This window comes from Phyllostomus hastatus, unplaced genomic scaffold (genome assembly GCF_019186645.2).
Source record: "Phyllostomus hastatus isolate PE091 unplaced genomic scaffold, TTU_PhHast_1.1 phas_scaffold_93, whole genome shotgun sequence".
Classification (NCBI taxonomy): Eukaryota; Metazoa; Chordata; class Mammalia; order Chiroptera; family Phyllostomidae; genus Phyllostomus; species Phyllostomus hastatus.
Window position 1 is genome coordinate 45,391,868 of NW_025334042.1, and position 127,173 is coordinate 45,519,040.

General features: G+C 42.1%; 4 protein-coding genes across 6 annotated transcripts; 1 reads left to right on the forward strand and 3 right to left on the reverse strand.

The window, feature by feature from the left end:
* Positions 1-16,380: 16,380 nt before the first annotated feature.
* Positions 16,381-76,745, reverse strand: DDX47 (DEAD-box helicase 47). Of its 2 annotated transcripts, none has more exons than XM_045829193.1 (12): positions 76,570-76,745; positions 28,159-28,252; positions 24,238-24,426; positions 23,910-23,981; positions 22,861-22,979; positions 22,194-22,265; positions 21,950-22,066; positions 21,296-21,442; positions 20,640-20,777; positions 19,091-19,161; positions 18,289-18,418; positions 16,381-16,947 (listed from the first exon to the last, which is right to left on the reverse strand). In XM_045829193.1, the coding sequence occupies exons 1-12, from the start codon at positions 76,666-76,668 to the stop codon at positions 16,816-16,818; spliced, it is 1,380 nt and encodes a 459-aa protein (XP_045685149.1). In that variant the 5' UTR covers positions 76,669-76,745; the 3' UTR covers positions 16,381-16,815. The 2 variants fall into 2 exon arrangements, with proteins under 2 accessions (XP_045685149.1, XP_045685150.1); XM_045829194.1 differs by lacking the exon at positions 76,570-76,745 and adding an exon at positions 28,813-28,943.
* Positions 36,656-41,745, reverse strand: APOLD1 (apolipoprotein L domain containing 1). Of its 2 annotated transcripts, none has more exons than XM_045829195.1 (2): positions 41,637-41,745; positions 36,656-40,333 (listed from the first exon to the last, which is right to left on the reverse strand). In XM_045829195.1, the coding sequence occupies exons 1-2, from the start codon at positions 41,637-41,639 to the stop codon at positions 39,590-39,592; spliced, it is 747 nt and encodes a 248-aa protein (XP_045685151.1). In that variant the 5' UTR covers positions 41,640-41,745; the 3' UTR covers positions 36,656-39,589. The 2 variants fall into 2 exon arrangements, with proteins under 2 accessions (XP_045685151.1, XP_045685152.1); XM_045829196.1 differs by having other exon boundaries at positions 36,656-40,517; positions 41,637-41,649.
* Positions 76,746-80,359: 3,614 nt separating the features above from the next.
* CDKN1B (cyclin dependent kinase inhibitor 1B) lies at positions 80,360-85,197 on the reverse strand. Its single transcript, XM_045829869.1, has 3 exons — positions 84,245-85,197; positions 83,595-83,724; positions 80,360-81,645 (listed from the first exon to the last, which is right to left on the reverse strand). Exons 1-2 carry the CDS (start codon positions 84,717-84,719, stop codon positions 83,603-83,605), a joined length of 597 nt encoding a protein of 198 aa, XP_045685825.1. The 5' UTR covers positions 84,720-85,197; the 3' UTR covers positions 80,360-81,645; positions 83,595-83,602.
* A 2,991-nt stretch (positions 85,198-88,188) lies between these two features.
* On the forward strand, positions 88,189-119,870 carry GPR19 (G protein-coupled receptor 19). Its single transcript, XM_045829767.1, has 3 exons — positions 88,189-88,221; positions 105,709-105,865; positions 118,559-119,870. Exon 3 carries the CDS (start codon positions 118,581-118,583, stop codon positions 119,826-119,828), a length of 1,248 nt encoding a protein of 415 aa, XP_045685723.1. The 5' UTR covers positions 88,189-88,221; positions 105,709-105,865; positions 118,559-118,580; the 3' UTR covers positions 119,829-119,870.
* Positions 119,871-127,173: the final 7,303 nt, after the last annotated feature.

A 127,173-nucleotide genomic window follows, 5' to 3' on the forward strand; every position in this document is an offset into this window, starting at 1 on the left:
TAATGCCCTGACGTAGCTCCCTCACCTACTGAATCTCCGCCAGCCAGTGACTCACAACAGACTAGGGTAGATGTAATCCTGAGTAACTTCCGGTCCTAGGTCATAAAAGCTTGGCAGCTTCCACCCAGATCTCTTGGAATGCTCACCTTGGAGAAAATCAGACACTATGTAAGAAGTGCCTCATACTCTAAAGAAGCTGAAAGAGCCACATGGAAAACCATGTGGAGATAGAGAAATGCCAGGCCTCAGCAGTTCCAGCTACCAAGGCCATGCGCGAGCTCTGTGATAAAGAAACCTTCTTGGATGTTCAGTAACACCAGCCTCAGCCACCACCTGACTGCAGCTGTGTGAGAGGCCCCAAGAGGGGAACCGTATAGCTACATCCAGTCACTTGATTTTTGAGTGACTTAAGGAAAATTTCTCAAACACTCTGAGCATCACCTTCATTCACCTATAAAATAGGGATAACAGTGCTTAATTTAGAAGATAGTTGTAAGGATTAAATTAACTGCTATTTGTAACATTTATCACATAGCCTATTGTATGGTAATGTTTTATATATAACATATATATCACATGTGACTAAATATATTTATAGTTAACTACAGAAAAAGAATATTGCTCAACAATTATTCGGAGTTGCCAAAGCTCACATCAAATGAACACAGCAGAAAATTCCTTGTAGACATATGAATTTATCTCTCAGTTGCACTAAATTATTGACTAAATTATTAATTATATTTCACTTACTTGAAAGCCTATGGCTATAGGAGAGAATGAAGAGGGAGATCATTCCTCATACTTTGGTATACACTAAACAGGAGACTGGACTGGCTACTCTGAGGGCAGGAAATGAACCTTGTTCATCCTCATATTCCCATGCTGATAATAGCCCTGGGACACAGTAGCTGCTTACTAAGAATGAGCTGAATGAATGAATGAAAAGGAGGACTCAAAATAAATGAACACATTCAAAGTGCTAGAACTAGGCTGAGCATTTTACCTAGACCATCTCGTTTTCTTCCCATACTCACCCTATGATACAGGTGACACCATTACTTCTGGTTGAAACCACTCTTTAGCATTCAACACCTTGTTTTGTATTACTTGTACCATGAATTTGGAGATGACCTTTTTCAGAAAAAAAAAGCATGGCTTGACTTAACTGGCTAGAGAGAAGACTCTCACTGCACAGTTTGTTTTCCAGTTATTACATAAATATGTGAGTAACCTTTGAAAGGGAAGACAAGCCTGTGAAGGCAACACAGCTGAGATAACTGTCCAGTAACTGGAGTGGAAGGAGGCCAGGCACGTAGATGCCTTCAAGATCATAACTGCATATTTTCAATGCGTGGATGACAGGAATTCCAGTCCAGAGATCAAACGATGTCTGGAGCCAAAGAACCCCTCTAGTAAAAAAGAAGGCTCTGTATTTTAGCTTCCTGTCAAAGAAGGAATGTACCTATATCAGCCTGGTTCCAATCAGAAGGTCCACACAGGCTCTGGCCACGTAGCTCAGTGGGTTGGAGCATCATCCCAGTATGCCAAAGCTGTCAGTCCAATCTGCAGTCAGGGCACATCCAAGAATCAATCAATGAATGCATAAATCAATGTTTCTCTCTCTCTCTCAAAAAAAAAATCAATAAATAATTTTTTAAAAAAAGAAGGCCTACACAGTAATTTAAGCAGAGGAAGTTTCATGTAAAAAATTATGAAGCTATGACAGAACATAACTATAAGATGTAAAGAGAACTCTAAAGGATACTGTCCAGCTGAGGGAGAATACCCAAGGAAAGATGAACTTGGAGGGGAGGCCCTACCCCCAAGGGGTTGCAGCCTGCTGGATGGTGGGGAAGCTGATTGGGTTGCCGAGGCCAGAGAAGTTCACAACACTAGGCAAGTGGGGATCAGCTCTTCAGGGTGCAGGCAAGCTAAGGCTGGTAGGCCGGTATGCATGCAAATGAGGGCTGCAGAGGCTGCTGGAGGCATGGAACATGCACAGCCATGCAGGGAGGGCCATAGGAAGGTGGCCACCAGGTCTCAGGTCTCCAAGAGTACATTCTAGGCCCACAGCAGGGGCAGAGCACCATTGTGCTCACAGAACCACACCGCTGACCATCGGGGCAGCAAGAGCAAGAAAGAAAAAACACAGTATACCAGAACTAGGAAGAGAAGCTATTGGGGAAGGTCAACAAGAAGATGTTTGACCCATGAGCTGAACCTGGGCAATTGGAGGCACCCCAGCTCCTCCCCTGTGCTTGGAATGAGCATTCCACTTGCCTTCCCTGCTCCCAGAAGCTGCCCCAAGGACACAGCATTGAAATAGAAACGGAGTGTCAAGATCATCTGGACTGTGTACTTTCTGACCCCAAATAATGTCCCGAGTATATGACTGAACCTAGTTAGGGCCTCCATATAAACTTAGAATTTGGCAGGCAAGTGAGGGAAACTACACCTTGCCCCAGCCCAAGACTGGTGGAAAATCAGTTCCCTTGCTTATCAAACCTGCCACCTGCCAATCTATAGCAGTCTGCCTCTTTCTTCTGTCTCTTCCTGCCCTCCATGAATAGGGGCCAGTTTCAGGTTATACTTGCGAAGCTCTCAAGAAGGTTGTGAACTAACAGTTGACCAGTCAGCAGGGAGACAGAAGAAATGGGTCTGGGGAAAGAGGTGCCCCCGGGGGCAAATCCCGAGGTGGGCTTTGCGTCTGTGTGGGGAGAGGCAGCCAGCACGTTAGACTGTATGGATTGTTGCCTGAGTATGGGGGCTCCCTGATAACACCAGCAGATTTAACATGCTAGTCTGAGGAACTGCGCATGGCACACTGCAGCAAAGAGGGGACGTGAATGGCTGCGCAGTGGGCCGGCCTCTGCTGTGGACAGATCAGCAGGTCAGAAAGGCCCAGCTGGAGGCTAAAACTTGAGTTAGAGGGTTGGAAGAAGAGCCGAGGTTAGAGAGGGTGTGCGGAGTTAGCAGGCAAGGTGGGAGGACGGGATAATAAAGCTGAATCCACACAAGCTGCTCTGGGCTACGGTACACTGCCTGTGACAGAGCCTGTTGGGGATGCTAAGAGGTGGAATCCATGGGAAAGTGAGGAGAGTGCAGGGGAGGGTGTTGTGGGGATTGACAGCGGAAACAGACTGTGCCCTGTGCAGTCAGATCCCAAAACAAAGGAAAGTTGTAAACAGCAATTACTCCAAAACACCCAGGAGGAAATTCTTTCTCCCCTCTCTTAAAGTTTTAAATCTTATCACCTTTGAAATGTAAACACCCAGGAGCTAATCAAAACATTGGCCAGGGAGACTAAAGGAAAAAAAAAGAGATAGAGAGACCTTTTCAATATGCATAATGCTGTAGACTGTTCACTTGCCAAACTTGACTTGGAAAAGAGCTAAGGTTTTTTACAAAACTACTAGAAAAGAATGAGGATACAAATAAAAGAAAAAGAGGAGTGAGTGTAAGTTTGGGGTAAAGGGAGATTTATAGTTTGAGTATGAGAAACACAGTTTATTCTTGAATTATTTATTAATTACTGTATTATTTTCCATACCAACGACAGTAAGCCTACTTTTGCCCCACTCTGCACATGGAAAGTAGGATGTGTGTTTTCAGTAAAAGAACATATAAAAAAAACAATTGCAATGTTTTTGTAAAACATTTTGTTCTAAAGTAATATGATCATTTCAAAATAAGAAAGGAAATGATAGCGAAAAAGCTGAAACATAGTTGTAGAAGGTTTGAGAAAGTTGCAGAAGGTTCATGGAAAAGGGAACTTGAATAAGGAGTTTTGTGTGGTCAAGCTGCCTAAGATCGGAACGGACAACTAAGTCAAGTGCTACAGTCTGTGTGTGTACACGAAACTCTTCCTCACCACATCTTTAACTACGACCGTTGTTAAGCCTGTTAGCATTTACAGATAGCCATTGTTTTACTCTGATTTCTGTTTGTTCGTTTGTCTGTTTTTTACTAAAGTGTTCCTACCACAGTGCTGCACCTTCCAGGAGATCCACAGAAAGCCTGACAAGTACAGGTTTCTAGTAAGATCCATTTGTCTTCACGTGGGAAGAACAGTCACGAACCTTTCAAGGGCTTCTCACAGGCAGCCCCGCGGCACGTCAGGGGTTGGCTCTCCGCCCCCACCTCAGTGAAACGGCCGTGGACCTGAGACCACAACACTGCACGTGGAGACGTGCCCCTGTAGCAGGACACCCTACGGGCTTTGCCGGGGCATCTGTGAGGGAGAACATGGGAGATGCACCCACAGAAAGTTCCAGGCCCAGGCACAGCAATAAAGATTTGGGGAGTCATCTGGTCAGATAAGACACGTGTTGTCCCAGCAGCTGTGATTGGTAAGACACAAGCCTATCCAACCCTTAAGAATATAAAGGAAGTACAAGTATGTGTAGGGATTTGTGGGGTTTGGAGGATTTTCATTTCCCACATGGTGCAGCGGCTCTGTCCTTCCTACCTCCTAGTAAAGAAAGGCACATTGGGACTGGGGGGCAGAGCAGCAAGCCACCTCTGAGAAGAGGAAAGTAATAGGTTAAAGCTCTGGGCACCTCCCAAGCAGGGCTGCCATTTGAGTGAGCTGTGTCTGTGACTCCGGAAGGTATGGGGCAGGCACTGTGGCAGAGACAATGGGAGGAGAGGGTGCCCCTAGGATTTTGGTCCCAGCTCTGGAAGGGGACAGAGACCCCGTACAGAGAGCAACAGCTCCTAGAAGCATACACAGGGCACTCCAGGCAAAGCATCACACGAATAAATGAACCGTAGCAGCCAGTGGGCGGAATGAACTCAGAGCCGTTTGGCTGGTGACTACTCATGAGCCCTGGCTGTGACCCTTTGCACTAATAGCCAGGCTGTTTTGAAGGGATGAACCCCATGGCTTGCAAAATGGGAAGGTGAGGGGTGGCTGATCATGAGTAGGCCCTTTTGGAACCAGGATATGTGGAAAGACATTTGAGTTCACCTGCAAGAGCCTAAGGCAGTCTTCAACCGTCTTCCATGTCCTGGCTCAAAATGCACTGACAGCCCCCTCCGTCAGGAAGCTTATGTTCTAGCAACAGACCTTTTAGTAGATACAGCAGACTGAGTGCATGGAAAGAGTGACCACTGCAGTACCAGGCTGGGATGGCATGTTAGCAAAGATGCTGGCTCACACAGGTGAAGAGAACAGAAGAGGAGAGCAGGTAGAGAAAACTGTATGTACAAAGGCCCTGTGGCAGGCAGGAGCTCCAGACTGAAAACAGGCCAGTAAGGGAGGGGGGACGAGTGGCAGAGTTGCTGGCGAGGCTAACAGGGCCACGCAGAGGCTTGTAGGCCATGCTATGTGGCTTTTCTTCCCTTTCTCCTAAGAGCGATGGGAAGACACTGAAGGGTGGGTAGTGAGTGGTTTGATTGTTGGTTTGTCTTTTTTGAGGGTTGACAAGGGTTACTACACCTGATGGGGAACTCCGGGAAAAGACCAGAAATAGTGACAAACATCGACTTGAACTGACATTGTCTGTCTCCTCGGACACTAAGGAAAGGGAAGAGTGCAGAGAGCTCACACACCCAGTGTGACTTACCACACACAGCAGGGTCATGTTGCTGAAGTCACACAGAAAACCTGTGGTTTCCACCACTACCATCAGGACATCCCTCTGCCTGCCCGGTTCCGTTCCTTCGCAGTCTCTCCCGCATGGGGCCTCTGCACAGGGAGCGGTGCACTGCCTAGGTCTGGCACAGTTGTGTTCTGCCCCACTAGCTAGAGGTTTGAAGCAAATCACCTGAATTCTCCACTCGCTGTTTCCTAATTTGAAAAGCAAAAGGTGAAAAGCAGGGACTCTCATCAGAAACCTACACTTTCCACACTTCTGTGGTGGAGAGGTGAGCCATGGCTGTTGGGATGTGGTCAGACAGCGTGGGACCTTTTCTGGGTTTTTCTGGCCTCCGTACTCCTGCTGTACCCCTGTAGCTAGTGACTTGGTTTAACGCTGTGCTTTCGTACAGTTGGTGTGCATTTTGGCATCTGACAAAGTTTACATTAAAAAACCTCAGTACGGCATCACTGCATTTATTTTGGCTTCTAACTTGCAGAAGAGATCCTCATTTTATGTCTTACTCCTTTTCCCCAAATCAGAGGATGATAAGGAAAGCAAGCCAAACCACTCCAGTTGAACTGACAGAGAGATGGAGGAGGATACATGAGGATTGTTAGCAATGGCTTAGGGAACTCTTCCAAAGGAAAGTGGGAGGGTCACCACGCACCATTAAACACCAAACCCGCTGGCGATCCCAGGTTCAGGTTCGACACCAGCCAAACCTGTCTGATGTACAAGGTGTGGCAAAATAAGACGCTGTCAACAGGATGACCAGAATTGAAAATAACAGTGTGAATTCACCATTTTTTCTTTTAAAAAATACAAGAAACGGCAAAATAACAGGGATAGAAAATGGGCATAAGGAAACTTTTTGGAGTGACGGAAGGGTTGTAAAACTGGATTATGGTGATGGTTGCGTAAATCTGTTAAAACTCATCAAACTCTATTTTTAGGGTGAATTTTTTTGCTACATAAATAATACCTTAATAAGCTGTTCAATACTTTTTTTAATTAAAAAAAATCTGAATTATTCCCAGGCCAGAGGGGCAAAGCTGAGGTAGGGCGGGAGGTGGAGACAAGGAAGGGGGTGGAGAAGCGCCAAGGTCAGCCTAGAATCCTGAATCTGCTCGTTAACAAAAACCACATGTCTCGAACCAGTAGGAAATGGCTCATATAAATAAACAATAAACCATTTTGGAGACACTCACATGGATCGCTTTTCACCTCTCGGTGACAGAGCACTTCGCACTGCACCCGTCACATTTGAGTAAGTTGCGTATTTATCTTTCACTCCCTCTCCATTGTAATCCCCCTAAGGGTGCACGCTGTGATTAATCATCTGTTTACGGATACACTCCACAGTGCCTCCCTAACTAAGGACAGCCATTCAATGGTTCTATTTTTATTTGTTTTTTAATTGAATTTATTAGGGTAACATTGGTTAATAAAATTACACAGCTGTCAGGAGTACAGTTCTCTAATGCATATCTGCATGTTGCATGAATGTTCACCACCCCAAGTCAAGTCTTCTTCCATCACCATATTTTTATTTGTTTTTGATAGGTAAATGTACTCACATTGTTCGGAACTCTAAGTTACTTAAGGGTACACATGATAGAGAATTTCCCTTCCTCAGCACCCCCCAAATCATTGGTTTCCCTCCCTGGAAGTCCCAGTATTCTCTCTTACCTATTTCTTGTGTATTCATTGAGATCTATTTGTTAAAAATATATACTAATACACATATTATATATTATATAATTAGAATACATATAATTTGTATATATTAAAGCAATGATAGCATCCATACCTTGCTTGGACTTCAGGGAGTGACTCAAGTAAACAAGGCAATGGGCAGTGATGGGATTAGTCCAGCAGTCTCTTAGGAAAAATTGTTAATTAGTCCTAATTTAGTCTCTTTGCAAGGATAGGTTTCTGGGAGCTTCAAGATAGTGAGGCAGACAGAATTATGGCTTGGGTCAGCAGTGATAATGTTACCAAAAGTGTGAAACTGTATGACTTCCCCTAAATCTTGGTGTTACCGGCACAGAGAAGGCTAAGCCTGCTTTGTAACTAACCCTAACATAGTGGGCACTCTGAATTCATTAATTAATTATCGCACAAATAACTGTTCTCAATCCATCTCAATGGGAGCTCACCTAATGATATAATTATTCCCTTTTATAATATATGTGCACGTGCGTATGTGTGTGTGTGTATATAAATCAAAAGTGTATAACCCAAACCTAACCATGAGAACACACCAGATTCTAACTAAGGAATAGTCTACAAAATACTGGCCTTTGGTTTTGAATGGAGCCTGAGGGTTAGACTGTAGTGCTGTGTTCATGTTAATTTCCTGATTTTGATGGCTGCATTTAGGATATGTAGGAAAATGTACTCCCTTTTAAAAATATATAAACTAAAATTTTAAGGGAGAATGAAGCATTATGTTGACTACTTTCTCTCAAGTCTTTTAAAAGAAAAAAATTTCTTGCTATACTTGCCATTTTCCATGAGTTTAAAATTGTTTTAAAATAAAAATTATTTCAAAAAATATGAATTAGGCCATAGTGTGGTTCTGTTGGTTGAGCATCATCCCACGAAGCAAAAGGTCACCAGTTCAATTCTGGGTCAGGACACATGCCTGTGATGTTCCTCTTTCACATCAATGCTTCTCTCCCTCTCTTCTCCCTTCCTTCCCCTTTTTCTAAAAATAAATAAAATATTTTTTTAGAAAAAGGGACTATCAGAGTGCACAAAAAACCAAAACCTAATAATATGTTGTCTATAAGAAATCCGCCTTAAATATGAAGGTATGATAAAAAAAAGTGATGAAGAAGGGAAAAAAAAAAGAAAAACAAGATTTCAAATTAACAACCTAACTTTACAACTTAAATAAGGAACTAGAAAAAGAACAACCAAAGCAAGCCTACAGTGAGTTTCCACCCTAAACCCATTAAGGTAGCTATTATAAAACAAAACAAAACAAAACAAAACAAAAGAGGCCCTGACCAGTGTGGCGCTGTTGGTTGAGCACTGTCCCACAAATCGAAAGGTCACCAGTTTGATTCCTGGTCAGAGCACAGGCCTAGGCTGCGGGTTTGGTCCCAAGTTGGGAAGTACATGAAAGGCAACTGATCGATGTTTCTCTCTCACAATGTTTGTCTCCCTCTTTTTCTCCCTCCCTTCCCCTCTCTCTAAAAATAAATAAATAAAATCTTTAAACAACAACAACAACAAAAAACAGAAAACAGGGCTGGAAAGGATGTAGAGTAATTGGAACCCTTGTGCCCTGTTGGTTGAGAGGACTAAGGTCCTCTCAAAGCGGAAAACCCTGATTTTGTTCGAGGAGTCACAGGAATATTATGGCAGAGTCCAAGTGCATTTTCCAGAGATTGGTGAAAATATGAAACTCTGGTAAAGAAGTCTTTTATATTTCCCTTCACCCCACTCCTTTGAATTCCACCAAAATCGATGAAATGAAAACAGCAGCCATAGATTAACTATGATGTGACCAAATCTCTACTTCATTTGGTCAGCAGGAGTTCATCCTGAAGGGTTCCTGAATACCCTTGGATGAACTTAGGAAATCATAGAAGATGCACAAGTAAGGAATAGCCAGGTTGTAGTTTTAAAATATCACAAACAAGCTTTCCAATGTTTCCTCAAGAAATGACTCATTACCTCCAGGAAGAAAAATGCTATATAACATGCGCCTAGCGAATGCCTACCGTGCAGCAAGCTCTCCACAGCCTCACTGTAAAGAATCACAAACAAACCATCACAGATGGGCAAAGAGAAATGTGCAGAACAAGGAACCTTCTCATGGTCCCTACTCTCTTGACCCACCCAGAAACACAACAAGGATGTTGGTTGGAAATTGGCATTGGATTTAATAGCTTGGGTTAGAGAGTTTCCAGGAGGTCAGAGACTGAGCAGGAGTAGACTCCTCCCCAGTAAGTAATGTTGGGAGAAAAGAGCCAGCGCACAAATCAGAGTGGAGTTAGCCTAGCATTTCTGACCAACACAAATGATGGCTGCAGCCGCTCTTTTGGAACCGGAGGGACAATCCCCCAGCAGGTGGAGCTGAAAGACACTGTGTGTATCTAGGATGAAATGAACAAACCAGTGGCCCGCCAGCTGCCCACCACCAAATTTACCTGGCGGAGGGCTGTGGACAAAGCTTACTCGATGGAGAAAGAGAGATACAATGAGAGGGAAGGGATGCCTCAGAGAATTTACATTCATAAACACAAACAACATGTGCTGGGGGTAGGTGGGGTTGGGGGAGCAACAGTATTCCTAAGTTACAGACGGGGGTGGGGGCCGGGGAGGGCATAAACAGAGGGTGGCGACTTAATCAAAATCTCAGAAGACAAGGGCAGACTTTCGAAAAGAACACAGCTGCTGTGAGTGGGAAGGGAGGAAACTGCAGACCGGAACTGGAAGGAAGAGATGATAGTGGAATGCATCTTGCTGTTCTCACAACACCTGAACTTCAGTTTACTGTGGTATCCCAGTCCCCATCTTCTGGGTCAACCTAGATCTTCTTGAGGGCTGACACCCTTCAAATACCTCCAGGTAGTTCTCATTCCCACCCTGACACCCACCCCCTTCATCACTGTAGAGCAAATATCACAGAGAGTGCTTTAAATGAGTCACCGTGTTGCAGTCACTTCTCACCATTAATCACTCTGCTGGATACGAAAACTCCTTCCCACTCCAGAGTATCTTTTCTTCCTTCTGCCATCTACTGGTAGAGATGGAAATACAGTCTCGCACCTGTCTATTCCTGATTTGCAAACAGGCTGGAGTCTGAAAGTGCACTTGTGTACTACTTACTTATTAGGTGGAAGACATTTTTTGAAAGGAAAAAATATATATATATCATAAAGGACAGTTCAGTCACTCATTCAATAAGCATTTATGGAATGGATAACATGAGATTACACACACCTAAACACAGTGGATATGCAGACTAGAGGCTTCAAATTTGTGCTTACCCCCATCACCGGTACAGCCTGGGCAAGCTACCTTAGCCACTCTCCATCTGTGATCCTAGTAACAACAGTGAGCATGATGATGGCTAACATGCATTCATCACGATGATGAGCCACTATAAACCGCACAACCCCGTGAGGCAGGCGTGTTACAATCTGTGGCTCTTCGGATATGGAGACCGAGACGTGAAAAGGTTGAATGACTGGCCCTGGGTCTCCCTGCTAGTAAGGAGGAAATCTGACGGTCTGACTCCATAGTTCGTAAGGGGAATGATGATACCCACCTTCTAGGATTGTTCAAGAAATGAGACTCAACGCAGGTAGAGCTGCTGACACACAGTATGTTTCTAAAATGACAGACACTGAACACTCACTGTGTGCTGCGCCTGCAAGGTCACAAAGGCACGTCCATGAATAAGCCATGGCCCCTGCCCTCCGGGGTGCTGATCACAATCACCCTCAGCGCTGAGGCTGAGTTCCGCTAAGACAGTTCAGTAAAGGCAGCAGCATCTGACCTTCCACTGCAGTCTTCCTACTACCTGGCACAGTGGCTACGACACAGCAGACACTGGATGGGCGGGAAGGAACAGAATTTAAAAACAAAACAAAACTAGGTTCAAGACACTGAGTCAGACAGGATACATGCTCTTAATGTCCATATTAGCAAACGAGAAAAATCGAGGTTCAGTAACTCACAAGATTACACAGCAAGAGTGGACAGTCTCGACTAACACTCGCCCCATACTTCGTGGCATTCCCTCAACCCTCTGGTTTCTTCCAGCCCCTAGATGGCATCCAGAAGTTAATAAAGGGGCAGTACGTTTCTGATGGTATCAGGTGGATGGATGGCTATGAGCAGAAAAACACCACCCTGAGCAGACATCGGGGCCCACATCATAGAGATTACACGGTCTCTAATGAGCCCACTTTCTTCTGTCTCTCTTCCACTTGGCACAAATCAGCTCTCTACTCTAGGTGAGACTGTTCAATGCTATTTCCCAGAGTTCAAGTTTCTGGTTATTTTTAGCTGGAGTTTTACTGCATACCTGGGACAGGTGAGGCATGGAAAGGAATGTGGGTGTGGGTAACCCTTGAATATCCAGTGCCAGGGTCTGAGTCTCTTGTCATTCCAGCCAAAGAGGGGTGACTCACACCCTGACTTACTATTGCCCTCAGGCTAGATTTCACCTTAAGAACTATGTGGATTAAAACTTCTTATACATTCCATAACTCTGTATCCAAGCCTTTGGAACATACTTTCTTGATGTTATTTTGTTACCTGCTTTTACTTGGATGCCTTCATTTTCTGTAACCAATACCACAGCCTGTGGTTCTTTCTGGTCCCATTTCCCAGGCCTTTGAGGGACCTGGGGAAAAGAGAGTATCTGGGTTTAGATTATCTGATTTAGACTGTTTGTTGTTTTTTTTTTACACATCTGCAGGTGAAAAGCTACCTGGAAAACACTCTGGCCGTAAGCTGGATGTCTATAGAGTCAGCCAGGTTCTTAGATATCTCTTGCATTGTTTAGGGAATGAGAAAGAATCATGATTTGGTGAGTCTAGGCCCCTTCTGGCAACTACTAGAATCCCCTCTGAGTGCCCTTCATTCCAGAGGGCCTGGCATTCGGACCGGCTGTAAGCCTGGAATAGCCTGTCCGACCGAAACCCTCCAGCTGGGACCCTAGCACCCCATCATAAGACTGAGGTGTTTTCCTCATCTCACTCCAGCCCTGCACTAAGAGGCAAGACCAGGCTGGCTGGTATCACAAAGCCATGACACAATGAATACTACATGAAGTGGCTTTATGATTCAGATGAGGAACAGACAAATTTTTCTCTGGACCAGCATTACGTGACTATTCAGATACACCCTTTATTAAGTCTTAAAGGTCAGGTGTGCTTTTTTTGCAATTGTGAGGGGGAAAAGGTCAGTTGTTTGAAGCTGTTTCTTAAGTCAGGAAAAGAGAACTAAGGAGCTATACCAAGAAAAGAACAGAACAAAGGCCAGAGAACTTCTTCCCCATTCCTAAACTAGAGCCATTGGTAGGGACCTTGACTGCAAGGACAATTTACTTTTCATTTAAAACAAAGTCATTTTAGCCCTGGCTGGTGTGGTTCAGTGGATTGAGCACCGGCCTGAGAATCAAAGGGTTGCCAGTTCAATTCCCAGTCAGAGCACACGCCTGGGCTGCAAGCCAGGTCCCCAGTAGGGGGCACGTAAGAAGCAACCACACATTTTTGTTTCTCTCCCTCTTTCTCCCTCCCTTCCCCCCTGTCAAAAAATAAATAAATAAAATATAAAACAATAAAACAAAGTTGTTTTAAACTCCTATACTTCTACCCATCCCACCACTTCTGGTGACCTATTTCCTGTCTCCACTTTCTTTCTAATGAACTGTACCACTTCTATTCCACAATTCAATCTTAAACCCTAAAGAACATAGAAGTTCAGACAGTTTGTAATGGGTTGAATAGTGTACCCCCAAAATTCATGTTCACCCGGACCCCCAGACTCTGGGAGCTTATTTGGAAACAGGGCCTTTGCAGATGTACAGCTGATCCTTCAACACAGAAGTCAGTAGCATGACACCCCCACCCCCATCGCCCCATGCAGCTAAAAATCTGCGAATAACTTTTGATTCCCCCCAAAATTAACTGGAGTCATCCCTCAGTATTTATGCAGGACTCCAAAACCCAATGAGGCTACCAAAACCTGCAGACGTTCAAATCCCTTACATAAAATGGTGTAGAACAGGGCGTATAGTTGGCCTTCCACACTGAGATTCCCAACCATGAAATACAAGTATATGAAGGTCTAAATGTTAATTTACTGAAAAAAATCTGAGGTGGAACCATGCTGTTCAAGGGTCAACTGTCATTGGTTAAGATGAGGTCATACTGGGTTAGTGTGTGTCCCCAACCCAATGACTGGTCTCCTTATGAGGCCAGGTGAAAACACACATACGCACACAAGGAGGGTTCTATGAAGATGGAGGCAGAGACTAGACTTGTGTTGCCACAAGCCAAGGAGCACCAACCAGTGCCAGCAACCACCAGAAAGTAGGAAGAGGAAAGGGTTCTCCCCTTGAGGTTTCAGAAACATGGCCCTGCCGTACCTTGATCTCAGACTTTTAGCCTCCACGGTGAGGCAATATATTTTTGCTGTTATAAGGCGTCCAGTTTGTGGTGCTTTGTTACTGCAGCCCCATGAAACTAATACACACCTCAGTAAGGGTTTCAGCAGCAAGACTTACCAACCTTCTTACAAGAGACCACGGCCTTGAATAATGACACAAACCCACAGCCGTGTCCTCATTTACTAATGCATCACACTTATTTGTGACTCCTGCTCTTCACAACATTTTTACTTGTTCTATTTGGGACTCTAACTTATGGTCTGGACCACTAGTATGCCTGAAGGCACACACACCATCCACATTTTTTCTTCCCTTATTTTTCCATCTTCCCATTCTAGCAAAGCACAATTAAGTATATATTGGGTTGGCCAAAAAGTCCATATGGTTTTTTTCTGTAAAACAAAAGACACATTATTCATTTTCACTAACAACTTTATTGATTTGGATATTTTGAGTATGTCAGCTGACTCCAATGTGGTATAACATTGATTATTCTCAATTAATGTCTTGATTTGATTGCCATGAACTTCAACAGGTGCACCCAACCGTAAAGAATTGTCCAGCAAGAAATCTCCAACACAAAACTCTGTAAACCTTTTGACACATTCAATAGGTCACAGCACCTTCTCCATTCACTGCACAACTCTTTTTTGCATTTCAGTTGTTTTTACCTTTCTTGAAATAATAAAGCATACCATGCCAAAAATGTTGCATATTTTCTTCCATCTCCAATATTAAAATGGCTGTACAAAAATTCACCAACTTTGATAAGTTTTATTTGTTTGTTTGTTTGTTTGTTTATTTTTGGCCAAGAGAAAAGGTTTAATGAGTAAAAAGCAAAAAAATAAAAAGAAAAGCAAACTAGTGGAAAGAATAGAACATAACTACCACTGAGTCCCTAGATAATTTGGCCCAGTGTCAAAACTGGACGAAAACTATTTATATTATTTAAACCTCTGGATTACTTTAATTAAGAAAACAGAAAAAGAAAGATGAAAGAGAGAAAGTGTGAAAGGAAGCTGAAGGAAGGAAGGATACTGGTAAGTTTTTTTTAATGCACTCTGGTATGACAGCTGTCACAATGCAATCTAACAAAATTGTTTCGAATGAAGTTAAAGACAGCTAAGCGCTATTAGAACCATCTCACGGAAACAAATGAACTTTTTGGCCAACCCAACACTTTAGAAACAACAGCTAAGCTTTAGTGGTAGTTTTTAACTTTTTCAGTATGCCCAGAACTATGCATATATCTCAGTGGTCCACAGACCCTAGGTAGAGACCCCTGCCTATTGGGAAAGTTCAGATTCCTTCAGAAGAATTCCAACCTCTCCTCCTTACCCACCACCTATACCCTGATTCAATGTCGGCTTGCTTCTGCAGCCACCCACTGAGCTGAAACAGCAACCATCGATCTTTTACCCACTGGCTAAGAGAGTTACCATTATCCTAAGCCATCCTGCAGATTTCCATCAGGAAAATACATTTAATGGAGAATTAGCCTCCAGTGGTAGACACAACTCATAACACATAGTCACAAATACAGTCCCACTCACCTGTCTGCCTCTTCCTTCCCTTCCACCCTTTTTCTCCTTTCCTTTTTCATTGCCTCCTGACTCCTCTAACTTAGCCTTCACATAAACGCACCATGAGCAGCAATGAAATTTGAGGCAAACTTAACAAAATAAGCCATGAGTTATATTTCAATTAACTCTACATGTTTTATCCATAGGCACCCATCTTAGGATATATTTGTGGTAGAAAGCACCCTACTACCAATATTTACAAAAGACCTTCCTGTAATCAACAGCTCACATCTGACAACCACAGAGAATTTCACTGACATTTACTTTTCACTTCTCACCAGACACTTTGACTCTAAGAAACACAATTTTGATCCATTCACTTTCATTTAGATGAATATGGAAAGTTTCTCTTTTGCCAAAGCTCATTCTTGATCTGAAGCTATTTGAATTGCCTCATTCTGATTCTGCCACTCAATACTCTAAAAAAATTGCTATGTTCAACAGAACTGATTAGATACTTTCTATGTATAAAAGCCCTCAGAGCACATGACAGTTCTCAACTCGAAGCGCAAAGTCATTTCTGATTTCCATTGCCTCTCTCCTGACCCACTCACTCCCGACAGTGCCAACGTATACTTCCTCCCAGCGGCTGATGCCCCAGCTTTACATCTCCTGAATGAAACTAACCAATAGATGAGGCCAAAAGAAAGGAAAGTGTCCAATGGACATCAATAAAAAGTGATGAAATTGTGTCTTGGAATTCCCCTATATTCACGATGTTCCCTGATTTTAATTGAGTCACCTGGAGATAAGACTCTATATAAGAAACCAGTCTTCCCAATCACCTGCTTAATCCAAGAGGCCAAGGCAGTGAATCTATTTAGGGTGTACAGTCTTACTTATGGACTTTGCTCCACCCGCAAGAAAAACATAACCAACCCTTTAGCTGGAATTTCTTTCAAAGCTACCCATCATCTTGTTCTGTTGACTGACTTTTAAAGTCATAAATAATGTTTAAATTAAGGACAACCAATGAATTTGGCATGTAACCACTAGTTAGTTTCTTACCCATGAGCAAGATCTTACTTAAATACATTAAGTCCTTTAACCTATAAACATCTTCAGTAAGTCTGAATATTTTAAAAATATTTAAATTTATTATTTCACATTAGGCCTAACAAAGCACAAGCTGAAATTGCTTAAGTATCACCATTTTATAAACGTAGGAGCTTCTTTACAATTACAGGTCAAGTGCTTCATCAACCTGGTCCTTGACTTGAAGCTGAAAAAAGCAAAAGGTCTGTGTGAAGGGACCGAAGGACACATCCTCCTCACAGCACGTGCCAGAACCAAAGCTGAAAACAGTAAGGGCCCGCCATGAGCACTGGGAGCAATGTTCTGCGGCACTGGCACTCCAGCACACAGAGAGGGGGATAACTATGGAATTAGCTGAGCGGATTCTGGATGTAATTCTCAGATTTCAGTCTGAAGAACTCTGTTGGAGCCTTCTTTCTTTTCTTCAATCCCCTTTTTACAAAACGGAGCAGAAATCAAGTCTCTATCAAAGAGATTAGCGGCCTTTCCGTTTCTTCATTCTTCCTCCAGCCACCTTGTTCCTGACCCCAATAGCGCCCTCCGTATCATCGTTGTCCCCAGCATCCTCCCGCGCACGTTTCTTCTTCTCTCCGTGCTCCCTCAACTCCTGCAAGAAAGCAGAAGGACAGGACGGAAAATGAATCACCCTCACTGATGGTTAACACTTCCCAGTCTCCCTTCCTTAAAAATCAAACACAGAGTAACTTCCTAAAACCTCACATTAGCAAGGGGATTTCCCAATACACAAAAATGTTAGCCTTACTAGTATCAAATACAAAAAAGTTAAAACAATAAGGTATTACTTTCACATGGCAGACTAGCAAAAATTTAAGACACTGGTAATACCTAGTATTGGTCAAAATATGAGGACATTCACATATACTCTCGCTGGTAGAGGAAACTACTCTAGCTTTTCCACAGGGCAATGCAGCATTCCAGGTCAATTCACACGTTAACTGTGTGTACTCCTTAGCCCAACAGTTATTTCTAAGAATTATTCGAAGGAAACAGACAAGTGTGCAAAGCTATACATGCTATGATGCTCAACCCAGTGCTAGTTAAAATACAAAAAAAATTAGAGAAAGCATAAATACACATCAGTGTAAATCATGTTACATATTAGTAACAGAACTCCTTGTAGCCATGAAGAAATGATTGAATGGATCTATATTTGTTGAAATCAAAAAATCATATGCAATTAGATGAAGTCTAATTATGGCTAAAGAAAGAAAAATAGCCACAGGTTACCAATGGTTCTCTGCAGGGGATAGCTTATGTTTCATTTACTATCTGAATCCTTTTTGGACTTTCTGAACTCTCCACTCAATGCATATGTAAACAAAAATAGAAAACAAAAATTCCCTGCTGGAAGAAAAACAAAAACAAGTCCACACTGGAGCTACTCAGAAGGCACCCCAGGGCTGAGGTTTCCCTAGTCCTCAGACAGAACCTCTGGGAGGAGGTAACACTAGCAAGGCTTCTCCTTAGAGTCTTCTCATCTCCACTACTCCTGTTATTGTTAGTAACTGTGCAGTTTTCATTAGCTTATCTGGTGCTCATAAAACCATGTAAGGTGTTCACAGTAAGTATTATGCCCTACATCGGGACAGGAACTGTTTGGTAAGGAACTGCTTTTGAGAAATCAGACACATTGTCCAAGCTCACAGCTAGGCCTTCTGATCTCAAGTCCGAAGGTTTTCCTGCCACACGTGAAACATGAACAGTAGCTGAGAACATGGTCACTGTGTAAGACTTAGTTCGAACCATGATTCAACCACTTAGTTGTATGATCTAATGATGGACTATCACTAACTTGAGCATGCTCATCTTAAATTTGGAATAAAATATTATCCAGCTCCTGTAATCTCTTATGAGGACTAATACAATACAGTGTCTAGCACATAGTAACATCAGTTGCAAAGAAGTTGGTAAAAAGTAAGTTGCATACCATTCGGGCAAATCTTTGGGCTTCAGTCACACGTTCTGTCAGCATCATAACCTCATCATCCTGTGTTGGAAAGACAGGCAGTTTCTTCCCAATTAGGTGTTCTATGCGCTGGAAGAGCTCCACATCATATCTGAGGAAGGGAAATTGGCATGCTTTGGGGGACTGACGATGCAAATGTCAGCCTATTCCAAAACTGTACGACGCATGACACAATGTAACAGTGTTAAAGCAATACTGAATCTACTGTTCCTTTTCCGAATACTGGCTACATGCAATCTTCTGTGCACAGCACACTAGAAAAACCACCCAACAGCTTTTACTCCCAAAAAAGCACTGGGTACATAGAATGTGTTCCCCTGAAAACAGTATCAGAAATAGTTATTCTACTCCTTTGAGTTGAGGGAAAGGTCACTGCTCTTTGGCTCTAGCAGTTAAAGAAATAAAAAGGCTTTGTCTGTTCCTTCTGTCTGTCGAACACTATACTAGACCTTGTGCATCTACATCTCCGATCTTCACTAACATGTGCAGCAGTGAGTTCTTTGTTGTGGGGCTATCCTTTGTACTGTAGGGTGCTTGGCAGCATTCCTGGCCTCCAACCACAGGAGGCACGGTGACAAACAGTTATGATTTCAGACTTTTCCAAAGGGAGGTATTATTATTTCCATTTTACAATGAAGAAAATGGGATTAAGGGAGGTTAAGTAACTATTATAGTAACTGGTGGAGTGAGGTTCCCAGTCGGTCTACTCCGAAGTTCTGCTCCTTGCTCTACACCACTCTGCCCCTGAAGCCCACTCACTTACTGGGTGACAAAGGTAATAGCCTTCCCAGAGCGCCCAGCTCGAGCTGTTCGACCTACTCGATGGATATAATCCTGAAACAAAAAGGGTAAATTTGAGTTACATGAACTATAAATAACACAAATTAGTTGCCCTCCACACATGCCCGACTAGGGATCAAACCCACAGCCTTTCAGTGTACAGGACAATGCTCTAACCAAATGAGCCACACCAGCCCTTTTCCTTTCTTTTATAGAATGATAAATCTACAAAGCGTGTCTACATGGTCCCAAAGCATATTAACACGGTATAGAAAAAACAGCATTAAATCTAGAGAAAGAGATAGGTCACCGCTCTGGTTTTACCACCTACCAGCTATACAACTATCTGCAAGTCACATCATCTCTCTGAACCTTGGCTTCTTATCTATAAAACAGGGACAGGAAGACATGCCCAAACTCACAGTTACTGTGAAAGTCAAATGAGGACGACAGCACCTTGTACACAGCAGTTAAACATACAGCCAAGAGATACCAGTTGTTCTCAGCCAGGGGCAATTTTGCCCTCCCTAGGGGATATTTGGAAAAGTCTGAAAACATATCTGTTTGTCACAATGTCACCTGTGGTTGGAGGCCAGGAATGCTGCTAAGCATCCTACAATACAAAGGATAGCCCCCACAACAAAGAACTCGCTAGCTCCAAATATGAATCATGCCAAGGCTAAGAAACCCTAAGAAACACGAAGAACCACAAGCTGTCATTTCTAAAGAAATAAGACTGATGAAGATCAGCATATGTTGCATCTGTTCTCTGACTGTGAGCATCTAATACCTCTCTTTAGCTACCTACATTCACATGTAGCAATATTCTATCTGCAGGCATGTGCAAAATGATAAGTGAACAAATCAGGTTTCCCAGTTTTTGATACTTAACTAATCATAGACCAAAAAAAAAAAAGATATTGTAACTAAGGAAAAACAGAAAACATTTCCTTGAAAAATATACTCTGGATACAATGGAATAATACTCAGCCATTAAAAAAAAAGAATTAAATCTTGTCATTAGTGAGAACATGAATGGATCCTAAGGGCATTATGCTAAGTGAAACAAGTCAGAGAAAAACAAATACCTTATGACCTTAACCTATACGCCAAATCTAAAACAAAAACAAAAACAAAAACTGAGCTCAGACTGCCAGAGGTCGGGGTCAGGGATAGGGGAGTGAGATGGGTGAAGGCGGTGTAAAAGGTACAGATTTCCAGTTATAAAATAAAAAAGCCATCAGAATATAATATACAGCATGATGACTATGGTTATTAATACTGCACCGCACATCTGAAAGTTGCTAAGAGAGTAGATCTTATAAGTTCTTATCACATACCCAAAAAATCTGTTATTATATGTGGTTACAGATGTGAATTTGACTTACTGTAGTGATCATTTTGCAATACATACAAATATCAAATCTTATGTCGTACAGCTGAAACTAATATAATGTTCTACGTGAATTATACCTCAATTAAAAAAGAAAATACACTTTGGCACCAGAAGTCAGATCAGCAGCAGGACTCACCTTGGAATGGGTAGGAATGTCAAAGTTGACCACGACATCCACATGCGGTATGTCCAAACCTCGGCTTGCAACATCAGTGGCCAGAAGAATGGAACGAGCCTTTGCCTTAAACTTATTGAGGGATCCAAGACGCTTGCTCTGAAATGATGAAAAAAGAAGAAATGAAAATAATTTAAGGACTCTTGGAATCTAAGACATACCAACTAGACATGCTAATACAAAAGACAGAAATTTTTTAAACTATATTTCCCCTTAAGTCCAGATTGGATTCATAAGTCAAAAGGAAACACAGAAGCAACAAAAAAATATTTAAGACTAAGACTAGAAAATACAAACATGCAATAAGAATTTTTTAACATGATGGGTAATTGGGAAATAATTTATTAAAAACCCTTAGAGACCAGAGAATCACTATTACAACTAAATAAATCAACTCAATAGCTTCTATTCCAGACAACTACCTGGGAATATTCTAATCTGAGCTTCTGCTATCCTGAGAGTAGGAAGTAAACATCCAGACAACACTTTGAAGCCATGGAATCAAACAATAATTGGAAAATGCACTAATGTCATGTGTTGTTACTGTACAAATCTATCGCTATATGGTTTATCTTTCTTATGCCACCAGTTCACCAATGACACCAAGGAATCTTTACCTGACTCATCTGTCCATGGAGGGGGATGGCAGTAAATCCAAGATTTCGGAGTAGCAAGGCTGTTCTCTGAGTATTGTTACAGGTGCTGCAGAATATCATAAAGGAGTTTCCAGCCAATTCATTTAGAATATAAACCAGGTAGGTATCCTAAGTTACAAACCCAAAACAATAATATATGTAATTGAACCTGGAAGAAAAGGTTGGAGTCCTGGGCATACATCGAGGTAAATCACATAAAAGACCAAGTTAATAGCTGCTTCTCAATTGTACAGACTCCTAGCTGCCTCATACAGCCGAAGCCAAGCACAGAGACTTGTACTCAGCAACCAGGAAGTCCTCACACATAAGGCCCAGCACAGGGGTCCCTCAACTACAAAAAAGCCACATAATAAGCACATAAAACAAAAACTACCTCAAGGATGGGGTTGGGAAGGAATTATATCATGACTTCATTACTGTGGTTGATTTAGTATGTTGTGAATTCCTGGAATGTTTGGCTCTCCCAGAGATAAACATAATCACAGCACCCTCTCTAAAACAGAAGGAACTCCAATCTGCAGCTCAGCTCTCAGCTAATCAAGAGTTGATACATTTTCAGATGCTTTAGTGAGGAAAGAGAGGGAGAGGCAGAAATGATCAAAGTAAACACTTTACCTTGAATTTAGAGGGAATAAAAATGTAATATTGCTGTAATTTCTCAACTGTCTGGTATTTAGAGGAAACAGCACATTTCACAGGATTCTTTAGTGCTGCTCGCTGAAGTTTTTGCACCTGAAGAAAAAAAGAAAACCTGGAATAGTACAGATTCCCACAGACTCTTTCTATTTTTACTGTTGTTATTGTTATTTTTATTTATCAATTCTTTCAGAAAGAAATAAGAAGTCCTAGAAAATTCCACCTTCTTGGTCATGGTAGCAGAGAACAGAAATGTTTTCCGATCTCGGGGAATCACTTTGAGAATCTTGTCGACCTAAGGCACAAAAAGGAAAGGATATCAATATAACATTTCAAGTGGACACCTGCAATTACTCCTTGTGAAGGAGAGAGAGAATAGAACAACGAACTGAATACAGCACTGTGGAGGCTGGGGACTCAAAAATTCAATTCAGTCCAGCAACAATTTGAAATATTTACTATTTGATACTGTGCCAGAAGCTATCAAAAAATGTGACTCAGAGAAAATGAACAATTTAAATTAGTAGATTAGAACTAATCTAAAAGAAAAGTCAAGAGTAGGTATTAATCAACTAAATAAACTATGATGAGAACATCAAAAGACAAAAACAAAAACAGATATTTTGAGGTACATGGAAGAGGTCCAGCCAATGAAATAGAAAATAAAATCTGGGTTTGATCTTTTCCTCATCTCTGAAACCAGAGTCAGAAGACATTCTAAAGATGCTGAGACAGTAACGACAGGGAGAACACCAAGAATGAAAAAGGCCGCAGAGATGTTTAAACTAGCTGATGATGATGCAGCACTCCACCTGAAGCAGTGTGAAATAAACCGAATTTTGAAACAGGGAACTTGAAATGCTCTAAGAGGAAACAAATTAAGAGCTCACCTCTGTCTCAAAATCCATATTCAATATTCTGTCTGCTTCATCCATGACCAAGTATTTGAGAGCTCTTAAGTTGAAACCTTTTGTATTTTCCAAGTGGTCAATCAGTCGACCAGGAGTTGCTGTCAAGAAAGGTTGAGGAGAAAGAGCAATGTTCAAGAACAAGGACAAAAAGAAAGAAAGTTACCAAGTCCCTTTTCCTCCTCTTCCCGATTTCAGAAATTAAGAAACTAAAGAGGATTACAAAATCTGTTCTTCAGCCCTAACCAGCGTGGCTCAGTTGGTTAGGTGTCATCCTGTAGAGCAGAAGGTCACCAGTTTGATTCATGGTCAGGGCACATGCCCAGGTCGTGGGTTCAGTCCCCAGTTGGGGCACTTGCAAACGGTAACCAACCGATGAATGTTTCTCTTCCTTTCCTTCTCCCTTCCTTCCCCTCTCTCTAAAAATAAAATCTTTTTTTTAATCTGTTCTTCAAAGACTTTCTGATGGAGTAAGCAGTTAGACAGGCATGAAGAGAGCAGCAATGTACAGAATGTCACCTGGGCAGAAAGTCCCAGGTACCTAGCAAGGGGCAAAACTAGGGAAACAACTACTACAGGCCAGGACCTTGCCCCCATGGTGACCTTTCCTCCCCTAGCATGTCATTAGTCATGCAGTTTAGGCCCCTAGAGGTCTAAAGGGGCCGGAGAGGAGGAACAAGGGGCTGGAGAACAGCCTCATCTGCCTCCCATACACAGATAGGCAACGACGACCAGACAGGCCCCGATAGAGGTCGGCTTACAGAAAGAAGTGGTCAGCCCCTCCTGGTAAAAAGGAGCCCTTTCCCACAGCCTGGGGCAGCTCAACTCTTCATTTCGAGTGTGCTTCTGCTTGACTTGCTGAATAAACTTACCCCTGCGCTAGAGTTCTTGGCTCTGAATTCTTTCTTAGCCAAACTCAAGAACCTAGGTCCACATTCGCCACTAACATTTCCACACAAGTTACACCCAACATTGGTAGATTTTCTCTGATTCATCATTGCCAGTGTCTTTTACCTTTGGCAATTACTCACCTATTATTATATGTGGTTTTTTTGCCAGGGCCAGAGATTGGGACATTGAATCAATTCCACCTACAATCACAGCTACAAAAAAAAAAAAAAACATAGAAAAGAGATACTTCATTTTTTCCATAGTTCACTGATCACCTCTTAAAGCCAATGCTATATTTCAACTTAAATTTATTCTTCCCTTAAATTTATAACTTTCTCCAAAGCTAAAATACCAAATCAGCTTTATGGTTAATAAATGTATGTTAATTATACTTCCTTCCATTCTCCTTTTACACTCACTCCCAACTAGTGAAGAAACCCTAAGACTCTTCTCCTCTTAGACACTTACCACTCTGCACTCCAATAGATGACCCCAGGGCTTCAAACTGCTCAGAAATCTGGAAGGCCAGCTCTCGGGTGGGAGTGAGAACTAAAGCAAACAAACGCTGGGGCGTCTCCAGCAGCGCATTCAGAATAGGCAAAGCAAAGGCCCCCGTTTTTCCAGAGCCAGTTTCTGCCAGCCCAATGATATCACGACCTAGGAAAGAAAAAAAGAAAGAAAATAACTAATGGCAAAGAAAATGGCTGCATTTTTCCACATTTTATGCAATGACACAACATTGAGCACAAAGCAGATGCTGAATAAGTACCTGAGGAACTGGGGGCAGAGGAAGGCTGAACAGTCAGAAAACATGATCTCTGTTCTAGGTAAGTTCAAAATCCAGGGATGAGACACACAAGTACATAATAATGTGATGAGGGCTTTAACACAAGCCCCTGCAAAACACAGTGAGAACACCACGGAAGGCGTAACTTACTGACCCAAGGAGTCAGGAAAGGCTGAAAGAGGTGATGGATAAATTAAATCTAAGCATAAGCATGGAAGGAAAGGAAGGACATTCCCGTATGATGTATGACGAGAGGATGAAAGCTTTAGAACAGCAGTCCCCAACCATTTTGGCACGAGGGACTGGCTTCACAGAAGACAGTTTTTCCTCCAAACCGGGTGGGGGGGGGGGGTTAGAGGGGAAGAGATAGGAGGCGAAGTTCTGGCAGTGAGCAAGGCTTCACTGGCTCACCTGCTGCTCACCTCCTGCTGTGTGGCCCGGTTCCTAACAGGCCACAGACCAGTACCAGTCCTCAGCCTGGGGGTTGGGGACCCCCACTTTATAGTATGCACAGGGAGAGTGAAATGTGCAATGTGGCTGGAACACAGAAGTCTTAGGGGAAAGGGCAGAAGAATGAGGCTAGAAAGGAAACTCATAAGCTACGCTGAAGGGTTTTGATGTCTTCTTATAAGGAAGAAGGATTCAAAGCAGGGAATATCTCAACCAGTGTTATCCGTTAGGAAGATAAAGTAGGCCTGCTGGCACAGAGAGGCAACAAGGAGCTTAACAGTCCAGGTCACTTCTTTTGAGGGAAACACGTCGTAAGGAATTCCTTAAGAATAGGTCCCCACGGGAAGCCCTCAACTGATGAGATTTGGAAATCACCTCCCAAGCTAAAACCACTAGAACAGTGCCCATGGGAATGCTTCCTGCTGAGCGATGATCTCCACGGATGTTCTATACTCAAAGTCTAGCTCTAGCAGTAACTAGCTACGTGACTCCAGCCCAGGTACTTAGTCCTGTGAGCCTCAGTCTCACCAATAAAAATAATCATCCCTACCTTTCAAGCTTGTTATAATGTTTAAGAACAATGAATGTACTCAGGGCTCAGTAACGGTAGAAACTGACACCCTCATTAGTACTCAAATTAAAATTTTAAAGTTAATTTTGTAGGAGAAAAGAAAAAAAACTTTGTTAGGCTATTTAAATCATTTGCTTCATCAGAATCTATAGATTCAAATGAAGCATTTATAAACTAGTCATTAAAGTGAGACAAGATTAACAATGGGAATAAACACATTTTCCATGGTGATTATGTCAATCACATTACTCAGTTCCCAGCAATCTTTCATTAACTCCTATTTTCTCTGCATTAAATACAAAGTTCTGACTGAAAATGTTGGAATTATTACCACCACCTAATTTTGATTCCTTCTTCCCACCTGAGTCACAGGAAGAGAAAGTCAGAATGTCCCGACCCTCCCTTTTGTTGCTTGAAAGCCATGCTGGCACTGCTGGCTGCTGAGGCTTCTCCCCTACAATGGCCTTCGTACCGTCCTTACCCTTCTAGCTTCCCTAAACAAGTGGGAAGTGTTTGCTACCTCCTCCCTGAAACACTGTCCCTGACCTACTGTGTGTGAAACTGTACTCGTGACTTTCAGCCCTGCGCTGAGCCTCCATTTCTCCTCTCTATCATCTCTGGGCCTCATCCGGCAACCTCACCCATTTCTGGTTTCAGCCATAACCTCTCCGGACACGATGTCTACATCCAGTTCTAGCCTCTTAATCAAGCTCTAATCCCTATATTCCAACTGTGCACTAGTCAACTCAATCTCTTTGATGCCTAAAATGATTTCCAACTGAATTCACTTTTCCTGAAATTATTTTTCCTCTTGTGTTTGCTTTTTATGTAAGTGGTATGACAGTATGTCCTAAACACATAGGCTAGAAACTTTACAATAATCTGAGATTTCCCCACACCTCACCTTCCACTTCAACAAACAGGTTGTAATATTATGATGATTCTTTTGTCATCATTTTCTCTTTTTCATCCTCACTACCATTACCCTACCCATTATTTATTCCCAAACGTATTGCAATGGGCTCCTAATTGATCTCCCAGGCTCCAGCCTCTTGTCTCTAAAGTATGCAAGAATACAACTCCAAGGATTTCATTCTTCTGCTAAAAAATCATCTCCAAAGCTGCTCCACTGACTATGAAACAAAGACCAAATTCCTTTACCCAGCACTCAAGTCCTTCATGATCTGGCCCCAATCACCTTACTAATCTTTCCCACCACTCTGTTAAGAGCTTGCAGGTCTCCACTCCACACATGCCCATATTCCCCAGTCATCTTGGCTTTTTTTCATGCTCTCCCCTGTGGCTAGAAAGTCCTCCCCTCCCATCATCTCTAAATGTCTAAATTCTATTCAGTCTTTGAAGTTCGACTCAAATGTCTTTCTAAACTCCCCAGCCAAAAAAATTCAACAAATGTTCTCTAATACAATTCAATTACAAGTAATCTATTCTACTCCCTCAGTGCACTTTGAAATAACTTTCTTATGTCCCTGTTCACCTTGTAATAAATTTGTGTCTCCTGAAGAAGGCAGAATCTTAACTCCTGGTGCTTCATGTTTGTATCACATACTTAGTAACTATTTATGGAATGAGCAAATGGAATTTCACAGAATAAGTCTAATTCTTTTTCACTACAACAGCTCTTCAAAGCATTAAAGTCAATTATCAACTACCCCCTAACTTTAGTCTCCTCCAGACCACAGGCACTCAGTTCCTTCAACTACTTGTGGCTATGCTTGATACTGTACCACATTCATTGCACCTCAGCTAGTCCCTGAACCCTGATCCCCAGAACTGAGCATAGTATTCTAGGTGTGTTCTAAACAGCGTAAAGCACTATTCTCTCCCTGGAGCTAATTCAGTTCTTAACCTGGCACTTGTGAGAGAGGAATTCAGGACACTGTGTAACTTTTATGTGTAAATGTATTCATACTTTTTTTTCTGGGAAGAAACTCTTTAATTTTTATTTGATTCTCAAAGGGACAGGAAACCTGCAAAATGTCACCCGTCTCTTATGGCAATACACCTAAGGTGACATTCACTTCCTCTGAGGATCTCAATGACTTTCCAGTTAATTTCTTGGACTCTCCTTTTACCACCCATACTAATCCTGTCAAGTTCAGCTTTGGAATCTAAGAACAGGATTTCCCCTCTACTCCTATCAAAGTTCCTTCTGTTGGTTTCAGTCCCACTAGTCATAAGCCACTCTTCTGCAAATCTGATAAGCATGTTTAATTAACAGCAGGAGCTCTCAACACCTCTCTATATAACACAGATTCCTGGCACCCTTATGTAAATCTGCCCTTATTTTTCATAATTTCTACCAAGTTTCTTCTTAATACATTTAAATCCAGTGCTTCCTTAAAGTCAGCATCTGCTGCAAACACTAAATCCTCTTATACAAAGTAAGCTCGGTAAAACCCGAGAACTTTTTGAAAAGCCGATAAGCCACCAACTTCTGTCTTTAGTGACCATATTTTTATTTCGCTTCAAGTATGCAAGCAAAAGTTCTCACAAGTGGTAAATATTTGAGTAGAACTCCATACTAAATCTGTTCCAGGACGTATGTTTAATTTCAACCTACCTTGTAAGGCCAAAGGAATAGCTTCAATCTGGATTTTGGTGGGCTTCGTCCATCCCAACTGGTCACAAGCTTCACACAACACATCTGTCACACCCTTTGAATTCGAAAGAACACACTTAAGCAAACTACACACAGCCACCTCCCTCCGGATTAAATGACTGTCAGAGCCACCCTGCTTGTGACACGTGCATGCATCCCTTACACTTGGATTCAAAAGGCACCTACTGCTCGCCTGCTCAGCCGGCATCTTTAGAGCTATGAGACAGTAGCTCAAGACTTAACACTTTCTATTCACCAGGGACAAAGCCAAGTTTCTTACACGTATTTCATTTAATCCTCATAATTCTACGAGGTATTTCCCCAATTTATAAATGTAGAAAGTGAGGCGCAGAGAGGTAACAACTTGCCTCTAGTGAGAGACTGGGTCAGAATTCAAACCTGGTTCATCCTATCCCAAAGCCCGAGATATTAAATAATAAATAAATAGAATAAGTCGATTGGCCGCATGTACAACCTCACAGACGGATACAAACGTCGCCACACTAACAGGAAGAGCTAGGCCCCAGCTTTTATACATCACCAGCAGAGATCCAAGGTCTCTGCCTGCGCCTGGCGCCAGCAGCACAAACAGAAAGCAGTGTCATCCACCCTCACCAGGTCTTTAAATGTTTTAGCTTCCTCCTCCTCCAACGCCGGCTGGGGCGCTTCTGTTGAGGAACTGTGTTCCTCGGGCGCCGCCATGTTGTTCGGCGGTGCCGGAAGTGGGTGGGCGTTGCGCACTACGCCGGTCAATGTAGTTGTAGTTCTCCTTAAATGGCGTGTTCTGAGCGCCCCCCTGCGGGCTTGTCGGGCTTTGCAACAGCAGACCAGGAGGTGGGGCTTTGCGGAAACTTAGTGGAAAAGTTAGGGATGGATGTAAGCGTGTGGGCTTGTGGAATTGAGTCGAGGGCAGGAGGGGCTGATGACCGGAGCCTCCAATGTGCCCTTCGGGTCCCTTTTAAAAAGCTTTCTCCATCAATTATGTTCCTCATTTTTTTAACCACCGAGTTTTAAACAGGTTAATATCACAGAATTATTTATTATCATTTCATTTCTTTATTCAGATATTTGTTGAGTGCCTACTATATGCTAGAGCTATGTTAGATGCTTAGTGACAAGGACCGTGTTCCCTACCCGCGTGGAGAAGACAGTAAGTAAGTGATTATAGATCCTTTCAAATTATGAAGAGTACTATGATTTAACAAATGGAGATAAAAATGATAGCGTAACCTAGGGAAGGCGGGTTTGGGGCATTACTGCAAGATTAGGGAAGGCCTCTCGGACATTTGAGCTGAGATCTCACTGCTCAGCAGAAGGAAGTCCCTTCAAGAGCCCAGGGGACCATTATTTCAGGCTGAGGGAACAGTAAATACATAGACTCTAAGGGAGTGTAGTTGGTGAGGCTGTTCTGGAATCTACCACCACTGAGGTAAATTAAGTATATTGCATGCTCTGTGCCCAGCATGCAGGTTCCCACACGGTGCCAGGGTTTTCATTGCAGTGGTGTTCTGGAGGTGGATAGTGGAAGAAATCTGGTGTCCGTCACTGGGAGAGTGGATAGTAAAAATGTGTACATAGTGTGAACAAACATGCCCATAACAATACGGCTGTATCTCAGAAACCTAATGTTGAGTGAGAAAAGTATAAAATACATTATGTACATTTAAAATATATTTTCACAAAAAAGAAAAAGAAAACATGCCCACAAGATACTGCCTTCTTCTGGAACATGTACAAACAGAAAAATACACTCTAGACATTTTAGAACAATTGCCTGTGGAAAGAGAGGAATTGGGATGAAACTGGGAATTGGGGATTAAAGACAATACATACACAAAGCAAGAGAGGGGACTTGTGATGATAATGATAATGTGCCTTGCCCCGAGAACTGTCAGCTCAACAGGACTCAATTTAGTGTGCCCAAGGACCTTCCCATCTCTAGAGCGAAAAAAGCCTCTGATTTAGGAATCAAGTGGTGCCCACAACGACCGGGCCAGGTAGGCTGAGGTCAGAGAGGCAGGCTCGGGTCAGACCCTGCGGTTTTCTCTTGCACAGTCACGCTCAGAATTCCTCTGCTGCACAGATTGTTTTTTTCTGTAAAAACAGAAAAGCAGCAGAAGTTATTTATTTTGCTCCCCTGAGACTCACTCTCTGATTCCATCTAGGAGAGAAGAATGGGAAGTGAAGAATGGGAAGTGCTGAGAGAAGGTGGAAGACGTGCCTGGGGAGTGAGGGGAGTGGAGCTAAGATGCCCAAGAGGGGGACCCAGGTGGAATCAACTAGAAGGGCCATAAAATTGTATGGAATGTAAGGTCTAAAGTGCCCCACGTTTTGTTAAAATGTGTTACAGGAAAGAAAGAAAAAAAATCACACACAGGTTTCTGCAAATCTGGTGCTGCTCCAAAAGGATTTAAATCACTCACCTGCTGTTATGCTATAAAACTCTGTCCATTTTAGCCAAGCAAAAATCTTTTCTGTTTGTTCTTGGATAATTCAGCTATCAGCTATATTTAGCACTTCCTCTGGCGCTAGTGTCCCTGAGGTATGTGATGACGAAGGCAGCAATGTCACTCTATGCCTTGGTCCAGGGTGCCGGCAAGGGTTGGACCTCAACCAGCGACAGGCACATGGCTGACAGGGTTCATGTCAGACCAACTGGTGACTGCAGCAGGTTTCCAAAGAGGAAAGCCTGCATCAGCTGAGAGGAGGGTCTGCTTTTGACTATTCCTACCAGGTTTGGAGTGATTTGGACATTTACATTCTGGCTGTAAAAATAATAGAGGTTCCATTCTAGTAACAGAGATGGGTCATATCCTGTGCTTCCAGAACAATGAGGAAGTTTAAACAGGAAATCCTAATGAACCTCAAAATGATGGTGGGGATGGGGCGGGAAGCCTGAAACAACATACAGGCTTCAGAGTGAAAGGTTAAAGGACTGACCCCACCAAACTCTGAAAGCGTTTCTGCTTTCATGGGAGGGCCCCTTCCAACACACACACATACACGCACATAAAAATTACACTTTATGGCTGCATTAGTAAAAAGACAAATATATTAATATTATAAATCAGCCCTGGCTGGTCTGGCTCAGTGGACTGAGCACCAGCCTGAGAACCGAAAGGTCACCGCTTCAATTCCAGGTCAGGGTACATGCCTGGGTTGCAGGCCAGGTCCTCAGTTAGGGGTGTGTGAGAGGCAACTGATTGATGTTTCTCTAGTACATCAAGGTTTCTTTACCTCCCTTTCTCCCTCCCTTTCCCTCTTTCTAAAAATAAATGTAATCTTTAAAAATATATATTAATATTATAAATTAAATATTTTGACTTAAAAGTTTATTTTTGCTATTGGTTTTAAAAGAACTTAAAAATGCTTTGATGGGCCTGTAAAAGTATGGTGGGCACTAAACACAGGTGGGCCCTGCTTGGTTGAATTAGGGAAGAGCATACAGACCGTGGTGAAGCCTTCAACAAGCCAGTAACACTAGGCTGTGTGGGGTGCAAGCATCTTAGGATAGTGGTGGCTCCTGTACCAAAACTCGGGGACAAGCGTACTGAGGAGGGATCAAACAAGAATCAGTTATTAATCAGCTTCTGCTCAAAACCCTCCTAGAAATTGAATACCCTCTAGTCTATTTGGGAGAAAGTTCACTTATAACAAAGTGCTCTATATTCACCAAGAAGGAACCAATGCAAATTTTATCACTCAGAAAATTACCTTGAACCATAATTTATCATTATCTATGAATATGTATTAATGTGTTATGAATATGTATGTTCTAGTGAAGAAAAGACATTTAAGAGCCTGTGGAAGTGAGAGGTCAGGTTCAACGTAGATCAACCTTTTCTCTCTGCTTCAGCTTCTCCCCAGTAAAGGTCCCTCAAAGACTTTGCATTAGTGGCGTGCAGTGGTCTGATTTTTCCCTCCAGGTCACTTGGAACCACTAACTAGGCCTGTAGTTTCACAGAGGATGCCCACCTGGTGGGGGCCTGATTGTGCCTTTTCCAGCTGCTCTCCCTCTGCTTTTCACCTCCCCCGCCCCACTCCACCCTTGGTCCTTTTCTTCCTGACTCTGCTTTTTTTTTTGTAACATCCCTAAACTACATCATCGTTGTTGTTTTCATGAAAACGACAGAAGTTCATCTTAGTTCATCTTAGCCCTTCATAATATCACCCATCACAATACACTGTTAAAATATCACAAACACCATAGGAACTCAGCCCCCTTCTGGGTGTGTACTCAAATTCAGAGTCCAGTTTTAGGTGAGGGTGCCTTCCATGTGACTGGAATATGAGAAAATCCATGTTTGTGTACATGAATCAAGGACTGGAGTGTAGCATGAATCTGAGCAGAAAGAACCTGGAGTCAGGGAAACCAGCTTGGCGGTTGTCGCAGACGTTAGGGGACAAAAGCCTGCATGGGTTGTGGCAGCAGTGGAGCGGACGGGGTGCCTGGGAGAGACATTCACCCGGAAGGACCTACCTTGGCAAAGTTTTGTCAGAGATAAGGAAGGAGTGGTTTGGGATGACAATGGGATTTCAAGGGTGGTGAAACCGGGGCAGTTGTACAGATGAGGAGGTGCGTACAGTCTAGCTTCGGTTGTGCTGGGAAGCAATGCCAGTACACCCGTGAGAGTAAAGAGTGCTTGTTCATTTGTTCATTCAAGCAATGCTCATGGAGCATGTCCTGTGGCAGAAGCTGGAGAGACACCGTGGGGAGGCTTGATGACAACTGAGATTGTTTCCGTCATTAAGAGCCTTAGGGGAGGCACAAACATCTGTAATAAAAGGCATTGGGTGATAAGTTTGTATAAGAGACACCAGCAGATTGCTGTTAGACATCCAGAGGAGACTGAGCCCACATCCAGCTGAAATCAAAGTGGAGCACTCCAGTGAGGGGAATGGGGTAGGGGGAGCACAGCTAGGACTTTCCTCTTTGCACTTGTTCCCTGAAACCTGCTTTACTCTTCATATTTGTTTCGTCTCGTCTAATACTCCACAAATTCAAATTTACCGAAGAGAATCCTTTCAGCGCTGATGTCATGCACACCAGCCTCCAGCCCAGGACTGGGGAAAGCCTGGGGATGGATGTGAGGGGCTCACTGAGGGACTGCGCACGCAGGAGGTAGGAGGGGAAGCGGCCTGGACCTGCGGCTCAGGGAACACCTGAAGTTCACCAACGGAGGAGACAGAAAAGCTACTAAGAGAGGCATATAAAGGCTCTCATGTCACAGACTTCAGGAGAGCAAAGTGTTTTCAGAACTGGGGAGTCAATGATGTCAAATGCTACAGAGAAGTTAGAAAGAATGAAAGTCCAGCAATTCGTAGTGTTCACTGTGCAGAAGGTCGGGGAACAATGTTAGAAGCAAATCATCCACAGACACAGCGTTACCATTTTGAAGTTTTATGATGCCTAAAGTCTTATTCCTACTCACACCTGTCTCCTCACCCACAAGTCCCCTGCAGTTTCAGTCCGTGGCTATCATGCTGAAATTGAGCACACACCTCTAACAGGAAGAAAACTGTCGAGCAGGCTCAGTGCTAGTTTCAATGGAATGACCCCAAAGAAGTTTCATGTTCAGAGGTTTTTATACAAGATCTGGAATGGCCTGCCAAACCAGTCACCCCTTCCTTTATATGTGTGCCGTCTCTGTCAATACCTCCAGTCCCAGCACAGCAGCCAGCAGTTGACAAAAAGTTGTTATTAACCACATCCTCTCATTCCAGGTGTTGCGCTCACAAGAATCATATTCAGGGCATCTGAGGCAACGTTACAAAATATCTGTGTACAGGCTTTTATGATCAAAGCTGAAGCTTGATCCTTTCAAATTGCTCCCACATTGCTTTTTTTTTTTCCAAATACTAGCCATTTGCGAAATGGCATTTTAATTTCTTAGTGGTTAACCTACTGGCATAAGATTCCCTACCTAGATTACCAGGTTGTTAGTGCCATGGATCTAGAAGCTTGTCTGCATGGCTCACAAGTGAGAGTAGGTGGTACAAGGTGAATACTCAATAAATGTTTTTTGGATGAAGGAATGAATCTGTCCGTTTGTTATTAATGTTGCTGCTATTGTGAGCTATTATTTCATCTTAGGAAAAAACTTACTCTGAGAAGAGCTGAGTGTTACCCTGGAGTCAGACTGCCAGGCTTCAGACCCTGGGGCCGCTCTTGCTGGTTGTGCACCCTCCCTGTTCCCTCACTTTCTTTATCTAATAATATGGGCTACCTTTAGCCTCCCTCTCATAAGATTTTTGTAAATGTGATAATACATGTCAAATTGTACTTAGAACAGTGCCTAGCAAGTCTTCAATAAATGTTACCAATTATTACCATTAAATATTCACATTTATTTTCTATATTTACTACCTAAATGTCATTTTATTTAAGCACTGAGGAAAGTATTGTTCTTCAATGGCATTTTGACGGTGCAATTTCAGTAACAAGGTGGGGGGGGGGCAAAACAAATGTCTACATGTCAACCAGGGAGCCTAGAAAAAGACATGTTTAGCCTAAAAGAAAGGTTTTAGACATCACCCCTTCTCCCTAATTCCATCTAGGCAAAAAACTTCTCCCAGTTACAACTATTTGGGTAAATTAAGCAACTGTATCCACACAAATGCTGGAATAAGCCTTGCTAGGACTTCTCCTGTGTGTTTGGGAGGCAGAGGCCTTGGCTGTGACTCATTGTTCAAGTTCCGGGCAAATCAATTCTCAGGCCTGCCTGCACTCCCACCCCTGGGGTTACATTGGAAATATAAAATGGGATTAAACATCATTCTCTGCAGATGTAGCTTCCTATAGATGAGATTTACCTGTCCTTTCCGAGACCCTTTGGGAGGGTCCCTAAAGTTCCTTCCTGGTCCCTAGAGGGGTCTTGCTTCATCAGCATAATTTCCCCTCCCCTAACAACTCTACAGTTGCTAAGGAGTTATTTCCAGATTTTATCTTTGTTTTATTCCAGACCACAGCAGGATTTACCGGCATTTGCCAGGAGCAAAAAGTTAACATCCACACCTCCTGTCAATTCAACAAGGAGAGATTTATTGCAATTAACTAAAAGGGCACTTGTTATGACAGGAATGCATGTGCTACAGCAAAAACAGGATTCCCGCTTGTGGCTGGCCTTTGCAAACAGTCAGGGTCTTGCCAAAACAGCTTTTTTTTTCTTGGTTGCACACTCACTAACGGTGCAACATCAGACCCAGGGATATTTCCAAGGCGGGGAGACTCAGAGGCTGCCACTCTGGGAGATCACCTCCAGGGCAGTAGCTCTTAACCGAACATAGCCACCACTGTAGGCTCTTTGTTTGGGTCACTGGACCCCCTACCCTGGGTCTACCTTCCTTTTCTTCCTCACAAACAGAATTCTAGGTATACTGGGATTAGCCAATTCTCCGTTAAAAATTACTGCATTTCCCAGCCTATCTCACACAGTCAAGATCAGTGACTCACAAGGTGAAGTTTCCTGGAGATTCATGAGATAATTTTGCCTCCTAATACAGATGCTGACCCCTTGCCCTCCCTTTCTGCCTCTCTCCAGGTTTTATGGAGACTAATTTAGCTAATTCTAAGTTCCCTTTTGATTACTTCCTGGGTGGCAATTACATTCAATGATTTTGAAAGTGCTGGAAATCTGATTTCTAGATAATAAGAGTATTCCTGTACATGAGTTGGTTACATTTAAAAAATTGATTTACAGTTTGATAACTGAATATTCTAAGTGAATTATTAAATACCTGCTCTTTTCCAAAGTTATCAATTCATACATAGGCAAACTTGAGATTAGGTAATTAATTACAGAGATCAAAGAGTTTGCCCTGACCAGTGTGGCTCAGTCGGTTGGGTGTTGTCCTACAAAGCAAAAGGTAGCCAGAGCACATGCCTGGGTTGTGGGTTTGGTCCCTGGTCAGGGCATGTAAGAGAGGGAACCATTTCTCACATTGATGCTTCTCTCCTCTTTCTCCCTCCCTGCCCCTCTCTCTAAAAATAAATAAATAAAATCTTTTTCTAAAATGTTTGAGGCGTAGGCAATTCATTTCAATAAAGAGAAAACTAATTTTGCCGCAGTGAAAAAACCATGCAATTCAAAGACTGCTGCGTTTAACTGCACCCCTATTTGTCTCTGCATAATGTCTTTATCTCAATTTCTCAATTCCCTCTTTCTTTTCACACCAAGGTATTGAATGAGAACTATATCAGGCTGACTGTTTGCCATACCTGGTCAAGAGTGGCTGCTATTCCACTGTTCTCTTTTTTCTCTCTGTACACACTTGTGACTTTGACATTTACCATATTGGAAATGACAGGTGCCTGAGAGTAAATGCATCAAAGCAGTTAGAATCAGAATGTTTGCTAAGGATTTTTTTTTGACTAGAGCAGAATGTATTTTTATTGAATCTCCTTTATTGTGAAGGAAAATTACTGGAAAACCTAGAAACTACCAGAAGCACTTAAACCTTTAGTATAAACATATTTATTTTTCAAAATTGGGACCATTTTCCGAAGTACACTTGTGACCTAAATACCCTCCTCCCTTCTTCCCTTTACAGCATACCATTACAATCTGTTTGTTTACAGAATGTAGGCCTTAAAGAAAAGCCTTATTCACATTTCCACAAAAGAAATAAATAAATATTTGTCTCTAGATTCACTGAACTGAACTTGACTAAATCCTGATAGAAGCTCCAATCTTCATAACAGACGTGTAGAGGATGGGTGGTCTTTCATTATCAACAAATCTCGGTTAACATAGCTAAGCAGTTTATTAAACTATTCAAGTGCATTTATTGAGCTCCTACTATGTGCACATTGTTGTTCCAAAGTAGACACTCTTCCTTAGGTGTAAAGTGGGCAACTGAAAACTTCAGGAGGGCTAGGACTGCAATAGATTCACAATGCCCTAAGGACAGGAAGTGATCCTAAGGACAGGAAGTGTTCACTGCCGAAAGTGCCCGGTTTATTTCTAGGGAACAGCCCAGGCATTGGGAGAATATGATTCAAACTTAAGCATTGATAGAAGACGGAGTTAGGGGGTGGTTGTACCTTTGAGACAGAACACAAATGACAATGTGAAGTACATTCTGGTGACCTAAAATGCTAGCATCTATGCAAGATAGTCTAGGAAATGACACCAGTTTAAAAAGAAACCAGGACCAAACTGAAAATAAACCTGGATACAGATCGATTGAAATTTATAGGAAAAATTAAAATATAGAAACACTAACCACCTCCCCCCAGCACTGAAATTATACTTCCTCAGACATACTGCCATCATTGGGAAGAATGGGAGAAAACGGAATAAATTAAAAGCCTATTAAATAATCAAGAAGTACAGCTAAGTATTGTGTGTATGGTCCCAACGACTTTTCAACATGCTTTTCAACATTAAAGTTGTAGAAGTGGAAATTAAAGAAAGTACATTTTCTTAGAAGGAGCTTACAGATTTCTCACAGCTCCCTACATGAAAATAGGGCACATCACCACCATCGCACAAGTTATTTTGTCTATCCCCCCGTAAGACATAACTTCACAGGACATCCAGCTTCCCAGGTCTAAGTGCTTCCTTCACATGTCTTTCATTTTTTTTTCCTGAAAAATAGTTCGGAACCCTGAGCTCAGTAGGTTCTCTTTTCAGATCAAGTGTTATCTGCTGGCAAAGTACCTTCAGGTTAAATATGCCCACATCACTTGTATATCCTGCAAGTCAAGCCTCCATTCCTAAACTTAAACGCAGCTCCCGTCTCTCTATTCACAACTTCTCACATTTCCTTCATGTGGGAAGGAGGGAGACTTATTCGCAGAGAGCTCATGGCCAGCCTCAGAAAGCCAAGCTCAACCTCTTCTGAAAAGAGCCTCAGTAGTCTCCCATTCAGACACTTGCTATTCCTATTATTTTCTAAGTGTGATGATTAAATAAAATTAGAAGCAAATAATAAACAGTAATTAAATAAAAAATTAAAATAAATTAAAAAATACATGGTCTGGCAGTTTTCAGAGAAGGCAATAAAGGTCAATTTCCAATAAATTCACATTCCTTTCGGTACCAGTTTCTACAACAAGTGGACAACACTGCCCTCTGTAGGGCTTGTGTTACATCCCTTAGTTAACATGGTGGGAAGCGGCCCCAGGTGCCTTGGCCAGTGCCCACACATTCTTTTATTTCTGGGACACAGTCCATCCTTGACCTTCAGTGAATGACTCTGAAGACCATGGAGCCCCTAGAGAGTCCATAAGACTCTGTGAAAGGTCATTGAGGGGATCAGAAATTAACATCTGTTGCAGTGGTTTTGTTTCAAATCTTAACAGGCATCAGCATCCCCCTGTGGGCTTGTTTAAATACAGGTTGCTGGGCCCCACCTCCAGAGTTTCTGATTCCGTAAGTGAGGGATTGGGTCCAAGAATCTGCCTTTCTAACCAGTTCCCTACTGCTGCTGCTGCTGCCAGTCCAGGGGCCACTCTTTGTGAGCCAGACATTGTGCTAGGCTCTAGGCACTTTATCTCACTTAAGACTCAGGTTTTAGCATCTCTCTTTTACCCACCAGAAAGCCAAGAGTCAGAGAGACAAAACGGTGAAGATCACACAGTAGTGACAGAGTCTGTGATAAACCCAGGACTGCCTAACTCAAAGCCATCGCTCTGGTCTCTACACTATGTCGTCAGTAAATGAAGCTGTAGTCACTTCATCTACCTTGGCCTCAGCTTCTTCCTACAAGAATCAGCACTTAGATGAATGGTTGATTCCCCCTCTCAGAGTCTGGGTATGAAGCCACCCAGGAAGGTCCACTCCATCCCCAAGCTGGATCTGTAAATGGATAAGCTGAAGGAGGTGGGGGAGGGCATGTCAGAGGGAGGGGCCTCCTTTGGGCCCTGAACCCTCCTACACTGTTCAGAGAGGGTCACTTTGCTCTGGATCCTGGAGGTCTTTGTACTCAGAAACTCTGGAAGACAGATTTTAAAGCTTATGTCTCCTCCCACAGGCTTTCTGAGGACCTCCAAGCCCAGTAAGGCTTGGAGAGGACCCAGAGGGTGACTAAGTCTGCTCCCTCTCCATCCTCAGCTCAAACCTCCAGGGCAGGCGCAGGGTCCACCCAACAATTGAAACGGGAGTGCCCAGTGACGGGAAGACTGAACAGTTGTGTAAAGGAGAAATGGTTTTCAGGTCACATATTCTACTAGGATCAGGCAAGTAAACAGTTTCTAGCACTCATCCTCAGCAGGATGTCACAGTGACGGGAAAAGAAGGGCTGTGAGAACCCTCCACTTCAAGAGCAGTTTTTCTCATCCTTTGCACTCAGCTCCTAACACAGCTTAGTGTTTTCCTGAGGGAGCTGCATATCTGGAGCATCCCACAGGAATGGTTTCTGGCCTCGGTCATTAGGAGAAAGGATGTTCTCAGAAAAACAGCGCTGAGGGCTGGTCAGCAGAGATCTTGAGGTCGTGGCCACGTCTGGACTTCGTGCAGAGCTGGACCCTGGACTCCAGCTGCTCGCCCAGTTCGTCCAGAGCCCCCGTGCAGGACTCCAGGCTCTCTGCCAGTTTCTGAATCTTGGCCTTCAGCACGGCCTGGCTAACCTTGGTGGCCCCCTCGGCCCGCCTGGGGATGAGGAAGCCGCGTGAGCCGAAGAAAACGATGAAGTAGACGGAGTTGTACAGGGCCATGCACGCGTTCCTCCCGCTCTGCAGCAGCTGGCGGTCCCCGCGGCCCTGCCAGCGGCAGAAGAACTCGAGGCAGCTCAGGATCTCGCGCATCTGGTCCTGGCAGGTGGCCGCGATCTCCTGCACCCTCCGCACCTCCCGCCAGTTGCAGAAGATCAGGGAGAGGTCAGACGTGATGGTGACGGCCCCGCCGGCGGTGGCCACCCCCAGCCCCACGGCCGACGCCACCAGCGAGACCCCCAGGGTGACCGGACTGAGCGAGAGCCCCACGATGGCGGCGACGGCGCCCGCGGCGCTCAGGGAGCTGCCCGCCACGTTGGCCGCCAGGGAGCGTCGGCGGAGGCGCTCGAGGCGCCGGGCCACCTCGCGCAGGCGCAGCAGCTGGCCGTGCAGGCGGCCGCGGCGGTCCATCAGCAGCCCCTGGAAACGCCGCAGCGCCTCGGCGCCCTGCGGCTCCCAGGCCGCCGGCCCCTCCATGTCCTGCGGGCACAGAGACACGCAGTTATTCCGGAGTTTCCGTGACTCACAGCGGCTCCCAGTCGCGGTTCCCACAGGCGAACGAGCAGTCGGCAAAAGTTAAACACAGCAGCTACTGCCACGCGAGGGGAAACGGGTCATTTTCCAGTGAGTCATGTGTCAAGTTCTCAAAGATCAGCTCTGTAATCTGGGACAGGACACACGAATTCTCAGAACCTTGAACCCGCATATGCTTTCTCTCCCAGGGAGTGCTAAGGATGGACTTTATTAACTATTTGTTATATAAGATATAAACTCGGTGAGGACAGAAGGAGGCTGCTAACACCTGCAGTACGCAGGTCTCTGCTGTTTGGAACATAATGCTTTGTAAGTGGGAGGTTGTACCTGTGCACAAAATCCCTTTGCTACATGAAGACTTGGATCCTAAGAGTTTTGTAATTCAGCCCCCTCCCCCCATGAGTGAAAAAGGCAAGTCACCAAAAACTCAAAAATCATATTGTCTATCCAATGTAAGAAACTAATCTTTCTAAGTTAGATGCCTGCCTCCAGCAGCTCTTCTGCTTGTTATTCTTCCAGGCTCTTATCTTAGAGTGAAAACCATATCTTATCTTAGAATGAAGCCTAAGACATGGTTTCCGCTGTTTATTCTAACTAGAGGTCATCAGGTCTCCCTCTTTGATGGGTGCTTAATTAAAATTAAATTAATACCACTATATCTTTTTATTATTAAAGCTTCCTTTTTACAATGAATAGCGATTGAATTAAAATAAAGTCACCCAAATTTTTTGTTTAACAAGTCACTGAGGGCAAACCTTGTACCAAGTTGAATTAAAGCCAATTGCACATGACTACAGTGAAACAGAACTGTACACCCTGGGGGTGAAAGCACATCCTTCCTAGTTGCCAGAAATTCCCACCTTCATATCCACTGTGCTCATCATTATTAGGAACTCCTTAAAAGTGGCAAATAAGCCATAGAAATAGAGCATTTTGATCCTGTGATATTTCAGGGCAGAAATCATTATTCCCATCTCAACGATGAGGAAATCAACAGATGGGTTTTGGATGCAGCCAATTCTTCACAAAGCCAAGTCTAGAATCTTAGTCTCCTGACTCCTCCAAGGTCTTAATTTTGCTTGCATGCCTCCATAATTCCACCCACCAGTGCTAAGTTTCCAAGTAAGGACATCTCTTAGCAAAATAAGGAAAAGTCACTCAAAATATATAATGGAGCAGGGATATAACCCTAGTGTTACAAGCCCAATGGCAAGTTTTCAGACTGCATCCGTCTAGGCTCCCCACTTACCATTCACCTCTGGCTACCTCCAGGAAAGAAAAATCTGAGGCCGTTTCTGGATGAGCATGCTTTATAGTTCCAGGGAACCAATGACTGCCCTGGGAAAGCCTGGTCTCATTCTGAGAATTTGCCCTTTCCTGTCCTGGCCCCTGCTGCCTTCATCCAGAAGGATGTGACATGGTGGAAAATGACCTTCCAGGCGCACAGCACATCCCGTATTTAGGAAATGAACATTGTGTGTTCGCTCTCACCCAAACGCAGGAAAAGAACAGCAGGCTGTTCCCCCAACTTGAAACAAGTGTTGTCATTCTCCCAGGAGGGTATACCCTGCCTTTCCTCTCCTGAGAATAGACAATGACGTTATCTGGGAAGACATCAAACACATCCCAGGCTGACCAATTTTAGTGTTTCTTGTGAGGCAGCAATTATGAAATCATTTTTTAAAAAGAAAAGGGGAGGGGGAAACTCATGTTTGATATAGCCACTTGCAGCCCACTCTAGCATTTGAAAAAGCATTGTAAATCTGTGAGTGGTTGAAACACGTGATCCAATCCGCTTGAAGCCTAAAAAAAATAAATAAAGCCGCAAGGCCACACCCACAGGAAGTGCTGCGTGCAGTTTTGGGCATCTCCAGCTGTGGAGAAGATACTGGAGGTCTCAGAAAGGGCACACTGCAGGCCAAGTGCGTCAGAAAAATCTGTGGGGTCAGCCTGCACAAGGAGCTAATTATATACTCGCAACAGCAGAAGGGATTCGGCTTCCCGGGTTTTCATTTGAAGTAGCAATTGTAGCCCGCGCAACAGTTAAATGACTGGATACTATCCCCAGGTTAGCGAAGCACGGCTTCAAGGGCAGTTACGTGAGTAACTCGGGAGGGTAAAAGCGAGTATACCATAGCATCTCTGGGTGCTTTCAGCCCCGACCGCAGGACCTCCAAAGCATCATCTTTCTCCTAACCCTCACCTTGAAAGAAGGAAGGCCAAATTTGCTTCTCCCTTAAATACTTGTTGTCTCAACTCTCTGGTTCACCTGGAAAGCCTTAACAGCCATATCTTTCTGGAACAAAATTAAATTTTCCACCTTTACAACTATAGTTTGTATTTATCAACACAACACCATTTGCTACTACTCTCAACTACGGTCCTTTTGAACTTGATTTTTCTAAATCTGGTCCATCTCAAAGTATTCTGGAGCTCTTCAAAGGATAAATATAACCTTCACCAAGATGCCTTCAGTACACACCTGCGATACTGAGATAAGAGGTAGGGAAATACGTCCCCATAGACATTAACACTCTAAATGGGATGTAAGTCAGGGTGAACTGAGGGCGGGGATGCAGCGGGCAAAAAGGGACAGGATTCTGAGTCTTCAGTTCCCATATGCTCCTCCATCTTCCTGGGTGTGTGTGTGTTGAGTTTAGATGAACACAATTAAATCTGTATTTCATGGAGGAGGAATTATGATGGGATACAGAGAGAGTCGTCATCTTCGGAGCATCAGTGATCATAGTACAGAACTAGTACAGGAGGATGGAATGCACGTGTACTGACTTCAGCCCGTATCCCGAGGAATTTGTTTTCTCTGTGTTGTAAACCCATTGCTCCATATCTGCAAATCTATGGAGCAAAAAGAACCCAGTCCTCTGACAATGTGAGCTAGCTGAAGTTTTACTGCCTGCAAAAATCTGGTACTTGCCAATTTTTACAAGAACAGACACTTGAATGTAACACTTGACTCAGCACTTATTTACTTTGAGACATTTAAGCACTATAAGAAATTTAAGGAATAATGATCATTTAATCAAAAGTTTTATGTGGGCAGTCACCCGCCCAAATAAAAAAAATAAAAAGCAACTGTGGACTGCATCCTCAAATTTCTTTTTTTAGTTGAATTTATTGGGTGACATGTTAATAAAATTATATAGGTTTCAAGTATACAGGTCCACAATGCATCATCTGCATGTTGTATTGTATGTTCACCACCCCATCAAACTTCTTTTTAAATTGTTTTTGGGCACTTAATAACACATCACCCCAGAGAGTCTACACTGAAAAAGGTGGCTGACCGTTCAGGTCTATGAAATCCATGACGCACCTAATCTATACCTATAACAATACTAGCTGGAATTCTGAATTCTGGATCCATGGGAAATTTCGTGCAAGAAAGAAGAGAGGAAGAGAGATTTTTAAGCACAGGAATCTCCAAACGCCAGCCCTGAGGTGTCTAAATCAGGTGGTCTGGAGTGGCATCTGGGCACGTGTACATGACTCTGACCTGCGGACGGGGCTGTGAAGTACTGCTCTAGAAGCTGTGGATCTTCTGACCACTAGTTACCCGGCTATGAAAACAGTAGGGCTAGTAGAGAGCAGTTTATTAGTTAGGTGTTTATACAGTTAGGCTATTAACAACCCATTTGTTTTGGACCCCTAGTTAAAACTATCACATTTTTAAGATAAAGTGATCATTATAATCAGGGCCTCCCAGAGATCTAGAGAAGCCTGGGCCATGTCTACTTATTGAGGCTGTGGGTAAATTTTCAAAAATAATAAAGAAATTATGAGCCCTGGCTGGCGTAGCTCAGTGGATTGAGCTCGGGCTGCGAACCAAAGCATCACAGGTTCGATTCCCAGTCAGGGAACATGCCTGGGTTGCAGGCCATGACCCCCAGCAACCTCATATTGATGTTCCTCTCTGTCTCTATCTCCCTCCCTTCCCTCTCTGAAAATAAATAAATAAAATCTTTAAAAAAAAGGAATTATGAAACAAGATATAAAAATTGTGGGGTTTTTTTTAATTACAATGTAATGTATCTTGCAATGTCAATATTTTGCTATTCACAAGACAATCACAGGATTTATAAAATATTAATGCCAATGTACTACAGTGCTAATGTGACACAGCTTTAGAGTTATATGATGATAACCTTTTTATTTTAATTTTTATTAGTATATCTCAGTGACTATATATAAGACCCCTTTGGAGACAACATCAAAAGCATAAAATCGTTGCAATTTGTGAGTGTGAGGTTTAGGCGAAAGGTCTTTGAGACTTATCTTTGTAATAGGGCCTAATATGTAGAGTCAACTCAAATAAAAGTAAGTTAAAATAACACACATCTGCCTGAGGATTCTGCCCATAGCTTTTGTAAATTTCATGAGATTATAAATGCTCTTGCACATTGTGAAGCTCTCAAAATTGCTCATTGAATAAAACTAAAGAAAGGTATTTTGTTCTCTTAAAGAAATGTCATTATTTTGTAATAATTTAAAGAGAATTTAGCATGAAATGATCTCTTGGAGTACACACCAAGGAGGTAAGCGAGAGCTCTTAATCAGCAGGGGATCTCCAGGTTGTCTCCATGGCAAGACCTCTCAGCTAGGATTGTCATGAGCTCACGGCCTCAGCAGGGAAAAAAAAGACCCAGTGAACACTGAACTCCAGCTGCTTTCTTCTCTTCGCATCAGCCTATGATCTTTGTTAATGTACACACATATCCTTAACCACTAGTGTTTAAACACTGCTCTGTGTTTTTTCCCACTTAACGTCCCTGCAGATACACACTTCTCTGTGTTGACATAGTCCTCACCTCTTGTCATTATTAATAGCTATGTAATAATCCCATTGTTTGTTTAGTCACTTCCCTATTAGACACTTGGATTGCTTCCAGTATTTTATAGCTGTTATAACTACAGTTGCCATGGGAACATCTATGGGAACTTCTCCTCTTTGGGTTATTTCTTTAGGGAATACAAACAGGAAAAATACCAGGTGAAGGAGAATGAACGTTTTCACAGTTTTTGTTCCACGTTGCTATATTGCTTTCCAGAAGAACCAATTTGTAATGCCATTAGCTTTGTAAGAATCCAAGTTGCAGGCTATGGAACTGCTCACAGTATCCTTATATTAACAGCTAATTTATTTGGTTTATTTTAGTTCCGTGAACATGTGTTGAATACCGACTGTGTGCCAGACATCATGCTACATTCTGAGGACACAAAGACGAGTAAGATACCACCCCTGTCCTTCAGATGATGGCAATGCATTGAAGAGACAGATGCCAACAAATCATTCCAGCTCAGTGTGGAAAGTGCCAGAGGTGTGTGCACTAAAGAAGCTCAGGGCAAGTGCCTGCCAGTGAAGGACTAGGGAGAAAGACTTTCTGAAAGCACTGACATTGAGCTGAACCTTGAGAATTGAGCAGAAATTGTTTGGACAAAAATTAAGAGAGAGGAGAAGACAAGCTAGGGGAACAGAATGAAAAAAGGCATGGTGAAGTGTTCAGGATGCATCAGGTAATTTAGTGTTGCTGGCCATTAAGTGGGAAGCTAAGAGTGGCCAGGGATGAGGCTGGAGGAATATGTAGAAGCAGGTCATTGTGGTTCTCAAATGCCATGTAGGGAAGAGGGAGCCATCTGTGGCCTTACAAGGTTAGGTGTGACATCACTGACAGTTGTGTGAAGGATGGATTTCAAAAGTGCACAGCTCAAAGACAGATGAGTTAGTAGGCTAAAGAAGCAAATGAACTTATCATAGATTTGAACAGTGTTGGTGGAAGAATGCAGTGGATAAAGTAAAAAATATATATAAAGTAATATATATTTTTTTGGTAGTAAAATTGGCAAATCCTATGTAAAGCTTCTGCTCAGACATGCTACTCCTCAATTCCACTTACATTCTATTGGTCAATCAAGCCACATGGCCAAGCCAGCATCAATGGGATAAAGAAGTATACACCTTCCATAGTGAGAGGCAAGAAGTAAAAATGCAAACTGTCAGACCATCTACCAGTGCCTTCTTGTAAAGGAGATATTCCAAGATTAACTATGACTCTACCAACTACCTCATGTACTCTCTTTCCCCACAGATATTTCTTTGGAACTGCAATCTCCATAGGTATGTAGCAAGACTCTCACTCTGGATACTATAAGCAAACTATTGCTATGAGTTTGGGAAAACATATTTGAGGATGGGAAAGGAGTAAGGAGCTCTGGAGAATGAAAGCTAGAAGGATAGCATCTGTTTCGTAGTTGGAAGAGCTGGTTTGGATGGCCCTGTTCTTTTGTGTCCTTGCAAGAGCTTAAGAATCAAAGTTCTAAGAGTAACCAGTGGGTTGGCTGAGTTTAGGCCAAGTACACATCTCATGGCTGTACTGGGTAGCAAGAGGGAGGGTGAATAACTTTCAGCTTCCAAATGAAAAATGGAAACAGAACTTAACCCTCCCATCAACACTACATATAGTCATGGAGAAGAAATTTCACACTAGGAAATTATGGCAGGGATAGTATATTATGGAGAGGAAAATTGATGGTTAAGAGAGAAAAAGAGAAAGACAATATCCCCAGTAAACTTTAAAATCCAATTCAACCCACCTGGAGTTTAGTACAGTGCATGGTGGTAGTTAAGCTAATTCTTCTTCAGATTGATCACTTTCATAAAATATGCTTTTTTAGATGTGTTATTGCTGCCTTTGTCATATTCATTTATTATTATCATTTACATCTACTTCTAGAAGCTCTACTCTATTTCACTGATGGATTTATCTGTTTTTTTTATTCAGTATAATATAATTTTGAAAATCACTGCTTCATTATAGGATTTTTATTTTCAAAGGGTGAATCTATCATCATCGCCCTTTTCTGGGGAAAAAAAGCATAATCTTATTTGCTTATTCTTTTGGACCAAGATGATGCTGGGAACTCCTCAATTGCCCCAGTCTTTTTAATGTGATTAACAGAAGCCAATTTAAGTTTGTTTCACTTCCTCCTCCACAGGTGTGCACACCTGCACAGAACACCTGGCATCGTGTGGGTGAAACACATCATATCATTAATATAAAAACGTTGCCCCATGCACCCTGTTACAGTACATCTTCTTTACCACATGCTTCTTCCTCTGGCGCCAAGAGACCACAGCTAGGTCCACACCCCTCCAGTAGCCATAAAGATTCTTTAATCTACCAGGACACCAGGAAACTATTACCTTTGTCTCTCCCTTTCCCAGGCTTAGTCATTCTCTCTCATGTTCTCAGACATACACAACACTCACTGCAACCTGGATTATAACATCTGCTTGTTTTGTGCATATGGAGCCATAATAAATCTTAAACTGTCCCTCAACTTTTACACAACTTGAATAGTTTCATTTTTTAGTGTGTCTCTTTATAGGCAAGAGAATATTGAATTTTGTTTCTCTTTTGTTTTTTAACTTGGCTTAAAGTGTATTTTTTTAAGATTTTATTTTATTTATTTTTAGAGAGGGAAGGGAGGGAGAAAGAGAGAGAGAGAAAAACATCAATATGCGGTTGCTGGGGGTCATGGCCTGCAACCCAGGCATGTGCCCTGACTGGGAATCGGACCTGTGATGCTTTGGTTCGCAACCCGCGCTCAATCCGCTGAGCTATGCCAGCCAGGGCTAAAGTCTATTTTTTAATAGAAGAATTCAGTCATTTCACATTAAACATTATAGTGAAGCAAGAATTTATCTTTCAACACCCTGAAAGGTGATTGTTATTGTTCTAATTATTTGCTTTTTTAAAAAATATTTCCTCAGTAGGTTTTCAACTCGGTTTGCTTTTGAATTAGGAGAGAGAATAACTCTTGTAATCCACTTTTTTCTCTAAATATTTAGCACCTTAAAATATTTCTGCCTCTACTTTTTATGTTAAAAAAGTTTAAATGAACTTTGAAGAAGTGGGAAAGTAGAGTCTATTAAGGTAAACCTCTGTGCACAGTGTGAGAACACGGGGCTGAGTCTTGATTCTCTGATTCCTGTGTGACTTTGGGCAAATCACTTAACATCCCTAAGGCTCAATTGCCTGTACAGGGTTTTCTTGACTAAAGTATTAAATAAACATGGAATCCTTTTGAAACCTATAAAATGTGGTACAAAAACAACTTATTAGGACCTTTTTATAAGCCAGTGACTATTTGCAATTTCTGACTATCTGTAGCCTTTTAAAACAGTTTAACATCACCCTGGCTGGTGTGGCTCAGTGGACTGAACGTGGCCTGCAAACCAAAGGATCACGGGGTTGACTCCCACTCAGGGCACATGCCTGGGTTGCGGGCCAGGTCCCCCACCTGGGGGCCTGCGAGAGGCATCTCTCCACATCAGTGTTTCTCTTCCTCTGTTTCTCCCTCCCTTCCCCTCTCTCTAAAAATAAATAAATAAAATCTTTAAAAAAACAAGAAAAATAGTTAACATTTGTATTTTATTATTCTGATATTATATTATTTGATTTACTAGCTGATTTTATTTTATATCAGTGTGCACCATTGCCTTTCTGTGGCTCCCTCAGAAATACTTTTTACTTTCAACTTGGAGCAATTCAAAAGTTTTTTTTTATTTTATCAATTTATAATGTTCTCTGCCCTTTTCCTATTTTTATTTTTATTTTTTATTGTTAACATTATTACAGATGTTCCCCATTTCCCTCCCCCTTGTTGTCCTCTCCCCGCAGCCGCCTGTGTTTCAGCTGTAGAAAGTAACATGGAAGTATACGCCCTACCCTGGATCTAACAATACCTCTCTATCTCCACCCAGAGGACTCCAGGATCTGTGTCAGTACCACACTGCATGATCTTGCTCCATTGACGATAGCCAATTGGACCAGAGGTAGACATTCGAACCAAACTTGGCCAATCAGATTCTTCCTTCTGAGATTCTTTTTAAAGATATTTATTTATTTATTTGTTTGTTTTGTTTTTTTTTTTTTAGAGAGAGAGGCAAAGAAAGAGAGAAAGAGAGGGAGAGAAACATCAATGTGTTATTGCCACTCATGAGCCCCCTATTGGGGACCTGGCTCACAACCCAGGCATGTGCTCTGACTGGGAATCAAACCGGTGACCCTTGGTTTGCAGGCCACATTCAACCCGCTGAGCCACACCAGCCAGGGAAGATTCTTCCTTCTGAGATTTTGAAATTTGGACCCAGAGAGAGCTGAGTTACTCTTCCCAGTGGCTGGAACTCAAATACAGAACTAAAAATCTGTGGGTTTATAATTTGCTATAATATTGAAGTTTATAGTTAGCTATATGTTCTTATCTAATGTTTATGATTACACATTTTGCCCATTATGTGCCCCAAAGAGCAGAGAAAGTTTATTTGCTGAGAAAACTAAAGAGAAAAGGACCTAAGAAGCAAAAAGAGTCTTAATTTTTATATCTTGCCATCTTTCTATTCTAAAAAATCCTTATTTTTTTAACTCCCTTTTTATTCCTTGAGTGATCTTGATTTGACTTCTTATCTTTGCAACAAAGAGCACTACCCAACACTGCAGTATATCAGATTTACTCTTTGCCTCTAATGTTAAAAGAATTAACATGGATATTTGGAGGTGCTTATCCAGTACCGTTAAGTGAATCAACTGTTTAATAACCATTTAGGGGTTCCTCCTACCTTTGTCTTCACCTTAGGTGTAACAGTGCTTTCTTTCATGACAAATATAGTTTATCTTTATTTTTCTAACACCAAAACTTTTCCAGCAAACTTTTCCTTAAAATCTCTTCACTCAAAACATCTGGAATGAGTGCTTTTTCGTGCCAGGATGCTCTCTTATGCAGACATTGTTCCAAGGTGATACTTGTAGCTGTCACTCAAGATATTAACAAGTCACAATATATTTGTCCATTCTTTCATTGATGGACATTTATCATAATTTTTATTGAACTGTGTATTACAACAATGGTGTAGTGAACATCCTTGTTTGTGGTTATGTGTATATGTGTGTATACTTTCGGTGACTTTTTTCATAGAAGAGGGTCCTGATATTGGAATTGGTGGAACAAAAGGTATGTATATTTTGAATTTGATTAATATTTCTTCTCCCTCCTGGGCAGAGAGTCAACAATTTTCTTTCCCTGGAATATACTTGTATCTAACAAGCAACAAACTATAGCTATGATAAATAAGGAAGGCTCTAGTAAAACATTTATGTTATACCATTAGTTCAAAAGAAATCATGAAGTTTTTTAACCTAAAAATAAAGTCTTTATAAAGGAACTTCTGAATCCTGCAGCTATTCAGACAATGTAATCCTTCAATCAGCTTTTTTGCAAGGAAAGAGAACAATTTCTGACTGTTTGCACTAATCCAACCAGGAAAAGTTCCAATAGTCTGTAATTAGTCTATTTAGTCCAATAGTGTATTAGAATTAAGCACATGATTAAGAATAAAATCCAAAGAACATTCTGATGGTATGTTTCAGAGTACATTCACATAATACACAACTTCTTTTGGGGGGTCCAGATACCAAGGTGTTTGCTACCACATTCTAGGTTTAAGTTTATAAAGTTTAAAAAAACAAAAACAAACTAAGCGAACAACTGGAATAGGAACAGATCACAGAAATGGAGATCACATGGAAGGTTATCAGCAGGGAGGGGAAGGAGAAAGAATGGGGGAAAAGGTACAGGGAACAAGAAGCATAAATGGTAGGTACAAAATAGACAGGGGAAGATTAAGAATAGTATGGGAAATGGAGAAGCCAAAGAACTTATATGTATGACCCATGGACATGAACTAAGGTGGGGGAATGCTGGTGGGAGGAGGGTACAGGGCAGAGGGGAATAAAGGGGAGAAAAAATAGGACAACTGTAATAGCATAATCAATAAAATATATTTTAAAAAGTTTATAAGGTTTAATATCACAAAAGCAGGGAGAGGTTCAAGGAAGAAAGAGAGAGATGTTCACTGAGCACTGAATGCAATAAATTTCCATCAGTAGGTAAATGGTTAGTTAAACTTTAGTATATCCATACTATAGAATACTATAGTATAGTCTTAAAATGAACTTCTTTGATGGTGAGTGAAGTCAAGCACTTTTCATATGTTTACAATAGGGTTTTTTCTGGAGAGGGTACTTCTTTTCTGCCCATATCCTCCTATGTAGATTACCTGCTTCTATCTTTTGCCCATATTTCTATTGTGTTACCTTTTATCTTATCCACATATAGAAGGTTTGCTATGATATAGATACTAATTCTTGTTATGTATATATAGCGTATTTCCTTCCATTCAGTTTGCTTTAATTTTACTCATGCTGTTTTGTAGTCCTAACATCATGTAACCAAATTATCAATCAATATGGCTTTTTGACTTTGTGTCTAATCATCATCATCATCATCATCATCATCATCATCATCATCATCATCATCATCCCTGGCTGGTGTAGCTCAGTGGATTGAGTGCAGGCTGCGAACCAAAGTATCGCAGGTTCGATTCCCAGTCAGGGTACATGCCTGGGTTGTAGGCCATGGCTCCCAGCAACCGCACATTGATGCTTCTCTCTCTCTCTGTCTATCTCCCTCCCTTCCCTCTCTAAAAATAAATAAATAAATCTTAAAAAGAATAATAATAATAATGGACTCATCTAGGTTCTTAATACCATTTCAATTAATATTTATGAAAGGTAAGAAGTAGACATTTAATATCTTCTTCCAAATGGAAGGCCACTGATCCCAACATCTTTCCCAGAAGCCAAACCTTCTGGGCTTTCATTGACTGTGGTCACGCCTATTTCTAAAGCAGTCACTGTGGACAGGGTGACTGGACATGCTGATCGGCTCAAGTCAATCAAGGCAGCAACTGGAACTGAAGACGGAGTTAGCCCCTCTCAACACATTTTAATAACGCTGAATGAATCAGGAGTGATGACCAAAATAAATTGAAACTATTCCTAGTAGAAAGTACAACTAATTCTGGCTCCTTGCATTTACCATTTCAAGAAGCTCTACCTCTGGGTACTATCCCCTCTCTCAGGCAAAGCATTTGAAGGAGGTGATGCCTTCTTGCAAAGTTTAGAAATGTGCAATGGCAACATCCTCACTCATCAGACCTTATTTGAGGGGCTGTTCTTTCCCCACCAGATATCCAAGACCATTTAATTCCCACGTCCCCTTTGAACTTTTGGTGCCTACACTGCAGTGCTGCAATGAAGGTGGGCTCAGGCTAGTAACAGAGCTCCCACAATCACTGGGGAGTGTTTTTTCTCCTGTGCTGCAATAGATTCTCCACTGCCTCTTCCTTAGGCCAAAGAAAACCATCACCTGGGGAAGATTTCTCCACCATATTTAAATAACCAATTTCTAGCAGCCTTAAGGATAAGCAGAGGGAATGATTCTTGAGCCATATGAATGCAGACTTGGTCCATCCACCCGGCCTTCTTTTGCCCTTGAAGATAGTTCAAAATAACACAAAAGAGGAATTAAAATTCAGGTCGTCTGCTTACATTACCACCCGGACCTAGCACTACTACATTGAAAACTAATCTCTCACTAATGCTCTGTGGTCCAGAGAGAACTGAACTGCCCCACAATTTAAAAGCAGCAAATATTTTTGCACTCCTTTAATATCTAAAAGGACGGCATATGAAAAGACTGTTTCTTTCTCCCTGTAATAGAATCCCTGCCTCAGCTCTAACTGCTTATTAAGTCCTCTTCAGCCTGCTGGCCCCTGCTAAGGCCCTCTCATAGCCTCTGTGCCCATGCCAAGCCCCTCTTGCAGCCTCCAAGTGGCTTTTCCAAGGACTTTTCCCCCAGGCCACAGCTTTAAGAGCCAAGTGTGCCACCATAAAAACCTACCTGGCCCAATATAAGCCTTTACAAAGTGCCAAGATCAAAATGTCCTGCACACAGAACAACACCCGAGGGCCAAGGCCAGTCCCTGGCCACTCCAGAAGCCTCAATCACTCCATGTGTATTCATTGCTTCTCCCTAGCTGTGCTCCTTATTTCTTACTTACATATCAATTTTCTGGCCAACTGCATCAGATGTTTGAACACTGAAGGGACACCCAACAAATAACACTCTTCCTCCTTTTCCTAGTCCAAAACAAATTAAGAAATAAGCTAAAGGAATGGAAGAAGAAGGCCAAATTATGAATTAATTCCTGATAAACCTGGGTTGCAGGATGCAGCTTAATAAGAGAATCAAAAGAGTTTCCCAACACTAAGCTGCAGAATAAGATGCCACAGTCCTGATCCAAAGTCAACTGGCCTCTCCACAGGTGGGAGAGTCAGCCTGCCCACAGAGCAGACCTCGTGCTGGCTGGATTTCAAAGAGGAAAAGGAACAGGAATGAGCTGAGCATGCCCACATTATTTTCCCCAAATTTGCCAACTGAATCATGCCCTCCTCAGTTCAGAGTTAAGAAAGGGCAGAGAAAAACCAGGTATTACACTGATGCAATTGCCTTTACCCGAAAGATCAGTATTTGTTTAAATTTTTACTAGTAAAATATATGTATTACTTGGGCAATTAAATAACTTGGGTTTTGTAAAACTAAGATGGTAGAAGCAGCTGTTTGGTGGGGCTGGGGTGCTTGTCTATCATTTGGAAGTCTAAAGGTAAGACTTCTCAAACATTATCAATTAGCATTAGTGAATGATTTCCCACTCTTTTAAATAGCTTTCCATATGTCTTTACGAGTACACTTAAGTTCATACCTTTATTAGCCATGCATTTAAAAACACTATTCACAATTTGGAGCAAGGTTTAAATAAAAGCTTTTCTCAATCACAGAGACAAACGTTTACAGACTTCCCAGATTCCTTCCATTGTTCCTTCTGTTCCTCCTTTTTGTCAGTGCCTCACCCTTGCGAGCCACATCCCACTCCCAGACTTGAAAGAAAGGGCCACGCCACAAGGTGTGACAGTAATTTCCTGAGTGGCCACTAAGCGGCGACACTCCCTGGGAGTTCAGGGCTCTGTGTAGGGTAATCCTTGGCCAAGGGAAAGGAGACAGGAGGGAGCAGGTCGATAAAAGCCCTCTTCTTTCTTGAACTATTCCTGAGCTGTAGCTTCTTCCTGCAACCTTTCTGAAGAATTTTTCTGAGTACTGAGCAAACGTGCCTGTTGAAAGACCTGCTACAGAAGAGACCACTCTGGATCCTTCCTTCCCTTCCCCTCATTATTACCACCGGAACCTGTTTGGGCCTGGGCCATCTTACTCTCACCTTAAAGGCACCAACCTCAGCAAACAGCGTACCCAATCTCCCACAAATGTGATACTTACTGAGTGTTTCTTTAGGAAGGCAAAGAATTATGTTACACATTCTATAGGAAACCTTCTTTTAAATATTCTTTGACTTTCTTTCTCTTTCCTCAAAGGTTCTATAGCTCATAGCTCACCCATCTTCACTTCCTCTTTTCTTCAATCTTCTTATAAAATTTCCTTCCAAGTATCGCCCTCATCCTGTGGTGAGTAGAGCAATTTGGTCTCCTCTCAGCATTTTAATTCTCCGCACTGCCAGTACCCTGCTTAATTCAACAAAGGTCCTCTAGTGAACTGAGTACACAAAGCATTCATTCTTCCTCATAGGCAAGAAGGGAGGTGTTGCCAGTACATCATTTTAATACATTTTCCCTATGTCACACAGACATAAAGCAAAATCTCAACCACACAAGAAGCAGAGAGAAGAAAAAGCTATGTCAGGGTGAAGCAAATATGGGATCTGGAAAGGCACAGCTTGCCATGATATTTGGTGAAGAGAAAGCAGATCAGGAATGTGGTCTCGAGGGAGGGGCAGGCACAACCTTAAACTGGGTTCAAATGAGGCCAAATCCCTGGGCAAGAGGAGACCAGGAGCTGGGGAAGGGTTTTCAGGAACATTGGGCGCGGGCAACAGGAACGCAGTTTAATACTCAGTAAATATTACACTCAATAAACACCCCTGTATGTTTACTGCCAGAAGCAGAACTGATCCCCCTGGCAATGACACTGATTTTGAAAGTGGACAAATAGACTGCCTGCCTACAGACCAGGGTTGAGGACCCAGGAAACCAAGAAGTTCCCTATTCCTAATACCATATTTTCCCCTCATGCTTAAGAATAATACATTCAACTGATGTATTAGTTCTCTATTGCTGCTATAACAAATTACCACAAACTCAATGGCTTGAAACAATAAACGTAATATCCTGTAGTTCCTTTCTGGAGGCTCTGGGGGAAAACACCCTTCCTGGCCTTTTCCAACTCCTAGAGGCCCTCTTCCTTCCTTGGCCCATGGCCCCTTCCTCCATCTTCACAGCCAGCGGGTTGAGTCATCTCATCACTTCATGCTGACCTCTTCTGCTTTCCTCTTCCACCTTTTAGGACCCTTGTGATTATCTTGAATCCACTGGGAAAATCCAAAAATAGTCTCCCTATTTGAAGGTCAGCATGTTAGCAAATGTAAATTCCATCTGCAACCTGAACTCCTCTGTGCCATGTAATATAACACAGTCATGGACTCAGGGGATTAGGGAGTGTGTATCTTTGAGGAGCCCGTATTCTGCCTCCCACACGGTTGGTGATGTAAGTACTATGGAGGAAAAACAAAGCAGGGACTGGGAGAGGGAATGACCATTCTTCCCTTGTCCTGTCTCCCTCTGACCACAGGTGGAAAGGTTCCCTGTTTTTGCTTTTAAGGATTCATTTTGATCAGCTTGGGCCCACCTGGATAAACCAAAATATTCTCTCCACTTCAAGGTTCAATAATCACATATGTAAAGTCTCTTTTGCTGTGTAATGTAACGAATTAATACCTACAGGTACCAGTAGTTAGGATGTAGACATCTACGAGGAGCCATTATTCTGCATGCAACATGTTACCTATGGTGGAATGTTCTAGACATCTAAGCTTGTCAGTGACTGAAATCTCCAGCTGGTGTTCTGGCAAAAGACTTTACAGGGAATTCCACTTGTAGATGTCATTATTTCAATTCAGTCAGAAAGCAGAAGTTGAGGTTTTCCACTTTTAGCTCCCTAGACTGGAAAAACATGTGAATCTTTTTTTCTCTTCTCTTGGCTGGGAAGTGAAGCAGTGGTACGGTGCCACCAGGACCATCAAGATACGAAAGAGTTACATCTGCCCAGATAATTCTCCCTGGGTAATCAACACATCTCTCCCCAAATCCCTGGCCACCACTGATCTGCTCTCCATCCCTTTTGCCTTTCTGAGAATGCCATAAGGTTTGTAGTCTTTTGCCCTTCTTTGACCAAAATGCACTTGAGATTCACTTAACAGTTTTTCCCTTTAAAGTTCTGAGTAATAGTCCATCATATGGATATACCCCAGTTTATCATTCAATTGCTGATGGGCATTTAGATTTAAGGTATTTGGTGATTATGAATAAAGCTGCAATAAACATTCATGTACAGTTTTTTGTGTGAATTTAACTTTTCATTTATCTTGGGTAAACATCTAGGATTACTGGGTCACATGATAAGGGCATGTTTATCTTTATAAGAAACTGCCAAATCCTTTTACAAAGTGGTGGTACCATATTGCATTCCTACCAGCAATGTATGAGAGTTCCAGTTGTTCTTAATCTTTGTCAATAGCATTTAATATTGTCAGTTTTATGTTTTGTTTTAGTTTAGTTTGATTTGGGTTGGGTTTTTAGCCATTCCAATAGGCATGTGGCCTGGCTGGTGTGGCTCAGTGGATTGAGCACCAGCTTGGGAACCAAAGGATCATCAATTCAATCCCCAGTCAGGGCACACGCCTGAGTTGTGGGTCAAGTCCCCAGTAGGGGGTGTGCAACAGGCAACCAGACATTGATGTTTCTCTCTTTCTCTTTGTCCCTCCCTTCCTCTCTGTCTAAAAATAAATAGATACAATCTTTTTTTAAGAATTTTTTAAAAGATTTTATTTATTTTTAGTGAGAGAAGGGAGGGAGATAGAGAGAGAGAGAGCAACATCAATGTGCGGTTGCTGGGGGTTATGGCCTGCAACCCAGGCATGTACCCTGGCTGGGAATCGAACCTGTGACACTTTGGTTCGCAGCCCGCACTCAATCCACTGAGCTATGTCAGCCAGCGCAACAGATACAATCTTTAAAAAAAAATAATAGGCATGTGGTATTATCTCACTGTGGTTTGAATTTGCAATTCCCTAATTATTAATGATGTTAAATATATATTTTTTGTTTATGTGCCCTACATACAAGGTCTTTCCAGAAAAAGTCCAACCATTGCTAATATAATGAGAACAGTTTGCTCGACATGAATGTAACCTGGCAGCCAAGGAAAGTGGACTGGAATGTGCATGCGTGAGTGAGCAAGTGTACCATGTGGCCTTTGCATTCAAAATGGCTAAGCTCATAGCTTAACAAATCTGCACCAATATTTGCATGAAGTTTGAACATTCCTCCATGGAAACTATTTGAATGATGCAGAAGACCAGAGCTATGGGCAACTGGTGATTGGCAGCTTCATCATGACAACGCGCCTGCTCATGGGTCACATTTGGTGCAGAGCTTTTTGGCAAAACATCAAATCACCCAGGTGACTCAGCTCCCCTGCAGCCCAGATTTGGTGCCTTGTGACTTCTGGTTTTTCCCAACACTAAAATCACCTTTGAAAGGGAAGAGATTTCACCATCAATGAGATTCAGGAAATACAATGGGGCAGCTGATGGCATTTGGGAGAACTGTCTGAGGTCCCAAGGTGCTTAGTTTGAAGGAGACTGAGGCATGGTATGTCCATCATTGTCCAAGAAACCAGTGTTTCTTGTATCTTGTATCTTCTTTAGTAAATGTCTCTATTTTTCCTACTACATGGCTGGATATCTTCTGGACAGACCTCATATATCTTCTTTCATGAAGTATCTGTCAAAATTTTTTGTCCGTTTCTAATTCGGTTATTTTCTTACTAATAAGTTTGAAAGTTCTTGTAAATTCTGCATATAAGTCCTTTGTCAGATATATGATTTGAAAATATTTCCCCTAGTCTGTGGCTTGTTTTTTATTCTCTAACTAACAAAATTTAAAATTTTTGATGAAGTACAATTAATGTTTTTTCCTTTCATGGGTAATGCTTTTCAGTGTCATATCTAACAACTCCCTCATTCAAGGCCACAAAGATTTTTTCCTATGTTTTCTTCTAGAAGTTTTATGGTTTTCCATTTCACAGTTAGTTCTATTATCCATTATTGAGGTGATCTTTGCACAAGATGGAAGGTATAGGTTGAGGTTCTTTTTTTTTCTTTCCCCCATTTTTTTCTTGCACAAAGTTTTTATTTGTTTCAACACCTCTTATTGAAAGGACTCTCTCCTTCCTACATTGAACTGGTTTTGCACTTTTGTCAAAAAATTGATTGACAATATGTAAGTGGATCTATTTCTGGACTCTGTATTCTGTTCCATTGATCTTTGCATCCTTGCAATAACCACTACTCTCTTGATTAAAGTAGCTTTGGTGAATTGATACAGCTATATCTTTAATCCAAATATCTCAATCACTCAAGATGGGTCATGCTGCACAAATCACATAACCTCTCTTAACCTGTTTCACGTAGCACGTGTGTGAAAGAACAGTTATAGGGATTGAGGAGATAGACTCAGAGGGCGTGCTAGTAAAGATTGCTTGTTTTGTTTGTCCAGACTCTTCTTTCCAGAATCAGCACCTCTCTGAGGGAACAGCTCTTCTGACTCTTTTCAAGCGCGTGTTCCTATTGTAGTTGCCAGTGATACTACCATGTCCCCACCCTGCCCACAGGGAAAGGCCAAGTGACAAACCCAGGAACCAAGCATAGCTAATTAGACTTTCTCCCTTGGGTCCTATGGAAGATTGAATTACTGGCTCAGATTTTTGTTCCACCCTCTATCCACACCCTTTACCATGTACCTTTGCAGATTTTCTCACTCAGGAGTAAGTATTTCCCTGAATTTTCACTTTGGAGTTGGCCATGTGACTTGCTTTGACAAACAGAATAAAGCAAAAGTGACAGAGCACTTGTTCTGTCTAGAACTTCAGAGGCCACAGGATGGTTCTTGCCCCTGCTGGTAGGGAAGAAGTGTTTCCCTTGAATGAAGATGGAGTTCGGGGTAACCATCACACTGGGTAACTTGAATTACTGAATTGACACTGTGAAAGAGGAGTTATATCATGTAAGAGTATGTTAGCAAGCAAAAGGGGTACCCGGACCGAGACTCAGCCAGAGACAAGTGAGGCCACTCCCACTAAATAGACCATAGGTTGCAATGTGACACCACATACAATTGCATTTTTATATTCCACAGCCCCCACACGTCTTCAAATATGCATGTTAAAATTGTTACATCTTCATTCCCTATTTTCCCCCTATTTTATCTAACTTCAATATTGTTCAATGGCTTTCTCTTGATGTATTTGCTTGGTACATTTTTGCTCCCTCTTTTAAATTTTTCTTTTGATCCAAGTAATATATCTTCTTACTCTCAGTATTACAATGCTGAGAACAAAAACAACATTCCTTTGCCCATTTCATCCAATATTTTTTTATTGAACATAGTGATAGTGAGGTGACATTGGCTTCAGGTGGACAATTCTGTAACACATCATCTGTATATTGTATTGTGTGTTCACCACCCCAAGTCCCCTTCCATCACCATTTACCCTCTCATACCCTCTCCTGCCTCCCCCTACCACACTTTCTCTCTGGTAACCACCATGCTGTGGTCTGTGTCAATGAGGTTTTTGTTTTTTTCCCCTTAATCCCTTCACCTTTTTTATGCGGCTCCACAACCCCCCTCCCCTCCGACAACTGTCAGTCTATTCTCTATCAATGAGTCTGTTTCTATTTTGTTTGTTAGTTTACTTTGTTCATTAGATTCCACATACAAGTGAAATCATATGGTATCCATCCAATATTACCCCAAGCCTTCTAAGAAACATCCACCACAATGGAATTAGACATATAAGAAATTTATTAGAGAAAATGAGGAGAGGTTGGGAAAACTGTCAGACCATGATGCAGGTGTGCCCCTGACTAAAAGAAAGAAGGAAGGAAGAGAGAGTGAAAGTGTCTTAGACTGCAATGCAGTTCTAGAGAAAATTCGGCAAGGCCACTGGGGAGTCCTCAAGTCAAAGTCACCTGCAATCCATCACCAAGTTTGGGTTTTGGGTTAAGGCCACACTTCCCACAACTACTCCTAGCCAATGACAGAGTGCAGCGGTGACACTAAGGTAAGACAACACCAGGGAGACATGAGATTCCTCTGGCTGCTCTTTCCACATGACTCACTCGACCTTGGCTTTTCCTAACTTAGACCTTTCATTTCTTGTATTTTCCTTCTGTGCATCCTTTCAAACCACAGTAAAATAGTCCAGGGACTGCTGTCATTTATGGAGAGGGCTCTGTTCTAGGCAGTCAATAGGAAACAGCCTAAAGTACAGGAGAAAAGAGAGTGAGGAAATTCTTAAGCTTTTTTGCCTAGACGCTCATCTAGGAATTGGTGTGACTCTTAAAATTCAGCATTATTTACCAGAACAGGAAATTCAAATGATATACGAGGTCTGTCCAGAAGGTTCCAGCTATGTACTATGAAAAATAGGGACATTTACTGAAGAAGATACACAATACAAGAAACATTGTACACAGGACAATGATGCCTCAGTCCCTTCAAAGCAAGCACCTTGGGACCTCACACAGTTCTCCCAAATGCCATCACTTGCCCCGTTATATTTTCCTGAATCTCACTGATGGTCTGAAATCTCTTTCCTTTCATTGGTGATTTTAGTTTTGGGAACAGCCAGAAGTCACAGGGCACCAAATCTGGACTACAGGGGGGCTGAGTCACCTGGGTAATTTGGTGTTTCATCAAAAAGCCCTGCACAAGATGTGATGCATGGGTAGGTGCATTGTCATGATAAAACTGCCAATCACCAGTTGCCTATAGCTCTGGTCTTTTAAATCATTCAAATAGTTTCCATGGAGGAATGTTCAAGCTTCACGCAAATATTGATACGGATTCATTGCTTTACTGGCTCAGTCATTATGAATGCGACAGTCACACAGTACAGGCTCACTCAGCATTGTCTACTGCTCCCACTGCCTAGAACAGTGAGTTGTTGTCATTGTTCATGCATGTGCATTCCAGTCCACTCTCCTTGGCTGCCAGGTTACACCAATGTCTTGTAAATCATTCTCATTATATTAACAGTGGCTGGACTTTTTCCGGACAGACCTCGTACACAGAGTATAGTGTGTACTCTGCATACTTACCATTCAAGTGGCAGGAGGCAACTGGTAGGGGATTCAAGGCTTCAGAGTTTCATTCATGTCTGTCTCCAGGCAGAGACTTGACTCACAAGAGCCCTATTGATCTTCCCAAATTCCACACTGTAAAGTGGAGGAAAAATAATTCTGGCCCATAAAAAGCCAATTTCAGCATATGGCTACCACAGCCATAAACTCAGGAGCACATCTGTAAAATGTCTAATTCTATGGAACATGCATCCAGGCACTAGTGACACCAAACTCTACACCCTATTTCCCAATCACGTGCCTTCATGCCTCAACCCAGTGCATTCCCAGACTCTGTTCAGCCACAAGGGCGGCCCACCTTCTACTTGTTGTTTGTTGCTTTGGGGCTGGGCAAATTCCCATTTCTCCTTCAATACTTAAAACCACATCTCCCCAGCAAAGCCTTCCCAGAGCAGTCCTTTCCTGTGTATACTCACAGAAGGTTGTTCAAACTTATTTCATTGTACTGTGACCTCTCTCTTTCTCTCTTGAACACACACACACACATACACCACTGAGCTTCCTGAGGGCAGGAAAAATGTTTTTTTACACCTGAAACTTAGCGTACAGTAGGTGCCTGATATGCTTTTATTGGAAGAAAAATGACGAATACAAAACTCCTTTCCAGATAGATATTTGCCTGAATGAACTGTATGCACATGTGCATCCTCCAAGCTACATTAGATAATTCTCCCTCCCACCATGTATGAGAGCCATAGTCCACAGAGTTACTTTAGCTATTTTAATGACTCAGCCGGAGGCCACAGAATTATGCCATGGATTGTGCCAAGCACTAATGCAGTTATGCCATATGCACATGGCCTGGTTCTCATCTGATTAATTAAGATATATTGTGCTCAGGAAGGAGGCACTGGCCCTAGGAAGAAGGTCTAACACACCAGCCCTGAAGAAAACATACCTATTATTCCCAGTATGTGCCATGTTACATCAGATTATTAAGTAGTGTTATAACATGCCCTTGGCTTTGAATCATTCTCAGTGTTCCCGAAGTGAAGACTAATATATAGTCTGTGTTCACTTCATGCAGAACAACCAAGGAAAACAAATACAATGCTCCTGCTGCTAAAATGGAATGGAAGAATGTGTTTATACGAATATCCTATGCAAACTGAGGGAGAGCAGGGAGTGACAGAAACATATGCTGAGAAATATCAGTGAACAGATAGGGAAAGGATATATTTTGAAAAGTTTCCATGCATGTATGAATCAACTTCTTCCAGTTAGGCACAATATTGACTTGCACTCCTATTAATCATAGCTAACATTTTGTAGCACTTCCATTAGCCACCATTTTCATACATTACAATAATATATTTATAAAGCACTTTCGGGCACATTATTTCAGTTGCTCATGACAACAACCTGATGGAGGTTACTAGTTTTCTTCATAAACTTACAGAGATTAGGCCAAGCATCCTACACAGAAATAATAACCCAATCTACAAATTTGTTCTGGCCCAGCCAACAGAGACATTGGCTATGTCCCATTAGGGAAAATGGCCTTCAATTTCAACGAGTCAGATCCACCATCCTCCCACCCACTCCCACCCCCAGCTATGGTTGTATTCCCACCCAAAAAGCAACTGGCCCCTCCAGGGTCTAAATGATGGCTGACAAAAAGACTTAGGCCCAACTGTTCTTTACAGAATTATCTCCAAAACAGCAAAACAGATCAATGAGAACGCTCCCCTGGGAGCTCTTTAACGGCACAAAAGAGAAGACCTTTTTAATGAGACTGCTCACTAAGTAAACAATTAGCAAACATCACTTGGCTCTTCTCTGCCTACAACCTTCCCCAAAGCAAGCTAGGTCCACCCTCCCAGGCAAATAACATAGGAGGTAGGAAACCAACACACATTTAGCAAATATGAAGCCTTTGAGCAGGCCTTCTCACCTAACTTCCTTGCAAGAAGATGGCCTTTGTAAAGCACCTCAGTTTACATGGAGCTAAAAGCAAAAGGAGGTCCAGAGGCAAGCTCATATTTTTTAAGAATTCCTTCCTTGGGCCTTCCAAGCTTCTTTCACAAAATGTCCTTCATCCCTTAAGAAGGTATTACCTAACCTTAAAATGTTATTTGTAGTCTGCCACCAAAAAAAAAAGTCTGCAAATTATAACTAAGTAGCACCCACTGTTTGTCTTCTTTCAAAGCAACTTCGAAAGTGATGCTATTTTTTTGCATCGTGCCTGAGGAGAACCTGAGGTGCAGAGAAGTAGAGACTGTCCTGTACTCATTCCAAAGTTAGCAGGGGCTTTGTTTTTGTTCTTGATGAAACAATTATTAAAGATTTGGGGGTATCGCTTACCCATAAATGGCAAGATATTGCTGGCCAGAAATATTTAATCACTATACCGTCTTCCAATCTGGCAGAAGGTGAAAGAGAACGATTTTGGATCAAGTGTCAAAATGAGCCAGCTGGCCCTGTTCTCATCAAGATTACAGGAATAACAGGACAGCCTCTAAGCCAGGCTGGGAGTCCGCAGGACCTACATTTGAGCCCTGGTTCAGCTGCTTCATGTGACCCTGAGCAATGGTTCCGGGACTCGGTTTCCTCATCGATGCAGCAGCTTCTCAGAGTTTTCGTGAGCGTTAGAAGAAATAACAAAGATAAGCAGCTTAGCACACACTGAGTGCTCCATAAATATTTGGCTATTGTTATTATTTGTTTAACTGCAGAGAGAACATCTGCTTAGCAGACTAGTGGGTTGTTTGTTTGTTTTTGCTTCCTGCATGCAACAGGCACTTCAGGAAGATATAAATCAAAACCCTAATATTTTGAATCATCTTTTTATATTTCTTCTTCCCATTACAAACAAGGGACAATGAGTCATATGTGACTATTAAAATGGAGTTGGTAGCAAAAGTATGGAAGTTTCCAACAGGCAGTCCAGATTATAAGCTAATACGCAGTCACTTGCCTCCTCGAGTATTTTTTCCAAATGAGGGGAAGTGGGACAGACATAATTCATGGGCAAGAATTTTCAGGTCATGCTGTGCACATCTGCCCTTCCCTGTACAGGGGGAGAGAGGCTGAAGGCCACTGCCTTAAGAGACCCTGAACTTTGTAGTTGTGCTAAGTTTTCCAATTACCTGTTTGAGCCAAATTTGGAAGGAACTTTGAAACTGCCAACCCATTTTTTTATGAAACAGAGCACATCTAGTTCAGAGGAAAGCTATGTTATACTGTCATATTTTTATAATCCATGTAAACAATAATTAAATGTCTTATAATCCAAAAGGTGTGAAATTACCTGCCCAACATCAAGAAGAAAAAAGTCACTATGAAGAGACAGCTAATACTCAATGTGATCACATGAAGTTTAGTGTAAACTAATAAAATAGTTTTTCCCCTTTTAGAAATTTTTTGCATATGAAATTATTTTTACCCTGCAAGTTACTCCAAGGTACATTTTAAAAATATTGTTTACAGTTGCTATCCAGTAAAGGATACATTTCAAATGTATCTTGATTAGACAATCACATGTAACAGAAGTTCTTTTCCTTGAAAATGTCTGGAGTTCACAACACATAATAACTTTGTTTTGCTGTAACACTGATACTCTTTTCCTATTCCAGCTTTTGCCTACTTCTCTTTAAGGCACAAAAAGTATCCATCTTCTCAATCTCCCTAGCTTTCAGGCCACTTAACAATAGCAGAATGCAAATTACTCAATAACTACATATTTAAATAACCACTGTAGAATAGAGCTTAGCAGAGGTGTCCTGGGAAAAAAACCCAAATCAATGACCCTGTACAAGATGTGTATTCTCCTCATTGAAAGTCTCCCAGCACTATCTATCCCCACCTGCCAAGCCAACTTTATCTCTCTGTATGTCCGGAACACCCCTCCACCCCCTTCAAATCTGTTTCTTGCAGACCTACCAATCAGAATCAGTGCCTCACTCAAAAATCCTCAAGGACTTCCATATCAGTTAAGATTTGCATTTGGCAGCTAGTAACAGAGCCCAGAAATAATAGTGGCTTGAACAAGATAAACGTTTATTTTTCTTTTCTGTAAAAGAATTCTGCAGATAAGCCACGCAGAGCTGGTGTGGCATCGCCTATAGTTCCTGTATCTTTCTGCTTCACAATGCACCTTCTATTCTCAGGAACAAAGGCTGCCTCCTCAAGTTGCATCCATCTTATCCACCTTCCAGACAGCCAGAAGGGGACAGACAGGCAGATGTCAAACTTCTCTGCAAATGCCTCCGGGGCCGAACTCCATGCAGCAAACTTCCAGAGCACTCCTTAAATAACTGCCAGGTCCATGAAGGAATTAATTCTGAAGTAGGGAGATTTATCACTTACAAAGCTTTACTAAATTTTAACAGTATACCCAGGGTCTCATGAGAAACTAGGGCATAATATGAAACTCCTAAAGGACAACCTGTTTTAGAATACCTATATAACTGGCTTGCCACAGTGCCTAAAATCCCCAGTTAGAGATTTATTCTTTTGGGTTAAGAAACTACTGTGTTCCCAGTAAAAGGCACTGTATTATGCTGAGGGATCAGGGAGAGTTCAGTAAGTATAAGGCAACTTCTAACATATACAAATGTAAGGCTTACATGAAAAATAATACTATCAGCAGCATAGAAATGTCAAGATGAATAAGGTATTTCAGAGGATAGAAGTCTATGAACATCTTTTGGTAAATTTGTGAGTCAAGTGACTCTTTAGCACCCCAACAAGGCGTACACAGAACAAATAAGTTTAGGAGAGGAAGGCAAAGCCGCCTAGACTGGTGAGTGAAGCTGCCTGGTGGCTGCGCTCATGGGCCTGGGTTGCCTGTGTGTGGCAGGTTGGAGTGGAGGGCTTAGAAACGGAGTGACAGGCAACCTGAGAGGAGGAGCAGAAAGTTTAAGTAAAACCGTGTGTTGCATGATGCAGGCCAAGGACAATGTGAGTGTCGTACAGGAAGTGCTACATCAAGAATCCAGGAGCTCTGGGTTCCAGTCCTGCCTCTGCTGCCCTCTAGGTGGGTAACTCTGGGCAACAGCAGCGACTCTGGGCCTCTGCTTTCTTAAAGGAGAGGTTGGTGATGTAAGGGCCCTGTACAGCATTAAAATGATCACCACTAATACTAATACTAATAGCTCATGCTTTAGCCAGTCTGGAAGAGGTCGTTGGAAGGAGGAGAATGAGTATTTAAGGTATAAAGTTGTTAGACTTGGGAAGACAGGACGTGGGAGCCACTGTGTGGAAACCACCTGCCAAATCAAAGAGGCCTCTCTGCTGCTCCGTTCCAGAGGGCGGGGGTGTTACTTTGGAAGCAGATTTAGCACTTACCCTAGCGAGCCTGGGGAAGGCCTCTTCTCATGGATAGGAGTTGCAGCATATTCCAGAGTACAAAAAAATAATGAAATAGCAAACATACAGATAACTATGATCTTTATGCAGGCTTTGTTCTAAGCTCTTAACATATATTAAATATTTTCCAGAGAAAGATGTTCTTAAGATTACGAATTGGGAAGCAAAGCAAGAAACAGAATAAAGGTACATCAAGTACTTGGCCTATGGCCTGCACGTAGTAGGCACTCATCATCATCATTGGCAAACAAAAGATCTCGAGGAAACCTTCTGTTTCTCCTACCGCACAGCCGCCCTCACATTCTCGAGTGTTGGCTCTCCCATTCACCCGATCTCCTTCATTTTGTGCACCCGCATTCCCACGGCCGAACAAAGCCATCAGAAGATGTGAATGGGGTCCGTGGCTCTTCTCAGGTACGTAGCCCCAACCTCGAGTCCCGAGCCTGGATATTCGGTTGAGGATAAACTAAAGATAAGGGAGTAAGTTTCCTCCTTCTCACTTTTCATCAGCAGTACTCTCTTTTTGAGGGAAGATTTGTTTTATTTGGTTTTACTGGTGAAGGCCAGGAGGGGAGGTAAAGGGTGGACGTGAGAAAGGAAGCATAGAAGATAAAATTCAGGAGTTATTTCAGGTCTGGGTTTTGGCTCAGGCTGACAGTTGAAGCTGTCATTGTTCAGAAATATAAAAGGCTAAGACTTTTCCTAAACACATAAACAACTGTGACTGGAGCTTGGAATTATAGGCCTCGTAAATTAGCTCCAAAGAACCTGAGTTGACAGCTGAGGAAATGAACAAACAGTGAGCAATCAATGTGCTAACACCTACCTGTGAAAACTTTAAGGACAGCTTCTTGTTGGGTGACAACGGACTCTAGGTCTTATACCATTTAGCCAGCAGAGGTCTCTCTTTTACTAATCTTCAATTAAAAAAAAAAAAAAAGTCCCTGTGGTTGTTCATTTTTATTATCCCTCTTTTGAAGTCTCTTTCCAAAATCAAGTAAACAGTGAATCCTTTGAGTTGTTCAGTAAAAAATGAAGACTAAAATGCTGAGCTATTTGAAGAAAATGATTCTGTTTTCACCCCTAAGCCGTACACTTGCTTAGAAGATTCACACCAATTGTACTGGCAAAGGGCGAACCATGGGGTGGCTCCTAAAACAACATAAACAAGAGATGAGTGGCGGGTGGAGCAGAAGTGGCGAGACTGGCTTGTTCGGCCACCAGTTCAGCAGACCCACACCCAGCCATGGACCTTGTGTGGGCCCTTCCCTCAAAACCTGAAATGTATCCATTGTGACCAGTATCCGTTGATGGTCCAAGAACGTCATGTCCCCTTCGCTTACTGAAAAACCGGATACCCACCAGCACTTTTTAATATTGTTTACATTGTGTATGTTCATGAAGAAATATAAAGGTGCAAGCCTAGACTTCCTTTCCCACATCCTATGGGAATGATCCCCATACAAAACTGAGGGTGTTGACTAGAATAAGAGAAGAGAAGGTAATGAGCAAGTTTAATTAAAGCTGCTCAAGTCACTCTCTTCAATTATCCAATGGCTTCCCATTGCTCTTGCACTAAAGTTCAAAATTCCTAACATGCCTTGAAAGGCCCATCACCATCTGGACCTTCTTACCAACCATTCACACCACTGGTTCCTGCTGCCCTGGTTCACACCAGCCCAGTCACACGCACCTTCCTTGACTTCCTCAAAGTCCTTCCAGACTTGGGGCCTTGGATGTTCTCTGCCTGGATCACTCTTATTCCCCTCCTGCCTTCAACTGGCTAACAACCCCTGCTCAGCCTCCATGTCTCAGCTGGAAGGTCATTCCCTTCGGAGTGACTTGCTAGCTTCCATCTCTAGATAAGGCCCCCTGTTTCAAACTCTTATAAAATCCTGCAGGGCGACCACTACAACACAAGAGACTTTCAGAAAACTGCAGAAGGCATTGCATGGGGGATGGATTTTTAAAGGCTTATTTCTTTTGGGTAAACATGGGCTGGCCTGGGGAAAGATTTTGATTCCAGACCATGCTGACTCCCTCAGCTGAGCACCTTTGTAGGAACATAAGGCAGAAAACCTGAGCTTCCTTCATAGCACATACGAGGTCTGTTCAGAATATGTCCAGCCATGCACTATGAAAAAATAGAGACATTTAATGAAGATACAAGGTACAAGAAACATTGTACAAAGGACAATGATGCCTCAGTCCCCTTCAAAGTAGGCACCTTAGGACCTCACACAGTTCTCTCATTTGCCATCAGCTGTCCTGTCATATTTTCATGAATCCCATCGATGGTCTGAAATCTCTTCCCTTTCAAAGGTGATTTTAGTTTTGGGAAAAGCCAGAAGTCACAGGGCGCCTAGTCTGGGCTGAGTCACCTGGGTGATTTGATGTTTCACCAAAAAGCTCTGCATCGGACGTGATGCACGAGCAGGCGCATTGTCATGATGAAGCTGCCAATCACCAGTTGCCCATAGCTGAGGTCTTCTGAATCATTCAAATAGTTTCCACAGAGGAATGTTTAAGCTAACTGTAAAATTTGATGCAGATTCATTGCTCTACTGCCTCAGCCATTTTAGAATGCAATGACCACACAGTACACGTGCTCATTCAACAGCGTCTACCACCCCTACTAACTAGTACGGTGAAGTCATCATTGTTCACACATGCGCATTCCAGTCCACTCTCCTTGGCTGCCAGGTTACATTGATGTTGCGCAAACTGTTCTCATTATATTAACAATGGCTGGAGCTTTTCCGGACAGACTACTGCATATCCTTGAGAACACTCATTTAAATTCCACTAAATAATTACAGCTGTGATTTTTCTGTCCATCTCCTCAAACAGCCTGTAGCTCCAAGAGGGCAGGGCTCTTACTAGTCACGCTGAAGAAACAGAGCCTGACCCTTAGGAGGGTCTCCAGGAGTATGCTTGCAACAATGAAGCAGAGATTGTTACCACCAAGCAACCACTACTTATACTTTCCCATGCTTTTTTCTAGCAAGACAATAAAAGTTCACTCTTCAGCCTACACTACTATACTATATAATCTTTCTTTGACTCTTGTGAATATGCAGTTTGCGGCCAAAAATCAGTAATCTAGCTCCCCTGGAAAGAAATCTGATCCACAGGGATGGACTGCGTGATCCCAACTAGGAAACGAATTACAGAATTGTAAGCCAAAAGGGACCTATAAATCATCTTGTTTTAACATCCCCACTTTACAGGAAATCGAGGATTAGAATCTTCTCATTCGTAAACTGAAGACTGGATGCAGCGCTCTCCCATTCTCTGTATTCTGAGATTCTCAGATCTGTCCCAGGTCCATCCCATGCGAGTGACAGCTCAAGTCTGGTCTGCTAACTTGAAATTTAAAACGCTCTCCCCAGCACTACGTCCTAAGTAACTAAACTACAGGCAGAGAATCGAGCTGTTGAATTCCAAGCAGAATCCTGGTGTGCCAAATGCCAAAGATCAAGGAATGTGAGGTTTGGGATAATGTTACCACCAGGATCCCATGTGGCAAAAAGATGGAATAGGCTCAATTCTCCATGGTTTGTTAAGATAGCCCTGAGTTAATGGGGTGATATTTATACCTTACTTATGTGCTCTGAAAGCAAAACCGTATACCCAGACACATATACTCCTCATAATTCATATAGGGATTTAACAATATTTGGAACAAAATACAGAAAAATGGGAGGAAAATGAATTAAGGAAATGCCTAGTTCTGTTTTAACATCTGAGATGGGAGACTGCATGAGACACAAAGAGAAATTTATTCTCCATTCAAGAATTTCAAGGATAATTATTTTTTTAAACTTGAAATATCTTTATGGGTTTTTTTGTGTTAAAATCCATCATTAATATATACAACCAATACTTAAATGAACAAAATGAAAGGCTCTTCATAATTCTACTCTCAGGAATTGAAACCAGGTGACCTTCCAGGCCAGTTCTATGGATATAAAGGTGAATTGTCTTTGATTTTTAAAAAATGATTTTTTACAGAAATGGAGTCATACTACAAATATTGTTCTGTGCCTGGTTTAATATTATGGACAACTTTTTATATTAGTACATATAAAGCTACCTGGATGTTCTAATAGTTGCAATCTGTGTCATTCTTGGATATACTATAGTTGCTTCAATCGAATAACCAATCCTTCGATCTTGCATTCAAGGGGATGTTGCTGGGTTGTTTACTTTTTTGTTTTTTTTTAAGTCCTCACCCAAGGATATGTTTATTGATTTTTAAATTTTTTTTTAGACAGAGAAAGGAATCGGGGAGAGAGAGAGAAACATCCATGTGAGAAAAACATCAATTGGTTGCCTCTCATCTCCCATATGCAGCCCACCTGGGGATCGAACTCACAGCCTAGGTATGTGCACTGACCTGGAATTGAACCTACAATCTTTTGGTGCATGGGACAACACTTCAATCAACTGAACCACCCGGCCAGGGCTGTTTTTTTTTTGTTTCTTTTTAAAGTCTAGGGGAGTGAGCTGGGATGGGAGTAAAAGACAGAAAACTGCACTGGAAGAATTAAAATTAAAAAAAATTTTTTAATTTTAAAAATAAAGTCTAATATGTAACTTCACAATTATCATGCTGGTAGATGTATCTTTTAGTCTCATATCTGACCATTTCCCAAAAGTAAATTTGTAGAAAAGGAACTCCTGATCAAAGACTAAACCCAAGTATAAAATGTACAATGTGTCATGTATGTGTAGTTCCAACCTAACACCATTTACTCCATCATATACTCTCCCTCTACTGATTTGACATTTCATATTAATCATGGAATAAATTCTACTTGAAGCTTTTAAGAGAATAGAGAACTTGAAGGGAAAGCCAGAATAAGGTCATGATTTTGGAGAATCAGATTATCGGCCAATATTCAGGCATTTAAAAACAGGAATGGACGAGATGTGTGGAGAAAGGTCATTGCTTGCTTTAAGAGGCTGATTCAGATTTCTAAGAGCAAAGTAAGGTGATGCCAGTAAGACAAAGATTAAACAGTTTGGATAAGGGAGATTTGACCCTGAACTTGAAAGGTGGTCATGGCTTCCACACATGCAAACTCCTTGCTTCTCTGGTCACCAATGAAGCTAGGGAAAAAAATCACTCAGCCTTGGATAGAAGGCAAGGAAGCAAAGGTTAAACTATCAGGAAAGGATAATGATCACCTTTGCATGAATGGCACTGACTGTAACTCTATTTCCTTAAATTTATGTATTCTGTGTATAATTTATATCCCAGCAGTCTCAAACTACAACTGAACATAGTTCCACATTTGAGAAGCCTTTTGTATGTTCTTTTCTGAAAATTGTGACTCATAGCCCTTGTTTATTTTTCTATTGGTTTGTTTGCTTTTTCTCTTTAACTTGTAGACTCTATTTATCAGGGAAATTAGCCTTTTGATAAATGGGTTGCAAACATTTTCCCCAACTTTCCATTGCCTGTATGGATGTGAGCATTACTGATTTAGTACCACAAACAAATCTATACCAGGTCCTTTCTGAGCTAATTAGAGATGACCCTAAACTCAGCCAAATGCCTTATTTTTTTAAGCATTTTTGAAAATTGTAGTGAAATGTTATAAAATTTACCATTCTGACAATTTTTGCAATACATTAATTCCGTTCATTAAGTGCCCAATAAAAATCATTTGTTCTCCTTGAGGATAATTAAAAGCAGCATTTGAAAATGAGGAAACTGTCCTGGCCAGGTAGTTCAGTTGGTAGGGCATCATCCCAATATGCCAAGGTTGCCGGTTAGATCTCTGGCCAGGGTATAAGAATCAACCAATGAAAGCATAAGTAAGTGGAACAACAAATTAATGTTTTTCTTTCTCTCTCTCATATCAATAAATTTTATAATTTTTTTCAAAAATGAGAAAACATTTTTACAAGGTTAACATTGTGTTGGTTGTAGTTACTTGAGAATCCAAAATACAAACTGGATGTCTCTGTTAACTACACTGTTTGTAAAAATATAATGGTTATTCATTATACAGCAGTGGACAAAAGTAGATTTACAGTTATAATACAAATAAATAACACAATCATCAATAAATAATAAAAGAAGAAAAAACTGTTTTGTGTACTCACAACTGTAAACCTACTTTTGCCCACCCCCATACACCACCAGGTCCTGTGCTAAGTACCGCACATACATCATCTCACCTGACAGTTCTAATAACCCCATGAGAGAGCTGTAAACATTCTCATCACATAGCCAAAGAAGCAGAGACTTCAAAAGGTGAAGTACCTTGCAACGCAGCAAGTCCCACGAGCATTAAGTTAGGTAACTGGGACTCAAACCCAAGCAGTCTGACTCCAGATCCTAAAGTCAAACCACTGTCTCCTGGAGGATGGGACCCAGAATCCTGTGTGAGACTCTTGTAGCTAGAATGTGGATGAACTTAAAGATTTTTCCAGTGGTTATATATTTATTTACTACTGTAGTTACACATAATGTAAAATTTACCATGTGAAACGTTTTAACTAGAGAGTTCAGCGGCACTAAGTATGCTCACATAACCCTGTCATTGTCTTCACACTCTGCTATGGCAGACTGGGTATGCAACATGTTTTTATTTTTATGTCATTGAATTTATATTCTATTTTATGGGTTCTGTGTTTTGTGTCATACTTAGGAAGATCTTCCCCACTCTGAGACTATACTTTTTTAAATCCTCTGAGGTTTCTTCTGGTATGTCTATGGCTATTTTTTTAACACTTCACTCTTAAATCCTTCAGGAATTTATCCTGATATAAATGTGAGATAGAAACTTAGATCTAGACATCAAAAGAGAGATCACAGTTAACAGACTTAGAGTCATTCAACTTTTGGTGACAGCTGAAATCAAAGAGAAGGTATGATGGCATTCAGCAAAGAGTTTGGACCTTGAGGGATTTGCCTGAACCAAGAGGAAGGTTGAAAGACAAAAACCTGTGAATCTAGAAAAGGCACTAGTGTGGCAGGAGGAAAACCGAGATGCAGCAATGCCTTGGACACCCAGGAAGTAAGGTAAGTGTCGTTCCATAGGGAAGGGTGAGAGGGGCCCTGCACCCCAAGTCTAGCTTTAGTAACCATTCTCGTTTTCCACCAAGAATCAGGGTAAAACCAGCAGTTTCAGCTTCACCTTGTTTTTTTTTTCCTCCCTCCCTTTTTTCTGTTATTACTACAATAGGAACCAGAGAACATAAACTTTAAGAGCTCATGTCACTCTGAGAAAAGTAGTTTGGTCAAGTACAATAGTGGAAGAGCATCTTGTGTTATAACCATAAAACATTTCAATCCCAGGAGGCAACCCAGAAATGGGAAGCATTTTAGAGGCCCAAACGGACTGAGGGGCTGGGTTTCCAAAAGGCTGGCTTTATTCACTCTGTATTCTCACTTGTCCTGGCTTCTAGTAGCTTTCTGTTGCCAGGGCCTGCAGATGAGAACTAGCAGGAGAGCTCATGTTTGCCTAAGGCCCAAGTTTTTGAAACTATCTTAATTTTTACAGAATCCCACTAAAGACAAAACCTCTCTGAACAAAAAAACTTCTGTTTTCATCTACATTCCCCCAGAAGACCCCACTCCTAGAATTCTACAATAAATAAACATTTATCAAGAACATGCAAAAAAAGATGTGAGATGAGGTTTCACTTTATTTTTTTAATGCCAATAGAAATTATATTTGCATCTAGACAAATTCATTTTAAATTCATATGAGGAAGAAAGGTGAGCAAAAGAAGCCAGAAAAATTCTGAAAAAGGGACCAGTCAGGGTGTGCAGGGTTAGTGTTACCAGCAATTAAAACATACTCTAAATTTATAGTAATTAAAATAATTTGGTCCTGAGTGCTGAAACTGATAGAGCAATGGAATAAAATAGGACAGTCAGAACTTATCAGAAGTTAGTGTAAAGGTATAAATTTAATGTTAAAGGTGTAGATTTACTTGCCATCTTTATCATGCTGAGCATTCCCATCCAAGAATATGACACACCTTTTGCTTTGTTCACATCTTCTGTTAGAGATACAATCTCAGAATGAGAACACTGTTCCATCTCTCCACCGCCTTCCTGTCTGCTGATGAGTGGTAGTGAAAGTTACCTGTGGGAGTTTTGTTTGGGGTCTACATTTTTTCCCAGAGTCATTCCTAACATACTGGACTTCCTAGTTTGTGTACAAAACGTGGAAAGTGGTGATCAAGTCTAACTTAATCAGACAGGTATTAAGTGTTGGTAGAATTATTTTTAAAGGTTCTAGTGGCTAAGATATAGCCTTGATTTAACTTAGGAAGTTAGGATGGCAGCTGGAAGTTACCACCTACTCAGTATTATTAGCCACCAATCTCAAAGATGGAGCTTCAAGTCACCATGGGTGTTGGTCTTAGGTAACAATGTTCAACAGAAATAGAATGTAAATCACATCTGTAAATTACACTCTAGTAACCACTCTAAAAAAAGTAAAAAGAAACAGATGGAATTATATTTAATATTTTAAACTAGTACTTCAAAAGTATGATCATTTCAACATCTAATCCATATAAAATTATTAATGAATATATTTAACATATTTTTAGACTAATTCTTGGGAACCTGGTATAAATTTCTCATTTTTACATCACTGTAAAAGATGCTGTTTACAAACACAGCATAATTCCACGGTTGGAAATACAGTATCTCAAGGGTCTGGAACAGACTTTAAAAATCACAAGTCCTAATATCCATTTGATTGTTCAATCTTTTCTCCTATGTCCTTATCAAGGGATCACCCAGACTAGGGCTTGACTCGCACAGTCAGGCATGATGAGCTCACTGTTTCCTAAAGCTAGCCAGTCTATTTGGGGACAATCTTAACTCAAAAAAATTCCTTACTAAGAGCACAAGCAGGTTGGCTTGTGGCGGTCTAAGAGGCTCAGTTGGGTTGTGCTAACCTTAAGGAGTTAGTTGGTTGGGCTAGGAAGTATTGGGGGAATTAAAAACTGAAAAGTGGATAGGGGTAGTTTGGATAGGAACTGTTAGACCAAAGTCTGAGACTGGACATCTGGTTCAACTCCTCAGCTACACTGCAAGAAGAGAAACAGACACCCCCCACCTTCACCCCCCACCCCCGCCCCCACAAACTGTAGATATGCTAATTTCACTCATCTGGAGATAAATGGATTTGGAAATTAACTTAAAACATGATAAACTTGAAAAATTTCACCATAAAGTAAAACCTAATTGGTTTATAATTAATGAATGATACCATATGTATTACACCTGTATTATAAATAACATTTTTTCCTAAATCTTAAAGTACTTTACCAAAGGAATTAATTTTTAGATACAGAAGTCAAAGACACTTTCAAAGTCATTCCCCCTCTCGATTTTGTTTTAACCTTTTCTTCACACAAAAACACTCAGAAATCAGAGACAGAAAACTTGTTTTAAAAAATTCAGTAAAAATGACACCGACTGCCTGAGTTAGGATGAATTCTGACTGAGTGGCTCCTGAAATAATACTTCCTCCCCCTGTATTTGCATTTCTTCTGTTTCTTTATTTCTTTTCTTTTTTTCCCCCTTGGCAGTGAGGTGCTCTTTTCCAGGCCACCTTCACCCTCCCGCCTTCCCCAATTCTACCTTTCCAAGGCAGGGGAAGGTGCATCCTCGCCAGAGCTCCTGCCGGCGCCTCTCTAGTACCTCTGCCCAGGGGCCGGCGAAACGGCGCAGCCTGGACATCCATTAACGTTTATACTACATCTCTGGCTTCGCCAAAGCGTCCCCTGGTCGTTGACCGTGGCCCCTCACTCCCCACCCGCCTGCACTCTGTGAAACGCACTTGGGGGTAAAATTTTGGAACAGAAGCTCCGCCCACCTTCTTCTCTCCCGCCTCCGCAAAACCACTAAATACCCCACTTTGGTCCGCCGAAGCGGGTCCTGTCACACGATCTGGGGTACCGAACTTTTCGGAAGAAAGCAAGCATCCAAAAAAAAAAAAAAATTCAAACTACAGTCTTCGGCCAATGGGGGAGAAGAGGGCGGTGGGCGGAGGAAGCGCGCGGCGGGCGGGGCGCGCGGGGGCTGTTACCACCGGGGATTTGTAAAAAACTCGGCGGGCGCCGGGTTTGGGGCTTTTTTTCCTCCAAAACCAGTTCTAGCGCGAGTCCCCGCCTGTAGCTGCAGCCTCTCAGATCCACCTTAAATCTTCAGTGGACTCAGCGCAGGGGTCAGTGGGCGCAGCCAATGCCAATCAAGTTTACAACCACCAGCACAGGAGGGGAAAAAAAAAACGAGAGGAAAAAAACAATCTTCAAGTTCTCCAGTCCACACACACGCACAGTCACACGGACGCACGCACACACTTACACAAGCACACAAAAGGAAGGAGGGGGGTGGGGGGACACACGGGCGCGCGCGCGCGCGCGCGAGGGAGAGGAAATGTTTGCAAAACGCTGGCTGGAGGCTCGGTGCCCGTGGCTTGAGCGCTCGGGGAAAGCGCGCGGGAAGCGCGGCCCGGCCCGAACGCCATGATGGTGGCCGCGGTTTGGAGCCCATTTTCTGGCGGGGGAGCTGCAGTGATGCAATCCCCCGGCCCCGGGCCTGGCTGCGTGCCTCCTCCCTGCTTTTTCTTCACGTTCCTTTCGAGGTGCCTCGACGTTTCGCGCCCAACGCGCAGAGATTTCTTTTACTTTCCGATTCCTGCCTACTCTGTCCCCACGCGAGACCAGCCTGGTACGCGGGTGGGAGAGACACATAGAGAGACGAATTTACGTGTAAACACTACACTTTCGGTTCTGCGGGGTCTGAGGCTGATCCCACCACCCCACCCCCACGCGAGCCCAGATCCCTGAGGTTCTCCCCCCCCCCCCGGGGTGGTTCTAGCACAACCGTGGTTCTTCTCCCTATCCCCACCTCCTCTTCGCTTCCAGGATATTTACCTTCAATTTGCCCGGGAGGGAAGGGAGCGTGATTAGGGTGTGGCTCAGGTGAAAGAAATGGTAACTTAAAAAAAAAAAAACTAGTACTCTGGGAAACAGATTGGGAGAGCCTAGACGAACTTTCAAAACACTCTTTTCAACATAAAAAACAACTTATGAAGAACAAGTGTCGACGCTAAGATGATGAAATGGCGAAGACAGCGTTCCACGGCTGCCGGGAAAGTCGCTCCGCGCACCCGGGCGGTGGACGCACGGTGGCCACAAAGGCCGCCCCCGCCCTGCTACCTTTTTGTTGATTTCCAGGGTCCCTCCGTCCCCCAATCGCAGCCCCTGGACCCATATTTTCCTAGTGCCTCCCTGACCCACTCCCGCTCTGGAGAGCTGGGGTTGCGATTGGGGAGACTTCGCAAAGTGGGTAGAGGGGGGAAGCAACCCCCGCGAGCCGCTCTGGCGCTCGGCCCTCACGCGCTCCACTGAGGGCCTCCGTGCCGCCCGCGAGCCGGGAAGCCTTTCGAAATGCGCGGGGCTGCGGGTCATTGGAGCCCGGGGTGGGGGTGGGAGCGAGCTGCTGCCCTGGAGGATCCACAAATTCTGAAAGGTTCTCCCTTTCGCTCCAGTCCCCCCACCGCTCTGCAGTTGGCAGGGCACTGATGGGGAGCGTCTATTTGTGGAGAGGAATGAGGGACTTTCGCTTCCTTCTTAGCCCAGAGAGATGATGAGAGAGGCAAGTTTCTGAGAAACCGCCCAGCTCCGCTGAGCTAGCGGAGGCGCAGCCGACCCCCGCGGCCTGCGGGCGCCCCGGCCGCGGGTACTGCGCGCAGCCACGCGGGCAGTGCGGGACCTCAGGAGCTGCAAGTTTCAAACCTGGAGACAGACTTAGTCTTTCGGTCCCCGAGCGCCAGCCAGCCAGCCCGACACCGCAACTGCTGCGAACGCGGGGCTGAATTGTAGTTTGGAGAGACGACCGGCGCAGTGGCCAGGGTAGCGGGGCAGGGCGTGGCTGGCGCCGGTGGCTCGTTCCCCTCAAAGGGACGCTTGCAGCAGGCTACGCAGTCCTGGACCCTGGGGAAGACGTCCCGAGTCGCGGGGACGAATTTGGAGACTTGACACAGAAGTGTGGTGGATCCACTCGGCGACTTGGGGACTGCGCTCCTGTGAACGTGCCTAGCGCGGCGAGCATCCACTGCTTCCTGGCCCAGGACTCCTAAAACGCAATCTCTAAAAATTCACATTAAAGATGCCTGTTCAGGGAAGAAAAAAATGGAAGAAATGGGGTACATGCAACAATTGTGGGGATTTTTTCCTGTTAGAGATACTTTTTAAAGTATCCTTTTTGCTCAGAGAAACTTTAATTTTATTTCATTATTTCCCAACTCCCTCCACTCCTTCCTCCCCGTCTTGAATTGTTTTTCTTGCTTTCTCAGTGTCTTCCTGAAAAACACTCTGTATGCGTCTTTTGAGCAGAATCACAAAAACACCTTTAAATCTTTAATTAAAATAATACCTGCTTGAAAAATGTAGCCTAGCCAAGAAAGGACCTATTTTTTACTTCTCCTTTCCCGGCAGTTGTACAGTCAACCTCACTTAAAAAAAAATTCCTCAACTTCGGGTCAAAATTAGCTGAAAATACCTTGTTTAGAGCTCTTTTGGGGTGCAACAATTTGAGGGAAACAGTTTAACCCAAATTCAGGTCCTTGCGATTTAACCATTTTCAGTTTCCTAGAAAAAATAATTTACGTTTACGCATTAACCCCATTTTTTAAGGGAATGTAAAATTGCATGAATTATTTTAGTAAATCTGACTTACAAATCTTTCCCCCCTTATTTAACTAAAAAAGAATCTCTCTGCTATGTGAATATGGGGGCCCCAAAACCCTTAGACTTTGTGTTTAGATGAACTAGTTATTGGTTGTGTAAATTATTACCAGGAAATTCGGAAATTTAGGAATTTGTGTGTGATGACTTTAATTTTAATACCTGTTTTATCTAAATTAGTGTGGAATACATATCAATTTCTAAAAAAACTATCTGAATATTTTGCACAAGAGGTATATAGATTAGATGGTCTGAACAACTGCTCTAATTCTTCACACTCTGCATGTGTAAACAGAGAATTTAGAAAGTCACCAATGTTACTTTCATTTTCAATCCTGCAAATGTGTAATCAGTGTACACTTTATGTAAGAATTTTTGGTTCTGACACATTCATATCCTAGAAGACATAAATATTTAACTAATGGAGATCTGACAATCTTATTTATATGAAAATGTGGCTTTTCCACTTTATACTTCTAAAGCTTCATCCACCCACACAGAACTAAGTGGAAAACAGTGACTATTACATTCAGACCCACAGAAACATCTGAGCTGTGGGCCTGAATCATCTAGATTATTTACCCCTTCACACTCGATTTGTGTAAATGTGACTAAAATGCCAGGTTGAATACCTTAAGCTTAGTAAAAGCACATTACATACAGTTCAACTCAATGAATAGCTATGGAAGTTTTCTTTATTGATTGTTTGATATGTAACAATAATTGGCATCTTTTTCACACATTACCAAAAATTATACTTGGCTCAGTATGCAACATTTTAAGCACAGCCATATTATTTAAAGAAGGGGGAAAATCTATTCTACCCAATACAGCATTTACAAATGCACAAAACATGCCACTTTGGCTTGTATATTGTCTAGATTAAAAAAAAATCTCTTTTTAACATAAATAAGTTAGTATAATTTTCAGTGTCTTTACAGAGTTATGTACACAGGTACACTTCAAATGGTTTTGTTTAATACACAGGTAATGTAAAAATACTGTTTAAAGATGTAGTATCCATTTCACTTATACCATACTGTCTTTTCTACACACATTTTCCTCTTAAAACACTGCTTTCCTTTGGGCAAATTAACGAATAATTTTTAAATTTAAAATTATTTCATCACTCTTTATGTGAAGTTACATACAGATCTTTATTTTGACTGTGTCTATACAGCCCAAAGCAAAAAGAAAATCGGAAATTTTCTCAAGAAATCTAATAAAAATTAGATGGTCAATTCTGAGCACTCATAACTCCCCCCGATCTTTTTGCCCAGAATTATCTGGAGTGATTACCTAACTGCTGAATAATTAACTGGTAAATTCCAATTTTAAGGGGGCCTAGAGGGGAGCACTGAGGACAGTTTGTTGTTGTTAAAAAAAGAAAAGCTATTTGCTGCTAAATAACGGAATTATCAGAGCTCCCAAATGAGAAATAGCTTCCTGTAAAATAAATAGGGATTATTTGTAGCCAGTGTTAAAATCTGAATGATTTTTAAAATAAAGTATCAGTTTTCACTGAAAGGGACATTACATCTTTAAAGAAAACAATTCAAACCCTTTCCCTAAACTGCTTTCTTTATACAAGTCAAATATTTTTCTCCTTGCTCTAAATGGAGGCAAGCTCTTCACATCCCCATGCCGATTCCCTAGCCCCACCCTCCCTTCCCGTCCCCAAAGTTTATGTGCTACATAAAAAGTAAAAACTATATACACAGGTAGTACAATGAAGCAAATAAGGAAAAACCTAATTGCACAATGCTACATCCAATGCTTTTAGAGGCAGATCATTTAAGAACGCCTAAAATTTTAGTGTTATTATGTTGTTCCTTTTCAGTGCTTATAACAAGACGTCCAGCGATATGGAGTCAGCGATATGTATTTAAAATTTTTAATTCATATTTTCCTTGCTTCATGAAGCAGTGGGGTATCTGACACACAAGGAAACATACTCTCAATTCTGCAAGAGAAACAGAGGAAAGAATTAGGAGAAATGTACTAGAATAACATTACCGACAAAGTGCAGTAATTATTTTGTCACTGTCTTAGTTGGGAAATACCTGAGTGATGGAAAAGACAGTAAGTACTAAAGGCTGATGACAACAGTCATCTCTACCCAATGTTTCCTTCACTGGATTTTTACTCTTCTCTGTGTTGTAAACTTTTATCTCCAGCACTGGGTCTCAACAGTGGGCAACTTTGTACCCCAGGGGACATTTGGCAATATTTAGAGACATTTTTGGTTAGCATACTAGGGGAAGAGGGTGCTACTGGCATCCGTGGGTGAGGCCAAGGATGCTGCCAAACATACAATGCTCAAGACAACCTCTCACAACAAAGAATTATTTGGCCCAAAATGTCAGTAGTGTAGAGGTTGAGAAATCCTGGTCTAGAGAATCAGGGTCAAAGATGGAGAGAAAGAACAGAGAGGAAAATTAAGAAACTGTATCACTTAAGAATAGCAAAACTTTCTAAATTTGAAAAACAATGTAAAATATAACTTCTAGCTCTCCAAAAAAAATTCTAACACTTTTTTTAAAATATTCTAGTTTCTTAGTCATATGCAGAATATACACATGAATGCTTCTGCACAGGGCTTTACTACTATTTCTAGTATTCACTGAACTGGCAATATTTACTAACAAATGCCTCTCTATGTCAGAATAAGACTGGGTCATCTGATGAGTTAGGCCACATGTCACAAACCAAAAAGAGCTGCAGGTGGTTGTGTCAGAACAATTTTTCACCCAATTTTCCCAGTTCATATACAGCTGTAATACAGAGGTGCTAGAGTGCTATTTTGTATAAGGTCTCAAGAATATCAGATGTATGTGAAGATGTCATAGACATGACATTATGATTTAAAAATACAACACACTTGAATCCCACCTTAGTCCTTGTATTCCTTATTTTTAATTTTTATAAATAAGGATTTTTAAGGTTAGTATCACTATCTATTAAGATTTCTTTATACTGTAGGCTATGAGCCTGTAGAGGGCCGGAGGAGAGAGGTCACAGCCCTGTTCAGGGTAGAACTCACTCTGGCCAGTCCTGATGTCTACTATCCATTTCCCCTACAAATATCCAAATCATTCTGTTGTAGCACGATTAGCATACACATGCTGACCTGTTTCTGGATTGCTGACTCTGGCGGAATTCATTTAACTTCTGCTTTGCAACTTCAATGTTACTAGAACTTCTGAGGAACCTTAGGGTTTTGTTTGGTTGGTTGGTTTTTTGAGCTTTCTATTTTGTTGTGTTTTTTTTTTAATATGCAGCTTCCTTCTCTGTCCCCCAAACTTATCAGAAAACAAGGAAAATGAGAGTACGTGAAAATGATAAAAAAGAACACAACATACCTCTCTTTTTGCATTTCTAACCATTTGATTAACAAAATACAAGCCAAGTGCACCTAAAGTTTCCCACAAAATTTAAATGTAATCACTTATTTGCCATTTTTCCATGTATGGCCTAGAATATGCTGACTCAACTTGAACCTCTGGGAAACAAATTCTTATGAAGTGGGTCTGAGGCATACCCCGAGGTGGTTGTTCAGATGAGGAAAGAACCTATTGTTCTCAACATGTTTTGGTGGGACTCATAGGGAACTGACCTACCTACGCACAGGGCCCTGGTTACAAGTACTTGCCTGGGACACTTGCTCTAGTCATTTTGTGGTTCAAGGGAAAATGACCTCAGGACATGGAAACTCTGAAGAAATACAGTACCCTTACAGTGATTCCCAGCCTCCTCCTATTCCTTCTTTTTTGACTTCACAAAATATAAACAAAAACCCACAAGCTCTAATCTGCCAGCAACCACTAAGATCGGGTATCTTGGAGTCTGAAAGCTCACGAGTTCCTGCGCCCAATTTGGGTGCCAGTTATTTGCTCCTGGTAATCAACCCACCAAGCAGTTTACGTTTGACGTCTTCTGAGGCCGGGTTTCTTGGGCGTCTGCTCCACTGAACCCGCATTCTGGGAACCGTCTGAAACATTTTCTTCTGTTCTGTTGGTTCTTTTGTTTTGAGAAGAGGCATCTAAGGACAAGAGGGAATTTTTTAAAAGAACACACACAAACAATCTTTATTAGAAAAAACAATGGCTGGCAGAAGTTGGCTCAATAGTCAGGGGATGAAAAACCCACCACTTCCACCCACATTGGACCCGTCATTCCAAGTGGCCTTTAAAGTCACAAAATGAGGCTGTTTTCACAGAACAGACACTGTCTGCTACGCCCCAAAGCGCTCTCTCCAAAGCGTAGAGGGAGGCCGCTGATAAACATCCCAACGTTGTCACACACCTACCCCCGGATAGACAGAAGGATCTGCGATGTTTTCGGTTAGAAAAGTTATCAGACAATACAATCTCAGGCTTCTGACTTACAAATCATACACAGACAAGCGCTCAGGTAGCACTCACAACCTAGATTATGGAAGTTCGCTCCCAAGAAGCTGTATCAGGATACGCTGGAAAGAAAGCTGATGGGTTAAGCCCTGCAACCAGGCAAGGCGGTGCCCCAGACACACAGACATGTTATGGTTTTCAGAGGGTCATTACCGTCTGTTGCAGGTCGCTTCCTTATCCCAGTGCACGGCTCCGCTAAGCCCGTCTGGCTGTCCGATGCATCAGTTTTTTGGTCTACCAAGTGTGTGTCCTCTGAATTTGCCTGAGATCCAATTAGAGGCCCTGCGTGGCGGTTCCCGCGGACATCCTGGCTCTCCTGCGCGGGCACCTTGCAGGCGCCTTTGGGTGGACGCGGGGGTCTATAGTAGAATTCGGGCAAGCTGCCCTTTTCCACCTCTTGCCATTCGTATTTGCCCTCTAGGGGCCGGTGATTCTGAAAATCAAAATTCCACTTGCGCTGGCTTGCCTCTTCCATGTCTCGGCAGTGCTTCTCCAAGTCCCGGGTTAACTCTTCGTGATTCACGGGGCCGAAAAGGTTTCGGCAGGCGGAGGGCTTGGGGTACTCCGCCTGCCTGGCATCCATCGGCTCCAAGCTCGGGCTCGCGTTGGACACTCGTACGTTTGACATCTTCCTCCCAGGTCTTTACGACCGCCTCCCGCGCGCTCTCGGAAAACAAAACCGAACAAAACAAAACGCCCCGACCCAGCCCGAGCTCCACTTATAAAGCCTGCGACTGCCCTAGGAGCCAAGAGAAACAAACCCCAACAAGTAACTGGCGCGTCAGGAGCGCGCTAGGTCTGGGGAGGGGGTGAGGGCCAAATAGCCCAAAGTCTCCGTTGATCAAGTGTACCAGCGAGCGGGAGGGCGGGGAGGGGAGGGGAGGGGAGAAGCAAGAGGCGGGGGGTGGCAAAGGCAGTCCAAGTCCAGGCTGGTGCAAGCCCGCGCGTCCCGCTAACCCAGCGGCTCTCCAAACCTTTCCGGCGTCAGAGTCGCGGAGGGGCGAAAAAGTGGGGAGAGGGCAAGGGAAGAAAAACACCCCGAAAAGACGAGCCCCCTTTCCTTAGTTGCCCAATATGGCGGTGGAAGGGAGGCCGACGAAGAAGAAAATGATTGACACTCCAAGTCTATTTAAACAGAGGTGGAGACCCATTGGTCGCAGCGCCGGGAGCCGCCCCGCCGAGGCTGGCTAGCGCGGCCTTAAGGTGGCCCGGGCGCGTTCCCGCCGTCTCCCCGCCTCCCCGCGCGCGCCGACTCCGTGAGCGCCGCCGGGAGATTGGCTGGTCGCGTGATTGCTGTAGGTGCACTGCTGCCAACAAACCTGCTCCGGCTGGCCTCGGAGAAATTAAAAATAAGACAAACAAACTAGCCAAACGGCTGGAAAGATGGGGAGGGGCCGGGGCGGCGGGGCCTTGGGTTCTGCTCCCGGTGCTGCGCTGACGGGTGCGTGGCCGTTCCGAAGCCCCGCTCTCCCGCTCCTCTTGGGAAAACGAAGGGCTGGACCAGACGATCGCGAAGGTTGCTGGCAGCTCGTTGTGCGCCTCGGTGGCGGTCTTGTTTGCCCCGCACTGCGGCCAGCTGAGGGGCGGAGGCAGATGTCGGGGGCTCTCAACCCCTAGCCCAACTTAGAGCACTGCGGGGGAGACGGGGAAATACAAGCTTGTGCGCCTGGGAGCCCCCCTGCCTGAGTGCTTTAGCTGGGGTGTGCAGTGGTTAGCTCACCCTTAACCTAGAAGTCTGTTATTCTAGGGGAGACGGTGGGTTTAGGGAATATGCCAAGGCGAACGTCTTTCTACAAATTAGCCTGGAGTAGGGGCAGCATTTATAATAATGTGAGCCCAAGCTCTCCTTCAATAAAAGGAAGATCTCAGGATGAAAAACTCGACTGGTATCCCAAGTCCTTAATACACTTCGTAGCTGCCTCAGACACATTTAGTTTTCAAAGGCGAGGTTACACCCCTGGCCCAGGTTCTTGCTGCCCAAGCACGGTTAGAGCAATTGACAGGAGCTGCTTGTGGGAACTCGTCTCCTCTTTGTATTTCTCAGTGCTTTCCCGGCTTGTAGCAGTTTCCTCCACCGGAGTCCCACTGCTAACTACGACAGCTCCTTCCCTCCACCTTCCTCTCCAGATTCGCTTCTCCCAACCACAACATTCAGGTGCGAGTGAATGCTTTTAGAGGGCAGTGGTCGACGGGTGAAAATAATCTCAAAGTCCAGATTATGAAGGGATTTATAAAACCACCACAACCATGTCTTCATGACTGATTATTCAGGCATTTCTCTGATCCCCTTGGCAACCTGAAATTTACCTGTGAATATCGTCCTGAGCACAGTGGTAGGAGTTAAAACAGTTTTGGTAAGGCTGTTACATTTCAGGTCTCAATGGGTCTTCAACTGCCTCACCCCACCCCACTCCCAGTACATAGAATAATCTTGGTCTGGGCCAAGTTATTACATTTTCCTGGAAACTAATCTTCAATTCAATAGTCCACAGCAGCAATGCATCTTGCTACAGATGTTTGATTTTTAACTTCTCTTTGCCACATAGATTGTCAACTCTGTGTGCCCGCTTCACCTCACACACACGCATTGCCAGAGTTAGGAGAGACCTTGGGAACCCTGCGGTTCATCTTTGTCTTTTCACCACTGAGGAAATTGGGACTCAGAGGGTTCGTGTCCAGGGACACAGATCCCGTATGTAGCAGAGCCAGGATTAGGCACAGGTCTCCTCTTTCAGGCTGGTTCATTTTGGTTTTTTCCTACCTAATGGTCCCAACTGCTTCGGGTTTGGGTCAGGATTCACCTGTGCTGTAATCTGCAGGTCCTTCTCTCTTACAAGTGATTCAAAATGGCTCCTTCTCATGTCCCAGGCTGCCTGCAGATACTTCGGTGATGTGGCCTGGGTCCACTGATTCTTAAATGCAACTGTCGTTGGTCTTTGGGATCACTACCCATTAGTTCAACTAAAACGCATGTTCCAGAAGGACAAGGGTGATAGCCAGGGAGCAGTGAGGGAGGCAGTGCCCAGTCCTTGTTTCAAAGTCAGGGCTTCCTACCTCATGGAAAATACTTCACCTTGGATCAAAGTAGGTGGTCTCATCTTTATTTTTCTACATTTAATGCCTGCCTTTAATTTATTAGATTGGAGGAGAGGTGGGGAGGGACAGGACGGTTGGGGTAGGCCTAAATATCATAATTTATACCCCATCCCTGAAGTTAGATCATTGTGTTGAAATCTTAAAATAATTGCTCGACTACACAGGAATCTTATGTTATACATAAGCATATAGTCCCATGCATTAATATACAAACCCTTATGTAAATGAAATGCTCTAGAGTATTACACCTTGCCACAGAGTTTCATTTTATTTGTGGACTCCATATACTATCTAAAAATAGAAAAGTAATACTTCCATCCACTTTACACGCTGAGTCTTTCTTCGGTTAATATGTACGAGCACCATTTTGTTGTTTGGTTAATCTTGAAAAGAAAACGAGTCCCAGTCACGCCACCTTAAGGCGTCTGGCTGCCAGCAGAAAAGCTGTGTGTGCTAACATCGACCTTGCTATGATCTAAAGTGTTTTATTTACACTCAAGGCACCGGAGAGCTCTACGCACGTAAAGAGAAGGCAGACGTCCGCTGTAGTAGCGGCGAAGCGTGAAAAAAAATGCCTTGGGTCCTGGAGTAAAGAAGGAAGGAAGGTGGTGATCAGAGCGCCATCCTCCTGCGGAAAGTAGGAGCAACTGCAAGAGAGCAAGGTGGGGAGAAACATTTCAGATAAACAGTGTAAAGGCGGAGCCTGCGTAGAAGACCGAAAGTTCCCCCTCTGCACTAGTCTACAATGGGTTCTGCTTCTCCCAGACCCAAAATCTAGTAGTGGGTGATGTTTTTGTCATTTTTACTCCTGGTACGTCCCTAGTAAGAGCTGAAACGTGTTACAAAAGCCACCCAAAATCTGTGTCCTTCACAAGCTGAGGAGAGAAGCAAAGACCAAAATAACTTAAAAGAAAAACACCTGTGTGGTGGACCGTGTCCAAAAGCGGTAGGGCCAGCGGTCTCCCAGCTGCAGCCCTCTCAGCGGGAAGCTGTGGCGGTCCGGAAGCCTCGCTCAGTTGCCCCTCCCACCACAGGTACACAACTTTAATCCTTTCTCAAGGATGCTTGTAATGCGGGAGCTTTCACTCAATTTCACTATTCTCCTAAGCCGACAAAGTTTTTCAGAATTTGGAAATTTCTGGCATCTGTTGCTGACACTTTAAATTCAACAAATATTTATCATTGAACAAATATTTATTGAACACCTCTATTTAATTATTCTTACTCTCTTTCAACATTTATTGGTTGACTTCGATATAGCAGGCATTCTCCTACGCTCTGGGTCTACAGAAGTAAACAAATAGATTTAAACAAGGATGAAGCTTACATTCTAGTAGGGGAGACAGAAACACACTAAATGAGGAAAGTACATACTATGTAAGGAGGTGATGTGTGCTATGGAGAAACAATAAGCAGGGGAGAGGGAAAGAAAATGTTGCAAGGGTCCCAATGTGTATAAAGTGATTGGGGAAGGCCTCATTGAGAAAGTGGCTTTGGAGAGAAGCCCTGAGAAATTGGGAAAGCAAGCCATGCAGATATCTGGGGAAAGAGTGCCCCAATAAAGCGAACAGCAGATGCGAAAGCTTTGAGGTGGGATCTTGTCTGTGTCTGAGGAACAGCAAGGAGCAACAGAAGAGTGATCATATAAAACCATGTAGGCCTGTGTTGGGTTTCTGTCATTGACTGAGTGATATGGAAGCCATGGAGCATTGGATCGTAAGCCGTGGAATAATATGATCTCACCATGTGTGAAGTATTCCCCAAGGCTTTATTCTCAGCAGCTTGAGTGAAAGGATGACTAAGTCTCAATCCCAGTCTTTAGAGTGTATGCAGTCTAGATGGGCAGATTGTTATGCACACAAAAACTGCAGAGGTAGAGCACAATTCATGGAACATGGTACAAAGATGGGGTACAAAGGAGGGGGAAGAGGAAGACTTTATGAAGGAGGTCAGCTTTTTGAAGTCAGATTTTGAAGAATGAGAAAAATGTCAAGAAGATTATAAGGATGTATTGGTAGGGGTGGTCACTGTGGGATGGGCTCAGACAGAGGCAGACCAAAGCTGGCATGCTCAAAAAAATCCTGTTTTATTCATAAGCAATGGGGATTCGTGTTGCTTTGGTGGTGAGAATAACATGATCGCTGTCCAAATTTGTCTCCTGAACAAAGAGCAAGCTTGGGCCCTGAGGGACAGTCTCTTGGGACATAGCTAAATGAAAAACTAGTAGACAGCCCCATTATGGTGTTAATCCAAAGAGAGCTGAAAGTTGGGCAGAGTACTGGTGTGAGGCAAGAAGGTAGAAGCGCCAGCCAAGAGACCATGAGATGGTTTGGAACAAAGAGTAGGAGGCAGGCTAGAGTGTCCCCTGAACTACAAAGACATAGCTGCAGATGCTTTATATGTGGTGCTTGTAGTCTTGGCAGTGAGTGGAGAGATAATTGTGAAGGTGCTCAAGCTGCCTTGGACAGATCTTTGTGTTCAGAAGTGGCATGTGACACCATATTTGATTCCCATAGGACCACAGTTGTGAGACAAATGCTATTATCCTCTCAGGCATAGGAAGCCCTGGGAGAGAGAAGGCCAAGTGTTCCAAAGCCACAAAAGAGAGTAGAAATGACACTGGGATAAGCATGCCTGCTCTTTTGAAGCTGAGTCCACAGTGGTGATCCTAGAAGATGCAATGACTTGGTGGGCTTGCAAATGATTTGGAGGCTTCATTGGCAAAATTCACCTACTATTCATAAAGGGAATGTTCAGGGGAAAGTGAGATTCAAAATCATGGAAAGAAAAATATCATCTTTGAAAGAAACTGGATTCAAGAACAGTTTAAAATGGACCTATCTACTGGAGTCAGATCTTAAAGAAAAAAAATGCATTTGGCATTTTCATTTGGAGAGAAGTCTTCATTTTCTAGTAAAATGTAGTAAGCAAATGCAGGTTTACCAGTACTGCTGGTTTCACAGGAAATACATAATAGGAAATAAATAGCAAAACCTGGATTCATGACCATACACATGATTTAATTTCACAATTAAAACTTAAATGGAAAGCTCCTGTGACTAAAATTTAGAATGTGGAATAATAAACATATTTACCACCAAATTCACCATTTCTAACTACATTCTATTCTCTACATTGAAAAGACATGAAGGAGAAAAACTCCATTGGTTCTGATCTCAGTCTTCAGTTTACACAAACCTACCCCTAAAAAAATACTGGAAACTGACCATTTTCTGCTTCTAACTACTCTCTGAATAATAGTTCACATGAATATTTGTTAATTCTTTCATTCATTAAATTTTTAATGAGCCCTTACCAGATGCCAAACTCTCTGGGGACACAGCAGAAAACAAAGATAGCCAAAGTCTCTGCTTTCATGGAATAGAGCTTACATTCAAGTGTGGAAAGCACACAATACACAAATAAATAAGCATAGTATGTCATGTTGTTACAAGTGCCAAAAAGGAAAACTAGCTGAGTGTACACAGCGTAATGAAGACAGATGCTATATGAACAGAAAAGGACTCTTGATAAAGGACATTTGAGTAGAGACCTGAATGAAATGAGGGCATGGACCATGTAATTTTCTGTGTTCCAGAAATAGAATACCATTTTTTGGACCATAAGATACACCTAGGTTTTAGAGGAGGAAAATAGGGGGAAAAGTTTTGAAGCAAAACATGTGGTAAAATATTTAATAACATAAATAGCATAATATTTCACCAATGCTATTAGAACTCAACAGCAACATTAACAACCATTATTCCCTCAAATTTGGAGGGCAGGGAGTGCATCTTATAGTCCGAAAAAATACGGTGAGTAGGGACTGAGAGGTAGGAGATGAAATCAGAGAAGTAAGGCCCCAATCATGTGCATGTTATAAGCCATGGTGAAGACTTTGAATTTTATTCTGATCAAGGTAAGCCATCTTTGAGCAGAGTTTTTATCTGACTTTTGCTAACTTTGATCACTTTGAGTGCTGAATGGAAAGCACTTCAAAGAGGCAAGAAAGCAGTAGGGAGACCAGTTAGCAGACCATTGAAGTAATCCAAAAAGAGGTCCTGCTGGCTCAAACCTGGATGGTAGCAGTTTAGGTAGAAAGAAAAGGATACAGCCAACAGGGTTGATGGAAGGATTGGAAATGGGGTGTATGTATGAGAGAGAACAGCCTATAATGACTCTAAGGCTTGTTGGCCTAAGCAACTGAAGAAAGGTATGGCTATTTATTAAAATGGGATTGACAGAGGGATGAACAAATTTTGCTTTGAATGTGTTAAGTTTGAGATATCCATGGAAATCGAGAGGGAGATGTTGAGGGAACAGTTGTACATATGAGTCTGGAATTCAGGGGAGAGAAGTTTGTGTTGGAGATACAAATTTGGAAATTTTCAGCATTTGGAGGATACTAAAGCCATGGGACTGGGTAAGATCACCCAGGGAGTGAGGCAGAGAAGTGAAGAGACCTGAGCAGTAAGCCTTAGGGCACTACCACTTGTAGAACTAAAGAAGGTGGGAAATATCTAGGGTAAGGAGACTGGAAAGGAGTCACTAATGGAGTGGGGGAGAGCTGAGAGAGGTGACTCAGAAACCAAGTACAATAAAAGTGTTTCAGTGAGAAGAGAGATCAGATGGTTCAAATGTTGCTGATAGGGTTAAGTGAGGTGAATACTGAGACGTAATCATTGGATTTGGCCATGGAGGTCATTGGCGACCTTGATAAAAGTAGTTTTGGTAGAGTGGCAGATATGAAAGCCTGGTTGGAATGGACTAAAAAAGAGAGTCATGTACATGTATACTGTGTACCCATGTGAATAAAATGTGCACACATAATTACTAGTCTAAACAGAGAGTATCTAGGTTCTACTATCAGGAAGCTGGTCTGGAAGCAGGCCAGGGGGGAGGTCTGGGCATTAGCTAGCTGATGGGGAAGTGAGCACATTGAAAAGGTATCTATTTTCTCTACTTGTTTCATTGTGTGTTTTCATAGTACTTCCTTAAGTATCTTTTCTTAACATTGTATTATATTTCATTCCTAATTTTATTAAACATAAATTTATACAACTTAATAATTGCATAATACACAATAAATTTAAACTATTTGTTTTAAAAATAAATTTCTAAAAATTGTCATGTTAAGAAATTACTTCAAACCCCTTTGAAAGAAATCAGTTGGAAAATGTGCTGAGAATTAGCACAGAATTAGCTTTGCTTGTGAGTCTCAAATTTCAACTGGCTCATGTTCTGCTTTGAAAAAATCACTGTAGAACAGCATCTCTATTCCCGCCATAATAGACTGTGTAAACCTTTATTATAAATCCTTGCATATTAAGAGGACAACAAGTTACATTTCCACTTATTTTTGACAAAAAGCCTTTCCAGATTATGTCATAAAGGTATTGTTCTCCAAACCTCAATAATCTGCTTGGGGTCTTCCAATATCAGTGGGCCAATTATATCTTGTATCAACTGCAATTTACAATTTTTTCCTTTTTCCTTAATTTGGGGTTACAATTCTGATCTAGAATGTCCCAGAATAGTTTTCCTTCTCTTCCTTTACTAAAGAAACAGAGACATCCAGAATATGTAGGCCCTCTGCAGCCACATGAGAACGGAAGATGGAATTCTCCCCACAGAGCACTGGTGAAGCAGGAATGTAATTGTCCTGCTGCGCTGTTTAAACAGCACAGGAGGGCAGCACAAGGCCAGAACTGTCAGCCCTAATCCTGCAATATTTCAAACTGCAGCCATATTTATAATCTACTTTTCTAAATGCATACACAGTTTTAATCCCCACCAAATCTAATTGAATCCCAAATTTGCATAGATTCTACCTAGTAAACATTTCAGATCATTTTCATACATCACTCAGATAATAATCATTCTAATATTTATCACAGCAGAGTGTTTTAACAACTGTCTGTACAGTCAAGGAAAGTGAGGAAGTATAAACAGAGATAAAGGTTGACTTGTCTGTGGTCACTCACAGTAGTTGCAAAGATAACAACCTAAATCAGATCATATTCTAATAAATGTAGCTCTTTCAGAAAAATACTCTCCCACCAATGCATACACTGCCTCTATGACATATTTGCCTTGACTTCAGATATAAATCTACAGTCTTTTAACATTTTTTGTATTTTCCAATGATGCCAATTTTAATCCTGTACACAAAACTAATACAAAATAGGTAGTGACCAATAGATATTGGCAAATACATACATTCCAGTGAAGATCAAAGAGATAGCTGCTACTGTATTCTATGGAGTTGGCCAGAAAATTCATTTTTTTCTGTTAGATGGCTCTAGTAGTGCTTAGTTGTCTTTCACTTCATTTGAAACAACTTTGTTAGATTGTATTGTGACAGCTGTCATCACCGTGCATTTAAAAAAAATCAAAATTGGTGAATTTTTGTGTAGCCCTTTTGGTATTGAAGATGAAAGAAAATATGCAACCTTTTCAGCATATGATGCTTTATTATTTCAAGAAAGGTAAAAACACAATGGAAACACACAAAAAAAGGTTTGTACAATGTATAGAGAAGGTGCTGTGACTGATCGAATATGTCAAAAGTGGTTCGTGAAGTTTCATGCTGGAGATTTCTCACTGGACTGTGCTCCATGGTCAGGTAGACCAGTTGAAGTTGAGAGTGATCAAATCAAGACATTAACTGAGAACAGTGAACATTATACCACGTGGGAGATAGCTGACATACTAAAAATATCCAATTCAATAAAGTTATTGGTAAAATGGAAAATGTATCTTTTATTTTTATGGGGAAAATACTCAAATGGACTTTTTGGCCAATGCATATTAGGCGTTCTAGATATGACAGTCATGACGCCCATTAAGTCTACAGCCCCTTTCAAGAGAAAGTGCCCCACCCCCTTACCACACCACATGGCATAAGCTCTTCACCAAGAGCTGTGTGATTTCTGATGGGCCTGGTACAGAAAGCTCTGACCAAAAGAAAGAAGATGATTATTAGACAAACCAATCTTACATTCTCAAGAATTAGAACTGGGCAGTACAGTAAGAACCAGAGGGTCATAGTAAAAGAGAATAGACAGTGCAGAGAAAAGACACACAGGGACCAGCAGAGTCACTGCGTGCTGGAATGATAGGCAATGGACTTCCAGGCAAAGATGTCTAGAACTCTCGATATGCCAAATGAACTTTTGATTCCTATTTACATGTGACCCTTCCAAGACCCCATAGTTTGGCTTTCCATGGACTAAAGACTTGGCAGTATGGCTAAGATTCCTGTCACACATGTGAACACACATATACACACATTTCACACCTAAATTTTACTATCATATTGAACATAAAAATAAAATTCAGAGGCTTTTTTTTTTTTTAGATGAAGGCTCTGTGAATGATGCTGCAAGCATCCAGGGCCTTCGAAATCTGGCCCTAACTCACACATCTATACATTTTCTCCACTTAATGTCATGCTCCCTAGACATCTCACCTTCTAATATAAATCAAAGTCTTCACATTCATCATTTAAACCCTGACAAATAAGACTCCAATGAAATTGCCAAATTGTTAACATCTATGTTTTTAATCTAACTCTAAGGCAGGGGTGTCAAACTCATTTTCACTGGGGGCCACATCAGCCTTGCGGCTGCCTTCAAAGGGCTGAAATAATTTGAGGACTGTATAGATGTAACTACTCCTTAACTGTTAAAGAGTCGAAATTACATTCAGCCCTTTGAAGGCAACCGCAAGGCTGATGTGGCCCCCGGTGAAAATGAGTTTGGCACTCATGCTCTAAAGTAAACATCCAGGTTGTTATTTAAGGTTCTTTCTGAACACATTTAAATGCATCATTAGAAAATTTTCCATAAAGATACTTTAAAAAAACCACCTTGTTTGCCTTGTTTGTTTTCAAATGCATTGTCATATCTATAACAAAGTTTCAACCTATCTTCTCATTTTGAAACTGTCTTTGAAGGGAACTTAAAACCATTTTTTTAAAATTTGCTTGTTGGTTTGTGCTTTTCCTGGCCATTGCTTCGAGTCATCTCTCTTTTTAGCTTCAAAATTTACATGGTTGCCTTTTTTTTTTAACCTGGCTCCAAGAACCAGTCATAATCAGGCAGGTATTGCTCGAGGTTGGCTTCAGGTTTAGGCTTATTTGCATCTTTACCATGTGAGTCGGTGTTTTACCTAAGGCCCTAAATACGGCCTCCCCTTTTGGGTTTACTGTTGCAGCTTATCACCTCTTGGTCATGGTTAGAGTGGTACCATCCACTTCGTCAAGTTCGTTACATCTTGTAGGACAGGTCTGACATGGCAACAATTACTGGGTGTTCAGCGTTTTCACAACCGTTCCTATTATCACTGGCTTCAGAATTACACGGAAACTGTCCTGTTTCTAACCTCCCATCGGGGTCCTGAATGAAAACACGATTGTCATTACGAGTTACACGTCAAGACCGCAACCGCTGGGGCTCTGAGCGCCCGACAAGTCTCCGGAGTTAGTAAACAAACTCCCGCGCAGGCGCACTGGCAGATGGAGGTTAACTTGGCTCGTAGCTCACGGGATTTTTCTGTAGTGAAAAGTGCAAAAACGAAACTTTGCGCCCTAAGGTGACAACCTAGTTAGGTTTTTCTTTTTTTCTTTCTTTCCTCCTTTCTTTTTTAATTTAGTTCTGGCTTTTGTCCCCGAAGAACTTATGAGGCCCGGGGGGGCTCGCAGAGAAGCCCTTCGAAGAATTCCTCCACCCCAAGGACTCCCGCTAGCGGGTTGGCCAGTTACACCAGCCTCTTTTGTTCTCGCTGCCACTCTAGAGGTTTATTTGACTGCGGCACTAATTCATCCGGACTCTATTTAAAGACAAAACAAAACTAACAAACAAAACAAGTCTCACAAATAACATTTCCATCCTCCCGGTTCCCCAAACATCGCGATACCGGCCTGCGCGAAAAGCGGAGCGCCCCGCCCCCGCCCCCGCCCCCGCCCGCACCCCAGCCGCTCCCCACCCCCGGGCCTGAGTACGTTTGCGCCTGCGCTGGACTAGTCATTTTAGCGCGAAAAATTTCAAAACTTTATGTTAGGTTTCAGCCAACCAAATTTGTCCCTCGAGGAAGGTCGGTCACATTGGTCCGATGGATGTAAGTACACAACACTACATCCTCCGAGATTTTGCAGTCACGACTCCACATGCCTGTGTGGTCGTCCGTTCTTCCCCTTTTTATATATTCGGCTATGAACTATATGAGAACAGGAAGTTACAGTCAATCAAGCAGCGAAGGAGTGGGCGTGGCCGAGCTAATCAAAGGTTTAAAATAGGGGTAATAAATTTTATGAGTGGAAAGATAACTGGAAGCTACAAAGGAATAAGTGTGAGGGGTCAAGAATTTTCTAATTTTTATTTGATTTTATTATTTTACTGGAGGCCAAGAGAGGATGTGTGAACTAAGATAATGCAGTGGGAAGGAGATGGGAAATTTTGAGAGATAAACTAAGGCAGTAACTACACAGCACAACCAAGAAGTGAGACTGAGAAGATAAAACTGTTGGTCATAGAGGAAGTTTCCTTAGAACAGTGCAAACCTGTGCATCTTTGTGAACAGAAAGGCAGAAATGCCACACATTTAATCTATGATGTGTAAGGTGAAAACTGGGAAATCCGTAAGTGTGGAGCAAAGGAGCATTCTCGAATCTGTAGTCCTGGGCAAACTCGGAGGTAGAGATTAGGAAGAACAGTTACAGAGTCAGAAATTTGGGAACTGTTTTGAGAGAACTGACTAATCTGACCTCTTTCTCTCTCAGGACACATGGGACACCTGCACAAGCATTGGGTTTTGTTCTGCAACATCTTACAGGTACCACTCAACACCTGACATTTCCCTCCCAATGAGGCCCTTGGTCTGTACCACCTTCCACAAACCCCATATCTCAGCCAGAATGAAATGTGGATTTTATGGAATGACATGGTTGAAATTTAGCTACCAAGTTACTTAGATGTACCACTGGCACATTTCAAAAGTACGTATTTCTAGCCTCTAGCCTCCCAGGTCACTAGCTAGAAGAGTCCATCTTGATATTGGCAGCAGTCTTAGGCAGCTTAGCCAGTATATTTTGATTCTTTGTGTACTGTCTGTAGTACAAGGCAGAGGATGCTGATGGAGTACATAATTTTACTAGATAGCAAAATAATGGCTTTTAAGTAAGCAATACAAGCACAGGATTTAAGCTAGCAGATTCAGAATGGAAGTATTATACTTCATTAAAGACCCAGACATGATAGTCCCCCATCAAGAAGTTCTCTATGAAGCACTTCACTTCATTTTGACAGCCTAAAATATAGCCTAGCATCTGGGCTATATGTGTGGAGTTCATGAGAAAATGTTGCAGGAAAAATCCATGGATACAATAGGATAGATCTTTAGGAGTGAAGCCTGGGTTTCTTGTTTTAGGGAGTGGGATCATCCAGCTGTAAGAGGCATGACATCTCAATATGGTGTCACAGAAAGTGTGTGGAGTTGGGAATTAGACCTGGGGTTTGACTCTTAGATCTGCCAATCACTCTGTGTGGCCTCTTTGAAGTCTTAGTTTCTGTCTTTGTATAATAAGGATAACAGTGCCTACCTCACAGGATAAAATGAGGTACTATTAAAAAGGCAACATGAGTTGGTAGCATATAAGTTGGTATGTAGTATAGGATCAACAAATGAGATGGCATTTATGCATGCCATCTACCCGTCAGATTGGATGTTCTATGTAGCATAGGTCCATCTCTGTTTAGAGAGGCTTAAGACAGGTTCTCTACCTTGACTGTATATTAGAATCACCTGGAGAACTTTTAAAAAGTCTAATGCCTAGGCTTCATCCTAGACCAATTAAAAAATAATTTCTGGGAGTGGAGCCCAAGGATCAGTATTTTTTAAAGCTCTTCATTTTGCTACTAAGGTTGAGAACCACTGTTTTAGGAGTTCCCTTTAAGAAAAAGGAGGAAAGAATTAAATCTGTGGTATGAGACCATCTGACCTGGATAGCTGTATATTTGAAAAATTTCTGGATGAACAAAGGCTACGGCTTGAGATGGGCAGATAAGTGGCACATAGTGAGCTATATTTAGAAGATAGACCACTATAGGAGAACTTCCAGTCAAGATGGTGGAATAGGCAGACATGGCTCACCTCTTCACAAAAACCACATAAAAATTGCAACTAAAATATAGAACAACCATCACTCAAAACCATCAGAAATTGAGTTGAATGGAGTCTGACAACTGTAAAATTAAAGAAACCACATCCATCCAGACTGGTAGGAGGGGCAGGAGCTGGTCCCACACCCACTGTGTACTAGATAAAGATTCAGGGAAATATCTTAGGAGTAAAGAGTCCCAGTCGCACACTAGGCTGCCCAGCCCAGGATTCCAGTGCTGGGAAGTTAAGCCTCCATAACTTCTGTCTTCAAAACCCAGTGGGGATTGAGTCGGTATAAGAAACTTCTGGAGCCCCAAGCAGTTCCTCTTAAAGAACCTACACCTGGACTCACCTATTCAGACTCACTCCCTCTGAGCTTTGGCACTAGGGTAGCAGCCTGAAAAGCACCAGTGGCATACAGTAGCAAACTAAAGTGTCTGGCATAAAGGTGAAAAGGTCTCTGTCCCTTTTCTGAGTCCTCCACCCACAGAGCCACTGAGCTGGCAAGCTGGTACCCTATCCGAGACTCCATCAACCTAGCTAATACTATTTGACCCATCTTGGAGATACCCAGAGACTCTATCCCACCCAACTTGCGGGCCCACCCAAGCTGCTTTTCCATATGAATGGCTGGTCTTGGCTCTTGCTTACACAACTCCTTAAATCCTCTCAAACAAGCAACAGCTGGCCTCAGTGAGGTCCAGGCCCAGCACTAGCAGCAGCCAGCCTAGATTCACAGCTTGACTTCACCTGGAAATCTAACCAAGCCCAGCACAAGTAGCAGCCATCTCAAATTGCTTTACAGCTCAGGCAGAGTGGCCCTGGGAAAGACACAGGTTGGGGCTGATCTTGGTCTGCACAACCCAGGAAACCCCTGGGCAAGTATACCCAGTGGGTACAGCTACAGACCAGCTACAGCTACAGACCATGTCAGCACCACCACCTGTTTCTGCAGAGCTGATCCTCCATAGATGGTGGAGGTTGGGTGTAAGTAGTCACAGCCAATTCTTGCAGCTGACTGACCTGAGTAAATCCCTCCCATTGGCCTACCAATAGCAACCAAAGCCAACTACATGAGGAGAGCATACTCAACCCACACAAAGGGCACACCTCGAGTACCCAGCTTGGGTAATAGGGGAGGCTGTGCCACTGAGCCCTACAGGACTCCTACAACATTAGGCCACTCTATGACTACATGGAGTCAAAGCAGCTCTACTTAATACATTGAAACAAACACAGGGAGGCTGCCAAAATGAGGAGACCAAGAAACATGGCCCAAATAAAAGAACAGATCAAAACTCCAGAAAAAGAGCTAAACAAGGTGGGAATAAGCAATCTATCAGATGCAGAGTTCAAAACATTGGTTATAAGGATGCTCAAGGAGCTTAGCAAGGACTTCAACAGAATGAAAGAGATCCAGTCAGTCAGAAATGAAGGATACACTAATTGAGATAAAGAACAATTTACAGGGAAACAATAGTAGAATGGATGAAGCTGAGAATCAAATCAATGATTTGGAACATAAGGAAGCAAAAAACAACCAATTAGAACAACAAGAAGATAAATGAATCCAAAAGAATAAGGATAGTATAAGTAGCCTCTGGGACAACTTCAAGAGGTCAAACATTTGCATTGAAGGGGTGCCAGAAGGAGAAGAGAAAGAGTAAGATATTGGAAGTCTAGTTGAAAAAATAATGAAAGAAAACTTCCTTAATTTGGTAGAGAACATAGACATGCGAGTCCAGGAAGCACAGAGAGTCCCAAACAAGATGGATGCAAAGAGGCCCACTCCAAGTCCCATCTTAATTAAAATGCTAAAGGTTAAAGATGAAGAGAGAATCTTAAAAGCATCAAGGGAAAAGAAGTTAGTTACTTACAGGGGAGTTCCCCTAAGACTGTCAGTTGATTTCTCAAAAGAAACTTTTCAGGCTAGAAGGGATTGGCAAGAAATATTCAAAGTCATGAAAGCAGGGACATACAGCCAAGATTGCTTTACCCAGCAAAGCTATCATTTAGAATCAAAGGGCAGATAAAGAGATTCCCAGACAAGAAAAAAACTAAAAGATTCATAATCTCCAGACCATTATTATATAAAATGTTAAGGGGCTTATTTAAGTAAAGAAGAAGATGAAAACTGTTAACAACAAAATGTCAAAGAATATAAATCTATCAACAATTGAATCTAAGAAACAGATTAAGCAAGCAAGAAGAACAGAGAAAGAATCATGGATACGGAGAGCCTCATGATGGTTGTCAAATGGGAGGGGGGCATGAGGGTGTGGGTGAGGAAGTGAGGGGATTAAGAAGTACCAATAGGTAGTTACAGAATAGTCATGGGGGTATAAAGTACAGTACAGGAAATGGAATAGCCAAAGAATTTATACCCAAGACCTATGGACATGAACAATGGTTGGTCAGAAGTATAGCCTGAGGGAGTGGGGAGTGCTGGGTGGAGCTCGGGCAAAAGGGGAAAACTGGGATCTCTATAAAAGCATAGTCTATAAAATGTAAGTTTAAAAAAAGAAGGTAGACCAATATAATATGTGGTGAGTATCCAGATTTGGGAAAGGTCAGTGACAAACTCATTAACATAGGTTCTGGGAATATATAGGATGTTCTGTAGAAATGAGGGCTTTGAAACTCTCAAGCTGATGCTTTGATCTAGCACAGGCAACACTGATGATGATGTCTTTATTGCTTTACCACATGGTGAATCTTGGTCTCTCAGCAGGCCTAAAGGGGTGGGATGAACCTTTACAATATGCTGTGCTCCATTGGTTGGGGAGAAGCATCAAGGCATCATTGAAGTGTATGCATGTGGATGTTCTTCTCCAGTGGGATGGTGCATGTGGGAAAGCATGTATAGGAGGCCATTGATGATGAAGCCTCTTCCCAGCCAATCAGGGTTGAGGTAGGTGCTGTAACTACCCAGAGGTGTTTTGGTACTAGCAGATGAGAAAGGTGTGGTTCAAGTCTGTTCTTGTAGACTTCTAGTGAAAAATCCTTTGGAATAGGAGGGATGGTATAGAATTTGAGCTTCTAAGGACAAGGTTCTTTCTGGTAGGTTAACTCTGGTTTCCGGGAATATAGGTAATTCAGAAATTTAAACCACTTCAGTCATTGCATGTCAAGACCCAAAAGAGGCAGCAATGGCCAGGAAATCTGCCACATAGGGTAACCTGTCTCTAATTAGGTTTCTTTTCTTGAGAAACACATTAATTTGTTTAGCAAGTGAATTGGTGAAATGGCTAAACATTGTCTCCTGGGTGAGGAGGCAAGGGATTTAGAGACTATGGGGAAGTCAATAATTAGAAGTTGTGAAATAGGTGAATAGCAGATTATGTAGAAATGTGGAGTGGAGTGGGGTGGAAGGATAAGAGACTGGGGTGAGGAGGGGAAACTCTGAGAATTAGGAACAGAAAAACCCCAAGTGGTGTCACTTTAGTCAAGCTGTTATAAAAGCATGTTAAAATAGGAGAGCTGCCTGAGATCCTATAACAAGAGCTATCAGAGACAGACCACCCTTACTTAACACACTACAGGAATATACCCAGAAAAAGTAGGTTTCTTATTTTTTCTAGAGTTTCACCTGTGTACTAGTTATCTTTTACTGCATAACAAAATATCCCAAAACTTAGTGACTTAAAACAATAATAAAAGTTATCTCCTAATTTCTGTGGGTCAAGAATTTGGGAGCAGCTTAGCTGGGCAGTTCTGGGACTGTAGTCAGTCACTAGACTAGGGCTGGAGGATCTGCTGTCAAGGTTACACTGCTTCATATAAGGCATACAATTTCAGGTTATCCCACTATTAGCAATGTTAAATTTGTCAATTGGTTAACACCCCACCCCAGGCTCACCATTGAAAAAGGACACATTTCCCCTTGCAGTTTGTAAATAATCTATAAACAACCTGTTCCTGACAACTTGTGATCTGATTGTTTGAATAGTCTTTGCCTGAATCAGTTATTTGACTGGGGTTAGCAAAAATGGCATTTTAATTATTTTATTTCAAATTTATTACCTGACATACTTCTGTAAAGGAGAACTTTCTTCTAACGAAATGATTTTAATGAATCTTTCAGTGAACAATTGGGCAATGGTTTGCTTCTAGTTTTGTTTAAACCAATTGCAAAGATCCTGACATTTTAAAGGATTTGTTACCTATTACTGGAGCTATTCACCAATATCTTAATAGCATCCCAATATTTTCAGTTGTTTCTTTGCTTGTTTCTTGGATTCTTAAATCCAGGCAATGCACTATTGAAGGATTTGAGGTAAAGGTGGATGAGAGGTTCAGTATTTTATGGCAGAACAGAAGAAAAAGTACTAGGTGGGAATCAAGAAGCAGCAGAACACCTGGACTGTACCAGTTCTGGGAAAGATCAGCTTTGGAAAGCATGCTTGTAGAAAGTGAGGATCGAGAAATTAGTTCCCATTAAACTAGTCTGCATGCACTCTGAACAGCCTTTGGTTGATGACAAGGGAAGGCAGAAATAAGGCAATTTCAAGAATGGCTTTCAAAACATTAGCCTGGGTTTGAAGCCTTATTGTCTTCATGTACACTCTTATTTTGAATTTCAGAAGCTGGATACTCCTTCTTTCCATTCCTTTTGTAAGTTTTAAGTGGAGCCATACTTCCTATCCCTAAGGCAAATTCATTCAGTAGGCAGAGGAATAAAAACCACTCAAATCATTATCAAAATACTTCTCTAGCTACCCAAGTATTGTAGGGTTTCATGGGTTTGGATGGAAGACAGTTGTCTCTTTATCTTCTTCCAAATGGCTAGGGATAAGTTTTGTGATTAGAAACAATATTTTAAACAGAATTAGTATTTATATAACATGCTTTATAGCAGTTATTAATAATATTCTGATTCCTTGTAAAATTATTTTATCATTAATCCATGATGTACACATGCAATCATTCTAAAAGGAATGAATAATTCAGACTTCTTTTTTGTTTCAAATAATTTAAAGCAATCTTTCTATTTCTTCTGTCAAAGGGCCATAGAAATTAATCATATCACATTAAATTGACAAGTTATTTTAGCCCAGTCCATGATTCATGATGCCAAATAGTATAGTATGGTGTGCCTATTCTGAAGTCAAGATTAGTTTCAAATCCTAGCTCTCACATGAACTAGCTGTGCAGTTTGGGGCATATTACTTATCCTCTCTATGCCTTAGTTTACTTATCTGTAAAACAGGTATGTCAATAATAGCACCTGTCTTGCTATTTGATAGGAGGATTGACAGCATGTGCTAAATAACCTGGCACTTGATAAATACGAGCTGTTTTATCTTTGTTGTTGTTATTGACTAAGAGGAAAGATGGTATCTAAATTACCAGCCTTCTGGTTTTCTGACAGTTTCTTCAAACACATATCAGCCTTCCTGATAAGTGAATTTTCTGAAAGTGGCAAGTATTAGAATGAACAGAGCTGAATTTCTCTGTGAGTTAGAAAAACTAGAAATGTTTTCTAGTTAGGTTAAAGACTAGAATTAACCTGACTCTTCTCCTAAAATGAAAGGAGCAAGTATGTCTGAAGCTGTGGATGTTGAGCCAGGAAGGAACTTCAGTTTCTTGAGAGCATATTCCAACTCCTCTGTGCTATCTCCTCTCTTATAGTTTGCATTTCTGCACATTGCAAATCGAGAATTTCTTTCCCCAAACATAAATATTCAAAATTGCCATAGTTAGGGTTCCGAGTTAAAAATAATCATTTATATACCAACCTTATGGGACAAATAGATACCTGGTTTAAATTTCTGATTTGGGGTAGTCCAAATGTTATCCAAGGAATTAACTTTATTAATCAGATTTATTTTTATTGAAAATAATTTAGCAACTCACATGAAAGAATATTTTTCTGTTCTCCTGTAAAATTGTAAAGCATTTAAAAATTGCCCCTAGTGTCACTATCAGGTGTGGAGGTAAAGCATTTTTCAGTGAAGTCTGTAGGACTTTGATAAATGGCTTCACAAAAGTCAGAAGTCCCAAGCTGAGCAGAAATCCGTTTCTCGTGTTCCTCCCACCCTTTGGTGACAGATGTCCATGGTCGTTCTATGAAGCTGGCATTTTCATTCAGTTGCACCTAAACAGATTTTTAAGGAAAGAAGCCGTGGAGGATGGAGGGAGTTACCATTCGCAGTGTCCATACTAATTCCCAGAATCCTTTCAAGGTTTAGGGTCGGCAACAATTCAGTAAGGAAAGGGCCCGTTAAGTCAATTTAGCTCTGAAAATGCTAATTGAAAGTTCTCCTCAGCAATTCAGCCCTTTTCCCTTTGCCTTTCTGTAGCCAGCTGGGTCCCATGGTGACCGGTTCTGAAAGAAATCATCCCCTTCAGCAGTTACCTAGCACCATGGCAACCGAGATGTCAGCAAAGCAGGATAGACCCCGGAACAAAACAGCTCCTACCCAGCTGCCTCCCTGCCACTCTATTTCCACCCTGCCTAGGCCTGGGGATGGGGTTACCACATGCAGACAGACACCCACACGCTAGAAATCCTGTGTGTTCCCGTGGTTCTTCCCTTGAACATACATGTATGGGCATATAGTAAATTATATTATCAGAAACACAGAGCATATTCCTCCAAAACATACAGCATATTTAAAGAGTGGGGATGGGTGATGGGATGAGGACAGGGAGGTAGACATGGGATGGCCTTTGGGTTTAATGATACATAAAATTACGTTTCTACTTATAATGTAACAAACAATAAATTGATAGACAAGGAAATTGGGCCCCTAAATATATTGCTGGCCTGATTTCTATTTAGACAAAAGACCTCAGGGAAATATTTTTATTTACCTGAGAGTTAAATGGACCAGGGGAAAAATGGCTTTAGTGAACACTGAAGTGGGCGTAATGCTGTCCGTGGTGCTGAATACTCCGTTGTCCCAGATGTGCCAAGGGGGCTCCGGAGGCTGGTTAGGGAACACCTTGCCATGTTAGTGTACTGATGATAAGAAAGAAAAGGGCTGGGGGCAAAGGGTCATTTCTCTCCCTACGAAGCAACTCTGAATGCCCAGGGTAAATCGGCCAGATGAAAAATAAAACAATAAAGTGTAGAAGGCTGGAGGTTTCAATAGTTGAATCTTCCCTTTTCATACGGAGATTTTTGGTCAGAGCCAATCAGATCGGAGATTTCTGCTGCTTTGCTCCTGAAAGGAAAAGTGGGGGAAGGGAGAGAGAAAATGGCCACATTCTCCCCTTGAGCCACATGATCCATTTCCCATGTGACACATTCCAGAGCCTTGGAAAAGAGAAGGGAGGGGCACCAAGAGAGTGGGGCTGGGGGTGGGAAGATGGTTTAACAGTCTACCCTGCACAGCGTCATTTTGTCTCCCTACCAGGAAGCAGGCTGTGAGCCAGGGGGAAAGCAGAAGACAGGTATGAATGTGTTCCCAAGCTTTCCTGGTGGTTTTTGGCATTCTCCAAACTCCCATGCAAGGTCTGTTCCTGACCAAGAAGACCCAAGGAGACCGGCTCTAAAATCAAGTCCTGATGGAGGTATGTGCTAGTGATCCTGCACTGTTGTGGCTGAAATTTGGCTTAGAGGACAAAATACCTTCTCTTTTTCCAGGCAGTTTGAGGATTTTTGTCTTGGTGTATTTGCTGGTTAGGGGCTTTAGATTTCTTATAGGTCCAGAAAAGATGCCTAGGTAGTTCTGCAAAATGAATAATTCGCCAGAGTAAGTGTCTGTTGAAGAAAAATTAGATAGAAATTCTGTATAGTGATAATTAATAAAACAAAGGATTGATGAAAATTATTTTTTTCTTTGAATCCTGGAAAGAGGAAAAAATATTACTGAAACCAACTAGAATTCATTGCCACTTCCATAAAATCCTGTTTCATCCCTTTCCAGCTGCTTATTCTGTGCTCCTGTTCGCAAAGGTTATTGGCAGTGGCTTAGGGAGCCTGAGTGGGCAGGCGTGCTGTGTCTTTGTGCTGTGCAATCATCTTCCTTCGGATGTTCCTGCTACCAGGAGTGCTTGGGACTGTTTCCAGCGCTGGTTTGGGGCAGTAGACTGATGCTAAATTTCAGACCTTATAGAATCGCTCCCAAGAGGGCCCCCAGCAAGTTCTCAAAGGACTCTTCCAAAGTTACAGACTAAAATAATCTGCCATGTCCTCAAATCTCAGGATCTTTGACCCTTTCTACCCAGCAGAGAGAAGGAAGCTAGCAAATTTATATTTTTTGTCTTTATGTTACAACACTTACAAAGTTCTTGCTCTACAGGGTCTGGCAGAAGTAAGGCCTGCTTGAGTGTGGTTGGTAGGGTAATAATATGGGCGTAATAATTTGTAGTTTTAATTTGAACATTTCACCTAAAATGTCTTGTGGTGTGCTTGAGTGTGATATTGGTATGTTATAGAATTACATGCTTATGATTTTGACATAAAAGATTTTGTGATAAAAAAGGGGTGTTATCTGTGCCAGACCCTGTATGTAAAGCATCAGTGTAAGCACAAATAATCAGTCATTTAATCCTTATAATAACCCTCTGAAGGAGGTGTAATTAGTGCCCACATTTTGGTGATGAAGAAACTAAGGCACGGAGAGGTTAGGGAACCCTCCCAAGGTCACACAGATAGTAAATACTAGAAACAGGATTTGAACCCAAGGAACTTGACCCCAGTGCTCATGATCTTAAACACTGAACTATACTGCTTCTCTGCTTGTGTTATTTTAAATGATGTCAGCAGTTGATTTGGTTACAAATTTTGATCAGCTGATGTTACTAGAAGATTGAGTCAGCTTGCCTGGCTAAAACAGAACCCCAGCGACAGACATCTATATTTAATCTTGAATTATCCCAATAGTCACATTCTGTACCCTCAAATAACCCAGGAAGTGATTGCCTGTTCTCTTCCCCTTGGGCTGTATAGATATCTAGTTGTAAAACACTGTGTTTCTATGGTGACCAAATGATGTCTAAAGGAAAAAAAGAAATCTAGAATTACATCATGGTTGGTTGTTTTTTTTTAATTGAACCTAGAAATCCTTCCAGCATTAGAGCCTAGTAATAAGACCAGTCTAAGCATGTTCTCTTTATAAGCACTTACCTGGTTTTCAAAATAAAATAGATTAAAAACTTCTAAAATTTTTAATATAAACTATGATATCAAACTGACTAGATTTGGTGCTTTAAAATAATATTATCATACTTTAAAACAAGGGAATAGATCTCTTTGCAAATTATTTTAGATTTTTAAGGGAGAAAGAGGAAAGTTTTTTTTTAACTTCTGGGAATTTCTGAGGCATAAGGATTTTCTTCCTTTGGTCTGTGTGGTTTCCCTCCTGGCCCTAGACAATACAAGGTGGCTGATCTCATTCTTATATGCCTTGGGAAAACTAAGAATTTACTAGGTTAAAGATACAAAGAGGAAGATTAGGGATAAGAAGCTAAAATTTGTGAAATTCTTCACAAAACGAGCTGCTTCCTTTCAGGGTTTCATTGAAGAACACTTTGAAGAGTAACTGTGCCCCTTGCAGTATTGAACTTTAGTTAGTCCTTCAGATGAAGGCTTTCATCCCTCCTGAAGTCCACATTTCCCCGAGACAAGTAACACTTTCACACTAATACTGTCATCTGAAGGGAGCTGCTGGTGTCCTCCCATCTTCAGATTGCTAGCGCTTAGCACCAGGCCTGGTCTATGGTAAGCTCTCATGTATATGGGCAAATGAAGACTGACAGCATTCTGCTGGAGCCAGTCTGGGGGCCCATGCCTGTTTTGTTTTGCATGTGTTTGTAGGGAGGATAGTGAGGAGATAAATGTGCAGGAGAATAAAACTTGGCAACAGTAAAAATTATGCCTAAAACTTAGGTATGCTAGTCAGACTGACCCTGGAACAATGGCAAGATGTAGCCATCAGTTCTTTCCTGGGGACTACCAGTACCCCTGGCATTTTATTTATATGTAGAATGAAGTTCTTTTGATATTTTATTTTATTTTTTAAATTAAATTCATTGGGGTGACATCGGTTAATAAGATTATATAGGTTTCAAGTGTATATTATTATGACACATGGTCTGTATATTGCATAGTGTGCCCACCACCCAAAATCAGATCATCTTCCCTCACCAGCCATTTGGCCCCCTTTACCCTTTACTGCTCCCCAATGCCCCTTCCCTCTGGAAACCACCACACTGATGTCTGTGTCTGTGTCTTCTAATATTTGTATTTGCATCCAGATGGAGGCACCACTAGCAGCCTCATTTTGCTCTGATGTTTTGCCTGGAACCATTTCCCAACATTGAAATAGTTAACTTCAAGTTGAAAGTTAATGTCTTAAGAAGGTCACTTTCTTCCCTGGGCCTCCCTGTCCTAATGGACTGTGGACCCCAGTGCCCAGAACACTGCACCAAGAGCTCACAGAACTACAGGATTCCTCCCAAGGGATCCCTGGGATCTTCAGTGTCAGAATGCGCTGGAGCCAGGTGGTCTTTTCCAACCCGTTTGCAGTTAGGACCTGACTCCGAAAGATTGTCTCCGAGCATTTGAAAGGTCACTCAGGATTAGTCAAGTTAACAGACTAATTAGGGTTAAAATAGTCACCCCTCTTGATAATGTACACAAATGTATTTTTTTCTATTATTTCTCTAATTAAGTTGCTAAGGAGAGGAAGAGTGGGGTTGTGAATAAGGTATGCGTCCTTAATTCTACTCCCTCAACCTGCCTCCAGTGTTTGTTACCTGCAGAGTGAGCCGTGCAAAAGCAACAGCCCTGCTGGAAGCACCAGTGCTGCATGCCCACCACACTGAGGCAGGACTTCCCAGATAAGCTGGTAGGCTAGTGTACACAAGAGATGTCCATCTGGAAGCCTAGCTGGGATTCATACTCATCCCTCACAATCTAAAAGGGGCCTCTATGCAACCTGCTGAACAAGAGAAGACAAGAGAGAGAAAAGTGGAGAGGCTTTTCCTGGAGGGGGCACTTTGCCCAGGTAAGCTTTCACCTTGGAGGCTAGGAGTGAAGGAGGAAAGCAGAAAAGGGACAATGGGCATGCGTGAAGGATACAAGAAAGTCATGCCTCTGCCCTGCCTTTTGGTCACAGTAACCTGCCCACTGCTAGTAAACCCTGCCGAATGAGTCCTGCCCTGCCAGCAAACTTAGCAAATCCTTCCTAGGGTATGTATGTAAGGAGGAGGAAGGACCAGAGTGGGTGCAGTTTCTCCTCTATGGACCAAAGCAAAAGATGAGATGTGAGGAGAGGTGGCCCATCCAAGAAGGTAGTTTAAAAAACAAAGAGGAGTTACCGTCATGAGTGTATTTCCCTGTCTGTGGATCACTTTTCCTTGGCTAAACTTGTAAAGCATTCATCTCCTGGAGCCTTTCAATCAGCAGACCTTCCTAGGCTCCGGTGTCTGTCATGTTTAATCCTGATGGAAGCCTTATGATATGCATTATTAGCCCCAATTTCTGATCAGGAAACTGAAGCTCAGAAGATTAACTAGTCTAAAAATATATGGCACAAAAACATATATGCATTAACTGTGTGAAACATATGCAAATATACATTTAATCATAGTTTCAATGATATATATGTGCATAATTTGTCCATAAAAATATACATTAATGCAAATTCAAATCTAACTTTTGCTTCATGAACCTGAAGGTTGCTTTCTTGGAAACTCCTGATTGCAGACATCAAAATTTGCCCAGTGTGTTGATGTGAATGTGATGTGAGATGAATGTAAATGCTTCTGAGAAATAAGAGTTCTTAGTAACTCCCCAGTCAGTGCTTATACTTCGTTCTTAATGAATCTTTCGCCTTCTTTTCAAATAGCTTTAAATCACATTTCTTTTACAGCTCTTTGCTTTGAGTGTAGGGTGTCTGCTCTTTGCCTCCCTGCCTCTTTCCTGTTTAAGTCTCACTACTAGAGATGTTGATACTGAAACCAGAGCTTGGAAATGAAACTGAACATTTACCTCCAAAACAACTGTTTGCCTCTACTTTAACTCAGTGAGCACACAGCAGGTATTCAAAAAATGTTTGTTGTAATGAGTTAAATTGAGTATGGTGATGTAAAAATTCCTTGGCCAGATTGCTTTGTTCAGAATTCAAAAGACCCCACACTGGGAAGAGAGAGAGGTATGGAGAATTGGTAGAGGACAGTCGGGGTTCTAGTAAGTGTTTCTTCCCTGTGGAAATATAGGTGGGGGGTAGGAGGAAAGCAAATGCAGGTGGCAGGTCTTTGACCAGACCACTTCTTGCAAGGAATCTTCAATAAGGGATCATTGGCACACTCAGGATAATTATTGAGGAGGGGTTGGCTGCCCTCTAGGTAAAGTTTGGTCCTGGGGACTTTTTGGAGATACATCCTACTCTTCTTGGATGTCAAAGGCCCACAGTGCTGGCCTCCAGCAGCCCCAAACAACCTTCCTGTCTTTTATCGAAATATACTCTCCGTGTGAGCTCTCGGCTAGGTGAAGGTGGTAGGTTATAAGCTAAATGAATGTGTGTTGTTCATCCCAATGTCTGCCTATCAGCTTTAGTTCCTAGAGTTTAAATGACCTTAGAAATCATCCAGACCAACTCATTCATATTATAGACATGGAAACAGAGATCAGAGAGATTGATTTACTTAAGGTTCTTACACTGCTGATAAAAAAAAAAAAGGATCTGGGTGTCTTGACTTGCTCTTTATTGCTTATAAACCCAGGTTTCTTGGCCCCCAGTTCAACATTTAAGGTGAAGTAGAAAGCACTATACTCTTTAAGCCTTTAAAGATTTTTATATTCTAGATGCTGGTGGGGTAGTGGAAAGTGGTAAATAGGGGGGCTGGTAGAAACTTTAGTCTTCATACTTAAGCATACAAGAAACAATATATTGGATTAGTTTCTATTGCTGCTGTAACAAACTATCACAAAGTTAGTGGCTTAAGATAATGTTTATTATGCCACAGTTCTGCAGGTCTGAAGTCGGGTTGTGCTTGGCTGGTTTCGCTGCCTAGTTCTGCAGGCTGACATCGAGGAGTTGGCAGGTCTGTGTTCCTTTGTAGAGGCTCCAGGGGTGGTTGCCCTCCCAAGCTCATTTGGATGGTCGGCAGAATGCAGCACCTTGTGGTAGTAACATTCAGGGCACATTTCCTTGATGGCCGTCAGTTGGGGACCACCCATAACTCCGACAGGCCTCTCCGGTTCTCAAGTGTGGGCCTTACATGGGAAAGTCAGCCACAGCCTGTCAGTTCCTTCTCACGCTTGGAATCTGCCTCTGACTTCTTCCACTCATCTGTCTGCTACCAACCAGAGAAAAGAATTTATTAGTTTGGGCCCATCTGGATAATCCAAGATAATCTTCCCATTTTAATTTCCATAACCTTAATTATATTTGCACTTTTGCTATGTTACATAACTTATTGACAGGTTCCAGGGATAAGGGTGTGGACAGCTTTTGGGGGCCATTCTGCCTGCTACACACATTCTTTCCTTTAAATAATGGCACGGCTCCTATAGTCAGTAATACTGTAACGACTGGGTGTGGTGCCAAGTGGGCATTAGGCTTATGGGTGGGGGGGTCACTTCGTAGGGTAAAAAAACATCTAGTCATTATGTTATACACATGAAACTGGTATGCTATTATATGTCAATAGTCATGGACAACTAAATTTAAAAAAAGTAAAGATAAACTGCCAAGAAACAAGGAGGGGGGCAAGCCTTCATCCTACCAGGCTAATGGGAGACTCAGTGGCAAACACTGCTGGGCCTCTCTCCCTCCTCCCAGGTTCTGGGGTTCTTCTACAGAGCAAAGTATGAGTATTGGTCCTTCTAGCAATGGATCCCCTCTGATTATAGCAGACACGTAATTATGGTCTGATCTGGTGTGGGTCCTTGAGGCCCGGTGGATCTGCTGTTTTGGTACCATCCCTGGGGCTGTGGACTCTTCCCAGCTGAACACTGTGCCTTGAGCCCACCTCCCTAGCCGCACTCCTGTATTACCACCTGTCACTTATCTGGAGCCTAGTGAGGAACTGAGGCAAGGGTCCCAGAACTACCTTAAAAAATAGTTTTATTGAGTTATTATTTGCATACCATAGAAATACAGGTCACCATGTGTGGGATATTGCATGGGATATATATATGCAAAAAAAATTGTTATTTATTTGAAATTCACATTCAACTGAGCATCCTACATTTTATCTGGTGACCTTATCTGGATGGCACATTGTGAGAACATGTCTTACCCTCTCTGGTTTTCCAGTCCCGTACCCCCACAGTCATGTGGTGGCTCCCTGGGCCTTGTGTAGTTCTATAAAGCACTTAGCTCAGTGTCCATGCCAGGGCCATAGCTCAGGGCCAGAAGGTAAGACCCAGCCATTCAGAAAGCTTCCAAAGAGCCTATGTGGCCTCTTTAACTGTTTAGCATAAATTCAGGGATATGTTCGTAAGTTCAGGGCACCGGAATAGGCTGCCCACCCAGTAAACCCTGCACTCCTGGAAGTGGCGGGCTGGGAAATGTTTAACACCTCTGCAGGAAGGAAAACCTGATTTGTAGTGTTTGTCAGTTTCTGTGGTGTGAATATCTGTACCTTGGCTGATTGACAATACCAATGTGATGTCATTGAACTTGGGGTTGGGAAGAAATGTGCATAACTGTCTCTAGGGAGCCCATGCAAGCCAGCCCTAGCCAGCTCACCAGTGCTCCAGGTGTTTCTCATCTTAATATACATGCAAATCAAGCCTAGATAACAATGAAATGCTTAAGAGAAAATATCTTACCACTATGGTATTTTCTATAGTAAAACTATTAAAATTTTAAAAAGCATACAGTTTCCTACTTGGGATAATACCATTGATAAAACTATTTCCTCACTTCAATTCAGACTGAAGGATAGAGTTATGCTTTCATTCTGCATTTAAAGGCAACAGTTAATCATCTTCCTTAGTGAATTTTTAAAACTCTCATATTTTTTATTCTGAAGAGAGGCTGTATTTCCAGACCAACATAGCTACTGCACTTTTAATGCTAAGCCTCCATCCAATATGTGGTGGCGGTGATTTTTTCCCCAAATGTTCACTATTTCACATATTTCTGAGCTAGTATGTTGAACAGATGTATCTGTGGGTTAAGAGTCTGTGGGGGAATAATTTTATGTTCCTATGTTTGGTTGGAGTCAAGAAAGACTTATGTATAGCTGATTCCTCCTTCTGAATTCAGATCCAGCCCTTCGTGGTCTCCCTGGGCGTGAAGCCCCAGTGGCAGTGAGGAGCATGGGCGTTGTTGGAGTGAAGCAGTCCTAGGGTGACCACTTTCCAACCACATGTCCTTTGGGAAGAGCTTCAGCCTTTTTCACTTGTAAAAAAGGCTAGTAATATTTCCTACCTCTAAGGGTGACGCATATAAAATATCTGACATAGAAAGCACAAAATACAAAGTATTGATGTTATAACTACTGTCATCATTGTAATTGATCATATTGCTCATTAGTAAACAGCCTTATGTATCTGTGTAGGTCCAGCAGATGCTTCCCATTCTACAGAAAATATTTTTTTCCCAACCAAATCATGTAAAAACTCCATATAATACAAATTCTACTTTGACATTAAATTTTTGAACAAGTCTCAAATAGAAATGGTCTTCCTACATTGTGAGAATGTCTGTAAATTTTTACAATTTTAAGAGGGTGGAGGGAATCATTCATTAGGATATTTTGAGTCTGAACGAAACCTAACCAGCAGTTGATGAGCTTGGCCAGGAACAGCCGCAGGCAGCACTGCCAGTGAACAGTTGGCCCCCTGGCCCCCTTGGTTCTCATTGCAGCCCTCTCATTAGTTCACAATCATTCATCCCTGCACCCACCCATCAAAATGTGATCTTCAAAAAATTCAAGTCATGATTCTCACACAAATACAGCATGAACAATGTCAAAGATTTATGAACTTGTTACTGGAGGAATTGATGAGATAATAAGGCTGATTCCAACAGCATTTGAAGGAACAGGTGATTTATAGGGCTTTGTGCTTTTGTTTTTTTAGAAGAATGTCAGCATAAGATTGCTAGGTAGTCACAAAACTGGATAATGTCCTACAGGGCAACCAATCTGTAACCTGTGGGGTTATTTTCCTGCTAGACAGAAATCTGTGTGTTACCATGGAACCTCACAACATCTGCACTCTAGTCATACAGTAAATAGCAAACTCGGGCACAGATGCATTCTCCCAGAGAATTCGTTCTTGGAGAATCCTGTCTAACAATGTCCTGGCGTGGCTTTAAAAAGATTTGCTCTCCTTATTTTCAAGCAGTGTATCATTTTTATTAACACATCTATCCATTTCTTTGTTCAATAAACCTTTATTAATATCTGTATGCTCCAGGAATATGCAAATAAAGACATAATCTCTGTCCTCAAGGAACTTATAACATAATGAGGAAGACAAACATTCAAAATAAAATTTGCAGTATAAAATGATAGTCATGTCCCCTCTCTGGCTCCCAGGATCCCATCACTACAGAGGTCCAACCAGTCCCTAGTTCTATGCCATGTCAACCTACCCACTGTTTTTCCAGTTATATATTTAAAAACACCTCTTAGAGCCCGATAGATTAATTATTCCTCTCTTAGATACTATATAGAGATATATTTTTATCCAGTGGAACGTGTCACATGGCAGCATCAGAACTGGTTGGGAAGAGATAGGTTGAGCAGAAAGAGGGTAAAGAAGTCTTTCCTGTTGCTCCTAAAATTACTGCATATGAATGACTTGGAAATAGTTACTAATTAAGCAATCCTTATATTTCCAAAACACTCCCTTGAAGATGTATTTATTTCCAAATTAATGGAGCAGGGAAACCTTTCTGAAATTTGACTTTTGGACATTAGAATTTAGGTATAACATGGCAGATGATTTTTTTCCAAGAGTGGGGTCAGGAGTCTGTCTGAGGACACCCAAACTACCTCCCCTCTCCCTTAAACAAGAGTTCTGTTTTGTGTAGCAGTTGACCTGGGTGACTTTAATTTCACTGGCCCTGCTTGTATGTTTTCCCCTGTCTCCATGGTCACCAATGTGTCAGCTTCGGGAGAATACACAATGATGCTCTGTGTGCTTGTAACTCCGTGCAGAGCCACCTAGAGTAGGACTCCTGCATTTCAGTTCTCCATCCTTGGGAATTCGACTGAGTAAATATTTAATATGCAATTATTAATGTAAAGAACTTCAGTGGAGGCTTTAAAGCATGGGAAGAGATAACACCCTCCTTCCAGGAGCCATGGTGTGGGGGAAACCAGAAACATGGGAGTACTTCCTAAGCAGTGATTCTTAATCCTGGCTGCACAGTAGGGTCACTTGGGGGAGTTTGAAAGGTCCCAATGCCCAGGCAGCACTCCAGACCAATTCAGTCAGAGTCCTGGGGCAGGACCCAGGCATCAATATTTTTGGAAAGCTCTTGGGAAAGTCCAGTGTGTTGCCAAGCTAGAGAACCATGGGTCTAAAGCAAAAGAAGTGAAAATGCTGTGGTAAAGGACTAGCAAAGTCTGAGTGAACAAGGATACCACAACCTTCTGGATATGCTAATACTGCTGTCTGCTATCTGACCACATGGCAGCCCATGAATGTGGAAAATGTAGCCTCTCACTGTAGCCATGGGAAACCTTTAGGTCAGTTGGATTGTAGGGCGTGTAGAAACTATATACTGGAGGAAGTACGGTCTGCAGGAAACTGTTTCTAAAGGGGAAAGGGGTCCAGAAAAGATCAAACCATTAAGAGGACCCCCAAATTCATTCCACATGAGCATGCGGTCTCTTTCTCTTTCTCTCTCTCTCCCTTGGAGTTTTCTTTTCTTTTTTATTACTTGTTTTTCTTCCTGAAAGAGTCCCATTCCTTCTCAAAGACTCCACTTCAGACCTCACCTCCTTTGTGAAACCTTTTTCTTCTTCCTCTCCCAAGCAAAATTGGGGCCCTATTTTTCTCTGGCTCTTAGGTCCTCCTCATCTGGTTTTAGCAGTTAATTATAATTATTATAGGATTTAGTTATAGCAGACAGTTTATTTATACATTTACCCATTCATGGGCCTTATCTTTGTCTCTTTAGTACCCAGCACAGTTTCTTGGTATATTGACTCAATAAAGAGAGCTGTAGCAACTTTAGGTCAAGTCAGAAAGTCATGCCATCATCAGGGGAGACCTAGACTCAGGCACATCCCAGGTTCCCTTGCCCCATTTCTGAGTATCAGGGTCCTATGTTTCCAAGCAGTGGGGCTGGAGAAATCAGCAGACACGCTCATTGGTATGAAGCCGCTGGAGGGAATATGGAAGAAGGCTTCACAGAATTTGAATTGCAGGGGTGAGCAAGTTCCTTCTCTCATAGCAGAATTTGGCCTTGAGAGAAACAAAGGAAGTTCACAGGTTTTCAAGTGAGTGAATTACTGACTGTGGGAAAAGGGCCCCTGTCGCTGACTCCGGTTTTATTTAGGCCACAGGATCCCCAGACAGTTTGGAATGGTTCTTTCTGTCTGAAAAAATTGCTCATCTGTTTTATTTTTAAACTTTAAATATTTTTTTAAAAATCATGTTGCTTCTCTTTTTGACATCTTATATGCTTTACATAGGAAGGTGGAAAGATTATTTCCATTTTATATGAATAAGGGTCATGCATTCTAGATTTTCTAGGACAGTACTAATATTAGAGTTTATGTTCTGTTTTTAAACTGTGTGTCCTGATTTTTTAATATGGAAAGTATGGTTGCTATTCTTACAACTGACCGTCAACTGGCCAGCCATGCTTAAAGGTCTTTTAGTAGGCAAAATGTCTGATTACCTTACATTTCTCTTTGAGAAATTAAGTAGGGCTGCCTCCTGGACAAAAAAAAAAAGCCTGAAAGTATCACGGAAGTGACATTTTGTATACATTGCTCTGAGCTCCAGACTTCTGTTGAATGTGGTTTCTTGGTGAAGACAATATATATTAACACTCCTCTCCCTACCACAAATTAGTGCAAAAACCTTTCAAGGAAAAACAGGTCATTGAGAACTGTTTTTTAATCCCACTTCTAAAACTCAGAAATGCTTCTTTGTGAGGTGGTCACAGGAGCCCAGCGTGAGGGGCACTAGGCCCTTCGAGATCCTGTTGCCAGAACCCACCCCAGCCCCGTGCTGCCGGCCAGATGGAACTGCCCTGGTTATTATGGATTCAATCGCGTTCTCTTTTGCTTAATACATTCAGACCAACTTAAACATTAATAATCCACTGTGATCAAAGTAACCTCAATTTTAATCAAATGGTTCACAATTAAGCAATCTTTTCACCTGTTAAAAAGTGTAATTTTTTCCCTCACTGACTAGTACAAAAAGATAAATGCTAAACTTTATCATATTCTTTTATATCTAAGAATGATAAGCTCTTAAAAAGTGGCCGAGTAACTGTTATATTAGGTCATTTTTAATCATCTGAATGCATAAGGTTTCCAGTAACCTGGTTACATTCTTTAGAAGACATCTTATATGTTCTTCAGTCAATATGTCATTTTATGAAACAATAACTAGAGAGTAGCATTAACAAATGTCATCGACTGGCGGCAAGGTTTAGTACATGAGCCATATGATCTTTTGGAAAAAGCAAGCTATTTTCAGATGTCATTACATTAGGAGCTACTTCTGGCACACACAGAGGTGTTATTTATGGTTACTCCGTGTGCTTCCATAATGCTTCTGTAATGGAAATTCTGCAATAAGGGCAGGAGGGTCCTTTCCAGGAGCCCACCAGCCCATATTCATAGATTCCTGTTAGCTATTTCCATAGTTGACATCTGAGTATTTGTCTCAGCCTGAGTTTTCCTCTCTTGCAGCCTCATCACTTTAGTGTTAAAACATTCAGGAACTTCTCACTTGCCCAGAATTTCAACAGCTGTTCAGTTGGGGGTAACACTCTTACTGTGAGCTCCCCAACTCTCTGCTGTCCCCAGTGAGTGAAGGGAAAAGGACACGTTTAGGAGTGGGGCTTGGTGTGAGTTCTACCACATTTGACTAAGGGTCAAGAGGGTGAGGTCAAAGGGAGCTTGTGCAGGGATCTGCTAAAACAGCTCCTGCAATGAAAGAGAAATAGAGCCAGAGTTTTTTCTGGATAATAGTCATGTTTTCCTGCCAGCGCACAAGGCCTACTCATTGACAAATGACAACCAATCTAAGGGTCAAATAAGATGGGAAATTGATCTCTATAACACCGTTTTAACAGGGGGCTTCATTCTTCTTTTCTTATCCAGAACTAAGAGAAAAAAAGTGAATATGGTGTTTGCTCACAGAATGGATAACAGCAAGCCACCTTTGGTTACTCCGACACTTCTGGTGCCCTTCCAAAACCACAGCCACCCTGCAACAGCCACACCTCTGCCAAGCCATGACCTGACAGAATTATATGAGGGGCACGGCTGGATGAGCAACAGGACAGACCTGCAGTATGGACCGAGACCCGGGGAAGTGGCTACAGCTAGCATTTTCTTTGGGACCCTGTGGTTGTTGTCTGTCTTTGGCAATTCCCTGGTTTGCTTGGTCATCCACAGGAGTAGGAGGACTCAGTCCACCACCAACTACTTTGTGGTCTCCCTGGCGTGTGCTGATCTTCTCATCAGCGTGGCCAGCTCACCTTTTGTCCTGCTGCAGTTTGCCACCGGGAGGTGGACACTGGGCAGCGCCATGTGCAAGGTCGTGCGGTACTTTCAGTATCTCACCCCGGGCGTGCAGATCTACGTGCTCCTCTCCATCTGCATCGACCGGTTCTATACCATTGTCTATCCTCTGAGCTTCAAGGTGTCCAGGGAAAAAGCCAAGAAAATGATTGCAGCATCATGGATCTTTGATGCAGCCTTCGTGGCCCCTGTGTTCTTTTTCTATGGGTCCAGCTGGGACAATCATTGTAACTATTTCCTCCCTTCCTCTTGGGAAGGAACAGTCTATACTGTCATCCATTTCTTGGTGGGCTTTGTGATTCCATCTGTCCTCATAATCTTATTCTACCAGAAGGTCGTAAAGTATATTTGGAGAATAGGCACTGATGGCCGAACTGTGAGGAGGACAATGAACATTGTCCCAAGGACAAAAGTGAAAACTATCAAGATGTTCCTCATTTTAAACCTATTGTTTCTTCTCTCCTGGCTGCCTTTTCACGTAGCTCAGCTGTGGCACCCCCAGGAACGAGACTACAGGAAAAGTTCCCTTGTGTTCACAGCGATCACATGGATATCCTTTAGTTCTTCAGCCTCTAAACCTACTCTGTATTCGATTTATAATGCCAGTTTTAGGAGAGGAATGAAGGAGACTTTTTGCATGTCCTCGATGAAGTGTTACAGAAGCAATGCCTATACTATAACAACCAGTTCAAGGATGGCCAAAAAAAACTATGTTGGCATTTCAGAAATCCCTCCCACGGCCAAAACTATCACCAAAGACTCAATCTATGATTCATTTGACAGAGAAGCCAAGGAAAAAAAGCTTGCTTGGCCCATTAACTCAAATCCACCAAATACTTTTGTTTAATATCTCAGAATTCTTTCAGTTATTGTTATGCACTAGAGATTAAAAGGCTTTAACTATAAAAGCAGAAGCTATTTATATATTTTTTCAATCAACTTTCTGAGGGAAATGTTTTCTTTTGTAAAATGCATTCACTTACCGATGATAGTTTTTATGGTTTTAACTTTAGTTACTTTTCATTTTAGAGGAAGCATTCCTATTGAGCTCCTTTTACAGTATTAGTTACATGCACAGAAAAGAGAATGCATTCCTACTTTTTATTTACTGTTAGGTTCAAAAAGCATAAAGCATACACACAGTCTTTGAGTGATGAGCCAACCGAGTTGTGTCATTTCCATTTTCTTCTCTCTCCTGCAACGCTGTAACTGTGGGCTTCTGTTTTAAATGAAGTCCCCTCTGTCACACATTTCAGAGACTTGTATTTCTTTTATCAAAGAACACAAGGAAATGTTAATATTGTGTATGTTTTTATATTACCTTCTTCTAAGTAATCACTGTCCAGAAAGCCCTCCATATACAGTATTGAAAATATACTGGAATTGCTGGACAGTCTTCTGTGGTTGCATTTTAATCAGGATTCTTAGGGAAGAAAACTTACAAAGTTGGGGAGAATAAGAAAATTATCCCAGGCTCCTTAAGTGGTACCCGGTGGTATGCACCATGAATCTGCATTCAGGTGTCTCCCACACAGGAGTTCAAGAAAGGTGACCGTGGAGGGTGGGGTGGGCTTCAGAGGAGGGGCAGTTCTATCTGGTTCCAGGTTCCCACAGACTCAGAGGAAGGGACAGGGATGTACCTTGGAGGTGGGATTTGAATTTCTCTTTTGCTTCTAACCTTCAATGAAAGCATTATAACCAGCCTGCCCATCCTGCCCAGATGTACTTCCCCGTGGGCCGTCCATCAGAGGTTTACCCAGGATGCCTGGAGCTGACTCTCTGGGCCAGAATTCTTGCTCAGGAAGGACGATATTACCCACCAAGCATTGGGGTACAGTCACTTGCCAGGTAAAATGAGCAGTTTTGCCTCTGCTGGTGGGCACAATCCTTCCCTTTACCTCTCCAGCGTTGCTGCTACCTGCTCAATTTCACTGTGTCAAAGAAACATAACAGAGATCTGCTGGAGTTACTTGACTACGATCAGTTTTGAGGCTCCACCCCTATGTAAAAACCTCGTGTAAAGGAAACAAAGAATTAGAGATTTTTAGAGTAGAAGGGATGTTGGGAGACCCTAGCACAAGTCCCTCACTGTTTAGAAGAGGAAATTAAGACCAAGAGAGGTCAAATTAAGGGTAAACTAAAATGCCTTCTACTACCATTCCAACATCCTTTCGCCCACTCCTTGCCACGGCACGATTCATTTATTGAAGAGAAAGCCCTCACTGTGTGCGGAAGAAAACAAAGAGCATACACAATTCCCCACTGTTTGGTTAACTCGCTAATTCACCTGGAATAGAGATGACTTCACGGTGCTGGAATTAGTGGAAATGCAAACCAACTTTGTCAAGTAGTTCTGCAGAATGACCGCTTGATGGCACTGTGGCTAGTAGGCAGAGCCCACCTCCTCTTCACGATGCCTGTCACACTGGCGATTTCAGAGAAATCCTGTCTCATAGCAACAAGACAGTGAAAATTGCTGAGCACCCAGAAGCAGCTGTAGATTAACTAATCAATCAGTGTATTCAAAACACAAAGCATCTAAACATTGGAGGAAATTCCAAAATAATTAATACATTTTACAGGCGTGAAATCACTAGTCAAAATATTATTTTAAACCCATTTTACAAAGGATGTCATTTTCCAAAAAACCCTCAGACCACCAAGCTGGCGATAGTTTCACCCACGCTTAGAAGAGCCTCTCTCTTTTCTGCTCCTGTTATCCCTTGACTCTGAGAATTCATGGACCTTTCCATAGCACAGTAATCGAGGCCTTCCCTAAAAGTAAATGTTCCTATGCTCCTGGCAAGTAGGCATTTAAACTTATTTCAGGTCCATTTCATTTCCTCAGACTCTCTTTAACTTTTTGAGCCCCTCCTTGGGGCCATTCTGAACTTTTTGCTCAACTGAGCACTTCTATTCAAACGCTCTGTATCTTTCTCAAAAGAAATCTCTTTAAAAGTATGTATTGCTTTAAAAACTCTCTATCAGCCCTATACAATTAGGGTTCACCTATAATTTGTAAAATGTGTGATTTTCTGCAGGAAAACGCTCAACAAATCTAGCTTAGTTCTGCTGGGCTCTGCAGTGATGAACATGTGTATCTGGTTTTAGGGTTATGACGCAGGTCTGGAAGCTTGAAAACACAATCTGGTTTTCAGCAAGCAGACAGTCAGTAAAGCAGTTCCAGCTGTGTGCCCACAACAGCTAGGTGTAGGAGATTAAACCTCCTTTAAGGGATTTCGAATGGATCTTCTCTATTCTGCTCCCCTGCAGTATCATCCAATGAATCTATTTAAGAAGACTGTATTCTGCCTTGGCTGGGTGGCCCCATTGGTTGGAGCATTGTCCCCAGCCATCAAAATGTTGTGGGTTTGATCCCCGGTCGGGGAGTGTGTGGAAGGCAACCGATCCATATTTCTCTCTCATGTTGATTTTTCCTCTTTTTCTCCTTTCCTTTCTCCCAAAGCAATAAAAAAATATTCTCAGGTGAAGATTAAAACAAAATTTAAAAGATTATTTTCTGTTAGATATGACCACGGTACAGATTTCTTGATAGCATAAAAGTAGATGTGAGGGGTTATGTGGCAGAGGGGGTAGGCAGCACGATGGCTGAAAAGAACAGAATTGTACTCTGTTCCTCAGTCTAGATCCATTTAAACTTCTGGGCTGTCTGATGGATCCTTTAAAAATTAGCACAAAATTCCAGTGACATATGCAGCCAGTAAAGTTTTTCTTGGTCCCAAATAGTATGATGGTCACTTTTGAGTGCTCTGGAACCAACTTAGGTGCTGAAGTTCAGGGTCTGCTTACCAACTGCTTCACCCAGCAAAGAGTTCTCAAACCCCAGCCTCTTCATTTCTAAAATAGGGGAAGTACCAGTGTCCACCTGCACTAGGGTTTGCCAGCAAAACAGAGTGGACAGGACATAGGTGATAGACAGATGATAGTATTTTAAGAAATCAGCTCTTGCTATTGAGGGAGTTGGTTAGCTTGAAATCTATAGGGCGGGCCAAGCAGGAGGAGTGAGTTTGCCTTCCTTGAGAAACCCCGTTTTTGCTCCTCATGCCTTCAACAAATTGGATAAGGCCCACTTGTATTATCAAACATAATCTTTTTATTAAAGTCAGCTGATTGCAGATGCTAACCATATCTATAAAATAGCTGGATAGCAACACCTGTATTAGTGTTTGATTAAATGACTAGGTACTGTAGCCTAGTTGACTGTAAGACTAACCATCACGCTACTTCATAGGATTGTGGTAGTAACAAAATGAACCCAAATCCATCTAAGTCATTCAGTGCATTACCAAATACCTGGGAAGCCCTCAATAACAGGTATCTATTGTTATTTTAATTTGGTCATTGCTAACCCAATGAATTTTTCTATCTTCCAAATTACTCAGCACCTATTGCCATGTGCTAACTATAGTAGAAACAGGTTTTGACTACCACTTTCAAATGTGTCATTGTTTTCCTTCTTTAGCTTCACACTCTCGCTCCTTTTTTTTTTTTTTTAGTTCTGCTAAGATTTTGCAGACTCAAGGTGGAAGGAACAATTGGGAGCAGGAACTTGAATTAAAGGGATGGATGTGGTAGAGCAACTTCTATTCACCATTCACCTCAAAGGGAATTTTGCCCCTTGACCTATTTCTTAAGAAAGAATGGTCTAATATCAGGATATACAAAATACTTGAGAATTTAGACTTTTATCATCACTTTTCTGTTGGAATCCCCACTTATGCAATGGAAAGAACTGATGGTGAAAACCAGTATTGACTGTTAATTTAACTATTCATTTTGGTAGATTATAAAAACCAGTGACATGGGACTTAAGTTGTTCTTGGTCATAAGTAATTAGAGGCACCTATGTAGCTAAAACATGCAACAATTGTATATTTCAGTTAAACCATAAGTGAGTTATACTAACTAGAGACAAATCTAAGTGAAATCAAGGGAAATTGAAGTCAGGTTGTTAAAAAAAAACTATTTGGTAATTGGAGTGGAAGGGGACAGAAACACTATGAAAACTCAAAGACTCAAACTATGAACACAAATACTGTAAGGAAATTTTACATGTGTTTTGAAGAAATATTTAAACTAAGAAGGGTTTATGGCTTTTTTTAAAAAAAGAAAGACATATAAGTATGCTATTAGAAAGAGCTTCTGGATCATCCAAATAGTTTCTACAGAAGACTATTCAAGCTTAATGCAAAATTTGATGCAGATTCGTTGCTCTACTCTCAGTCATTTTTAATGTGGTGGCCACACAGTACACATGCTCACTCAACAGTGTCTACTGCCCCCACTTCCTAGTACAGTGAAGTCATCATTGTTCACGCATGAGCATTCCAGTCCACTCTCCTTGGCTGCCTGGTTACATGGATGTTGTGCAAACTGTTCTTGTTATCTTAACAAAGGCTGGACTTTTTCCAGACAGACCACATCTTTATCCAATCACCCACTGATGGAAACTTAGGTTGTTTCCATATCTTGATTATTGTAAATAATGCTGCAAATGAACATAGGGGTACATACATATAGTTGAAGGCTCTTTTTAGCAATACAGTAATCTCCCCTCACCCAAGTTTTCACCTTCTGAGGTTTCAGTTACCCTTGGTCAAATACAATCTGAAAGTATCAAATGGAAAATTGCAGAAATAAACAATCCATAAATTTTCAATTGCCTGCCAGTCTCAGTAGCTTAATGATATCTATATCAGTGCTCCGTCCCACCTGTCATTTACTGAGTTGTGCCTTTATCAGCATTTCCATGCTGTGTACACGCCCCATCTGTCCATTAATTTAGCATCCATCCAAGTTCTCAGGTAGACAGTTGCAGTATTGTAGCACTTGTGTTCAAGTAATCCTTCTTTTACTTAATATTGACCTCCAAGTGCAAGAGCAGTGATGCTATCAATTCATATATGCCAAAGGGAAGCTGTCAAGTGCCTCCGTTAAGTGAAAGATGAAAGTTCTCAACTTGATAAGGAAAGAAAAAATCCATACAGTGAGTAAAAAACAAATCTATCCGTGAAATCGTGAAAAAGGAAAAAAATATCCTGCTAGTTTTGCTGTACCACCTCATCAAAAGTTATGGCCATGGTACGTGGTAAGTGCTAGTGAAGATGGAAAAAGCATCACATTTGTGGGTGGAGGGTATGACAGAAAAGGTGTGCTGATCGACAGCAAAGTGTCATACCAGAAATCATGGAGCCTATACACAGACTTCATTCAACAAGCAATCCCTGACACAGGTGACCACATTCACATAATGTTTTATCACAGTGTATTGTTGTAATTGTTCTATTTTATCACTAGATAGTGTTTTTAATCTCTTACTGAGCCTAGTTTATAAGTTAAAATGTATCATAAGTATCTATGCATAGGAAAAAACAAATTAGATAGGGTTCAGCACTATCACGATTTCAGGCATCCACTGGGGGTCTTGGTGTCCCTCTCTGATAAGGGGGGATGATCATACAACTGTAGTAACGAAAGGACTTGGGTATTAGTTGTCAACCTTAAACATGAAGCAACAAGGTTTTAGCTAGCCCAAATGAGTTTATTAGGGAATGGCGGGGGAATTTCAATTTGGGACAAGTAAATTAGAGCAAACCACAGGCAAGTCAGAGGAGACAAAGGGATTCCAGCCAGCTTTTATTAGGTTTAGGAAGAAAGTGGGAAGGACTGTGGTAGTTCTTTATTGGCTGCAATTGGTTGGCAACTTGTTCCCAAGTCAGAAGGAAATGTCTTTCTTCCTATCGGGATCTGCAGGCTGCAGTGAGCAGTGTGTGCATGACACCGCTCCCCTCACGCCTTCCCAGCCCATTTGGACCTACGTTTCCTCTGTTCGTTTGCACCTGGTGCACGAACAGACAGATCAATGAGACAAGATGGAGTCCACCAATGGTTTTAAATACACTTAGAACTTTAAGCTGTGATTAAGGTTGCATTTTAAGCCAGTGAAGAAGAAAATGTACTTTAGAAACTGCTGTTGGGACAACCAGCTGGCCTTTTGGAAAGGATAATTTCTTCCATTAAAACAAAAAAGCCCAGCTCTTTCCTTTGACAAAATTCAGGCTGAGCGAAGATTTAAACATTCTACAAAGAAACTGTGAAATACTAAAAGAAAATACGGTAAGTTAAATATATCAGAGTGGGGCCCTGACTGGTGTGGCTCAGTTGTCTGGGTGTTGTCTTACACAGGGAAAGGTCGCCAGACCTATCAGAGTCAGGGCACAGGCCTGGGTCACAGGTTTGGTCCCGGTCCAGGCAGTGTGAGAGGTAACTGATTGATGTTTCTCTCCCTCTCATTCTCTCTCCTTTCTCCTCTCCCTAAAAACAAGTAAATAAAAATCTTTAAAATAAATAAACCGAAAAACTGAGGTCTGGAAAAAGTCCAGCTGTTGTTAGTATAATGAGAACAGTTTGTATGACATCCATGTAACCTGGCAGTCAAGGAGAGTGGACTGGAATGTTCATGTGTGAATAATGCTGATTTCAGTGTACTAGTCAGTGGGGGTGTTAGGTGCCACTGAGTGGAATGTGTACTGTGTGGCTGTCCACTCAAAATGACTGAGTGAATAGAGCAATGAATCTGCATCAAATTTGCCTTAAGCTTGAACACTCTTCCATGGATACTTTTCGGATGATTCAGAAGGCCATAGCTATGGGCAGCTAGTGATTGGCAGCTTCATCACAACACCACGTCTGCTCATACATCACATTTGGTGCAGAGCTTTTTGGCCAAATATCAGATCACTCAGGTGGCTCAGCCCCCACATAGCCCAGATTTGGTACCCAGTGACTTCTGGCTTTCCCCAAAACTAAAATCACCTTTGAAAAGGAAGAGATTTCAGACCATCAGTGAGACTCAGGAAAATACAACGAGATAGCTGATGGTGACTGAGAGAACTGTGTGAGGTCCCAAAGTGCCTGCTTTGTAGACAGCTGAGGTGTCATTGTCCTATGTGCAATGTTGTTTCCTGTATCGTGTCTCTTCTTCAATAAATGTTTCTACTTTTCACATTACATGGTTGGATACCTTCTGGACAGACTTTATATAACATTCTAGGGGTAGACATGGTATAGCTAAAAAGACTTTGGAAATATGATAACTACAACAGTACATATTTAGATTCCAGCTGATTAAATAAATGCTTATTTTTAGTGATTTAAAGTCTAGCAATAGC

Excerpts from the sequence above, each read along its gene's own strand:
- CDKN1B (XM_045829869.1), bottom strand. The coding sequence starts at position 84,719 with ATGTCAAACGTACGAGTGTCCAACGCGAGCCCGAGCTTGGAGCCGATG. Across the intron at positions 83,725-84,244 it reads GAAGCGACCTGCAACAGACG|ATGCCTCTTCTCAAAACAAA; the intron begins GTAATGACCCTC and ends TCTTGTCCTTAG.
- GPR19 (XM_045829767.1), top strand. The coding sequence starts at position 118,581 with ATGGTGTTTGCTCACAGAATGGATAACAGCAAGCCACCTTTGGTTACT.
- DDX47 (XM_045829193.1), bottom strand. The coding sequence starts at position 76,668 with ATGTCCAGGCTGCGCCGTTTCGCCGGCCCCTGGGCAGAGGTACTAGAG. Across the intron at positions 22,067-22,193 it reads CTGCTACCATGACCAAGAAG|GTGCAAAAACTTCAGCGAGC; the intron begins GTGGAATTTTCT and ends TTTTTTCTTCAG. Across the intron at positions 16,948-18,288 it reads CCCAAAGATTTGCCCGAATG|GAGTTGAGGGAGCACGGAGA; the intron begins GTATGCAACTTA and ends GCTTTCTTGCAG.